General features: G+C 36.9%; 2 protein-coding genes and 2 long non-coding RNA genes across 28 annotated transcripts in view; 3 read left to right on the top strand and 1 right to left on the bottom strand.

Annotated features, from left to right (window-relative positions):
* Positions 1-1,007: 1,007 nt before the first annotated feature.
* On the top strand, positions 1,008-33,071 carry LOC310899267. The gene is made up of 4 exons (XR_014584135.1): positions 1,008-1,143; positions 14,264-14,358; positions 28,074-28,285; positions 32,983-33,071. It is a non-coding gene; the product is annotated as an uncharacterized lncRNA (long non-coding RNA).
* Positions 1,137-65,237, bottom strand: LOC310899263 (uncharacterized protein; the record flags this gene model as incomplete). Of its 21 annotated transcripts, XR_014584116.1 has the most annotated exons (18): positions 65,098-65,237; positions 60,550-60,656; positions 60,277-60,459; positions 54,077-55,924; positions 51,963-52,047; positions 48,855-48,944; positions 46,193-46,285; positions 45,755-45,793; positions 45,181-45,267; positions 43,816-43,936; positions 37,093-37,195; positions 36,050-36,128; positions 20,260-20,325; positions 19,497-19,607; positions 14,623-19,040; positions 14,453-14,513; positions 13,316-13,379; positions 1,137-3,405 (listed from the first exon to the last, which is right to left on the bottom strand). XR_014584116.1 is itself a non-coding variant. In XM_083835489.1 (6 exons), exons 2-6 carry the CDS (start codon positions 60,285-60,287, stop codon positions 36,112-36,114), a joined length of 339 nt encoding a protein of 112 aa, XP_083691615.1. In that variant the 5' UTR covers positions 60,288-61,315; positions 65,098-65,182. The 21 variants fall into 21 exon arrangements, 3 of the variants coding, with proteins under 3 accessions (XP_083691615.1, XP_083691613.1, XP_083691614.1); XR_014584115.1 differs by having other exon boundaries at positions 60,277-60,656; XR_014584124.1 differs by lacking the exon at positions 65,098-65,237 and adding an exon at positions 42,106-42,209 and having other exon boundaries at positions 60,277-61,310.
* LOC310899265 lies at positions 37,000-54,095 on the top strand. Its single transcript, XR_014584134.1, has 6 exons — positions 37,000-37,129; positions 44,776-44,837; positions 45,746-45,826; positions 49,625-49,705; positions 50,502-50,597; positions 52,226-54,095. It is a non-coding gene; the product is annotated as an uncharacterized lncRNA (long non-coding RNA).
* A 24,480-nt stretch (positions 65,238-89,717) lies between the features above and the next one.
* The window catches only part of LOC310899262 (teneurin-3-like), a 1,088,357-nt gene continuing 1,056,178 nt past the window's right edge, over positions 89,718-121,896 (top strand). For all 5 annotated transcript variants that reach the window (XR_014584113.1, XR_014584114.1, XM_083835486.1 and 2 more), the window contains exons 1-2: positions 89,718-89,878; positions 90,740-92,885. The gene's annotated coding sequence lies outside the window, so the exon portion shown is untranslated. The remainder of the gene's footprint in view (positions 89,879-90,739; positions 92,886-121,896) is intronic.

Here is a 121,896-nt window from a genome sequence, read left to right as displayed (position 1 = left end):
TTGCTCAGGGACCTGGATGCACTTGGTGGGTAATGCAAAAGAATGGGGAGGTCCGGTGTGTACCTCAAGGGGATTTGATACTGGGTGAGAATAGCCCATGAGTTGAATTGTAGTATGTTAATTATTATATAATAATGTATGTCATCACTACCATGATTGCTATATATCATAGATGAAAATGGTGATTAATTAGAATGTATTGGACAGAGTGTAACCTGAGCATGACATAAATGGTATGGAATAAGGGGTGGATATCTGTCCTGGTTCCAGTTAGGACAGAGTTAAGTAGCTCATAGTAGCTGGTAGGGTGCTATGTTTTGGATTAGGATGAGAAGAGCGCTGATAACATGCCGATGTTTTAATTATTGCAGAGCAGTGTTTACACCAGGCCAAGGACTTTTCGGCTTCTCGCTCTGTCCTGCCAGCGAGCAGGCTGGGGGTGCAGCAGGAGCTGGGAGGGGACAGACCCAGGACAGCTGACCCAAACTGGCCAAAGGGGTATTCCATACCATCTGACGTCATGCTAAACAATATATAGGGGTGGCTGGCCGGGGTGGGGGGCCGGCTGCTCGGGGATAGGCTGGGCATCGGTCAGCGGGTGGTGAGCAATTGCATTGTGCATCACTTGTTTTCTTACACATTATTATTGTTAATACTATTAACTATTATTAACTATTAACTATTGTTAATACTATTATCATTATCATGTGGGTTAAACCACAACAATAATAAAATCTACTATTTTATGTCACTTAAAAAAAATCTCTATGTATATGTATATGTATATGTATATGTATATGTATATGTATATGTATATGTATATGTATATGGCAAGAATGATAAACTCTAAAAAATACTCCAGACATGTATACAAACATTAATCTCTGAGGGGTTCAAAAGAAGTTTGAAAACTCAGAGACACTACAGAATGCATTAATCTCCGTTGTCAAAGTACTCATATCCATGAATTTCCTGGCAAAATCTTCCTAGGCAACACCTGCCACTGTACAAACAACTTGATGCTGAATTCAGGAGTGCTAAACCTAGAAGCAGATAGTCCGTGCTCTTTGCAAACCATCAGTTCTGAGATGTTTCCACTGATCACCTCTTCTGGTGGCTTCCATGGCAATTGGTTCAAGTAGGGTGAGTAAAAACTAGGCAACAATTTCAGAATAATTAATTTCTCTCAGTACCAAATGGTAATGATACATTATGAACAAGAGGACATGTTCCTTGTCCATGAGGTCTTCTGGGACTCATGAAATAGAAAATGTTTCCTAAATGAACAGAGAATAATGACTGCAAGCAGAGGAAGAAATAGGAAAGAAGTACTGCATTAGGATTGCAGCATGCCAGCAACAGCACCAAGTGAAGTTACAGTAATACTGCTTCTTTTTTACTACTAATACCATGTTCTATTAGAATAGAATTCCACCTCCAACCTATTTTTCATAAACAAAAAGCATTTCAAAACTTTTAGTGCTATATTTATACCAGTGAGGGCCCAAATCCTAGATATATTGAGACACTGAATTCCCAGGGGCCAAGTTATGTACCTATCCAGGAGTTTAGTACATTTAATAATTTGTGCACAAATTCGCACAAGCAAAAAAACAATAATGGCTTTCACATACGTGGCTATTTTCCCTCAGGAAATAATTTTTTTGAAAAATCATGGAACAAGTAGTAAATAAGATAGAAGATAAGCTGTTAGTCACTTACTGGAATTTTTTTTTAACTTCTCTTTTACTCCCACACCAGGAATCCAGTGTGTGCTACTACTCATACATTTGAGCTGATAGCTGTTATATTTAGTAAAACATGCTTGTGATTCATTACTTATGTTCTCAAACACCCTTAGAGATAAATTCCAATGAAGCTCAAAGATTCATCTGAATGGTTGCTGAAATGACATTTGATAGTTTAGGAATGTGTTGTAGATGTCTAGACAAATCTGATGGTATGTTATTATAATGCCCTTACAAAACTCGTAAGATACACTATTGCTAGTAAGATGAAAGACTTTAATCAAATATCTTTAATAATCAATAATCTTCAGAGGAAAAAAAGTAACCAAAGTGTGACAGGTCAAACTCATTTGCTGGAAAACCTGACTAAAAAACTGTTGTCCATGGAGGATTGGCAAGATGTGCTAAAGCCCAAAGCCATAAGAAGCTGCCTTATCAGAAGCAGCTGATTTGAAACAAAGCAAGTTCTTTATATTCAGTGTTTTCAGTGTAAAGTGGTATGAAAAAGTTAATGTAATATCTTTGCTCGCTTTGTCTTTTTCAAAGCTTTTCTGCCTTTCTATGAAATGTTTGTCTCTAGCCAGTAACTTCTATGGGTAGGCTCTGTAATAGTATCAAATATGTTCATTTGAAGGACTGTAGAGACTTTTTAACATTCATAGGCCTCAGGTTCACAATTAGTTTTATGTCTTCATTGCCCAGGATAACCTCTGCATGTGCTTTTCCAAACATGCATGTCAGACCTTGTTTATACAGATACAGACCTTACTTTCTGTCATCATAAATATGGATAAGCATATGACTCAGTTCACTCTTCGAACAAATGTTTTCATTACTTCCTGCATCTGTGGATGAATCACTGCCCTCGTTATTCCTTTACGTTGGACACTGCAGACTGGAATAGCTTTTAGCGTGGTTAATGATCTTAGAATATGGAAAGAAGAAGGAATTTTTGCAGAATCGTGGATTTAGAATTTGCTGAATTGTGATCCTGAACAAGGCAAAGAAACATGAGGGATGAATATGATGGCAGCCTCAGGGCTATATCATAAGAAATCACAGTATACATTTTATGCAGGTCTATTTCTGTATATATGTAGACTTAATATTATCACAAGGTACTTACATATCAACAAAACAATAATGATAAATTACATAATATATGCCATTTTTAATGTCGGCATGATACAGCTGTAAGACTCAAGAAGACAGATTCTTCTTTAGCTACATATTTCAGTAACTTCCTACTAAATTCCTAAATTCCTGGAATTTTAGAAATTATTTGAAAGTATTCTAATTTGAAACTTTTAGGGGCAGATTGGGCTTGGGGTACATTTAAGTGGACTCAGTCTCTTTCTGAATTTTGATCTGCTATAACAGAACTATAACAGAACTATTTTTAGCACTTTATAAACCCAACCTTTATCGAGTACTTACCCAATTGACAACTGCATGAGGAGTATTTGCATATATAACTATACACCTAGTTACAATTGCATTTCTGTTTTGAGCACAAGTCAGCAGAACAATTTAAAAAAGATACGTTTTTAAATACTTAATGGAGAACTGTGTTCTTTTCCTATTGGAAATCTATTGTGTAATTTTTTTTAGTGTTATTCATTCCCTTCTTCCTCTTAGATGTCTTCGCATCCTCTACCTGTGGCACAAGAAAGGTATTTTAGATTAGTTTAAAATGCATCTGTTGGCTAATAATCTCTATTCCCAGAAATGTGCCTTAAAGAAGCACCGTTGGTTGAATATTTATATCAAGTAAAGACCAGTTCTACAGTGCTTCAGATCCTATCTTTCAGAGCCAAATAAAAATAATGATCTATGGTTCATGTGAATTCATGAATAAACCAGTGTTGAATTATTTTGGAAATCACTCTGCTTAAAATCAATTGAAAATTTAGTGTACAGAGCAATGCTGCTAAACCCAGCTCTCCAAGATCAATATTTTACCATTTATCAGCACTAGGTGATATGCTCCAAAGGATGGAACATGCTTCAAATGGCACAAAGTCTGCCGAGGCACAATGAAATTGTAGGTGGATAATAGTAACTAGATATCTTGGGACCATCTGTCCCATTTATATATTTTTTTAAAAGGACAGTGCAATAAAGTCATTAGTCTGCACCAGCTATGGGGTCTCACAATACTTGTTTCTTAACAAGAAATGCTTTTTTTTTTTTCCCCCACTGTTCATCTCTAATGCTACTTTGTGACAATTCAATGTGTATCTGCGTACAAATTATTTATAAACATACCTGAATTGAACCAGTCATAATAAAATCAATTAATAATCACTAGTCATGATTACTTCTAAAGAAGTTCCATTTTAATTCATAATGCATTAAGCTGACATATGTGGGTACTTCATATAAAGTATTTCTGTTTAATAGTGAAAACTAATCCTTTGATTTTGAGCAAGATGGTCCCTTTTGCCAGCAATTACTTCAGAAGTTACCAGTTTTCTTGTATTGAACATGTTGTTATTCAACAAGAAAATTCAACTCAAGTCAATAGAAGTGGTAGATATTTAGAAGTTCAAGTAGACCTTTACAGGAAAAAAAATAAAATAAACTTGTGATTTTACCAGCAAAGTATGTCTTTGAGACAAAAGAAAGGAAAACAGAAAAACTCTAGGCTCTCTTTAGTCCCGCTCTAAGTTTAAACAGTATCCTTAACCTAAAAGCAATCATTAAAGGGACATAATTCAAAACAAATTTTTGATATTACCTGATGTTATGTTACTTTATGGTACATGCTTACCATGCCTGGTAAAGTAGATTTTTTATTATTTTTTGATTATTATTACTTTTTAAGACTTCAGCTAAAAGCATAATATTTAAATTAAGGAAACCATCAATATGTGTTTCTGCTGGCATAGATATATTCCTTGACAGAAGTGTCTACTCATGTAAGGTGCTGTACCAGTTAGAAATCTATTGCAAGGAGGGCTACTAGCCAAAGAAATAATTTAGCAATCAGAATATCTAAACAAGTTGAAGTGTAACTCTGGCACACTGAACATATTTAATATTTCTAGAACTAGACAGTCAAATGCATAAATTAATTCCGTTCAGAAATTAAATTGCCTGAAAAACTTCCAGATGCTCTCTCATGAGTGATAAAGAATGTTGCATTCCTTTTGTTTTAATTCAAATAAGTAAAAGTAGATTTCTGTGAGTATTTATGGAGAATATTGTTGCTCTGGAGACAGACTGAAAGTACAAGGATTGATTTTGTATTGATGTATTCAGATGATGTCTAGTAACTACCCTTTCTTTCAATGGCAATATAATAATCTGCTTCTACTGAGAACATTTGAATTTTATCATGAAATTCAGTCTAAACATGGGATTACAAATGTGGTTGCATCTGGTTATGTTGTGTAGATGAAGTGTAGATAATCATAATATCTTACATAAATGCACAGATGGAAAAAATCAAGCTTAGAACAGAATATTTCAGAGGTTGTAGAATCTGGGTAGGAAAATCTTTGAATCTCTGGATTAAAAAAAAAAATCTTGTGACTAAAATCGGGCAGAAAAGACAGTAAGAAAATTTAGAATAAATATATTTATCTGCAATCAAACATCTCCAAAAATAACAAGTTCAGCAACTCAAAATGTCATTATTCTTAGGAAATTATCTTATTTTTGAAAATATTTTAAAGGAAGAGTACTGTGTGTTTTTTTTTCATATTAATTACATTCCAGAACAAAAACAAAATCTTTATGAGTTATTTTGTTCAAAAAATTATGTTACAGAATGCCTTAATGTTTCAGTAAGAACAGTGCAATTAAAATACAGTTTTCAAAAGGGATCAAAACTGACCCTTTCCTATAAAACACACTGTTTTAATTAATTTGAATAAAAAAACCCTGGGTGGTTATCCCAAAAGAGATAATGCATTGCAAATCTTAAAACATGAACTTGCTTCTAAGTTCTTTTCTTAGAAAATAAATTGCTTTTACTTTGAACTTATAACTAGCTCACTAATGATGAAAGTAAAAGGTGATGGTAACTGGGAAATGAGAATAGACCTAAAACTGAAAATGTTCCAGTCAAATAATAGCACACACAGTGATTTATCTGCTTACTTTCTGAAAGATAAATCTCATTTTCTGAAAACACTGTTGGCTAAATGAGACCCTTGCTTCACAGATTCACAGATGGTTAAGGTTGGACAGACCATCTGGAGGTCGTTTGGTTCAACCTCCCTCCCCCCCATGCTCAAGCAGGGCCACCCAGAGCAGGCTGCCCAGGACCATGTCCAGGTGGCATTTGAAGATCTCCAAGGAGGGAGACTCCACAGCCTCTCTGGGCAACCTGTGCCAGTCCTCAGTCACCCTCACAGTGAAAAAGTGTTTCCTGGTCTCCAGAGGGAACTTCCTTGTTTCAGTTTGTGCCGACTGCCTCTTGTCCTCTTTCACTGGGCAGGGCCTGGCTCCTTCCTCTTTGTAACCTCCCTCCAGGTATTTATAGACATTGATACGTGAACATCAGTGACCATAATTTGTACTTGTATTGTAAATAGGCCTAAAATGTTTGGATAACAAATCTTGATCTGAGCTTTTAATACAGATATAATAATAGACAAATTATTCTGAAAAAAAATCTGAGGCACCAACTTTACAGATTGTAGACTATGCTACTAGTTGTTCTCTCCTTAGCAATAGAGGAATATATATTTCCTATATATGGAAATACTGTAATTGACAAGACCTAAGTAGTGGGAAACAAGTTAGATGGCAGAACGGTATCAAAGATCATGGCTGTAATAAAATCACCTTCCATAGGTTTAATAGTGCATAAATGTATCACATGATGATAAGAATGGTGAGGGCATTGGCACAGGATGGCACAAAATCTGTCAATAGCTCTAATGAGCTCAGCACAGGTGCTGTTAAGTTGCATATTGTTAAAGTAAAAAAGAGATAGTTAAAACTATTTAACTTTTTGACATTCAAGCTGTTAAAGATGATTAAATGTAGTGTAGCAGTAGCTATAGGGCATGTAAAGATCATAAAGAGATGAAAGAGACATAGCATGATAACCCAACAGTGCATCAGCAGTAATGGCAGAACAGTAATAGTCTACATATTCTTCATACAGCTCCCTTGCTGCTCAAAATCCTCTCTGTCATGGACTAGATTAATGAAACTGAGAAGAACTTTATAAAGGTAGCACTTTGCTGCTAAAAACTGTTAACTATCTAATCTTTCCATGACACTAATGCTACCTTTTCACAGTGTGGATTTTTTCCTAGAAGAATTCTTCATTTACTGTGTACCTACAGAGACCTTGATTGTTATAAATTACTTGTGCTGTATACCTGGTAATTTCATTTAATCCTTGCTCCATATTCATTCATCAGTTGACATGGAAAACAAACAAACCCTCCCCCCCCCAACAACAACAAAACCTGCACACGCACGCATGCACACACACAGAGACATGAAACTCATGCAAAGGAAGAGAAACAGGGCTGAATTCTGACATCTTTCTTCCTCTAACTAGAAAATTGCAGCCTGAATTAATTTGAATTTTCAGGAAATCTATGTCTTTCTTATAATTTATCTTTAAACGAAAACAGTATTTTCCTGATAGATTGCTTGAAAACTGTGACATTTAAAAACCAAAAACAACAACAATAATGTTAATGGTAGAAAATAATTCATTCATCTTTACTTTTCACTACTACAAACACCTACCCTTTCTTGCACTGGGCTGTTGCTGATTTCTGCTCTACAGCAGCAAGCTCCCTAGTTCAAGACTAAAGAATCATTGCAGCCAGAAAAATTATAAACACATAAAGAAATGTAACTGTTCATGTCATATGGAATGCGTAATAATGGATTTTAGCAATATGCACACTTTGCGTAGATCATCTGGATACAGGAAGAAATATCAGTAAAATTCTCTGTAGTAATAATGCCTGAAGTACCAAGATGCAACACTCTATGTGTACTTTGTCATGTTTTTCAGGATATGTGGTTGTTAAACATATAGGCAATTACTTGTAGTGGAACTGCTCACAGAGCATGTACCACCGTGTAATGTGTACAAACCCATGTATGCTCCTAGGCATTTTGTTATGTGGATGAACCCAACTGAAGTATATGCTGCCACATACTGTTTCTGATACCCAAACTATTGCAAGTAAATTTGTCTCACATTTCTACAATGTTTTCATTTAAATTTTCTAGTTGCACTTTTGAAATACCCAAGGCAATTATTTTCCAATATGAACAAAATAATAATAATAATAATAATAATAATAATAATAAAGAATCTCACAGAGGCCTGACTGATTTCATGGATTTGAGCTTCACCTGGGAGTAACACTCTTATCCACAGTTCCTGCTGACTACTCAAGGTTATAAACCACAAGAAGTAGCCACTAAAACAACCAAACAAACAGAACAAACAAACAACCAAACAAAACCAGCACAGGGACAACAAAAGTGTAGTGGATGGCACACTAGAATTTCATAGATCTATCCAGTATTAACCATATCTCCTTTAAACACTAAGAATTCTAACATGCTGTTGTTGTAAACTTGAACTATTTTATAAATCTAAAGTTCTGTAATACTTCCTCAAAATTTATATATGCTCATGGACTCTTACAAGAGCAGTCCTTTTGACAACAGTGGAATTACTAGTTTAAAGGCACTGAAGAATCCAAGATTTGCAATATGAGCCATAAATTCTCGTAATACTAAATCTCACTAAATACATAAGGCATTTAAGGGATTGACCTCAAGAATAAAAATAGAGAACCAGAACTGTCTTTCATGAAGAACTGAATGTCAGCATTTTGGTTTCACTTAATACTCTCCCAGAGTCAGCATCTTTTCTACCATTTTTTTCTATCGAGATTGTATCTATTAGATGCTTCTTCACTTCATGTGCTCTGTCCAGCCTCCTCTACTCTGGTACTTGACTCTCCTATAAAAGCCCTGTTTACGTAAGTATTTTCTTAGGGAAGTAAATTGGTTGATTCTTCACTAGGACCCAGCAATATCGTAAGTCACTGCCAGCTTTAGCAACAGAGACAGAAAGCATTGCGATTCAGTGAGGTGCACTGCTGAAGCCCTGAAGGGACTGCAGTCTTCCAATAATTTGTCCAAGTCCTTGCCACATCTCTTTTCCTCCATAATAGCACATTTCTTTAAGCATCTAGGAGTACTGCATATGAAAGTGCTTCGTTTTCTCAAGAAACCTTAAGCACCTCATTGTATCAGTGCTACTGTATCAGGAGATATTGTCTTGTAGCTTCTGCGTTATCACTTTCTCCAGTTTAGCAGGATAAACATAAATTACTGAATGTTTCATTCCATTTTTAGAAACAATGAATACTTCTGGTTCACAAATCCGTATTAAATATATTCCCAAAAGATGTTGCCAGGATTTCTTCTCAGAGTCACACAAATTCTTCATTGCCATGGATAACACACTGTGTGCCTGTAATTTTGAGTTTTGAGACTGATAGAAACAATCTACACAGAAAAAAAAAAAAGTGTCCAAGGAATATAGCAATGTAGGAACAAGGAAATCAGAATAGCTCTAAGATACTTTGCGCATAGCACTGCATAAGGATAAATAGATTTACAAAATTTAAGAGTATTCACTTAGCCAGTCATTATAGGAAAATTACTATTTCCCTCATTTTCAATTTCATAAATTTATCACTGAGAATCAATTCTCTACGTACCTAACCCCTATCTTAAACCTGTATCTAAAACAATAGGGGCTAGTTCTGAGCAATGGAAACCTGTGAAACCCTTCAAGAAACATGGTCAGCAGGTCTTAAATATAGAATTACTCATCTATAGTGAGCACGTGGTAAGATAGGCTTCTCAATAAGTTGTGTCAGCCAATAGTTATGTAAAGGGTACATTATTCAGAAATCAAAAAAAAATAGTCTAAACTCAATATGTATAAATGTATAAATATGTATAAATTCCAGACCTAGCTGTGTACATAACCATGCCACTGTAAACATAAAAATGTACTTTCAAACTTAGAGTGGTTATTGATATTTGCTTTTTATGAGAAATTAAATTTTCCACAAACATTTAAATGTGTCTTGTACATATTAGATTAGGTGGGTTGCACAGCTCCTAGATGGGATTTTGGGTGCAAATAAAGAATAGCACAACAGCATCATGTTTCAGTACTTGAAGTGCAGGAAATTGAAATTTCGGTCTTTGTTCAAAATCATGTAGACTGGGGACTTGAAGCAGACTCTCTAACATTTGAGAAAAGACTTTATCCAATAGGCTATTACAGAATTCATTGCTATTGGGGGAGAAAGGGTACAAATATTTTGGAAAGACCTTGAGTTTCACTTTGCATTAGATTAAAAGCAAAATGAAACTGAGAGGAGGTTTTTCCACACCAAAAAGAAAAAAAAAATTACTTTTTTTTTCCCCGCCAGTATTATTTCTAATTCAGGAGAAACATATTTTGAAACATAATTGAGTCCAAGGTGTGCATAAGTAATTCTAAGAATATATTAATCATTATTTGTCCAAATAAAGTTGTCATAAGAACTTTCAAATTTGATTAGTGCTAATAGACATCCATCTCTTGATATAGAAAAAGGTGGGAGGGTCAATAGCTGTTAGCCCATTCCTCATACTAAATTTTCGGAATGCTTTGGGACATAAAATCCTTTCAATGTGCCAATATTAAAATATTACAGAAGCACTATATATAAATTTAAGGATGTGTTGAGTTTTACACTCAAGAAGATATGTAATGACTTTTTAAAATTAATTTATGAACAAAGTATATCCTTCCAAAAATTACAGCTTTACAAAGTACACACCCATTTTTTTTCAGAGAAGTTACAAAATAAACCATATAATCAGTCTTTGGTAATTTAATTTAAATATATTTAGCATAGTTTTGAATCATTTTTAGTCCCTAATGATCTTCATAATAGAATAACCTGATCTTTCAAAGTGAATGCTCATGGAAAGTCTGTGCTATGGTAAGATCTCCTTCTCTCTCCATCCCCACATCTTTCCAACTCTCTGCATTTATGTTACAATTGCTGATAATCCAGGTTTTCTTCTGAATGCATGAAGTTTTTTTTGAAAGAATAGAGAGCGAACTGTCCCAAAAAAATAGCATTCGTACTAATCGATAAGAACAGAAGGTTAGGAATTCACATATATGTTTTCTTCCTTCCCAGGATAACTATTTACATATCACATAATTGCAATCAGCTGGAAATAATGTAATTTTTTTTTTTTCAGCTGAGACTGAAACCTGAAATTCTGGACTTATCAGTATTTGACATTGGTGTTTTTTTTTTTTTTTGTTATTTTTTCCCTTATATTCTATATTTCATTTTAAAAAAATCATTCTGAAGTAAGCTGCAAAATGAACTTTTAGTTTAGTTAAAAACAAGATCTGAGCTTGCCAAGGTAAAGCAGAACGTGGAATCTGGCCAGAATTAAACAATGACTATTATTTTCATAAATTTTTCATGTTTCATGGATGATAATGTAACCCACTTTGCTTACAACTCTAAAGTTAACATTTTAGTTACAGTTTAGTTTTTAGATTTACGTTCTTGCTTTAGATTTGCTTTTAGATTTTTTTTAGATTTTTTTAGATTTGCGTTCTTGCTTTTAGATTTACGTTCTTTAACATGAAAACCCATAGTTTATGGTCCTTTCTACAGAAATTTAAGCAGTAGGTTGACAAACTAAGCAGATAAACAGAAGTCTATTTGGACTGTGAAACTTTTACTATTGCTGTTGTGCTAAATTTGCTTTATTGCATTTTACATTTAGGAGGCTATCAATGCATAGCCAAGAGATACTGTCCTGCATTTCAAATGCATGTGCTGAGCGGTATGAATCTTGATTATTCTTGGAAATCCAGTCTCTAAGACTGGACCTACTTTTAGGCCTTTTGTTTGAGAACAAATGTGCATACCATATGAAAAATTCAGAGCAAATTGTTACTATTTCATCAGCTGCCACAATAGTGAGGTATTATAGATATTTCACACAGGAGGACATGCTGCTGCTGTGTGCTAACTGCTGATTACAGTGAGTTCTCCATTTGTTTTGTTTAGACAGAAATACTGTTTTTGGTGTCAAAGGAGCTGTGTATGTGTTCACCTGAGGTGTTGGCTAGGCATTGCCATGCACGAGGAAAACTACACTGTTCTTGCAGATTCTAGTGGGAAAATTAAAATGCCATGAAATGTAAAGAGCTTGAAGAATATATGTTGCAGCTTCATTTGACAAGGGAGATTTGTCAAGCCGTCAATCATACTGATTAACCTAATGACCACACTGTATCACTTTTTATCCCTCCTTTTGAAGAATTTATTTTAAGTAGCATTTTAAACAATTGTTAAAGAGTTTGCGCTGAGGTAAATGAAAAAAAAATCAAACAAATATTATTCAAGATCTAACTTTTTAAACATATTTCTTGATGTTATTTTTATGCTCTTCAGAATTGAGAACTGTATGAGTTTGCACTTAAACCACAGCAAGTGCACTCAGGCTGGCATAGTACAAAACTTAAATATGAGATATAGGAAGATATAAAAAGGCAGTATTTTTTAAAACGGAAAGCAGACACCATAGAGCTTATTTATATTAGGCAATTATGCTTCTTATTACCTCTTCCTTTTGGTGCCAGATTGGCTGTTACTCCACAGAGAATACATGTAAGCACTGTATTTTTAGAATTGCCAGTTTGTTTTCAGGAATAAGGTCAAGGTACACAGAGTTTGAGCAAGTGATGTTATAATTCAGCTGCTCTAAAAAATGAAATATTTTATCCCTGTTAGACCTCAACATATTTATGCAAAAAATAGCCCTTTATTCCACTACTATGACTCCTGTCAGTTACCTTAGTGTTTAAGACTGCAGGAAAATTACAATTGCATCGAGCCAGCAGCTACCCAGAAGCTGTCTTCCAACACCCAGCTGACACATACGTTAATGCCTTTACTAACTAGTCATCCCACAGACCCTGCCAAGGACTCCTGTTCAGAATTTTGAATACCTATTTTTAGAGACATAGCAGTGACAGACGATATAGGTCGTTTCAGAATCCAAGTCTGAAGTCATCTTGCTAGTGTTTTAAAATTTGGTGACCTCCAGGCTGGTGGATGTTCCTGAACTAAGGCCAGCATTTCTTTTTTCTTCTGGCCTTGTTTTTGTGCTGACACATACCCACATTTCTTTCGGGCTGGGGAATTTGAACTGATACGAATGTTGTAAATCTGTATAGTGGGTCATCACAGCTGCTATAGCTGTAATATGCAGCCACTTTTCGGTAACCCATGCACCCTCCAGCAATTACAGCAGTAATCATGACAATAAACAGAAAGAATTCACTTTATAAGGGTGCCCAGAAGTTTTGGCTTCTGTCATTAAATGACTTCCCAACAGGGAAAGGTCCCTAAAATATAAGGTCCAGGGTCAATAAAGTATATAAATATCTACTATTCATTTCAAATGGAGTTAGTTGCCTAAGGTATTTAACAGGCATCTATGAAAATGAATGAGTTCCTTACTGTTGAGTGAGCTACTCAATCTATGCTAGTTCATGAAGGGTCATTCCTGAGAGGCAGAGCAGGTCTGTGGATTAGAGAAAGGAAAATTAATGCAATTCTACTTAGTTCCAGTTTATCACATCTCAAACTTCTTCCAAGTTTTAAGAGTATATTTTCATCCAGCAAACCTACAGAACAATCATATAATTACTTAAAAGGTTTAAGTAGCTTTAAGGGGTCTCTCAGCCTCAAGATTCCTTTGTGTCAGAGACAACAGAATGCCTTCTAGTAAATATTTTACTTGCACATTACATACAATTTTATTTTTTTGTCATGAACAAAGCACAACCTTAATTTCTCAAAAGAAATCTTAATTCTCTTGTTTACATTTCTGTCACTCAAAGAAAAAAAAGTTTTGCCTTCCTGCTCTATTTTGTGTTAAGAACAAATTACAATAACAAATACAGCTCCCCACTGATTTTTTCCCTCACTCTTTCCTCAATTCTTTCATACTTAAAATGCTTGTCAGTACTTTTAACTGTTCCTTGTATCTCCAGCAAGACTGGCCTTAGGCTGTAGCTTGACAAAGACACCCAAGATACCTCCATCACTTCATAGATGGCAGCTGTCACCTTCCCAATGCTCCTTTTGTTAGGAAAAGCGTGCTGCTATTTGGTCTTCCTCTATCTGTCATAAAGTCATATAACCAGAATGCTTCAACATGGTAGTATTACACAATGCTTTCACAGCTTAGAAATGACACCAAGAGTTAGTCTTACAATCAGGCAAACCTTGTTACTTAGGTTTCTAGTACATTGTATAAAAATGCTAAGTTTTAACTACACAAGCACTAACACAGCACAAGATACATAAAGTGTGCAAAATATGCTGTTTAAAAGGAAATAAAAAAATGGCACTGTTATAGTAGCAGGAAGAGGGCATATCAATATTACCTCTTTTTCCTCATAGCCACCTTTATCCGGATATCTGCATTCTTCACTACATCATCAAACTAGGAAAAGGAAAAGGAAGAGGAAGAGGAAGAGGAAGAGGAAGAGGAAAAGGTAAAAGAAAAGGAAAAGAAAAGGAAAGAAAAAGGATTTCTTGAAAATAATTTAGTCTAGCCACCTAATCCAACATTAAGAATTTTAGACTTACGGCAATTTCTCTATCTGAGGCAATGATCAATAATGTTCCATTACAGTTTTAAGGAAAGAATCTGAAAAAAAAAAATCAAACATAATGGAAAATGTTATCATTCTTAGTAAAACAGTTCTCAAGACCAAAATGAGGGAGGTTGTGTGAAAAAAGAATATAGCCTAACTTACGTCTTTTCCCGTTGCTTGTGAGACATCCCAAACTGGTTATGGTTGGAGATAGGATGTTGCTCTTAAAACAGTAATGCCTTAGAAATCTCCTCTTTGTTTTCTCTCTTTCCCACCACTGTACTAAATGATGGGGATATTTAACAGTATAATTCTTCGGGATACACCTCAAACTTAAAAGCATGACTGAGGTAAACATCTTTAGACTCTGTCCACAGCTGTTTCATGGAAGAAAGAAGGATTGTTATTTATACTTTCAATATTAGAAGTAAATTTATGACTGTTTATGTTTTAATGCCAGAGACATCTTTTTTTATTGCAGAAGTTCATATTTGTCAGCACAAAACCTGAAGGCAATTTTGTTATTGACAAACAGATGCATTAAGCTCCTTAAGCTTCCTTTCATCTCCTGAGTGATCATATCAACCAAAGATGACTGTTTCGCCCATGCTGTCCTAAAGTATCAAAAGCCTTTACTGTTTCAGTTTAACTTAAGAGTTCAACATTCTAATTGCTTCCGACCCAAATCTTATTATAATTGAAGACCAAAGCTGAAGAACAGTCCTCTGAGATTCTGAGAGGCCTGACTACAAATGATTCTGCCTCCCCTCTTGGTTCTCTGTATTCAGGCTCAAGATACAGTCACTGTTACCACTGCTTCTTCATTTAGTAATATCGAGATATTATTTGAGCCTTAGTGCAAGGAGGGTTTTATTAAACTCTTCCCATAATAACTGGTGGAAGAAGAATGTATTTAAGAAATAGAGTTTAGGGAAGGAAGAGAGTAAGTTTCCACGCATCAGAACAAATTGAAAATGAAAACCTGTTCGAAGCCTCTAAAATTAAAAGAAAAAAAAAAGTATATATGATAAATCACATGATTTTTTTTGGTAGCAGTCTGATATTTCCTAATACCTGCTCTTCAACTGGAGTCACAGTCACTTGGTGTAAATGTGGCCCAGCATCAAAGGGGCTATCAAAGGGCACAACTCTGGACAGGGAGGTACAGAGCAGCAGCCCCGTGGCAGGGCAGCTGCTGTAGGACCTGTTTCCCATTGAGGGAAGACAAAGCCTAATCGTGGCAGCAACCTGGGCAGATAAGCATCAGTTGTGCTGCAGGGAGCTGAAGTCAGCAGTGAAGTGGAGGAAGAGGAGTTGGTAAATCCAAATCCGGTTAGTCCTGTATATACAGACTTGTGTATACAAAGCTGAGCTAAGTGGAGAGGCATCACTGCAGGCAGCAGTTAGCTCACCCTTCAACATGGCTAGGGTGTAAAGCAAGCTTCAGAATTATGCAACATTCAGAATCCCCCTCCACATTTCCCCTTGTTTATTCCTAGGATCAAATGCATTGTGGATTTGCCATTAAATGCCATGTAAAGCATCGTATAAGCACATTGCACTATGCTTTAGTCTGTTACTGCTCTGTTCCTACTTGTCTTCAATTCAGTGCTTCAGCTCTATTTGTTTGTCACATGAATTCTGTAAATTACATAAAAGCAATTAACCTCTACATTGTGGTATGCATCTAGCAATCATCAATGAATACTGAGTAAGAATTATGTATGCATTCAGATAATATATACTCATATACCAGGTACTGGTATAACACAAGGTCAAAGCCTCTAATCCATCAGTGATCTCAAAAAATGCCCCATGTTTGCAAGAGTGGGCTATACTTAATTTTACTGAGTTCATCATCTCAGATTCAACTTAAGGAAGCAGCATGAAAATGTCCTAGCTGCAGAGCCCTGCTATTACTGAGTACTTGATTACAGCTATCTTCCTTTGCAGGAAAGTTCTTTATAATGCTTCTCCAAAATCTCCAAAAATGATTTTAAATTTTGGTTCGTTGGCTTAGAAAAGCTTGTGTTTAGCTAGACAGGTCTCTATCACATTTTGGAAAATAGTCAAAGGACAGTGCAACAGACTTAGAGGATTGTCTAGAAAAAAAAGGAAAAAAAAAAAAAAGAGTAAACAGAATCCACAATGAGAAATCCATATTTGTACATCTGTGCATTTGGTAAGCATAATGGCAGACTTGTTGATTTGGTACTATGGGGTATGAGTAAAATCAAAGCCTTGCCAGTACAGTCGTTGCACATAACAGATTGTACTAATTATCTTGTAGGTCCAATTTTAAATTCTAAGTATTAACTCTTGTTCATCCCAGGTGGGAAAGATAAAACCTTTTATAAAGAAAGAAGTAAGAATAAGTAGGTTCCACAGAGGAGAAGCACTGGATTTGTAACTCTTATTATATGCCTACAGCTCTGCATCCTCAAGTGGCTCTATATCCCTGTGTAACTGAAAAAATTGCTAAATGACATCATTCTATCAGTAATGGTTTTCAATAGACACACTTGTACTTCTGTGGATGTCAGTATGATATGATGCCATCAACACTGTGTACTGCTGCAAAACCAACCCCTCAGTTGTCTTAAAAAAAAAGAAAAAAAATGGAAAACCATCCCATTGTACAGTTTCAGATTCTTTTATTTTTTTTTCCCCTTCCAAACTATGATGAATCATATGCTACAAACAGACTAAAAAAAAATAATTAAATTCTCCTTACTCCAAAAAGCATAGGGCAATATTACCTGAACTACCACATACTTTCCTCAATTCCATCAAGCTACTGGCACTTAAAACACACAAATGAAGAGATAGTAGGCACAATCTCTGGACGAGATCCTTGGCCTTCAGCTATATGGGGGAGGTATTAAACTCTTGCCAATTTAGTGCAGCTCAAGCTTCAGCTCATTGCCAGTTTCAGAGTCAGGAGACAAAACGCATGCCTTGTGGCTTCTGTTTTCTGTCTCCAGGTCATGTGTTTGCCAAAGACTTGGATCACCTTCATTTACTATCTTGTTCCTGTTAGCTTCCTCTTTTAAACCTTTAATTGGCTTTGGTCTTGAAGCCTCACAAAGCTATTTAATGTCTGTGGTATGAGCCCTCTTTTGAAGTGATCAGAAACAAGAAAAAGCTTAGTTTGGTAGGGTAGTGAAGTGACTTGAGTGACCCAGTGTGGTTTTCTTTGCTGCGATACTGGTAGAATGGAAAGAAGAAAGAGGAGAACAAGGAGGGTAGGAAAAGGGAATATTCAGAAGTGGAGAACAAAGATGAAGTTACAGCTGTAAGAGTGAGGAATTTTATATGGTGTAGAAAAAGGGGACATATCTTTACAGACCTGTAATATTATGCATCTAAATATTCCTCACTTAGAAAACTAGTCCTTTCAATTGGCCTTGCTGACCTGCCCCATGGCTTTCATTTCTCATGCTATCTGTATCTTTAATTAGATACACTGAGGCTGAGGGCTTAAGCTTTTAAAGGATTAGACACTTAAATAGATAATGATGGCAGCCACAGTTGCATTAGATAAGATTGAACACTTTTGCTGAAGAGACGCAAGCTTCATATTTTATGGAACAAGTTCAACTGACAGAAAGAAGAAAAATTCCCAAAAGGCAAATTATTTCGTAATTGTTCACTAAGGGGATTCTTTTGCCTTCTTTAAAGCGTGATGCTAGACTGCATCACAGATAAAATATCAGACTCCATGGATCCATCTAAGTCTTTGATCCTGTATTCCAAACACGAACCAGGAGTATTTTAACTAACACTAACTTATTGCAGTACTTGATCTCTCAAAACTTTATGACTCTTTTTTTTTCTTTTTTTTTTCTTTTTTTTTTTCTGCACTACAGCTAATTAAGGCTGTAAGATCCACTGCCTGAAGCCTATTACTATTTCATTGCACAACAGTGTTACACTGGTAGTAATAATTAAAAAGTATAGTGGTGATATTAAAGCACATAGATGGTAATTCTACCCATAAACACAAGTATATAATTTGAGTTTTTAAATATATTTACCATAATAAAAGGAATTAGTAGTAATTGTAGTGCATTTAAAGTGGAATTAATGTACATGTTAATTACATTAGTCATGTTAATTTTTGAAAGAACTGTAAAGGTCACCTCATTTTTCTCTTTCTTCCTCCTCCTGACAACTTTCTTTTCCTGGCATGTCATCAGCTGTTAGGTAGTTACTTACCACACTGTTCGGACTTTATTGTTACATAGTGCTTACCCTTCTGTTTTCTTCATCTACTGTGTTTGGACTGAATTGATAATAAAGATAGGAGAAAAGAGCATTTCCTGGATCTGTATACTGGACTAAGCAGGGTCCCAAGTGGAACAGTTTTTGCTTCCAAATCTCCAGTATGTAATCATGAAGACCATAACAAGGCAATGTGTCACTTGGTATACCTTTGACTGAGAAGCCAGGTTGCTTACAAGAGGTAAAATAATTGTTTTCTTGTCTTCAGCAAAGGGAAATATATCTATCTCAGCAAGTAAGCAAGCATTAGTTACCTGAACCATCTGATTTCTCTCTATTTTGAAGATGTCTGAACTCTGGAAAGAAAAATAGCGCAATGGAAATGCTGTATTCCAATAAGAAAGATGTAGAAGGCTACATCATCCTTAAAAGACCACTTTTCAAAATTTATATGGAAATATATTCACTGATAATCCCTTAAAATAGCTTCATCAGGCTTTCTCTTGTAGCATATTAAATTCAGGAGCAGAACTAGTGCCCAGATGGTCCAGTGGTCCAGGGATGGAGCAACTCTCTATACTAAGTTTTGTTCGAGGACTGCAGGTGAGTTTAACTACTAAAGATAGGAGGCTAGCCTTCCCTGGAGCTATTGGAGGTGCACTGCATGCAAGCCATGCACCCCGTTGATCCCAAACCTGACCCAACCCTTAGGCTTGACTCAACTTCAGACCTGCCTCATCCCTATGAACTTCCCCAGCAACCTGGTCTTTTGGCTGATCCTAATTACTGTCCCCTGGACCTGCTCTCCTCACCTTGCTCAGGTACCATCATTTTTGCTGGTAAGACCACTCCTCTGTCTGCCTTGTTATCAGGCTCAGCTCATGGCACCACTTCCCTTTGGAGCAGCGTGCCCTTGATGGTTCCTGACAGATAAATGGAAGAAAAAAAATAGTAATGAGACTGCATATCCTGAAGTGTTTGGGGCACTTGCTTAATGGAGAAGTTGAATATTCCTCTCCTAGCCCAACCTAACGCTTAACTTAAACTCTGCAAATCTTAACTGAAAAGGGAATAAAACTTAGGTTCCCTTGACATGTAATTGCACTTATCACAGACTAGCAAGCAAGTTCGCCCTTTTTTCCCTTGTTTTCTGTGTACCAGGAAATCTTCAATTATTTTCTGTAAAGTAGAACAGTTTCAGTGAGCAAGGTTAAGAGAGTCCTATAACCTTGTTATCATAGGAGTTAGAATTGGCATACAAGATAGGATTGGCAAATTCAAATCACTTCAGGCAGATATAAGAAACTACAAGTGAATTATCTAACTACCTTTAGCTAAAATGGGAAGGCATTTCTCCTGTATCTTGGGATTAGTCTAGTAGATGTTCTTTAAAAATACCTAGTGGATTTGAGTCGGCAGACAGAAAGCCCAAAGCTCTACTTATATTCGTAGTAAAATGTATTTTAATGAAGCCTGACAATGTTTCAGGCTTATGTAGTCATAGGCATGCACAGAACCAGTATTTCACTGGTTAGGCAATTTTGTCAGTAAAAAGATACATGATAATGGACTTACAGCATCTCCAGGGTAAGGTAGCAATTGAAGAGGACTTCTGGATTTTTCACGTGAATTTACACATTTCTATGGAAAGACAGAAAATAATTAATACACTTCTATTTCTGATACACTTCACAGAATTGCACAAGATGCCTGCTGAAGTGTAACAGTTCTGCAGAAAGAAACTTTTTTTTTTGATTCATTTGTGTTATTCTGTAGAAACATCTGAACAAAAAAACTTACCTTTGAAAATGAAAACTGAGCTTTTCACAGAACCAGTTGGTAACATTAACAATGCAAGACTTCTGATTAAAAAAATCCCATGAACTGGAGATACAAAATAGCATTCATCAAAACTAACCACATTTCTAAAATTATTTTTGGTGACCATGATGAAGGATAGTACTGCTGAGAGAAATGGCAAGGTGATATTTTAGGTAGGTAGACTTTTATTATGCAAGTTGAGGTTTTGTCAATTAAGCATACTTAATATTACCATGACTGTTACATTAAGTAGCAAAGCTTCTTATCCAATTCTGTTGCAGTGTGCAACCCTATTTGCTTCTGCCAGGGTGTGTGCTTCAAACAGCACAAAGTAGATATTTCTGTTCACAGTGGGAAAAAGAGGTTTTAAGAAATTAAGGTTTTCTTTAAAAACAAACAAACAACAAAAACAACAACAAAAATGAAGGAGCTCTTTCTGTACGTTCTCTTTCATGCCCATGGGAACTCTACAGTCTTTGGATAAGTTCAGATGAGATTTGTCTTTGCATATTATTCCTGCTCCTTTTTATTTCCTTGTAGCCCATGATCCTGCATTCCCAGGCCAGCCATGTGTATGAGGTTTTCCGCAACTACTAATGCTGAGTTTCTAACACAAAGAAGAATGGCATAGAGGAGGAAGGTGCTTAAGTGCATTGAGTTTTGCTGAACATTGGTTTGCTTTGGAGCAAAAGGCTAGGCTTGAGGTTCGAAGAGATTACATACAATCAATCTCAAATTAAGGCCATGAGGGTACTAGGCAGCGAGCTGGAAGAAAGATTGGCAGGCTGAATGAAAGAGGGAATTAAAACAGCATCTCAGTAAAAGTGAATTGCTACTTTGTGTTGAATAGTTAAGTAATAGAGAAAAGTGAAAGAAAACTAGAAAAAGGTGAGCCCAGAGTTCAAATATCATCCAGTGCTAGGGTCCTTCTTTCTCTCAGCTGATAGAAATACGTTGTCTCTGATAAGTAGTGACTTCAGGCTTCTACCAGTCATGAATACAGTCAAAATTGGGAAAAAAAAGTTGACTTTTCTCACAGCTCTGTCACACACAGTTTTCCCAGTTTCAAAGGAATCGACTTCAACAGATGATTAGAGAAAGCAAGACTAGAAATTGTAAAGAACAGCATCAGATTCACAGCAAATAATTTTCATCCTTCCCTGCTTCATACCATGCAATATCCTATGGTTTCCGTGAGGGGAAAAAAAAAAAAAAAAGAGCTGTTTCTCTTTTACACTTTTCCCACCAAAATCTTTATATTCTCAGTAGAATGTTTTTCTGATTATACTTCTGCCTTTCATAGTGATCAAAACATATGTAAATAGAGAAGAACAGGTTTCTATTAGCAACTTCTCTCTCTCTCTCTTCTTTTGAGGGGGGATCCAGCTTCTTATTCAAACATATCACTAAAGCCAAACCAATACTAAATACATTTGCAGGGGAGTCTGACAACTGCAAGTGTAAGGAATTCTGTTTTGGATTTCTTATGAATCCAATACTAATAGCAAGTCTTTGCATGTTGGTCTGTGAAGGGACTTGGTATGCAGTACTCCGAAAAATCATGTGCATCTATCAAGTCAGTACTATTTTCTTCAGCTACAGAACTGCCTTAGAGATCCCCTATCTAACTAAGAGTCAGATCTGCCTATTCACTGTGTCTGAAATAGTAAAATAATCTGTATCAGCCAACAGTTCTACTCTCTTAACTAACAGCTAACCAATTTTAGCTAACCAACCGTTCAAAGTCCTATCTTTGTGAAGCTAGATACTACCATGATCAGCAATGATCTATTTATTGAGTACAAGCAATGCTCCATTCTACTTATGGGAGCTCACCAAAGAAAACTGCATTGCAAAGAAGTAAATAGAAAGTATTTACAGAAAGACATGGATGCTAGAATGACTTTAAAAATGAAATAGTGACAGACAAAACAGAAGACAACAGCATCAAACCACAGCTCATGTCCTTTCAAGCAAATTTTGATAGAGAGTCTTCAATAAATACTATATATGCAGATTAAAAATACAAGGCCATTGTATGGTTGTTTTTAAATCTAGAATTGTCTACTGTGAAACAGTTAAATGCACTGGGCTACACCAGTGCTAAATTCAGAGTGGTATAATAGGCTTTTTTAAAATTGCCACAGTGCACGTGTTTGATTGTGATATGTTTCTTTGTAAATATGTGTATACACACATACAAAAATAATAATTATAAATAAAAATGAAATTGAGTTATTTTTTATCATATGCTGGAGAAAAGTAGACTATTTTAATGACTAAGAAAAAAAGCACGGCTAACTCTACTTTAGTATTTATGAAAACAATTGTGCCTCTTTTCCTCTTCTATTTTACAAGACCATCATCCTTCTGTCTAGAAAAGTAAATAAATAAATAAATAAACCTGCAGTTTTGTGCTTGTAACCTGAGCTAGCCAAAATATATAAAAAACAGAGATCACTGCGTTTCAAAGGAGATTATGATAATGAATTTCAAACTTAAAATCAGGAGTTTTGCTGATAAAATTCTGGATCTTTTTCTTTGAACCTTCTGTATGTCTCTGAATTAGTGTGTATTGGCAAGTTGTTAGGGCTGTTCTGTGAGTCAACCTACTCTTTAAGGAAATCTCTCTGGGATAAACATATAGGATCCGATTATCTTTCACTGAACATATATGTCATTACATCCAGAAAAGAATAATTGTGATAAAACATAGAGGCTCTGCAGAGACAAGTCACGATAGTTACGCAATGCCAAGAATACAGCTTTTTGTTGGACCCTCTTTTTTCCCATTTAGTGCATGCCGTGTGACATGGTTCTATGTTCATACGTTGGCTATTCTGAGCTGTCCAAATATCACGGGACCTGGACTCTATGCCAGGCACCTAGACTACTGTGCTAGGAACACAGCACCACCACATAGCCTATGTGTAACTATAAATAATTTTTTCTCCACAGGGTATGTCTTCCCACAGTCTGCCAGTTGGTAGAACTTTTTTCTACCCTGCCCTTTCCATTTCTGGTAATTTCCTATCTCTTTTAATGCCTAGATCACTTGTAGTCTGTTCCAAGTGTTGCCTTCATCCCCTCTTCCAGTTCTGCATGCTTTTTTTTTTTTTTTTTCCTACGGATATCTTTGTTTTATCTGTCTATATTCTCAATTTTAACTCCTCATTTTTCTCCTCTCACCTAGAAGGAAAAGCCTTTAAAACACAACTAAAATCTACCTCATTTTGGTCCCAACATTGTTGCCAGAATGGTCTCCAAGCAGAGGGAGTGTTATTTATCTGTTTCTTTTTTTTTGCTGTTTTCTCATTGGGTTTGGAGACAGTCATTCAGCACCTGCATGGTTGACATAATGGGCAGATATGTTTTGTACAGGGAAAATCCTAACTGAATTTAGCTGTGAGAGTCCAATGACTCCCCCTTGATGCACTGAGGTTCAGGCAAGTGCATGTTTTCACAACAGTGGGGAAAGGTGCTTTTCAGGCCATATGCGAGTCAAAACTATTTTATGCCTAGACAAACCAATATTTCTTTTCCCTATAGTCCCTGGAAGCAAAAGATGAGTCATTTCAGCACATGAGAATGATTTTCCACCTAGTTTCACCTTCAGAGACCTTTGTCTTCACCTTCTGAATGTTTCTGACCAAATATGTCAAGTATAGTAGAAATACAACCAATTGAAAAAAAAATAGTCTTATGAGGGTATGTTAAGAAGCAACCTTGAAAGTAATCAATAAATGCTTCCTCAGTCACCTTTGGTATCCCATATGTGCAGATAATTTCCATGCAGAAGACAGCTGTGACAATCTGCCCTGAACTCCTTCTCTAATTCGTCATCACTTTGCTACTTATGTATAGTTTAAAACATTCACTTCATACCAATAAAAGTCAGAGACCACATCATAAAGGTTTATATATTGATATAGAGATTGATAATGATTGGCAGGCTTAAGCGTTTTCATTATAGTAATCTTTATTTCAGTCACAAACCTTTAACAATTTTTTGTCCACTTGTCCCAGTGTAAACTATTGAGCCTGAACAATTCTCTTTATATTATACTTTTCATGAGCGTGAAGGAATCTGAAATTGTGGGTGCCTTCACCTCCAGTGAAAATGAATTGTTATCAACATGCAGAAGCCCAACAAACAAGACTCCCTCTTGAAAGAAAAATACTGTTCTGCTCAGTTAGAAACAACTACTTGTGTTAACAGAATAGCTGAAATAGAACTAATGCTTAATTTTCAATAGACAACTATTGACCTTCCACAGTATTTGATCTTCAGAATAAAAAATCCCTTCATCTCTGATTACATATGCCTTCAACGGTAGAAACATTATCTAATCAAACAGAACATTTTGCAAAAAACTACTTGCCTGAAGAATAATACCCTCAAAATCCTGCTGTTGGAATAAACAGTTAACTTAATTACTGTATTACTTTCTGTTGTAGTCATTTTCACTTTCACAGATACTAGAAAAATGCAAGAACAAAGAAAAACAAAATGAAATTATCACATTTTGCACTGATTATAAGTCTTTTTCTATCCTTTTAATCTTCTCAGTGTTTCTCCAATAATTAATGAATGAAATATTATGAAGTAGGCATTGTGATATTTATCGGTACATTGCACATAAATCATTGAAGTGAGGTTTCACCAGTTGTATTTCAGAGTTCTCTGAAGTCAAGAGCAAAAGTTGTTAATTTTGATGGGAGCAGAACTGATCCCATGCTCAGTGACTTGCATCAGAAAACTATCAAGATTGTACCACAACACTGCTACCTTGTGGCACGACACAGAGTAAAATCATTATTGCTTTTGTGACATGCCTCTGATTTCAGTAACGGGGATGCCATATGTCACAAAATGCTAACGCCTCAACTTATATTTGAATGTACTATTTCCTTTCCATTGTAAGTCTTTACATGACAATTAGTGGAAAGCTATACCCATTTTACTCAGGTTAAGACTACAAAGTTTTAAAAGATGATGCCAAATCACTTTTCCATTAAAGTTTCTATTCATAAAGTATTCATTCTTAGAGATGCTAATTATCTTGCAGATTTTTTTAATGCTGATGTTAGGGAAATGGATATAGTTTTCCATTAATAACCTGAACGGGTTTGGAACTAGTTTGTATATGACAGATAAAAATACCCTTCCCTACTCCACTATATTTATGTCTCATTAGTTTATGGACCTAAAGCCCTCCAGGGATTGTCACTCACAAATCCACCTAATGTTTATGAGCTCTAGATTTTGCATTTGGATCTCTAATTTAGCCAACAGATATGGAAAATCATATAGATAGAAAACTCCCTAGTGACTACAAAGCTGTAGGTTTTAATAGAGAGAGCAGAAATAGTATAAGTATAATGTGTAATATAAGCATAATGCTTAGCACATTAATGGTAAGCTAAGTGTATCACCTAGGAGGAAAGACATTAACTCTATTTCAGATAAATATAATACTATCCCTTCCAGAACTGTTGGCTTCTAATGATAGACAGTTTAATAGGGTTGTGTGTTAATGCCATCCAGTTTCTGTTGAAGAAGGTTTTTAATGGAGCATTTTCAACACTAGCATAGGCAAGTGAGGATCAGCTATTTTCTGAACCAGTAGTTCTAAACTTTGCAGACCAATGGGTCATTTCTCCAGAGTTCTCACAGGCCACCACATCTTCTTCATCAATATCTTTTTTTTTTTTTTCAAACACTATACAAACAGTCTTGTCATAAATATGCAGCAATTGCAGGGTTCAACAACACAACTCCCGTAATTCAAAACTGCATAGGACAGTGAAAACACTGTATAGTTATTGTTACTATTCTCTGAAGTTTCTGTTAAATGTACATAAAATTAATTATTCTTTCTTTTTCCACAGCATTACACACGCCTCAGTTGAAAGATACTAACACACATAGAGAATTAGCCTCCTTCTTACTGGTTACATTGGGCGTATAGCCTCAGAACAACTACTGAGGTACCTGTTAAGTAAAATATAAAAATGTTTTCCTCATCCAAAGAGAGCTGTGGCCTAGAAGATTATATATGATTAAAATGAAAGGCTTGTAAAACTGAATTGGAAATGTGAGACTTTCCTGAGAGAAAAGATTTAGGAAAGAATATCAAGATATGGGCTAGATATTTAACAAGGCTTACTAAATAGGTGGATTGTCAGCAGCACTGTCTTATCAGTGAGTGCTAAATGAAAATTCTTGATGGACTCTACAATTCAGAAATTTGACTAAACAAACTACACAAATTTATACTTACATGAATCTATTCTGGCAAGAGGAATTTAGTGAGATAGTTCTGTCTCTACCTCCTTACTTTGGTATTAACAGTATACCAATTTTTAATTTTCATATCAAATAAAATCAAACTAAACGGAATGACCTCAGAGATTATTTTTTTTGACAGAATGTTTTTTACTCAATATTTTCTCATCAAGATCTTCTTTCCTTTCATATATGTTTAATACCATAATGTTTTATTACTCTTTCCTTTACCCCCCAAAATACATCCTGGATGACTGAATACCTGAATAGATATATCTTGGATGACTAAAGTTCTCTTTTTCTTACAGGGATTCAAATTTTATTGGGATTATTTTATTCACCTAGAAATTTTGAGGTGAAAATGATATGCCTGGTAAATAGCAATGTATCACTTGTGCTCACAGTTCAGCCCTGTGAACCCGAAGATAGATACTTACATTATTGTTCTGCCTGCTCTGTGTTAAGATGAATTCAAATATAATATTCCTGCCCTGATAAACATATTCTGAGTTACGTAACATGCATAATATACACATCTATACCATAATTCTTTGAAACTAATACTGCAGCTAGTGGATTAGGTATTTTATAAAAGTAATATTTGTAATAAAACTTGTCAGCACTAGCAACCTAGGAGCAGATGGGGTGTTGTAGAGATCATATAATGATGATTCATTGCAGTAAGTACACATGGATCCTTCAGATCTTCTTTCAGTTTAGTTCTTTCTTTGGTTTAAACAGTGATTACCTGGCTACATAATTATTTAAAAACCAAGCAAAAGTGATGTCAGCTTATATCTGCTAAGCAGATATAAGAAAGCTTTATCTTCTGAAAGCAGGTTCTTTCCTGCAATGCCACTTACTGATGTGAAATTAAATACCCACAGTTAAAATGTTTCACCTGATATGCTCTCTATTGTTAAGTCGGCAAGTGATCCTTGACTGATAAAATACATTTCGGAAATGTATCAGCGGGAAGAGAGGAAGACAATATAATGATTAAAGTACTGAACTGAGTCTGAAAATCTAGGACTGCTATTCCTGAACTCCCTACTTGTCCGTAAGCACGCGTCTCTCTCTCCATCTCGGTTGCTCTGACATGGAAGTAAGGCCCATACTGCTTGATGTCACAGATGCGCAGTGAAGAAAACAAAAACATGAATAATTGATAGATGCTTTAACCTTCAATAAATTATACTTTGCTGTGTTGATCCCACTGTATCTCCTGATACAAATAAATAAATCAGTTCCCTTTAATTAACTGCAATTACTTTTCTAGATGGAAACAGCAGGAACCATATTTCAAACTACTGCAGCGAGTAAGAGTTCACTTGCACTCTACATCCAGGCCACCACCCTTCTTGGGGCTTGATTTTAGCTTCTGAAACAGTGGAAAGTTTCCTGTTGAGCCTCAGCTCCATCAAGAAGCTGCTATGGATGCTCTTCTGGACTGCTCCTCATCTGCTGCCAGCCTGTAGGAGGTGCAGCCAGGTATTTAAAAGTAAAAGCAAACAGAAACAAGGGGAACCCATGGACTGTTAACAATGCAGCCCTTGGTTTTGATTACCTTAGTCTTGATCAGTTTTCAACTCAACCACACTGGCAGTTTCCCAATGCAATTTATACAGCCCCAAATATCTAAAGAAGTCACTTAAACAAGACAAACTATAACTGGAAGGAAAATTTGAATGATATATTGTTTTTTTTTTTTGAAGGAAGGGAAAGACTGTAAATGTCAGGGTTTTGCAGATGCTTGTTTCACTTCAAGATATTTGTGCGCTACCTCTTTTGGGGTAGTGTTCATGGCAGCTGTTTGCAGTGTGAAATCTTTCATAATAATTTTTTTTTCAGATGAAACACCATTAAATTATTTCCCCACTTCATTTTTACAAACCAGTTTAACAACAGGTTTGAATTTATTATATAGATTTTCAAGACTGAGCTTGTTTTATGCGTGGAAATAAACAACAAGAAGTATGAATGCCACTTACTATTTTTCACATTTTATACACAAGGCATTAATCAAACTAAATGAAAAAGATTAAAATCATTACTAGTTTGATAACACTGATTTTGCTGGAGTTAGACGAAAAAGGAGTTTGATCCCAAATTACTACAGTGTTAAATTTTCCTGTTTCTGATTGATTCCCTATGTCACAGTCTGTTTATCTCAATGTATGAGCATACCACTGAATTAAATGGTAAGTCAATCACAGATGAGAGATTTTTATCTGAAGACACAAGGAATATTTGTGACCTTACTGTGGTAGCAATATACAAGAAGGAATACATATACCTGGAGTCAAATGCAAGAGGTTTAAGTAAATTGGCTCAAATTATAAAAGACGGTGTCCAAATAAGATAATTCAAGTTACAGATTTATACCTGTCTAGGGAAATATTTTTAAGAAATATATTTGATTATTTGACTAAGAAGAATTATGTGTTTAAGAAATATTATTATGAACCAGCATCCTGCTCAGGTCAGTAAGACCATCCATCTTAGTCATACAAATGAATAGGTAGGAGAACAGGGGCCAAAGTTAGATCAGGTTTGAGTTTAACATGCTTATTTATCATATAATTATTTAAAATCTGCAGAAACTCAGACATGAAGATAATCTCAGACATGCATTAAATCTCTTCCACTGTTATCATATGTAAAAAAGCTTTTGAAATTCACTTCAAACCCCCTGAAAGGAAGGTTTTCACCAAAAAGTAAGTTTGAAAAAATAAGGAAATTAAAATTCTATCTTTACCAACAGTTACTTTCCAAATACTCTCCCTACATCTGCTAGCATTTTTTTGTTTTGAAGCATGATTTTTCCTCCTGGCTAATGAACAAGCATACTGTGATCATATGTTTCTGTTATCAAGGCTTTTGCCACAAAAAATCATCCCACTATCCCTACTTCATTTGATCCCTGACCTCACAATATATTCCCTTTTATTATAGGATAATGAGCCTACTTAAGTATGAAGAGTTGGCAGCTTTCCAAGGTGAAATAATCAAAGATATTGCACTTAATATCTACACCCTTAAGTTACTTGCAATTTCATATACAGGATGCCCATAAAGTAATGCAGTACAAATAGACACTAAGAGATTTTTCCTGCTGCATAGGAAAACTTCACAATCAAAATGACATATACAGAACTAAGATAAAAACTGAACTCCCAAAGTTACTGTGGCATAGCAGTTAAATCATCATGTTAATACCATATTAAAATGTTTATGTGTTTATTTTTGCATTAGTCCACTTCAGGAGGAACAGGAAAAGGAGAAGTTAAGCTGAGAAGGGAGGAGAATAAAAGATGAAGGTGGAGGATGAAACTGAAGTCAATTATCTGTGTGGAGGGGAACTGAAGGCGATGAATCTGAGAAAGTAGCATCAGCTGGCACAGGGCACAGAAAATCTAGTTAAAGCTGTTGAGAATTCAGAGTGAATCCTTCACAGTGTGCTCAAGGCTACTGCCTCTGGCTGACAGGCCAGTTTCTGCTCAGAAGACTAGCTATCGACTGGCTCTAAAGCTCTTAAAACCTCCCCTATATATCTCTGGATCCATAAACAGTGTGGTCAAGTGGGGAAAACACAGCCCCAGAATACAAAGATCAGCACTAAGTTGTTAGACAGTGACTGAAGAACATGGACACAGTTCCTCATAATCACGTCTCACCTATCTGTAAAGAGAGAACCTGGTACTGTATCACCTGACTCATATGGAAAAAAAGAAATCTAGCAAAATGATATTACTATATATAAAAGCCAAAAGAAAAGACAAGAGCACCAAAATTAAGAGAATAATACAAAAGAGCTTTTTAATGTTCCAAATTAGAAAAAAAGAAAAAAAAATCTGATTAATTTGCACAGTAATCATCCAGAATCAGCTTCAGAACTCTGCCTCAAGGACTGAATGTAAGGCCATGTGAGACTGATACATATACAGCACAGCTGCCAAAACACCAGGCATTGATATTACCAAAATTATGAGACAGTCTTTAAAAAATACTGGAATAATAACAATAACAATAAGCTAAAATAGATATTTATGTAGAATGGGGTGCATCCTACTACTAATTTCTTAAGCAAATATCCCATCTCCCTACAGAAAGACACATTTAACTTCATTTGTTGATTGACTTCATTAATACCTGGCGGCTACAAGGTCACAGAGAACTCAATGTAAGGGTGGGATTTCTATTTTTCTGGGAATTCAAACCAACTCCAACATAAGGTCATGAGTAGTTGTCTATAAAAACAGTGCTCCCCTGCTGTCATTAAAATGTGCATACATTAATTTTTCTTCCATGGTAAAAATTTTTTTGGATTAGCAGTTCTACAGAGAAAATCTGCATTCTGGGACCTTTTTGCATCCATTCCCTATACATATAAGATCCTGTATATGTGTTTGCAGAACTGCTTGAAAAATAAGCATTAACAGAATGTTGTTGTTACTAATTTCTATTCTCTGAAGAGAAACTAATGACAGTATCACCAGAAGAGAAGGGGCAGACCACCACACATAATAATAACGCGATGACGTCAGCCAGCTCTTTAAGCACCCTGGGATGAATTCCGTCTGGACCCATGGACTTGTATGGATCCAGGTGGAGCAGCAAATCCAGCACACGTTCAGGGTCGGTTGGGAGTTTGTCCTTCCCACCGTCATGGTCCTCCAGCTCAGGGTACCCTGGGTCCCGAAGCCCATCATCAGTGTTGAAGACAGAGGCGAAGAAGGCGTTAAATGTCTCTGCTTTGCCTATGTCATTGTCTGTGAGGAGACAAGCTAGTAGCGGACCCCTATCTAGTAGCGGACCTGTGTTTAATTGGGTTCTCCTTTTTCTGTTCACATATCTAAAAAAGACTTTTTTATTGTCTCCCATTATAGTTTTATATTGCTTATAGTTTCCCTCTATTACACTGTTAATCTCCACTGTGTTTGAATTTTAAGTTTTGCCTAAAAGCTCTCATTCCAATAAGCCTCACTTATTTACAAAACATGAAACTATGCAGTTAAAAAACGTGTATGTAGGCAACCAGGGAAAAGTGTGATTTTCCCATAATGGCATAGCATTGTGTTTGAAACTAGTGTACTACTGCAAAAATGTTTCAGCATCTCCACGAATTCCAGCAAAACAATGGTTAATTATTCAAACTGACCATTGCAAAAAGTGATTTTATGTTTAGATATCTACCTTGTAAAGTTCTGCTTTGTTTTTTGGGTGTGGACTTCATTGTGTATCTTCCTATAAGGAATTTCTAGGGGTTAAACCTATAATAGTCCAGCTGTTCACCCTTACTTGTAGGAATACTCCATTATAACTTACTGTTACATTATAACTTATTCCATTACAACTTACTGTAGCAAAACATAATCATAACAGTATATCAAACTTCGTAATCAAATAGTAAAAAATATAAATTTCTTAAATGTAAAAAAAAATGCATAATTACTTTTTATCAATAGCCATTTCTTCCAGACTGTAAATGCAAAATATAGTATAAACAGAATTTACTTTTTAATCATACAATAAAATCTTCAGAAACAACTTAGAGACTGCTTGCAGAGAGATGTCTCTTTTGTAGAAATAAAACTAAAAAGACCTCTTTGTTCAAGCTGCTTTGAGTATTTTTACTAGTAGGCCTTTGTATTTACTAATAGGAAAATTTCCATACAAAAGCACCAGTAGAGCTGATCACAGCTAAACAGATTAAAAGCTTTATATTTAAGTATTTCAGGGTGTAATATCAATTTCTTTAAAACTGCCTTTATATTTGGATTTGATAATAATGTTCACATTTCCTGTGCTCTTCTGCTTCATGATAAGAATCTGATGAGGCATTTTGCTTGGTGCCTTGGACAATTCATGTATACTGAGCACAATCCATCCTTACAGGGGAGTACTGGAGTTTCTACATCCCTTTCAAATACTAAGTTTTGTGTTTGTCCAAGTAGCAATTTCAAAACTCTTACTCTATTCAGCTAATGGAGATGTGTTCTTTGCTGTACATAACGGTTGAGTTTAGAAGCTGAGAAATGAAATTTCAGTGTAAGAGGAGATATGTTACAATTTCAGACAGAAAAGTCAGCAGTAGCAAAAAGATACCATCCTATTTCAAAAAATTATGTGTGTGATACATAAAAGTCCATTAGAATGTTTGATTCTTCCTTTTCTCCCTTTGACAGATGCAGTTTTCATCGAGAAAATGATCCCCTGAAGAAAAGAGATGGAGATGAATCCAGTGATTCAAGAAGGCTTAGGAAATGTCTTGTGCAATGGGAGTAATTCATATATATTGGTCCTTAAGGAGAAATCTTTAAAAACATCCATATGTTTAGAAAGACATTATAAACACCTGTTATAAGGAAAGTTGGAGACTTAGGAGTTTTTTAAAGTTACAGCTTATATTATTGTCAAGAGAAGTCCAGATCATTTCAGGTCACTCCTGATCTCTACTGCTACATTTAGCATCCACTCTGAGCCAGGCTACATGAGTAGGGAAATTTCTTTCTGTAGTTAAAAGACAAAGCCTGATCTTCACAGGAGAAAAAATAGTTCACTTGTGTTTGGTGTTTTCCTCCCTCTGTCTTCATTTGTAATCTCACTCGCAGTTCAGTTAAGCTTTAAGGCACTCTAGATCATAGAGTCATAGAATGGCTTGGGTTGGAAGGAACCTTAAAGACCATCCAGTTCCAAACCCCCTGCCAAAGGCAGGGATGCCACCCACTAGATCAGGTTGTCAAGGGCCTCATCCAACCTGGTCTTGAACACCTCCAGGAATGGGGTATCCACAGCTTCTCTGGGCAACCTGTTCCAGTGCCTCACCACCCTCTGAGTGAACAATTTCCTCCTAACCTCTAATCTAAATCTCCCCTCTTTTAGTTCAAAACCATTCCCCCTTGTCCTATCATTACCTAATTTAGCAGGGTCACTATCCATCTTTTTTATAAGCCCCCTTTAAGTACTGAAAAGCCACAAAGAGGTCCCCCTGGAGCCTTCTCTTCTGTAGGCTGAACAGCCCCAGCTCTCTCAGCCTTTCTTCATAGGAGAGGTGTTCAACTTCATGGCCCTCCTCTGTTAGAACAGGTTCACATCATTCTTATGCTGGGAGCCCCAGACCTGGATGCAGCACTCCAAGTGCCCTCACAAGGGCAGAGTAGAGGGGGACAATCATCTCCCTCCACCTGCTGGCCACTCCTCTGTTGATGCAGCCCAAGATGCAGTTGGTCTCAGGTTGCAAGCGCACATTGCTGGCTCATGTCGAGTTTTTCATCCACCAGAACCCCCAAGTCCTTATCTGCAGGGCTGCTCTCAATTAATTCTTCTCTCAGTCTGTACACATGTCCGGGATTGCCCTAGCCCAGGTGCAGCACCCTGCACTACTTGGACTTGTTGAACCTCATTAGGTTCACCTGGGCCCACTTCTCAAGCTTGTCCAGGTCCCTTTAGATGGCATCCCTTCCTTCTGTTGTATCAACCACACCACTGAGCTTGGTGTCATCTGCAAACTTGCGGAGGGTGCACTTGATCCTATGGTCTATGTCATTGATAAAGATAATAAGCAGCATCAGTCAAAGGACAGACCCCTGAGGTACACAACTCATCAGTGGCTTCTACTTGGACATAGAGCTACTGACCACTACTCTCTGGGTGTGACCTTCAAGCCAATTCCTATCCACTGAATGGTCCACCCATCAAATCCATCTCTCTCCAATTTGGAGACCAGGATGTCATGTGGAACCATGTCAAAGGCCTTGCAGAAGTCCAGGTAGATGACATCAGTCGGTCTTCCTTTGTCAACTGATGCAGTCACTCCATCATAGAAAGCCACCAGACTGGTCAGGCATGATTTGCCCTTGGTGAAGCTATTCCGGCTGTCTTGGATCACCTCTTTGTCTTGCATGTACCTTGACAATGCTTCCAGGAAGATCTTTTCCGTGATCTTCCCAGGCACAGAGGTGAGGCTCACCAGTCTGTAGTTCCCTGGGTCCTCCTTTCTACCCTTGGGATGCGGAGCGATGTTTCCCTTTTTCCAGTCACTCAGGGCTTAACCTGACTGCCAGGACTTTTCAAATATGATTGAGAGAGGATTGGCAACTACATTTGCCAATTCCTTGAGGACCCTGGGATGCATGTCATCAGGCCCCATGGACTTGTACATGTTTAGTTTCGTCAAGTGGTCCTGACCCTGCTCTTCACTTACAGTGGGTGGGACTTTGCTCTCCCAGCCTCCATCTACGGGTTCAGGGAAACGAAAGACTTGGGAGGCCTGACTGGCAGTAAAGATGGAGGCAAAGTTGTTGAGTACCTCAGCCTTCTCCATGTCTGTTGTTAACAGTTCTCCCTTCTCACCTATCAGAGGAGGTACACTCTCCTTGGCCTTTCTTTTCTGACCAATGCACCTGTAGCATCTTTTCCTGTTATTCTGTGCATCCATTGCCGAACAAGTTCCATCCATGTCTTGGCTTTCCTGATCCCATCCCTGCACACCCAGACAGCATCCCAGTACTCTTCCCAGGCCACGTGTCCCTGCTTCCACTGCCTGTGCATTTCCTTCTTGTACCTCAGTTTGACCAGCAGGGCTTTGCTCAGCCATCCTGGCTGTCTGCCCTCCCTGCCCGCTTACTTACGCAGGGGGATGGAGAGTTCTTGTTTGATCTTGATTGATCAAGAGATCAATCCCCTTGTGAATATATATCTACTACTGTCTTACATACGTTAGTGCACTCAATAGCTGAGATACAGTATATACTTGCATAGAACCTATAATTCAGTTTAACTCCCACAAAGATCAATAACAGTGAAAATTTGAAGTATACTTTACTTCAAGTCATATGAGTTACTTTCTGACTTCAGTGAAATCTTATGAAATTTCACCAAAATTGACTCAATCTAAGATAACCACTACATTATCTGCTAACTGCAGCCTTTTCTTCCTGAAATCATGTTACATCAGGATTTTTAATGTCAGTTTCTATGCAGAACATGAAAAGAAAAATTACACAGTGAAAGAAAAAAAAATATACAATTATAAATTTACACAAAAACAAGTGGATATTTTAGATAAACAGGGTTGGTAATGCAGGCATTTCTTCAGCACACCATGATTTTATCTTTTATCCTTATTTTATTCTTACTCTTTCAAGGAAATCTTTCACATTGTCTGTAAAGTAGACAGAATTTCTAACATTTTAATTTTTCAAAAAACAGCTAAGACAAACATCTGGCAGGAACAAATAAGGGAAGACTGACCTTGATTTGGCAGAAGATGAGAGATGCATTGGCTGAATAGCCACTTGATGTCCCTACTCATTCTATTTTTCTGTGATTTCTATGAAAAAAAAAAAGTGAAGCAAACGTTAAACAACTGCTTGCAGTCATAATACTACTTCTCTACATCTTCTGAAAAGCAGCTGTTCTAGTATTTGAATTACCATCATAAGGCACATGTTTTCAAGAAAATGTAATAAAAAAGTCATCAAAAGTCACCCATAACACAAAGGTTTTCTCTGGGAAAACCTGTTCCCATTACTTAAGAAATATTACTCTTCAGTGTGTGTATATTAAGGTGTTTATATTCATTGAATGCAAAATCTGTTTCTAATTCTGTGCCCAAAATACATTAAGAGAATGCTAAATTTGCAAATACAACATTAACTGCTTTCTTGACTATTTGCACATAATTATAGGTTGAACTTCAAATTGTTTTTAAAGGGACACTCTTTTAATTTCCACAGAGATAGAGTAATCCACTCAAGCTGGGACTCCAGGCAATAGTTGTTGCACCCCTTGTCATGTTTCATGTGGAGTAGAATAAAGTGATAAATAACTTATATCTTGAAACATCTTAATGGTTATTCATATTTAACAGTTTTCTTGCCAGAATGTTCTATTCTATTTAAATAAAATGTTGATAATATGATTATAAAATGTTAATAATATGATTAATCGTGAGATAGAATTAGTTTTCTTAACCAAAACCATAATTTAACAGCCAGTGGTGATCTTGTTGAACTGAAGGAAATTCTTTGAAAAGTACTGCTAATGCTTGAGTGTCAGATTCAGAGATCCATATCTCACAGAGAAAGATTTTCAGGTGTTGAAGTTAATATTAACTTCTTTTTCAGGTACTCCACTGCTGAAGCTAGCCAATCTAGAAGTTGACATAAAATTCCAGTAAATGGCGAGAAGCTTTAAATCTGTGACCTCATGGAATTTAGGATCTTAGGAGGAAAGCTCACAGCACCAATTTCTGTCTCTGGGTGATTCATAGGAAATAAAGAGAAAGAACTCACCAGCTCTGCTCCAAGTGCCCACAACTTTCAGCGTAAGGTAAACTTTAAGCAAATTGGTTCTCTTTTTGCAAGCTTTCTTTTTTCTTCCAGAACTAGCAACAACCTGACGGGATGTCACAAACAGAAAATTAGAAGGCAGTGTCTTATCAAACATAGAGTACAGGAAGGGGGAAGAGAGAAAGAGGGAAGGAGAAAAGGAGATGCTAGTATTCATTTTATTGTGCAAAAAAAAACTTTCTACTGTACAAAATAGTAGGAAATACTTAAAACATCATCACTGATAAATAGGTCTAAATAAAATATTTCACTTTGCCAGTAGAGAATATAAGAAGATCTGCTACTTCAGCTGTAGTAAGCAGTTTATGTCAGAGAGATCATAAAACCAACAAGAAGCTGCTTTGGTCTGAATTTACTCCACAAAGATTTAATCTTTGATAATGCACTAAAGCTAATGGCTGTCCTAGTAATAAGTATTAAGTATTAAGTAATAAGTAATAAGTAATAATAAAAGAAAACAATGAATATAGAATTCATTTGTTGAATGAACTGAAAAGTGATCTATGAACAATGAGAATTGCCCAAGATTTTTCCTTCAGGATTTTGCAACATTATCTAGCATACTTGGTAAGATATAAAAGAAATACTGCACTTCATGTTCTTCTTCCACAGCACTTGAAACTTCAAATCTGTTCATTGTAATGAATCTGAGGTTCTCAACAGGCCTATGAGCAGGCAGAAATGCAAACTTTGCAGATCACTAGACAAGAGTTTGTTACCAGTATTATTTAAGATCATATAAAAATAGCAAAGCAGAGTTCTCTTGGCAGACATTTGCGTTACTTCATGAACATTAGTAATTTTCTTTATAGCTTAAGTGAAATGCATATTTACAAAGCAACTGCTTCATTTTTGTACACAGAACATAACTTCTGGTACCTTACAAAAACATAAAAAGCATAGGACTGCTCAGTGTGGGTTACTACTTCACATATACCAGCTTTCTACTTCAAGTTCTATCTGTGGTGGACTATAACACTAAATCTGCAAAAACTGTGTTTCACTATGAAAAGTATTTTCCTTCACTTAATTTAAACCAGTAATCACCTGAACTGTTACGTGAAATGTCACTAGGGATAACATAGACCTTAATTTCTGAGTAAACAAGAGCCATGCCAAAAGTATTCCAAAGATGAAATAATATGTGAGTAAAAATAAGAAATTGAAAATAAGTTCTTGGACAATGATGTGTTTCTGGGTCCAACTTACAGTATATCTTTTGATTATATTAAAACTCTTATTGAAGGAAATTAGGTACTGTGGAGTACGGCATGACAGTGAAAAGTGATGGGCTTTATTTCAGATATGTTAAATGAAATGAGCTCTGTTTTTGTAAGGACGAATGATCTATGTTCAGTTATGCAGCGTTTCAGGCTAATCTTCAGTGGCACTGATTAAGTAATTGCACTGTAAAAGAGCCCATGTTCTGCTTCTGACTCTAAATGAAATTTTCTTCATAGACCGAGAGAAAGTTTTTCCAAGAGCCTGAAACCTCTCCTAATGATTTTTTCCATAGAGGTCACTTGAAAAGTTTTTGTCCTTGAAAAGGTAACAAAGCCAATATTTTTCTTATTTAAAAAAATTGATTGTGCTCTCCAGCACTTTAGCTATCAGTGCTTTTTTGTGTCATGTTAAAAGGCTCTCATGGAAATTCTAATTCATCCAGTATAATACAAATAGCGTATAATCTATTATTTCTGCCAAAGGGTATTTTGATTCTACTGAATGATGCCGGTAGTCTTTTAAACATTTAGCATCTTTCTGGATATATTCTGCCACAAAGTGTTAATGATGATTATAGATAAGCTTAAAAATAGCGCATAAAGGAAATGGCAAAAATACATTAAAATCTGATAATGGGAAAAACTAAAAGCCATAACTATGCTTATGTTTTTCATACAGCAACAGAAAATGGCAGAGAGTCACACAGTCTCACTGGAGATTCAGAATAAATGTGTCAAAATGGGGAGAAAGGCACAGACAAAATAATTTTGAAAGGCAAAACACCATGATAACAATCATGGTAAAGTCAGACAACTGTGAACCCCAGTTTCAGGTGTTAGAATAGCTGAAAGCAACTATTGTTGTGCCTGTAATAAAGGCACTTCCACATATAGACTCTTGATGCTTAATGGCAATTATTAGGATGGTAGATAAGAGGAAGAGAAAGAGCAGAAAGTTACCAGTCCTTCAGCTACCTGGCCTTTAACAAGCCACTGGTTCTTCAGTGTGTTGATAATCAGAACAGCATTGCAGGTACATATTCCAACACAACAGGGTAGCCTCCACAGAAAAAAGAAGTAATCGGAAGCTGATTTGACTCAATAGACCAAATCCTTTCCTGTTACTTCAAACCAGTGGTCTTTTGCAAGCAACGCAATACACTAGAAATGCACGTTCCCTCTGCCAAGTGAATGTGGCCTACCTGCAGAACAACTTTTCCAACTGTTACCTCAGAAATAAAGAAGTACAAACCTCCTACCAAAAAGAGTACAGCTTTGTTTTTCCAGAAGAGAATTTTAGCTGACTTCCTTCTTCCAGGGTGAAAAGAAATAAAGCAATTTCAGTCTTGTTTAAGATAATGATAGATGGGGAGGGAAGCGATGCAGTTTGTTTTACCAATGGTATAATTAAGATAATACAACTTCACTAAACTCAGACCAGAATGCTATTTAAGCATCCTAGGAAGACTGATATTCTGCTGTGTTCAGTGGAACTGCCTACTTGTGAGCTTGAACTTGTATTTTTACCTGTTAAACTGAATGCAGAAGTTTAACTCTTGCATAACTCAAATAATAGAAAATTTGCAAATACCTAAGCAAGAGTAACTTTTCAGATACTAGATATAAGTTACAGAGTTTTGATTTGGGATGGATATACCACAAGCTTGCATGTGAGCATATACCTTCAGTGTCAGCTGAAATAGAGACATTGTGAAGTGTTGTATGTTTACTGACAGTTATCCTGAGAACTATAATTCAGTGTGAGGAACAATTAATCTAAGTATTGCTAGATACTGCTAATGTTGTATGATACATCAAAACTCTTCAGCTTTTATTTACAAAACCTAACAATGAGGACAAAAGCCAGTGCAATCAAAAAGCAGCCCATATGTTACAGCATACATGGAGCAAACCATAAAGCCAGCTCTCCGTATTTCCCATGATAAGAAAGGGTTCTCTTGGATAGGCTCAGATAAAATACTTCACATTATTCAGAATTATCCCATATTTTTAAAATACTGAATATATCCTTGTCCTTTATTCATTTGGTTGTATATTTAAAGTCAATTTTATATACATGTACAATCATGTGTGTACGTATATGATAATATATATCAATAAAATATATGTATATCGACTTCATTATCTTTTCACATACATCTTAGTTTCAAATCTCTGTTTTTTAAACCGCTTTTTGCTTACTATTTCTTCTTATCCTTAAGTTATTGATATTCTGCCCTAATTTTAAAACTAGTTTAATATAATCACTTATGAGTAGCAGTGGTTGGAGAATTTGAGAACTGAATCATTTTTTCCTTAATAAGTGATCTGCTCACAATGAATACAAAAAGCAGTCAAAAGCATTAAATTAGATAAAATATATATGCAAACTATGTAAAATTTTAAATGATGGATCAAAGCTTATTTCAAATCATTGATCTATATCCAAATATTGTTCTGAATATAAATGATTTAATACAACATTCAGCCTGAGACTGAAAAATATTAGTGCATTCATAATCACCATCGTATAGGAAATCACCCATAAAACAAAATGTGACCATAAATAATATGAAAGTATAAAAAATCTCTCTGTATAAAATATATATTATATTAATAATATATATAGTATATAGAAATATGTATTTGTACACTGAAATATACTAGTAGATTGTATACATTGAAATATTCTAATAGATTTATTCTAAAAATTATTCTGCATTCAGTGTACACATCATGTGGAGAAGTATATTCAAGCTATTTACAGAAATCAGAGATTGATTTAGGCCATTGTGGTTTTCCAAGGAAAATGTCTTCATTTAAATATATATATATGAATAGTAGATTGCAAAACTGAATAATTCAGTCAGGTATTAATATCCAGAGACAAATTCAGAGCTCTCTAAATGTTCTATATTATCAACTGACTGCTGACTATTAATGCAGTCCATCCATAAGACAGCTTTGTTTTTGAAGTTAAATCATTTGTTAAACTTATGGGTATTAATTTTTTTTTTTATTTATAAAATGGCTCTTTATTATACAATCTATCAGGAAAGGACCCTTTATAACACAATGCACTTAAAATATATATTTTTTCAACAACTTTCCAGATGGTTGTAAGGAGATTTACAAATAGGACAAATATAATTATGAAATATTTTGCTTCCGCCTTGAACTTACTCCTGTAAAGTTCCAAACCCAAAAGATTTGATTGACATAAAATAAATTCTCATGTATAACATGCTCAAAAAAGCTGAAAATAATATACAGAAATAAAACTTCTTTAAAACGTTTTTCTCTATTTAATTTCAAGATCTCTCTATGGGTCCAGACAATGCTTAAAGCCTCTTTTGTTTTCTCAAGGACTGGTAGACCAGGCTAGGAACAACTGCTCCTGTTAAATGTTAAGCTTGCCACCACGTCTGTTAGCTGTAAAGTTAGGAAGAGATATTAAAATAAATGTTTCATCTTGATGTATTTATTTAAAAGTAATACTGATCTCAATTTTAGTTCAACTTTCAGTAGTTAGTGTACTAGTAAGAGCAAATTTATTTTTATTAAAGGTGTAAGTTATATTTAACAGACTGGTTACTGGTTTTTGATAGCCATTGTTGATCAATTCTCTTACTTATGAACTATTTTCCACCTCTTGCTACAGTTTATGTGTGTTTTCACCACTCAGAATGATATGCAATTCAAAACTTATAATGATACACAATTCAAGACTTACCTATGCTCTGCTCAGCTGAACCATCATTTGTGGTTTGTGACTGGTCACTTAAGCTGCAGCGGTTTGACACCTTTCAGGATGTGTGAAAATTTTTAAAAAGGAGACTAATGGAAAGGGAAAAATTAAAACCAAATATTTGTGTTTGCACGGGAATATTTTTATTTGAGATCATTTGGGTATATCATTTGGGCAAGAGATAGATCACTGTAGCAGAAGGGCACAGAAATCCAGGTTAGTATGCTGGAAGAGTATCAAAACATTTTTTTCTACACTCATATTTTCCTCTAGACCCAGTCAGAAACAAGAGACTAGACTAAGTAGGTTTGTGCTTTCACATTACAGTTTTTTTTGTGCTTGCTCAAAAATCCATTCCAAAGTCTTTGGGTGAAAAAAATGCCTGAGATAAAAGTCTATAACCAGAAGTATTCCTGGATAGCAAGTAATGAATGAACATAATAAAAATGAGCAATAGTTAAAAAATTAGTAATGAACAGTATTTAACAAAATTTCTCTATAATTTTAGGCAGTTTTATCTCCTCCTTTGAATTCAAATAATTGTGGCACAAATGAAATAATGCTGTTATGTTCACATACTGATGGGAGAGGAGCACTAACCACAGAAGGAGTGGAAATTATACTGATTTCAAATTGTAAAAGATGCTCACTTAATAAGCCAGAAAACAGAATTTTCACATTGCATAGAGGTTTATCTTTTAGTTAGACAAAATGTTTGTTATTATCCTCTGGGTGGTTTTTCTGTAGCTTTTGTTTTGTTATTAAAGTTATTAAACTTGCCTTTTCTATTCTCATTACCAGAATATTTTATGGCTAAATCCACTTACAGAACCTATTGTGCTTTCTGATCAAAGTGGAAAATGAAGCCAGGTTATAATAAGCAATTTAATTTTTAATGAGCGGATTGAGGCCCAAGGTCATAACAAAGGGCACAAAAACAAAGAAATACAAACAACAACAAAATTTCTAGCATGGAACACTAATGATAGCACCCTACACATGACCAGGGCAAAATAATATTTGGCAGAGTGCATCTAAAAGCTAGCCCAGTTGTATTTTTTATTTTCTTTCAGAACTCTACCTAAGTCTAAGTAAGGTGTAGCATATTAAATAATACAGAAGCACATAAAAATGCATGAGACTTGTTTTCTAAAAGAACTTAGCTAGGATGTTTATTGAATTTAAATTTCCCAAGCTCAAGCTTAAATGCTACAGCTACAAGCTGAATGTTTAACCCTCTAATATCTCTTGTAAGTGCTTAAAAGGTAGTTAACTGTTACTCTGGAGTGTAATTCTGCCAGAATCCTGCGTGTAACCTCCACTGAAGTCCTTGGGATTTGGCCTTTCAGTCTTCAGAAATAATAAATCAAATGTAAGTGGAACATTTACATAAACATGGTGTCCTTGCTTTCTTTTCAGTTTGTAAATTAAGTCATCAAACTTTATTATTTTTGAATGCAGGCTTGTTTAAGATCTTATTTAGCATATTCTTCGATTTTTACTAGTGGACTTTCTTACAGCTTTCTCTAGCAGTAGAAATATTTATGTCACTAAGCCCACTAGGAAGCACTTTATGTCAAAGGCACATATCATTTTACCCTGACAAAACTGCTATATCTATTACAAGTAACGTCCTTATGAAAAACACTCTGCCTCATTAAAGGAATATAAATTTTAAAATTAAATTACGTATACCTTTACATCAAGTAGAATATAAGCAGTAGAGGGGATGCTGATGAGTTCTGCGGGTTCTACAGGTAGTCCACAGATCAAGTCCAGTCCACACGATGCTTTCATCTGTTTTACCAGCTTTTCCCTAGGGAACAGAATCAACTGTTTGAACAGCTAATTGCTGCTGGCAGGGCCAAACAATTCATCATGGTACTGTCACTGCCTCTGCTCTCCCAACGAGAGGGGAGAGGAAAGCAGCAAAGAGGACAGACATATCTTTTGTGTTCTGCCAACCTAAAGTGGTTGGCAGAACACAAAACTACCCCCTTTCAAAGAGGAGGAGAAATGGTATCCCTGCAGAGCTCCGAAATAACTGTTCTTTGTAAGTGACAGCAGCATGAAACACAGAAGGAGGCACGTGCCTCAGGCTATGTCACCCCACAGAGCCATGAGCTGCAACTTTTACAAGTCAGAAGGCACCAACTGAGGTTTGAAGGCAAAAACTGAGGGCCAGCCCCTGTGCTTGCTGTGAAGACACTGACACTTCACCCTTTCTCAAAATGCTTTTTTCTTATTAAAATGTATTCTAATCCCTCCCTTTCAGCCGTCTTCAAGTCAGGACTGGGGGGAATGGGAGGAGGACAGTACTAAGTGGCAAATAGGTTTTCTATGGACCACAGACTCAATTTGAGAACTGATTGTATGTGATTTGAGAACTGATGTGATTTTATGATCACATATCAGTCATTTAAACACATGCCAACACAGAAAGCATTAGAACACATCATAGTATGTCCCATTTGTGGCTGTGTAATGTCATGTGCCTGTGTCTAACCCCACTTATTAGCTACACAGGTGCTAGACATGGCCCTTGGCTCTCCTGATTGATAGAACAACTCGTCATAACATGAAGAAACTCTGACTTTTATCAATGGATGTTGAGTTTAATTTTTTTTTTTTCCTGTTTCCTTTAAAACCTCACAGGTCAGTGCCCTTGGGATTTTGTCTAAATGTCTTATTTCTACAGGAGGCAGAAGCGAAGCAAGGTGAGGCAAAAGTGGGGAGGGTAAGGAAAGATGTTTGGTTTTTGGAAAGAATCTTAAAGAATGAGCATGGGGGAGTGGAAATTATAAAAAATATAAAGAGTAGGTAAGAGAGTAATACAACTGAGGACCCAGTGTTTGGAGATACTACTGAGATAACCAACGCTTTTTTTTTTTTTTGAAAGGATACTTTACAAAGAGGTATTAGAATATGATTTAGATATGATGTGTATATGTAGATTATCCATTACTTGCACAGTGCAATTTTCTTTACTGTATTTTATCTATTTATTATCATTACTGTGTTTTACTCTACTACATTTGGAAGGGATATGGCCATCAGTACCTCACCAGCAGTCCAGCAACTAGATTGGAAAACTGCTTCAATTTTCTTCTTCTGCACATGTTCAGAGATGGACACATTGCTTCAAACCTTTTGGGGGAAAATAATGCATATCAGACAACTATGATATAATGCATAAATGCATTTTTTCCCACTGAACAGCTATTAGAAATGCTTTACAAAAGCTTTACAACTGCTGTTTTAAAAGCTTTAAGAAAACAAAAAAAAAAATCAAAGTGGATCTCTTAATTGATTCATTTTTGAATCTATTAATATTTCATTCAACATATACGGATATGTATATTTATTTAGAAGTGGTATATATACTTATTCTTTTGTTATTTTTTTTCTTGTTTCAGCCTGAATTAAAATCAGCTTTTTCTTTATTTCAGGGGACTTCAACAGAAGAACCCTCTTTCCCATTTTTTTTTCCAGACAGTTGTGTAATTGTGGCAAAAAAACAGACCGTTCTTTTCGTCTAAAAATCTAAAAAGGAGTACATTGCTTGCTGTTATTTTTTCTTCTAATTCAATTCCTCTAACTTATCCTGAGCTCTGTCAATTTTCAGGAACTATACCTCTGTCTTCAAGCGTTGTCATGAATTTTGGATTGTCAGCTGAAAACACAAACAGAAAAACAGCAGCTGCAGGTAATAAGATTTGATAGTAGTACACATTACATGTAGGAGAGTTGCCCAATACAGTCTTGGACATAGTAGAAGTAGTTGTCCCTTAACCTAAAATGTAATTACACAAATGATATAGACACATTTTAAATTAACTTCATCTTAACATAAAAACAACATCGTTCATGAAAGAACTCTGGAATGGCATTGAATCCAGAGAAATCACTAACATTTACTAGAGAAAAGAAGCTCAAAACTCAACCTGTATTTGTTATTATCAAACTACACAGTGCACTCCCTGTACCAATATTATACATTGCATGGTCAAGAGTTACACCTCTAATGCCTGTTAAAACATATACACTCAATAAATAAAACATATACACTCACTTAATAGTTTGGCAAAGGAAGTGTAGAGAAAAAGTCCTTAGTCACAGTCCTGGGAGTGATAGAAATTTGTCATAGCCCGAAATTTGTAGTCTCCTGTGTTCCAAATGCAAAGATGACTTGTTTAATTTTTCAGTCCAGAATTCATTCTTTTACGATGTCTTGACATTGAACCAACACACTCAGTGATGTACTGCCTTTGTACAATATAGGTGTGGAAAAGACCTGATGGCAAATTACATTTATAAAAGAGCAACATGAAAGCTACCTGGTCTTTCCACATTATCTGAAAGCAAGAGTCAATTTCACAGCAATTCAAAGAAACCAACAGTATCTATTACAAATAATCATGATGCAAACTGTGACAATTATTTTGGCTTTTCTGGTCTCTGATGCTAGGAAAATCCTAGCGTGCCTAAACTGAGCAACTCAATTTCTGTTTTGTTTAATCTGTCTTCCCAAAACTTCAGTGTGGAGTTAGTAAGAAAGTAACACTACACACCTGACCTTTAGAGCCTTACTAATAGCACCAAGTCAAATTGCAGCTTTGCTGTCTGACTGTTGACCTAACTAAAGGTTTTGACAATGTAAATTGCAAGGGACTCTTGAAGCTTTTGCAGACCAGTGGAAGCCCTGCAAATTCTATTTCTCACATAGTTAAGTCTTCTGTAATAAGATGATGGTTAGAGGTGGAAAATGTTAAGAGCTCTTTAATATCATAAATGGTTTCCATACTCCTTTCCATCTTGTCTCTGTTGTGCAGATGGAATCAATTTGTGCCATTGGCAGAGCTATATTTATTCAGTTTTTTACTGATGCAAGTTGTTCGGTCTGCAGACACATGTGGCTGATTTCTTCATTAGTGAGCTTCTTTTTGCTGATGACTGTGAGTTGGTAGCTCACTCAGTCAATACCATTCAATTTACTATTGATGACTTCCCTTATGCAACCCATCCCTTTACTTTTCCTGTGAACTTACAAGACAATGGAAGCACCAAACCAACCAAAACAGTGGCACAAGCACATGCACTCACGTTTTTGCACTTAGCAAAATTTTCTCGAGCTTGTTGAATGTTTTTCTAGTTAGACAGATACAGATGCACTGTGAAACTGCTTCCATATTGGCAATTTTAACGCTTAATTTGAAATATTATCAAAGTGACCATATAGCCATGTGAAGCGAAGTGCCAGAACATGCACTGGGCATGTTTTGTTCTCAGAAAACCCTGGCATTTTAGTGAAATGTGACCATTTATTCTCTCTACGTGGGACACTCAGTTTTGTATACAGTGCCCTTAGTATATCTGGAAAGTTAAATGACTACATGCAGAATCCTCAAATTAGAACAAATATTTGAACCTGATGTCCTGATCCCAAAAACTAGGCTATGATGATGATAAGGCAATATGGCCAAAATCTCAGATTTTTATGATCACCTATTGATGCCTTCTTCCAAGAAAGTAAGTGCAAACTTCAATATCCTTTGAAATGGTAATGAGAGTATACTGTGGAAGTCTGACTATAAGATGGCAGTTTATGGGGCAGCAGATTTGGTATAGTCCAGCTAATTCTTAGTAGCCAATGATACCTTTCTAAAGTTTCATGATGATATTTTGTATTGCAATGCCATAGGCTTCCATTTTTCTCAAATGGGATGGAGTAAATCTCTGCACTCATTGGGGTGATGAGAGAGAAGATACTGCTTGTCAGCCTAGAGTGAAGGCTAGTACTTCTTCCAAAGGAAGAGAGCTGTACAGAAGCCTGTCCTGTGTCCTGCTTTTGCAAGTGTTCTCTTCTGCTACGGTATTGTTCCTGTGACAGCAAGCGACATACAGACAGGGTGGCAGTGTTGGTTTTTTTTTTTTTTTTCAACTGCTGGGGTAGCCTGAGGGCTCCTAGTGACCATCAGCCAGATGCCCAATCATATGTGAAAGAAGCTCCAAGCCATACAGAAATGCAACACAATGTTCAGTAATTTTCTTGCAGCATTTCTCTCTCCACAGATGAACCCCTAAGTACTAAACTTTTCTGCTAAGGATAGCAGAGCTAATGAGCTTTGCTACACCATATGTCCATCAGCTAGACCATAACTACCTCCCCTGTCTCCTGAAATTAGTGGCTACAAAGCAAGAAGGACATTAAAATCTTCTAAAAGATTAAAGATTTTATTTCCTCTGGATTAACTAAGCTGAAGTCCATAAACATTCTTCCAAGGCCCATGAGAAAACTTTGTACTCTAAATGAATAAAGTAATTGTTTCATATAGATTATACCACTGACACCTCATGAGAAATAATTTTTATCCATGTTTATCTCTTACCTTGTTTCTGAGTGCTGCAATAATATCTGTCGAATGGATGTCTTCTTTTTAAGAATTTTTAAATAAGTTCTCTTTTGCTATATGAGTCGTCACATGAACTTAGTCACTGATTGAAAACCTGCGTGACTCTTGTAGAGTCAAAGTGGGTGGGGCAGTGCTTCTGACTATAATTTGACCCGTTGTTTTAAGTGGAGGTAGGCCACTTAGGAAAACAGTATTGCCTTATATAAGAAATTTCATGTGCCTGAAAATTCCTCAATATAAGACACTGATATGTTGAAATTCTGAACATTAATATTTCTACATTTAATACTGTATATCTTACCAATGTCTATTTATTCATACCTTCAATTCCAGTACGTGCTGGATACTTCTCAAGAGCCATTCACAATGCTTTTGAGTACTGTTCTATAGCACTTCACTATTTGCAAAACACTACATAAAGTGAAATACAATAGGTGACAGAATTTATATCTTTTATACCTTTCAAAAATTAGACAGACTACAGCTTTCATTTCACAAACAGTCAATACAACCAGGTGAGGAGCGTGCAAGAAGCAGTGCTGCACTCGCTGTAGAACATTCATGCAAAGGCATGAAGGAAATCAATAGAAAATCCAGAAACAGAATTATCAGTTCAGAGTTACATGTCAGTTTTAAACACTTTTTACATTACTTTGAAAAAAGGATTGTTGTGTTCTTTAGCTTTTATTGACTATTGTTGACCAGCTTAGCAGATAGATTACAAAAACATGTCAACAGACGAAAAAATAACAAAAAACCTTTCCTCCTATAAAAAAAATACTTCTTAAATTGCACAATGAAGAGAAATACATTCTTTAATTTGTAATTTATTATAATATATTTATTTTTTGTTAGGAAATGAATTCTGTATTTTATTTCTATCATTTTAAACACTGATTAACATTTCTTGTCAGATCAGACTTATGACAGACCTTACTGAAAAGTACAAATTTGAGTCTGTGTATTGATTGCAATGTTATTTATAAAAATAAGGGGGTTTTTTTGTTTGTTTATTTTTACAAAAAGATGGAGAGGAGGGATGTTTTCTTTTGCTAAAATGTTCTATTTCTTTTTTCCTATTATTCTTGCAGGCAAGAGGTAATGCTTCACTGAAAGAAGAAACAGATGAAAAGAAAATAAGAAATCAGGGAAGAATCCATTTCATCCCAAAGGTAAGTTTTCTTGTCCCCTTTATTGAAGGCAGTTTCATTACATTGGCACTTGTAATACCTGTTTCTTTCTTGAGGACTCCTGAACACAGCCACATTCTCTGAAGATTTTTGAAATTGCATTTAAATTAATCGAATTTCTGTGTTTATGAATTTCTGTGAAGCTCAATGGATATGGAAAGGAGGGATATGTGGGTAAGGAAAAATCATGTACAACAGGTAGGGTGTTTCAGAATGTTTTGATGTTGCTTAGGAAGTTCAAAGAAAAAAAAATCTTTCTAATTCTTTGATGTTTTCTAGTAAGGAAGGAAGGGAATTAAATTGCAAGTGGAGCATGGTTTTAAAACAGAGCCTTGATATTTAGGGACAAAAGAAATCATCCCCCAAAATCGAGTGCATAAATAAAAGAATCCTATTAAAACAGAAAAATATAACCTACTAAAATCTTTCTTATAATGTGCAAAGTGGTGCCATCAGAAAGCAGACAAACAATTAAACAAACATGATCTTGCATCTTGATTATCCTTCAAATCTAAGCACACTTGCGTATTTTTTTTCAAAAGTTATTCCATAACCTCTTTAATTCTCTTCCTCACTTTCTGAACAAGCTCCAAAATTCAAACCATGAAAGTGTCTTCTTTTCTTTTCATTTATTCTCTGTTTTATATTGAACTGTTCAAAATAATCTGTTAGTCATTAAGAGAAAACAATGGCTCACTGAAAACCCTTGAGAAAGTAGGAAATAAATAAAATGTTAGTAAAGGAATGATAAACATCTTCCTAATAAACTCACTTGCAGATCTGTAGCTCCACCTAGAGGAGGAGCTAGGAGAAGGAAGAAAAGGAGGAGGAGTGAAAGGAGGAGGAGGAAGAAGAGGAAGGTGTCTTCACACCTGTAAGTGCTGGTTTTAACTGTGTTTTCTTCTTCTTAAGATGTGATGCATGACATAGTGTTCCCTGCTCTGTTAAAGAAGGAAGAAATACTCTGACAAACATCAATTCCAGTGGGAAAAAAAATCTTTCTCAGAAATCTTAAGTATGTTTTTCTAAGATTTCTAACATTTCGTTTATGCTGTTCTTAATGGTGAGATTCTTTGAAATGTTTTGAAAAATAAGTACTGCAAAATTGGGTCTAAATTCTTATTTAAAAGTAAATTAAGAAGTCAATAGCACTTTATCTATTGATTTTGATTTTTACATGACAGTGCCCTTTAGCCACTTTTAAAATGGAAATCTAATATGTAAAATATATACACTGGTTTTGACATAAAGATAAATTATCTAATTTCTGTAATCTATCTCAGCCTTGGACTTGCACAGGAAAATTCCTGGGAGGCAGACACCAGGTCTTTGAGGCAACATGCAACATTTTGCAAGTCAGAACACAAATAACCTTCGTATGAGAAACAATAATGGTCTCTGCCAATTCTTTAAATTGCATCTCCTTTCTACTCGCCTAAGTTCATTGGCCTGAGTTAAGCTTGAAGTGGCTCTTCCCTCAAGTTCTTACTTCTTAAGCACATTTCATCAGCTAGTGACTACTTTGTCTCTTTCTTACAAGAAACACAGAACCTAGTATCAATACATAATATGAACCCCTTATTTTTGGCATCTTGTAGAGGCCTAAAATGTATTTTGAATTGGAAAATAGATAGGCTCATTCAATATGTGAAGATTTTGAAAGAGATCACAATTCCTTATTATAACATTAAGACAAACAAACAAAACCAACAACAACAACAAAAACAAAACCACAAAATGTAGAGTAAAGAAAGAGTAAAAAAGCAAATGAAATGTGCTGAAAAGCAGTTAAAGGATCAGTATGTAGGACAACAACTGATAACTAGTGAATGTGGTAGCTTTAAAATGCATATACAGGTGATGATATGAAAAAAGTGCATAAGCAAGATTCATTATACTCTGCACAACCATCTGCAACAGCACTTGTTTGTTTGTTTGTTTTGTAGTACGTTTAAGATTTGGCTTAACAATATGCCATACAGTACTCAGCACTCCAATACTCCGTATTGCCTTGGAGTACATATAAGCTTTTCAATTTTAATTTTTTGTTCCTTTTGCTCATGACAGATTTTGTCAGAGACTTCAACACAGTAGAAAGGTGGCAAGGACAGAGGGGGTTAAAAGCAATTAACTCAGTGAAATAAAATAATCAACGTAACGTCAAACAGCTAGGGGGTTCTTAAGTAGCTACAACATTACCAGTATCTGAGGGAGGAACTTCTATCTGTTGCTACCCTACCTAAGTAATGATTGTATTAAAGATGTCTCCCAGATGCTTCGTGCTCCACTGACACAAAGCAGTCATACGGAACAGTGTACAGCAACTGGAAGAGACACATGAAATGAGATCTCTCAGAATTTTTATATGAATTCCTGATCTGATCACAGTGCTAGGTGTAAAACAATCACAGTCATTGTAATTACTTCTAAATCTGTACCATGCCATTTATTTCTGTTACTAACACGATTGTTTAATAATCCTTCTCATTGCACTGTATATAGGTATTATCATTGAGCCTGCTTCTGTAGAACAATGCAAATCAACAGGAGTACCAGTAGACCAAAACTTTTCACGACCTGATCTCCATGGTTTCTAAGACCATTAATATGGGAGCAGCTTAACAATGCTGTGGATGAGATACAGACAACACTCCTGCAATTTAAATGTGACGTGTTTGTCTGGTGGACTTTGTAGTGACACTGGGAATGCTAAACTGGATTTGAAAACCTGACCTATGTATTTGCATGTTAACATACTTTATTCTATTTAACTGCTCTCAATAGCAAAACGATTGCATTGGGTATATTTTAGATGAACTTTCTGCTTTGATTTCAATTAAACTTCTTTGCAAAACAAAACAAAATAACAGAAATCTAAATACAGAAAAATAAATACACATTTTAGAAGACCTTAAATAATCCTCAGTCAAAGAAAGATCTTATTATATGAGTACAACATTCCTGCAGAAAAAATGCTGGCACGTGTGTAGAAAATGTCCTTGCTATAAACGACTTTTGAATTGAAAAATTCAGTGCAATTAATTAATGCACAAATAATAGGCATAAATATCGGCATCTTCTTGTACATTTCTGTGACTACAGAATGCTTGCATTGGTCTGAAAATGTATACATTTTTAGCAATTTATTAATTCAACTTGATCTGATACTGCATAGGCTGTGTCCCTTGATTCTAAGGAATATATCGTCCTGTATATTTCTTAAGGACAGCAAGGCATAGCCCTTACGTACGGATGATACTAAGTTGTCATTTTCTAGAACTAACAGGATGATTAGCAGAATTCCCAGTTTCCTCTGAAGTTTACTAAAATGCTCCTTAATTGCTATTCTCCTGTACATCAAACACTGTCCTATGGAAGGAGAACAGCTCAATGGAAAAGGCATATGTGCACAGGATAAACAGACTGATGGAGGGGAAGTGAAACAGAAATTATATCTACTCCATCAATGAGGAAAAATCATAATATTACTGATTTACATGTTTTTTTTTTCTCACAAAGAAGAAACTTGCTTTAAATTCCATTTGCTATTGAAATAGCAAGTATCTCACAAGATATTTTATATAATAGGAAGATATTTTTCATTTTTGTATTTTGAAGTCTTCCACAAAATATTTAAAACGTCAGTTCAAATATCTGTGGACTTTGAAGGATTATATTTGCATATGAGATCTTAAGGTACTTTATGAATTTTCCTATAATAATATGATATAGATAACATTACCTTCTTAATGCAAGTAAATATGAATTTACCACACTTTTACCCTTTTTCCCATTGAAAAATCCCAAACATGAGCTTTGGGAATAATCCTGAAGTGGTTAGAATTTGAAAGTGGCAACAAAAATTCATAAAGTCATAGACTCATAGAATAGCTTGGGTTGGAGGGGACGTTAAAGACCATCCAGTTCCACCTTCCCTGCCATGAGCAAGGATGCCACCCACTAGACCAAATTGTCCAGGGCCCCATCCAGACTGGTCTTGAACACCTCCAGGGATCATAGAATGAATCATAGGATGGCTCAGGTTGGAAGGGACCTTAAAGATCATTTAACTCCGATCCCTCTGCCATAGACAGGGTTGGGGTATCCACAGATTCTCTGGGCAACCTGTTCCAGTGCCTCACCACCCTCTGAGTGAAGAATTTCTTCTAAATATCTAATCTAAATCTTCCCTCTTTCAGTCTAAAGCCATTATTCCTTGTCCTATCAATACATTCCCTGATGTCTCTTGGAAAAGCAATACTGAGGATTTTCTAGCCAGATCCACCCACCATTACCCCATCCCACTTAATCTAAAGTATGTTTAGAAAATTATTAACTTTTTGATAAGAATACCTTAGTACTATAAATCAACGAATAAATATACTGATCCATATACTGTAAGGCATAAATATACTATTTTCCTCTGTCAGTGACAGATATAATCTTTCTTCTGTATTATTCAATCCTTCTTTCCTAGAAAAGCACAAAATTTCTGGAAGGTAAAAATATAAGATGTAAGTTAGGAGGACTCCAAAGCAGTCTATGAAAAGTAAATACCCAAAGACATAAACAATTCTTGAAAGTCTAAATAAAGAGAAAGTTAAGAAAGAAATGGTGGTATGGCTGGATTTTTAAAGATGACAATGTTAAAAAACAGGTAAATACTTTATTTTGTCGCTTTTCTCCAGGAGATGGAAGTCAAGTACAAAGTTTCTGAACATAAGTAGTAAGAAAATACCGGAACAAACTGATAAATTGAAAAGCCGTACTTCATTAGGCCTAGATATAGTTATCCATGAGTTCTGCAGGAGCCCTGGAGTCATCTAGCTGAACTGTGAGTTTTATGCAGTAGTTAACTGAAAATGAAAAAGGCTGCAGGGTTGCAAATCTGCTTATCCTATCCTAACTATGACTCCAAAATCATGGGTAACAGTTGTCAAAAACAATTACTTTGAAAGGGCATGATATAGGAAAATATTAAAAACCATTTATGAATTTGTGCCTAATTTGTACAGTGCTAGTGCAAAAAGAGAGGATCTTCTACTAAGGAGAGCTAAATTACATACTTCATTTTATATAACAAAAACATATAAAATTATATAAAAATATAATTATAGGGGTTTTTATTTTTAAAAGCTCTTGACAGTAAAATCAGGTACTCATGGGACAAGAGGAAAAGTTTTATCACGGATTAGGTCCAAGTTAATTGAAAAGAGACACAAAAGAGAAATTAAATCACCAGTTTCATTATCTCCAGTGTTTAGCACATTAGTTAATGTGTTGTTTATGATATATTTATTCATGTAAAGGGTCAAGCAGTCAGAGACTGAAATTTGCAGAGGACATAGAATTATATGAGCTGTAATGTCAAGAGAACCCAAGATGGTAGGTGAGTGGAGAAAACAAATGAAATTCAATGTTAAAGTATGAACTAATATATATTAGGAGCAATATTTTAAGCAACCTGCAAACAATGGATGATTGTAATGGCTGTAATTATCTATAGTGATTCAGCTGAAGAAAAAAAAAAAAAGATGTTACGATTTATGGCTGGTGGCACATAAAGCTTTGCAAAACCCTGTAGCATTAAACAGAAAAAAAAACCAAAACACACACACACACATAAATAAACAACACCCAAAGAAACAGCCCCCCCATCTCTAAAGAAATAATGCAATATATATACATATATATATATATGTATATGAAACTTATAATGCTCTTAGGTGTCATTCATCCCCCTGAATGTGAAATTCAGTTCTGATTATCTGTTCCTAAAAAAGATAGAGAATAAACAGAAGGCGATTAGAACTGAAGGTTGCATACTGAAATATTTTTCTTTAAGGAGACATGACACAGATTCTGAGTAAGAGGGCATACAATGAAGCCATAGAGAATGACAGATATCACACAGGCAGAGCAGCATTTCCAAACATCCTTATGTGATTTAAGCCTTTAAGTTCTGTTTTCAAAAGTCTTTAAGGAACATTTAAGCAAAATTCAAGACCGCCAATTCTCTTTGGTGCTCTGGCAAAATATATGCAAAAAATCGGGTGTTCTTTCCTAGAAAGAACATTGAGAGGCTCAGTGACATTGAAAGGCGACAAAACAAAAACACAGAGACATTTTAATAAATATACCTGCATTTACATACGTGTGTGCATCTGAAGAAAATGTGTAATCAAGCTATGTAATTCGATGCTGTAAAATGTCATGGTAGAAGAGCAGGAATTTATATAAAAAAACAGGATAAAAATAGTAAGATGCAGCTACGGAAAATGATATTTGCCACAGTTACCTTAACAAAGGAAAAACATTGTGTGTCAACCTTGTAATCTATTTAGTGGTGAGCTTGCACAAGCAAGCTGAATCCTCTGGCAAGTAACACTGGCAGAAACTCAGCAGACAACAAAATCATGTACGTTCAGGGAAGGGGCAGAGGGAACTTCTTTTCTCTTGAGCAAAACAGCTTGTTTTCCCTCAGAGGTCACTACCAGCAATTCTTTCTGCCAGCTGACACACTATTTTACATGGAATAAATTAGTCTGGAAAGGCGTTATCACGAGTCCATCACTACATAACATTAACCTTAAATATGGCGAGGATTTTTTTTTTGGTAGCAAGAACTCAGACTACTAAGACTCATGGAAAATATAACTGGAAAAATTATGTTTAAGGCTCAGAAATTGACTGATTATGTTGGATTAGAAAACAACATATAAAAATTCAAAGCATTACAGGTTGGCCATGGTGGTTTGATGTCAGAGCTTATTTGGCTCAGTCAAGAAGAGTGTCTGGGTAGAACCCCCTTTTCCACTGGTTATCTCTAACTGATTAGGACAGGTTCAGCTGGGTTGTGTGAAGAACAGAAATGCAGAAAATACAGAGCAAAGATATACTGCTGGGAAGAAGAAAGAAATGCAAGTGAGGCTACACAAACCATGACTGTACATGTGGCTATTGGGTATCCTTAGCTGTATCCACAGTATAAGTAACCTACTTTATGGGGAACCTACCACGCAACTATCCAGTTGTGACATTTCTTGCTATTGGAAAATGAGAGTGAAAAAAATTCTTACGATCTGATCTAATACTGTAATTTTTACTTTCACATTATTAAAAGGGAAATTATAATCCAATAATATGACTCCTTACTCTAAAATTCTAAAATGTAATAAAGTACTTCTCAATTTAAAACTTTAACATATCTATAAAATAATTTAGTATCTATTCTAATTTAATATTAGAATATTTAGTATCTATTCTAATTTAATATTAAAATATATGGACATAACTTTGACCAGTTTTATATGTATGAAAGTTTAGAATCTTCTAAAATCCTTAACAATTAGCTAAGGGAATATCAGAAGGTGAAAGGGGAGCATGAGGTGAAAGTACTAGTACTGTATGTATCAGTACATGGAAAGTGTGTAACGTGCAAATTTGGAGCTAAATAATGGGAAATAACATTTTATCCCAGAAATCTGACTTGCAATGAGTTATTTTAAAGCAATTACAATTGTATACTTAAAACTCACATTGATCAGCATATTCAAGGACAGAAAGAACATGGTAGATGACAAGCCCTTGTATTTGCCTCAGATGTCAATTTAAATGTTTTATTTGGTTAAAACATAATATGCACCTGGTTAAAAGATAGATACATTTTATTTTAGTACCTGAGAGATCCAGAATAAATCATCCTTTTTGGTAGTTTGCTCTAGCAGTTGATCTCACCTTGAAAAAATATGTATTGTGTTTACACTTTAAAGAGTTCTGGTGGCACTGTTCAGAAAGACTATGAAGTCTTTCTCCGTTAGATTGAAAAAATCACTAGTATCTGATATTTTGCTCTCTTATCAGCTAACTGATCTCTTTACTTACTCTGTATTAGACTCAATTAGCACTTAGGACTCTTTTCTGTAAGTTTTCTGGTTTTTCATCTCCATTTTCTTGTATAAGAAGTTGATATAGCATTCTTCTATCAGCTTTATGTGTACTATACATGTGAACAAATTAATACATCTTTTCTACTAACCACTACTTATTTCCATGTATACAAAATAATAAGAAAAATCTTTTAAATTCAATATGGTAGTGTGTGTGCAGGGGTAGTATTACTGACCTAACTAATTATTTTATGACATTTAATTATTGTAAGAATAATTATTCTCAAGGCTACAATCCCAATTTTGAAAGTGTGGTTTATGTACCTAATTACTAAGCATACAACTATCCAGCCAGAAGTACAAAAGCACTTACTTTTATCAGCCAAACTTCTAACATTCTCAAAGAAAGAATTCACATTTGTTTGACAAGACTTTATCTCCCAAAATACTTCTGCCTTGAATTCTAGCAGTAATTCAAAGCTTTTGAACCATTATGTACTGAATCCCACCTCAACATTCTATTAACTTCTCTTTTACAACATGGGTCATGTTTCATGGATTTTTCTTTTTTTTTTTTTTTTTTTTTAGCTTTAATATTACACTCACTACTTCCAGGAGTTTCTAAAGTATTCCAAAAGGCCTTTAAAATTGAGACAGTATATATCTAGTTTTTAATTCAGTTCATCTGAATCAGCTATTTTACAAAATATTCAGCATAAAAACACTATTTAATGCTTTCCTTGGAAACTAATTGCTTGGAAAATACTTCACCATCACTACGGAATACAACTACACTCTCCTACTCCTTTCTAGAAACAGAACATAAAAAGTTATGGAACACTTTTTCTTTGTCATTATTAGCAATTTGATTTTCTTGAACTTTGTATAGTTCCATTTTTATATATGAGACACTCTTTTTTTCCTAATATAACGTAATATATGATTTGTTGTCCATAGCTGAGCCTTGACCTCAATTCCATTACACTTCCCAGCTTCTAGTTCATATCAAATCATATTTGCTTCCTACTTTTTACATTTTGATTTTATGCAGATTTTTTTTTTCTAACTGGCGTCTTCATACTAGCAGCAAACCAACCTGGGCTTTTAGAAGTTGTTTCTCCCAGCTGTTTCTCTCACTACAGTGACTATCTGGCTAGTTACTAAGCTGCTACTTCTTGACCTTTTAGTCACAACCTTGTGTCTTCTTATTCTTTTATTTCCAACAAATGCAATTTGCAACGTGCTTAACTTCAAGAAATTAGCCTCTTTGAGTTATGGGTTCTCCACAACATTGCTAAGGACTTTCCTCTGTTTACCAACAGTGAGTACAATCAACTTACAGCCACTGGTCCCTAGGCAACTGTAAACTTCCATTGAAATGATTAATTTATCTTTATCTATCCCAATAAAGTCCAAAGTGGAATAAGTGCATGTATATCTAGCTATACATCTCTTAAACTAGATTCCGAAATAGCAATTTGATTTTTCTTAGGATGGAAAGAAGGGAATTGTCAAGAAAAGAAAAGAAAAGAAATTTTATTTTAGATTTAGAAGAGTAAAAATTCCAATTGCCTTTTTCGCCCATAGCTATATATGTATTATCCGAATATCAAATTTCGGGTAAAAAAAATTAAGCATGTGCATAAATGTTTGCAAACTAGGAACTCCATGAACAGAGAATGTAATAGGAACTGAAAAATAAAGTGTTTTTAAATATCAACATTATGAAAAAAACAGAATGTAGTAGCAAACTAATTTTTTAAAAGTTCTTTTTATACATGAGTATATACAGAATTCTGCAAGCAGTTCATTTTAACAGCAATTTGACTTCAGGACCACATACACTGGCACAATAGAGACCACAAGTCTGCAAAACATATTAGTTTCAGACCAAGAGTGCTGTACGTAAACAAGTGCAACAAGTGACTTAATTCCTCAATACAGAGCCAGTAGGTACAATCATTTCAGAAGACAAAACACAATTAATATGAAAATTATAACATCTATTTGAAAAGCAGTAGAAAGCCAAACATTTTCTCTTCTACCAATAAGTGTCAAATATCTATTATATCAAAATTCCAGTTATGAAATGTATTACTTCAGACAAGTAATTTTAACAGTTAAGCTCTCTTTCAGTTAACTTGTTCAGATATCTATTCCAGACATCTCTATTATATATATGAGCTTTGATCTTTAAATGCTGCTTGTTAATATCAGTTCTTACTATTATAGCTTTCCTTGCAACTCCTTGATTTCCTAAGTTAATAATCCTGTGAAACCTTGAAGCTAACGTTTTCTAAATTTTTTTTCACACCCCCCTCCCCCCCCGAGTGTGTATTGAGTATTATAAAATACTCAATAGGACCATTACAATTAAATAGTATCATTTATTCCAGTATGAGCTGCAGAAAAGGTTCCAAAACCATGTAAAGCAGCCAAACTGGACAAAGAGCTGTTTGCTACAAAAGAAGTCTAATTGTAGACAAGCATATAGTGCTGAAAACTTCTCCCAACATCTGGTGCTAAATGGCTCAAAGAGACTTCTAGTCAAAGGTGTTGCCTATGTTTTTAATTCCCTTCACTGTATTCTTCCTGAGAATACTAAACTGCAGGTAAACTGCCAACATTCACCATGTCCTGTTGCATTGAATTGTCTGGACTAACCTGGAAATCATAGCAAATGTCTTCCACTTTCCCTATTCCAGGAAATTAGAAAGGTTATCTTCATCTTCTCTTAGAGCTTTCTATCAAGTAATCTTTCCAGGTACAAGACAGTTTTTGTGTTTTGCCTAACAGGCTATACACCTTTATGTCATATTTAAGTGGTCAGCAGGAAGTACCTGAGGACTGAATAAAAAGTAGGAGAAGATAATGTTACTCTGAACATTTACGGTTACAAATACTTTTAAAAGACCCCGTGTGGTGGAAATGGCTTACCTGACCAGTCACAGTATAAATATCTGCCTTTCATGCGTGACAGCCCAATCAGAGGCAAGTCATGATAGAAATTGCTTAATACACTTGATTCCCTGTAAAATGTATCTCTGAGAAGAAAAAAGAAAAAAAAAAAAAGAAGAAGAAAAAACAAGATATACCATTACAGACAGGATTATAAACATTGATTCACTCCACACGAGAAAAAGCACACTGCTCAGAGTCAGCAAAACATTTCTAATCCAGCTCACATCAGTTTCAGCTGCCGCAGTTCAGACATGCTTTGCAGCAGCAGACCACCCGTCAACAAGCTGATACACACATCACCTTGGATGCTTTTTGGTTCAGCTCTACAACTCAGGTAGGGCTATTCTCTGGACAAATGCCACGGAACGATGGCAATTACAACATAGCACCGAAGTGAATGAGCGTTCAAGCACCCTCAAACATAGAAGAATGCGTGCTATTCAGCTCCCTTTTTCACAAATACAAAACCATACCAATGCACGTAACACAGTCGAAGAAGCTCATCCTGACTGCTAAAGGACTCCGATGACATGGGGCCATATGTGAATGTTTTAGTAATGATAGCAGCCTATGTGACATCCCTGTCTATATTCCACAAGATGCAGATCTTCGTAATTACCAGAATAGAGATGGACTACGAACAACACCCACCACCAAAGGCAGCTGCTCCTTCTCTTTCATCTGGATGCCATCAACCCACCTATGTCTGTATGTCTCCTTAATTGAAAAAAATCATCTTCTCCTAACAAAATGGGGAAAATAAGCTGGGGTCAGGTCCAGGACTTATTATTCAAGTGTATTTGAATAAATACATAAACTTAAAAGGCTTAATGTACAGGGAAGCAAATCATCTTCCTCCCATACAGCAGTGTGAGAGTATCCACATTCTATTAAAGCACCACAGCGTTTCCATTTCCAGTCTTTACGATGCCCTTCCTCTCTACCAGATCTGCTTGTTGACATGCTGTTCTTTCAAAATACAAATCATTAACACACTTTTCCTAATCAGCTATAGACATTCATCTTTGCTTACAGAAACTGGAGAACAGGCCAAAGACTGAATTCTCTAGTAACCGTTGGATGGGCTAAGGTCAACACAATGCTTTGCTTACTGGGTCTGAACAAGGGATATTTTCTACCTTTTCTTTCCTTTGAAATGCTCACAGTAGTACAATTTTCCAAATCCTGGCTAGCTGAAAAAACTATTCACCAAATCTTTGCAAAACTGCAATAATTACACAAGATTACCTAATACGTGTTATTCACTTTAACAGACAGGTGTATAGAACTCTTGATTCTTTACAACGTACGCCAACATACAATTCTGGACACAATTTTAAAACTCAAAATGTCCAATGTATATTTTTGCTAGCTTACCAGAGCTTTGCCTGACATATTTATAAATTGTGATCAAAAGCATTTCAGCTACCTGAAAAGAAATTGAAAAACGGAGTGCAAACCTGCGTGTTCAGCTGTGGAAGAAAAATCCATCTTTTTTTTTTTTTTTTTTGGTAAAAAGCCTCCTCCTGCACAGATAAAATGTCTGGGGATAGCAAACATCATTTGTTTTGGAGAAACTTCTTACTGATGAGCTATGTCTCTTGCTATTTAAACAGAACTCGCTCAGATTTGACTGATTTGAATCAGCATTTGAAAATATTAATGCATACGTTCCATTTTCTGCTGAGATTAGTAGATGCATTTGTGAAGTATAACATATTGCACAGGATGTGCATCAGCAGTTACATGTAATATTACCAGCTCTTTAAAACCCTTAGAAGTAGGCTTTTAAGAGTCCAGACAGAAAACAGGGAGTTAAAAGACCATAGAAGAAAGCCAGTATTAAAGTTGGAGGGTGGCAGTGGGGGCTGCATTTTTGTATTTATTTATTTAGCAATCTCAATTTAAAACACTTTAAGAAACCAAAATGCCAACCGTAAGATCACAGGGATTTAAGTGATGAAAGAGGCCAAATGAAAGCCCGTAAACAACACAAGATGAAGTTTAAAAAACATTATGGCTTTGCCTTTTCTTTCTTTTTCCTTTTACTCTGTGTTTTTATGCCATTTTTCCCCTGATTTTCTTTATTGTTGCTATTTATTCTTAGCCTTCTTGTATATTTCTCAGCTCAGAACACTGACTGATATTCTGCTTGCATAATTCAGGTGAACAGACAATACATTAAGTAGCCACCAAATTCATTATTAGCTTGACTTAGTCAAATCAAAGTCCTGTTGAGGTGGATCCTCTTGCCTAAGGAATTCATTTGGATGGAAGCAGATATGTTATGTCAGTATGTGATATTGGTCTTCTTGGGGGCTTTTTTGCTTTTAGATAGTGCTTAGTATCCACATAATAATAAGAGTCTCAGATCAATCGTAAATAAATAGCTTAAGATATTTGAACCAGCTGAAATTTCAAATAGTAAAGTACAGCATAAGTGTCAAACTAAATTTAACTTAAATCTCTTGGGGTCTTTTTACCGATTTTGACAGGTGTTGCAATAGGCCATCATTAGTAAAGTACTATCTGAAGTAAAGTACTGAAGTACTACCTTCAGTAATCTCCCATACTTTGAAAATACAGTAGTGTATTCCAATGAGGGACACGTTGTGCTCTTCTGAACAAATGCTTGCTGAACCCCAAAAGTTTACAGATTAAAATAACAGTCAGGCAGCCAACTTTTTACATACTGTCTACTAAACGGCACATGAAGTTGGTGGCTTTCTTTCAGGCATGGACCATGTCTGGCATTTGCAGCTAGCTGACCTTGAAGCTTTCTGATTAGAGATGAAACCTCACCTATTCAAAGAAAGCTGTTTAAAACATTCAGATAGAGATTTTTTTAAAGTGCATTTCACTTTTTAATTTCCTACTGTTCTTCTTCCATTGAGAAAGCACTATCTGAACCCAAAGGGATTTCCACGTCTAGCTTTCATGCTTTTTGTTGCTACATGGCAGTGACCGCTAGATTGGCAAATAGAATAATTGCCTTTGAGAGATTTCTTTAAGGATGTTAAAAGCATGAACCTCGTTCTTTTTAAGTAGCTTCTTAAATAAATGCTTCAAAACAAAGTCAACTATTGATCCAATTCCTTGAATAAAAAGTTCTCCCCATTTGACAATAGGATTTACTACTGAAGAAAAAATGTACATTAATCTTTCTAGTTTATTGTCTTCGGTTGACAAAGGTAGAATTACAGAGTTGCTGCACAAAGAAAGATTTGTACCCTCTGTTTGAAATGGCAAATCTACATAAATTCATTGACTGACTTAGGATAAAAGCAATCTTTACATCCCTACATCTTGTCACCTGAAGAGAAATAGAAATATAATTTATGCTTTATTGCATAGCAATATTGTTGAATAACTGTTTATTCTCTGAGCACACTAGTGATTTCCTTGCTTCTCGCTGGAAGTGAAAAAGAATAACCACAATGTTTATTTACTGCCAGGGGAGAAGGACGGGAATTCTGTCCAGGAAAACTAAACAAACAGAAAAACCCACCTATATCAGAATATCTGCAAGAGTTTGTACCAACTTCCAGGCCTTCACATTTCTGCCCCTGGGACATCTAATTCAAACCTTAATTTCCAAAAGGGGACGGATGGGAGAGAAGATGAGGGTGTCAATATTCCGTCTGTCACGTGTGTGTACAGCGGGATAAAAACAGCCACTGTGGGACAGAAACATATTTTTTTTTTCTTTTTTTTTTTTTTTCCTCCACTGACAGCTGCAATGAGAAGCTGAGCAAGGACGGATGCTGCAGGAGCAGCGAAGGGGATCCTTCATGCGGTCCTCCCTCCGCAGCTCCTAACTTACGGTCCCCTTCCCTTAGGGTACCGGCGGTGGGGCGCCTGGCCCTGAGGGGCGGGCAGGTGAGGCGAGACCTGCTGGGCTGCTCGGGGACCGGGAGGGAAGAGGGGAGGAAGGGGGGCAGCGAAATTAAATTAAAAAAAAAAAAAAGAGAGAATCAATACAAAGGCTCAGCAGCCCGTACGAGCCGAAATCAAGCCTGCTCCGCCGCTGGTCACACACAAGCCCTGGCAAAAGGCGAAAGCGCTGCACACGCACAAAGTGCACTGCGGCTGCCGGGGTCTCCTTGCACACCACCCCGGCGGCGCACGTCCGCACACCCTCCCTTGCACGCACCCGCGGAGGAGCATAACCCCCCCCCCCCAAAATAACCCCCACCGCCCCCGGGGCCACCCCGCGGGCAGGGCGAGGCCCGGGGGGGCTCCTCCCGGCCTCCCCGAGCCCCGCTGCCTCCCGCCTCCCTCCTCCCCGGCGCCCGCCTCCCCGCGGCGTGCCCGCCTCCCTCCCTCCGTCCCCCGGCCGGCAGCCGGGCAGCGGGCGGGCGCTGCCGCCGGCCCCACAGCACCGCGGCCGGGCTGCGCGGAGCGGAGCGGAGCGGGGCTGGCTGGGCGGGGAGGGAGGGAGGGAGGGGAGTGGATGTGTGTGTGTGTGGAAAGAGCGGGGGGGGGCGAAGGGGGGGAAATCAAATAAATAAATAAGCTCCCCACCAATAAGAGAGGCAGCGGCTGGCGAGCAGGCTGGGCTCGGCTGGGAGAGGTCCTCGCTCGGCTGCGTGTTTGTTTGTGTTGTGACCAGAGCCGCGAAGTTCAGAGCCCAAACGTGTTGCTCCGCTCCGCTCCACCTGCTCGGCCGGCGGGGGGGTGCCGCTTCGGCCTCCGGGGCCGAAGGACGGGAGAGGAGCGCGGGGCCGCGCCCGCCGCCCGCCCGCTTTCCCCTCAGCCACCGCCGGGGAGGCGACGGACAGGTGAGTGAAGGAGGGAGGGAGGGAGGGAGCGAGGGGGTGACCGGCCGGCTGCCTCCCCGCCGCCCCCGTGCCCTCGCTGCCTGCGGGAGCCAAACTTTGTGTGCCCCCCCCGATCCCCGAGCCCCCTCCCCAGGCGGGAGGGCGAGCGCCGGGGCTGCGCCGCTTTTGCGCGGGGACGGAGGGGGCGCAGGGGGCGTCCCGCGCAACAGGCGCCGTCCTGCGGGGGCACGGGGGCGGCTCGCCCCCCGCAACCCCCGGGCTGAGCCCGCTGTCGGCGCTCCGCACCCGCGGAAGGTGCGCGGGCGGCGCTGCGGGGGCGCTGCGCGGGATGCGGGCGCCCGGCAGGTGGAGCCGTGCGGGGTCCGGCTCCGCGCCTGGGCGCGCGGCGGGGGTCGCAATTAGCCGCGGCCACACGTGCGCGGGGTCGCGTGTGGGGTTTTCTGGGGGGTTTTCTTCCCTTCTGCCTCGCGTTTCTGGCTTTGCGGCGTGCACCGCGTACAGGCGAGAGCCGGGATGCTGGGGGTAGTCCGTCTTAAGTAGCGCGGAATGTATAAAAGCGTAATTGCGAATATTATTCAATAGCGGCTAACAATTAAAAGATTATCCCGGTGCTCTGCAGCTAGCAAGGAGCAGACTGTACTAATTGGATAGTTAATGACATTTAAATAGGCAGGCTTTCTTAAAATAGTAAGCCCCACTCTTGCAGGGAAGTGAATAGGGTGTTAGAATATTTAATAACTGTATTGCGGTGACGGTAACATTTGTGAAAGGAGCGCGGTAATTAAGTTGTTAGCTTGGCCGCTGGCACCGGGGCGTACCTTGCATCGGCTGAGAGCAGGCTGAATGTACCTTGCTTCTCCTCCGACAGGGAAACGCAGCTGCACACCTCGGGATTTGTGAGGCCAGGTCGAAAGGCAGGCAAATTTTGGCGTTTTGTCCGGTGAAATCCTTTGCCGTCTGTTAGTGGTATCCTTAGACCGGGCTGATAATTGTGCTCGAGGTGCATGGCACTTGCTGCTTACTGCCTGAGTTTTATGTCACTTTCCGGCACTTACGCTGATTAGAAATAGTCACTGCTCACTGTTGTGAAGACTGGACCGGAGATAGTGTAGCAACACTCCTCTTGTCATCCTTTACAAACTAAACAGTGAATGTAGTCTCTTTTATAGTAACAGCACACCAGCTTATGCACTGCTCAGTAACAGTGATGAATTAATCCATTTCTGCATGGTTAAACTTTATTTTCTGAACTCCTTGTTCTCCAAATCTCTCATATCTCTTGCCTAGCTTGAAATTGTTCCGTGAGAAGCTCAGATGATAGCTGCATAAACCTGTTGCATTTGGTTTGAAAAGTTTTCTCAGTGTAATGTGTAATAAAGTTGGCAAAACAAGCAGCAGCACAGTGCAATGTTAGGGCTGCCGTATTTTTTTCCAGAGAGGAATGGTTCCCACTGTCTGCGTCAAAGACGTATCAAAGGAAAATGCCAGAAATTAAATTAGAGATTGAATTTAACAAATTAAATAGGATATTCTATTTTTGGAACTTGTGTAGAGATTAACACATTAGTAAAATTGTTATGTCTATATGGGCTCTTATATTTCTGTGCTTTATTCCCTCAGTCTTTGGTTTTGTCTTCAGTGTAATTTTGTTTTCTTTTGAGGTAAAAAAAGCAGAAATAAATAAACTGCCATAACACCAGTCTAAATACTGAAAGTGCTTGGAGAGTGTGTCTCCCAAGTCGGTGAAAATGCTGAGCTTCACAAAAGTTATATCCACAATTGTAAAACTAGTCTGTTTTCATCTTGTGTCAGGTACTGCAGTTCTCACTTGGGAGTCTTTCTGTGTTGTATCCCAACCTTGCTCTTTTCACTACCGCAGGTACATTTCTCAAATACTTGATTCTTGCATGCCAAACTATCCAAATATTTCTTCTGAACCTGAATTCCATTCTACGTGTTCCCAAATGAGGGTTTCTAAAAAATCAGAATAATGGAGCTTTTGGTTTCTTTCCCCTCAATTCCTATAACAATGTTAGCTTGAATGAGATGGAGTTTAATGTTAAGGTTGGATTTCCTCCAAAACAAAAGTATGACTTTCCACACAGCTGATAAATATATAGCTGAACGTGTTATCAAAGATTTACAAAACACTGATGTCTCGACATCTGGATTTGTGGAGTGTCTCTGATACAACATGGATTGTGAGAAAATGCCAGGTTTTTTCTTTTTTTTTTTTTTTGGAGGGAAAAAACCAGCAGCAGACAGAATATCGAAAAATGCTTTCCATAACATACTGTATTGTATAAAGCTACTTCGGAAAGTTGTGTGCAAATTTTCCATATATTTTATGATAACGCTTCCAGCACAAGTTTTACAAGAAAATGAACTTATTGAAAAAATCCTCCTAATGAAACACAGATACCTATCTTCTACAACACCTGCATATTTTTCCCAACTCGTATTTGTAAACCTATGCAGGAAGATTCCCCAACATTATTAAGCATGTTCTTCCGTATTGCTTCCAAATTGGACTACCTGAAGTCTTTCTTGCATCTCAACATCTGCAGTAGTAATGTTAACTCAGTGTCCTTACTAGGTTGACAGTACCCTTCTGCTCTTCTGAATCTTCTGTTAACACAGATCTTCATACGTACTAGAGCTTAACATGTAGTACATCTAGAAATGTTGTGTTTATTAAATTCACAGCTCAATGTGAATAAAACAAAAAAACCTTTAACATTGGAAAATGCAGTTTTTAATACTGAGGGAGGGAAATGGAAGACATTCGTAAATCCTGTATAATTACCATACTCGTATTGCTTGTTAGATGAAGGAATGTCAACTTCCAGGTGCTTGCCTCTGTCATAATGGTAAAATACTCTTTGAAGCTACAGGATGCATTACAAATCATTGCGGGTAAAACAAATATTTAGGAAGCAGAGATGCAGAATATTTTTTAATGCATTGAAGTGAACAGGCTATGAAATTTGGTATCTGAAAACCTTTCTAGTGCAGCTAATAAAGTAATAATTGCTACCGATAGATATTGGAATTGGACTTGAGGAGACTAATACAGCTTTTTAAAAAAACACAACATGTTAGTTTCATAGATGCTGAGATTTCTTTTTATACATTATAATAGCACGTTACTGTATTAATGATAGCAATTGAAGTTATAGATTAGTAAATTCCACGGACTTAGCAGAGTCATGGTTTGCAAATTATCAGAATGACTAAAACATTAAATTACACTTGTATTTGCGCAGTAAAGTTAATTTCATACAAGATGACTTGCAGCTCTGTTATGTTACAAATACATTTGCGCTTCTGAAATTGCATTCTTTCATTCAGGTCTGTAAAGAAACTAAGTTTCACAGGTGGACCTGTTACTTCGGGAGTTAGTGATTTAGCAGTTTAATGATGGATTCTCTAGGACTAGCTGTTTTGATGACTAACAGTTTGTCACACAGAGAAGAATGACCTTAGTTTAGCACACCCACATGCACTGATATATATATATATATATATAAATGTGTGCCTGTATAGACTGCATGAACATCAGTATTTTTGTTAAGTAAGTCTTAACAAGTGAAATAATCTATCTGCTTTCTAAATTGCTTTAGAGATTTAATTCATCTAGTACATGGTATCCCCAAAATACACTAAACTATAAGAAAGAATCTGCAAAAATTTCTTTTTAAGCATACGAAGTATTTTAACTGTAGCAAGCAAAAAGATCAGCATGGAGTACTGAGTACAGTACAGTACAGGAGTACTGTACTGGAGTACAGCAAATACTTTTCCTCTAGAAACATGAATGAGTCAAATATGATGTCAGTTTTAGTAATTCAAATTGTATCTCTAATCTTAAACTATTGCAGTATAGTATCTAAAGGCAGGCTGCCTGTGAGCACTGTTGAAATCTAGAACTCTTGAGCATGTAGCATGTCTCTTCTAATAGCTGCTAAATGTTCCAGTGTTTATTAAGAGGTAATGTAAGTGGAATCGAATGTTGTGACAGCGTAATGGTCTCCTGTTGAATATAAGTTCCATGGCTTAGTGCAGACACTTTCAGGAAACAAGCATATTTCAGCGTTGTCAGTTCAATAGGAACTATTTCTGCAAAAAAACTTAAATAAGCCCCCACAGAGAAATCTTTTCATCATGCTTTTGTTGTAGTACTCTGATGAGAGCAGCATTGCTTTGCCTTCATTTGTTGAATGAGGGGCTAGTTTCCAGAAATCGGTAGGGTCACACACATGGTGGCGCCTGCTCCAGACCTTGTCTGTACAGATACACAACACTTCTGCTAGCTCAAGTTTTTACTCCCTCCAGGGGGAAGAGAAAGCATGCGAGGCAGCTGTATGCCACAACGTGCTGTTGTGACCACCTGGCAGTGCAGAACCAGAGGGCAGATCTGCTGCCGTCCTGCTGCGTGTGATCTTGACCCATGTGGAATATTTGGAACAGGAGTGTTTTGAACATAAAAAGGGAAGTGTTCGAGTTGGTCTTCCCTTCTGATACACAAATATGCATTGACAGTTCTTCTGTTTATTCAGGAACCATTTTGCCTTTTAAATAAAGTTAAAAATCCCATTGATTTAATCTCTTTAGAAGTATGTGACAAATCATTCTGGCTGAAGTACTGTTCCCACATTGATCTCTACCTTTTTATTTTAAACCTCTTCTCCCTTGGGACAGGGTAACATTGAGATGTAGCCATAATGATGTTCAAAAGAGCATCAGCCATTTTCAAGGGCAGGGAGCAGGGCAAAGGCAAGGGAAGGCAAGCAGCCAGCAAGGACTGAGCTTAGATTTATCTACTTCCTAAGCAAGTGAGGTGAGGAAGAAAGAAGGATGAAGCATGTGCTAATTGACAGTGGGCAGTGGCCCCAGGGTCACAGCAAGAGTGAAGATTGTTGAAGTTTGGTCTGAACCACCTCCATCTCAGCCCTGGGAGACGTTATTTTGGCAGCTAATTCCACTTTATGGCAGACTGAACATTATATGTATGATTTCAGATGAAAACATTTGAACTGTTAACAACATTATCTGAAATTGCACAGATTTATGCAGTGGCAACCATCTAACATTATGACTGGTAAAACCCATTTTAGGCCCTGCTCTTGCAGACACTACATACATGTTTAAACTGATGATGAGTTCTGCTCGTATTTTTAGGACTACAACTTGATATAACAAGAGATAGGGAGTGTAGTCTGGTTAATACTTTTCTTTTTGGAAACTAACAACTTTAACTTTCATTTTGGAGGATCTGTTACTGGCAATGAGTACCTTTGCAACCGTATATAATATGGTTTCAGTGGTGTTCTAACCCCTGCAAATCACTGGGGTAGAACTTGTTCTTGGACAGGAGAGATTACGAAACCTAATTGTATGTTATACTGAAATAAAGGACCACATTCAAGGAACATACAGGTTTTGTGAAGGTAATTTTAAAATATCTGGAACTATTTGTTGCAGCAAAGGGGGTGAAATACAGGGATGAGAATCAAAATGGACGAGCTGGTAGTCTAAGGGGAAATCAAGCTTTTGAGAAAAGATATGCTAGTTGGTACAGATTCATCCTTTATTTTCTATTTCAGCAGATCTGCTGCTAATTTAGGGTGTGGGCTGAGGATAGCCAGTGAATTAGGTACAGTGGGTAAGAAAGTACTGTCCATTCACTTAAAAACTGCTGTTAATTTAATTGGATTTTTAGCTGCCTTTTAGATTAAACTGCGTTTGTATTCCTAGTCTATTGCAGTAGGAAATAAAATGTGCTCATTTGCAACTCCAAGACTAAACTAATTAATTTTAGTTCACATTGCAAGAGATTTATTGTGGCTTATGTGTCCCTGGGAAAAGGAATAGTAGATTGTTATAAAATGCTCTAGAATAAGGATTATTATTTTTTTTTTAAATAAAGATTGGATAGTTAGGGCTTACTTCAGCAACAGCTAGGATTAGCAGCAGTGAGGCACAAGTGGGATAAGGGTTAGGTTTTACCACCCTTCCTTAGACTCACTAGAAAATACTTCCGTAGCTTCGTGAGTATTCACTCCGATACACTCTTTGATTTCTCATGCAAAAATTGGGGAAGAAACCACAGGAAAAGAATGAGAGGAGATTGCATGGGACTGATTGGCAAACTAGCAACAGCTGTTAGAACAATCAAGGGGGATGATGAGCAGTTATTCTTCAGTAGGAACAGAAGGAGTGAGGACTAGATTTAACATAAAGAAAAAGGAGGAGTGATGAGAAGAGGGAGCGTGGTTAAAGAAGGATTTAAAGTGCTACCTTGGCAGAAGTTCTTGGGACAAAGATTAGTCAACAAGGGGAAGAAAATGATTTTTATAAAAGTTATTTTGAGTAAGAGGTATCTTTGTACGTATGGAGTTAGACATGAGGTTTGTCTCTTGAAGAGCTTGTGATGTACTGTTAGAGGACGTGGCGTGATCGCCTGAATCTCAAATAGTATGTGGATTCTTTGAGTTTAAGCTAGGTGGGGGAGAACACTTCTTTATATGCGCAGGATTTATGTCGTGCTGTGTGGACTTGTGTTCTTGGAGGACAGGAAGAGCGTTTAGCAATTTCTAAAATCTCTCTGCCCTTGTTTCCTTTTAATAGACTTTCATCCTACTGTCTTTTTCTCTATCTTTGTTTTCTTTACTTCTGTGATTCAAGAGCAGGAGGATCTGAAGATAAAATTGACCTAAACTGAAAACTCCCTGAACCAGTAGGATTGACTGGGGCTGTGATCACACTCAATTTCACACTGCTGCTAGTGTCATGTAGAGTAATATTGTGAAGGATTCTGTCAATTTTGGGTTCGGCTGCTAGTTGTCATAATGGTAAAGAATCACAGGGAGGTTCACTATCTTCAGTCAGTGAATGAGAAACTTTATTAGAGAAAGAAAGCTTCAGAGAAAATACCAGTTTTCCTTTCTTTTCCTCATTATAAAGCTTTCACATAAAATCTTTTCATTTCCTGACTGAATATCTGCAGCTGATTTTCAAAAACTGTACATGACATTTGAAGTCTTGGTTCCATACATGTTTTTCTTGATGGAAAAGTTAACTTAAATTGTTCCAACTCTTTGGCTATTCATTTCTACTGTCTAACAACCTTTTCAGTTGAACTATTTAGAGGACTATATAGATAACCAATTTAAACTGAATAATTCTCAGGGGTGGGTGGGGGGGATGGATAAGGAAGACCTTTAATCATATTGAATTATCTCAAATAGTTTTGCTGGTGATACTGACGGTATAAAGTAAGGACAGCATTAAACCTCTTAGAAGGGAAGAGCAGGTGGGATCTGGTTTAGCCAGCCTTGCTACCAGAAGAACGATATGGAGAACTTCTGCTTCATGCTTTGTACCATCTGTACTCTGTAATCAGGCGGTTTTGTATGTTTTTGTTATTATCATTACTCTTTTGTGCTCTGCCATAACAGCTACAGACCCACTTGGAGAGTGGGACAGGACTCTCTTGTGCTAGATGGCACGTGCATTTAATGAGTACAGATTCTGTTCTATCCTTGTAAAAAGACAGCAGATTCCACTGTCTCATCAAGATGTATGCACTTGCATATGCAGCGCATCTACTATAATAAATATATAAGAATATATGTTCCTGGTTACAACTTTGGAAAAACTAGTTAAATTTGAAGTGTATTCATCTTTCTGCACCTTGTCTTTCACTCACCTGTCCACCATGGTTGTATCTGCCCCTTTTGGGGAATTTCATGGCCTTCGGATCACACCTGAAAGATTGCATGTTGCTCGTTAGCTACCGATAACTCACGGATATAGCATAAATAGTGTGCAGCTATCTCCTGGAAATAATTCTTTGCTAAGAAAGCTTTCAGTTGCTGCTCTTGTTTACTCGGAACAACAATCACTTCCCCCAGGTCTCCCTCTTGCTCTTCTATTTTGGTTTCATCTGTTTCTCAGGTGCAACTGTATTTCTGCTATTATTGTATTTAGCTGCATTTACAGCTTGTGATTGATTTCACTGTGGTCAGCCCTGACTGCTGCCTCCTGAGCTTTGTGAGTAACTACCCTTTTCTCTGACTGTTTGTCTGACTCTGCCTCCTTGCTCTGCACCTCCCCACATAAATGCTCCTAAGTTGGTATTTTGAGAGCCAAATCTGAGTCTCAAACAATCCATTTTGTGAATAACCTGTAGCCTGGAAAAAGATTTATTGTCAAATCTGTATAGCAGCCCATCCTATGTTTTGCATAGAAAGAGGAAAGCATGAGGAAGAGATGCAGTAACCATATAGTATTTTTTTTTTTCAATCTTAAAAATATAATCTATTGCCTAAAATTAAATTTCTTCATTAGCGTACAAACTGTAATCTGCTTAAGAGTTTTGCTCAGCAGTCATATTTGCGCAGAGTTACAGAAAAAGCATATTGCTTGTTTTTTTTTTTTTTTGAAAGCTGGTTTGAAGCCAGTGAAAGAGAAGTGTTAGCTGCATGAAAAGCTTGTCAATTTACCCAGGGAAAAGATGCAAACTGGGTACACAGGTATAAGGCTCTGTTTCATCATTGTCATGGTAATCCATCTCAATCTTACTTCTGGGAGGCTACTTCTAAGTTTATGTCAATTTACATTTCAGTGAATACCTTGTTTCTATTTCTTTACTGCAGTGAAGGTATCCTTACTTATTAGATGACTGCATTTTGGAAATGCCTATCATTTTTGTAAAATAGCTACAGTGACAAAACATATACAGGAAAATGTAACCTGTGGAAAATAATGCATATTAAACTAACAGTTATTTCAGACCTAGTAAAACAAAAAACACGCCTGAAATTTTCCCACATTTCCTAGACATTCCTCCAGTATTCCAGGGTGACGAATGAGCACCTCTACGTGTTCAAAGCTTGCCAAGTCTGGGCTCTGAGGCAACCCACAACAGAAGTTGAACAGTCGTTAGGAAATTTTTTGTTTAAATGCCCTCAATAACCACAGCAGAAATACTGGTTCATGGGGAGTCATAAGCAAGGTATTTCAGGACTTAGCATTTCAACTGCTATTGTGAGCTTGATTTAAAAATTAAAAAATAATTAAAAAAAAAAAAAAGCCTTTCTTCAGTCAGTGAAGTCAGTACTTTGTGCCTTCTATAGAGAACAATACCAAACCTGGATGGCTAAATTCTGGATTAACTCTGTCTTCTAAATGTTTAAAGGTTTCATTTTACGTGATGTGTAGAAGTAAAATACAGTATACCTGCACTTTTTCAAAACCATGAATCTGTTTTCCAACATAATCATTTTTACAGACAACTACAAGAACAATATGTGGCACTGCAAAGTAAAAATTGAGTCTACTTTGCTTTCTGTGATTTTACTTCTTCAGCTTGCTCTCTGTTACTCAAAACTTTTTCTTCTGACAAATGCCACCGGTTATACTGCATATTATAGATGACAGGTATTTAGTGTTTTGTTCTTGCTGCTGCTGTAAAAATGGCTAAACACAAGTAGCTTGTTATGAGATTCATTTAATTCTAACTCACTGATAACTAAAGAGTTTACATGATTTAAGGGTTGTTAACATCCTTTTCACATTTGACATACATGTCATATGTCTTGCACTTTCCATTTTCCTTATCTTAGGACTTTTCGTCATAAAATTACCTCTAGCTAAAGGAAACATCATGTTTACTCCAGAGTGATAATCCTTCTCTTCTAATCATATCTCATAATAAAAAAAAAAGGAAAAATAAACAACAAAAGCCCACCAAACTAAGAGCTCTTTAATTATTATTATGTATATGTAGATATTTTATTAGCATATTGGAATCCACTAGGAAAATGATGAATGCTAAACTGTGTGGGACTTGAAGCTACAATTTTAGTTTTCTGCTGGACCAGTGATTTGTTGTGGTTATTTTAACCATGTTATCTTATATATATATATATTTTTTTTTTCTGAAGGTACTGAAACATAAATAAAGGATCTAAATGGGGTTACAAATTTTCCAGTGTAATACGCTCTGCTTTACCATTCTTATATAAATTCTCTAAATTGGTTGGTATGAAACTGAAGAAAGCATTAAATGTTGACTCTAGAATTAGTAAGCATAGTTTCATTGTTCTGAAAGTGCCATTCAGCTTACTTCTAACAGTGATTTTGATTTGAGTCACCTCATGTTCTATTTTTATTTATGTCCATTTTGGCAATAAGAGTAGGCCAGACAGTTTTATATACATTAATTATCAATGAGTTCTTGTCCAGGATTAGGCAGATTACAGGGGGAAAAAAAATGTGTGGCTTGTTGAAAATAGTCTACATTTGGGAAATCTTTATCCCTCTATTTTTTTTCTGAGTGGAGGGTAAGGTAAATACTTTGTGTTAAACTTTTGTGTAAATTTGTGTAAACTTTAAAGCTAAACTCCTAGTTGAAACAACTGTATTAGTTACAAAATCAACAGCTGTGCAAAACACCAGTTTCTTTTGCACAAAAGGCAGGCTCTTTGCTTTTGAAACAGATATCTGCTATTTTTAGTTGTATATGGTGGACACAAAATGGACATTCTTCAATTCTACTTGTTTATTTCGTATTATCCGTCAGTAAAAATAAATAAATAAATAAAAAACCCCAGGTCCCAATCTTGCTAATAATCATGCATGTACAAGCCAGAGTTAAAAACATGTAAATGAGAGCCCATAAAGAAAAACTTTCAACACTGTAGTGATGATATAAATCTAAAAGTACATCACTTTGAGAAGTCTGAGAAATCAGGTATTTGTAACAAATATTACAATGATAACAACTTGTTTTCTTTTACATCCATTCATTCTTTTGGTAGTACATATTGTTTTGCTGTTAAAGCTAAGATTATCACACAGTTCTTTCCCAGAGCAAAATATTTCCTATGACATATTGAATAAATTTAATTTTAGAACCTTGATTTATTTGCTCTGTGCAAACAAATGTTTTGACTTCTGAAAATACTAACCAGCAAAAAAGACAAAGTGAAAATCACTCTACCTTTAGACCTTTTCTATAAAGATCTTTTTTTAGACTTTTTCTATAAAGTGCAACTTGGAAAATAGGAGCACTGTAGCTCTCCACTGAACAGGGACTCTGGTGTGTGCGCTATTTAGTACATAATGTAACCCACTGTATACTGAAGGGTTATATCACCATTCTTGCAACTACGAAAAATCACAAAAATGATGTGAAAACTTACAGTGCAAGAATAGCTGGTAAAACATGAACGTTGATGAACTTAACTAATTTGCTTCTTTGTTAGCATGTGTGTTCTCAAATACTCAAAAGTTGACTATTCTCTTAGAAAAGGACTATGATACCTTAGTCTCTTTTTTTTTGTGTATGTGAAGTATTTCTATAATGTGCTACTGTAATTTGGATTTAAATTCCAAACCTTTGAATAGTTTCAAGGTGACAAGTGCCTTGAAACCTGTTCTTAGATTCAATTAGCTGATTGTCTTATTGTCCCATTTATCCTCCATATTTAATTTTCCGTAATAATAAGTTGATAAAAATTTTAAGTAAATAATTCATAATGACCTTTAAATTGGTGAAGAAGAGGATTTTTTTTGTAGTTCTATCTGAAAGGATTTTATTTCTGATTTATTTTTACAGTTAGCAGCAGAAATTAGAGGATTAATTTCTTATTACTTCAGTGAATTTTAGGTCTTTGCTAATGTTAAATTTTCACACTTTATATATGTAGCTGGTGAGAACAGTAATACTGTCAATGAATTTCAGATTCAACTAATTTTCTTTCCAGTACACTTCTTGGGGAAATTACCTTTTGGACAGAATCTGAAAAGCTATGGAAAGAGTTTTATTGTTACTTAATTTGCTTTCCATTGTTTGATGATTTGATATACAGGAGGCCAGTGGAAGCCTCATTCTCTTTTACTATGTGTTAAAAGAGCTAAATGTAACCTTTGTCACAGGCTCTGGAGAGCTCTTATACAAAGTAATTTTCTACTAAATTGAAAGCTTCTCATAGTCAATAATCACTTTATGTAATAGACATATATGTTATCTTGTAGCTCAATTATCATACAAAGGTGCTTTATTGTGAGGAATTTTCTTAGGTAGGCCAGTTGTTTGGTTGAAATCCAGCAATGTAGGGAGTCAATTTTGTGATACCCATGTTTAAAAAAAACAAACAAACAAAAAAAAACCTTTTAGACTGTAGTCAGGTGGTGACTGGCTCTATTGCCCTTTCAGTCTGTCACTGAGGCTTGCTTCTATGGGTTAACAGTACGAGTGTTACTGTGTTGGTTTGGGAAGCTAATTTAATCTGCTTTACAATCTGAATGGCTGTGTCTCTCGTTTACTAGGTGCCCTTTGTAGTGTCACTCTTAATACTGTTTTACAAGACATTTTTCTTCCTGTCTTTTGCTTTCCTTATCTGATATTACACTCAAGCTGATGTGTGAACTTGAGCTGAAGATGCCCATTCCTAATGATTGCATTTTGTCACTAGCTGCCTGTGCTGTGCATGGTCTCGAATCTTTCTGGATTTACCAAGTGTGGTCAGGCACACATTTTAATTCAGTGCAGTTATGCCGAACAGTTCTAGTTAGAGCACTCCAGCTCTCTGTGCTTCATGGTGAAACTGTCTTTTTGGGTATGGTTAGAGAACTACATGTTCATTGTGAGGCTGCACCGAGCTGGTCAGTAGAAAACAATGCAAACAGTATGGTATTTTGTCTGACATCTCACATCTCTTCAGGGCTTGAAATACTGAAACGTCAGGGCTGTACATTAGAAGGCTCTCCTCATTCAGGTGCCAGAAATCTGGTGTTCTTTGTCTAGGGTTAAACACTTAAGTGTGAGAGGAGCTTATTCACTTCAAGAGGGCAGTAACAGTGACTGCAGACATAGCTTGGCGCTTAGGGCACCTGCACAGCGGGAACACCAGGCTTTCAATCTGCCATCTTTTGAAAGGACTTCAGTTAATAACTTGTGTCCTACAGAAGCAGCAGGTTATGTTGTTTTATTACCTTGCAACAAATAATTTTGAGAGAAGTGGAAATAAAGATGCAATATAGTGAATATGACAGGAGTTCACTCTTGTATTCTGTTTTTTTCCCCTCATTGGAATGTTATTGGGTAAACAGATTCAATCTGTGAGTAGGAACTAGAATAAGGGTCTCAAGTCAGGAAACTAAATCTGTTGATTGTTAAGGTCATAGACACGCAGGTATTCAGTGTCAGAACCCGATATAAAAGATCTGGCATTTAGTCATTGCTAGCAAATGTCAGCTATTGTACATAAAGAATGTATAGCTTTAGAAAAAAAGTTTGCTGAAGTATTTGAGCCACATTTCTATTATCACAACATTTTACACACTTTATATTAAATGAAAAAGACTCCATTCTATAAGTTAGCGTCACAATTACAATTTTGACTAGCAGAGAGCTTGAATTTGATCACGGAGTTAGTGTGGAATTTCAGGGTTCAAACAACCATGTAGATTGAACTATCATCTGAATAGGGAAAATATGTATTGTTTTATCATTGATTGATAATGTTTAGCAATCTGCGAGTAAAAAGTAAAAATAAAAAATAAAAATTAGGGAGCCTGTATGGTGGTAGTCCCCTCAAAGGCCTCCAGACAATTACCTTCCTTTAAGCCAAAAATGAAGAACAAACCAAAATCCACCCAAAACTTAAATGAAAATATAAATCTAAACTCCATGGCACTAATGTGTTTCTCCCTCACTAAAATACAGTAAGTAATGAGTCTCTTATATTTTAAAATGGTTCATGGGTGGGGGAAATACATCTGCTGTCAATTTATTCAGTCATCACACGTACAGCAGAGTGGAAGCAAGAATATCTTGCATATTTAATATGACCAATTGCTCAGTTACCACTAATATATTTTTATTAAACTGTAAACTCCCCGGTTTTCTGCATCTGACTTTACTGTTTTTTCTCATGGTGCCAACATAGTTGTTGTCAGTATTATCCCAGTGAGGAACAGAGTAAATTAAATGGCCAGCTGTCTTTTTCTGTACATTTTTCCTTATTAAATATTCTTATGAATATTCATAAAACTCTTAGTTTCATTCTTTATCCAACTGTTTAACCTGAAACTACAGAATTTTTTTAGTTCACTCTAAACTTATTTATATTTCTTATTTGAAAAGAGGTGGCATGGCCAAAGATTGGAATGCTAATTGTGCTGCATTCCTTTGTGATATAAAAATCTAGACATTTCTATGTGCTTAAGCTTCAAATATAAAGCAAGATGATTTTGTCTAATTACCAAAACAAGAAAGAAGTTCAGCTCATAAGCCATAACAAAAATGCTAAGTACTGTTTATTACTCTTTGTAACAAAAATGGGCTAAACTGTTCTTTTAAGATGAATGAGTGCAGTCTTCAGAAAATTCATCTGTCTCACTACAGCTGTATTTGTGTAAAGTGAAATGATGACTTGCGTTTGTGTAGGGAACAGGTATTAAAGCAGGCTTTTCAGGCATTGCTACGCTATCACCAGAATTATAAGTATTCATAAGGACAGTGGAAAAGAACTTTAAAGAATCAAATTTGGAAGTCTGGAAAAGGGTTTCTTAGTGTTTCAGATTATGCACTTTTCTTACATGAACATTATTCTTTGCAGGGGGGTTTAGTTCAGTGGAAAAAAAAAATCCTGAAATGTAGAGAGCTTTAAAATATTAACACCAAAAGCGTGCCAGCCAGTTTACTAGCAACTAATGTACATTTTGCAAATCATGAGTGAGAACTGAAGACATGGTGATCATTACTTATAATTAAGAAAATGATCAACTACGAAGTATTGTGAATATTAATTAGACTTGGTTATTACTCAGAGGTGGCTTTTTCAGCAGCATTTCAAAGGTGATCCCAAGGTACTTTTCCCTCCGTCACAGGTTCGTTCTGAGATTTAATAAATCATAGAATCATTAAGGTTGGAAAAGATCTCCAAGATGATCTGGCAAACCATCCCCCAGCCACCAATATCAGCCACTAAAGTGGGTCCTTAAGTACCAGGTCCAACCTTTCCTTAAATACCCTCAAGGAAGGTGATTCTGCCACCTCCCTCACGTTGGAACCTCACGTTCCAATGCCTGACTACTCTTTCTGAGAAGAAATTTCTCCTAATTTCCAACCTGAGATGGAATGGAGACAAATGGAGGATGTAAGTGAAGTTTTGTTGACAAAACATTTGAGTCTGTTGTAGGGTAAAATCCAAATAATAGATCAAGGATTTTAGGAAGTTCTGATATATTTTTATGTATCTACTTTAGAATTGACAAAGTATGTATGGGTGCAGGGCAAGCACCATTATATTATTAGGTTCATCTTTGCCATAGATTTTGCCATAATATGGCAGTATTTGTAGTAGTTACACTGAGGACATGAGGATCCAGAACAATAATGTTCCTTGTTTCAATTGCATATAAGAATTATTTCGCAATATTGCTTCTAATCCTGTTGTTAGGGCCTAAATAATGTATAATATTAATAATAATATATAATCAATAACACATAATATATAATCAATAATGTAAAATATTATTGTGTATTATGTAATTGGCATTTGGCACCCAGATCCGTAATACTAAGTTTTTGGAAGTCATGCTTTCCTAAATGCGGGCAAAATACATTAGGTGAGGATTACCACATAACATTTATTACCACATAACATCTCAACATGTTTTGTATCACATAAATGCTAAGGAGTTAGTGACTGAAAAATATAGTCACTTTTCAGAAGTACCTAATGGCATTTATTGTGCATTTCTAAGTTTAGTAGAATCCACAACAATTTTGGTATGTGCCTATACATTTACTTGGACAGGCCACTCGAACTACCTCTGTAAACTTGTACTTGCAATACTCGTCTCATCCAGCATCATATGTAATCATTTTGGAAAGGTATTCAGTACAGAGCTTTATAGTAGAACAATTTCAAGGAAATTGCAGACTGGGTGCAAAAGAAGAAAGGACTAGAGTTTCACTTGTTGTCTCTTAAGGTTCTAGAACAGCATATCTACATTCCACTTTGTGGACCAGTGGTGAGCTTGAGTGCATTAAGACAAATATGTACTAACTTGCTAGTACAGGTGTACTCAAGGAGTACCCTGTCTGCACAGAGCTGGTGATGTTGAAAGGTCAGGAAAACTAAAGAAGAGAAGGGAAAACACTGCTGGATACCACTGACTTTGCTTATTCTCAGTCTTTTTTTTTTTTGTGGGGGGTGGTTCTTTCGGTTAGTTGTTTTTTTTGGTAGGATGGGGGAAGATGGGAATTGACTGAAAATTACTGGTTCTGACTCCAGCATCTATAAGAAGAAGCAAGGCTGGAGCATGACATTGGTTCAACAGAGCTGCAGAACTTAACATCTGAAGAATGTGTTGCTGGAATTTTTTTTATTCTCCAGCCTAGAGAAGAGGGTCAGATCCCAACAAAGGGAAGCTAGACAGTCTTCCAAGACATACAAGGTATTTACAGAGAAAATGGAGGGTGTTCTTCTCATGATGATCCTCAATGACTGAACAAGGAAACAGGCACATTATGCTTCAGAGAGAAATTCTGTTTAGATGTGAGACCATGAGAACAAACTGTAGGTTGCCCGGAGAACTGGTGGGATTCCCCTTACTGGAAGTGAAAATCAAGACACAACTCTTAGGTTATCCAGAATCCTGTCAGACTAGTATAAAGTCCTGCTTTCAATGGAAGGTTGGATCAGTAGTCCCTTCCAACACCAGCTTTTTGTGATTCAATGCTGCAGTAAGAGCCTAGTGTGCTCCTTCATGGTGCTGTCTCAAGAGACTGGGGGAAGTTGCCTGCTTTATATAAAATGGAGAAAATGCTGAACAGTAGCTGAGTTTCTTTTATTTGCTTCTCAGTAATTCATCTTCATCATCAGCAAGTCTATATGTGGTACAATGATCATGATGAACTCAAAAATAGATGCTGGATCTAGTCGATAATTATGCAGTATATGTCAGTAACTGATCATACACATTTTTATCATTATTTGGATACTCTTTATATGAGCATATTGTAGAGGGCTGGAAAGAGACAACTTTGATCATGTCAAGAACCAGATGCAGAAGAGGAAGCGGAGGAAGCAGATGGGTTTTATAATCAGGTGTTTTCTTATCCACAGAGGAAAAAAAACTATATATGTTCATTTTATCCTATAGCTGGAGGAATTAAGCAACTGCATGTAGTGTCTAAGAGTCAGTATATTTAGCCTTTGGATCAAGACTGCTTGGTAATTCTTCAGTTTCTGGCAACACAGAACACACACCTTGTATTACTACTACAGTTTACACTGTGGAGTACTGTAAGGAGAAGATAAGATCCCAAAGCAAATTGGTGTGGACTGATATTCCTGTGACAGCAAAAAGTGTCTTTTTTCATGTTTTGTGTAGTTCTGAGGTGTGGCTTTGAGTGTTTTTTTTTCTTAATGTTTCTTTTTGTGACAAAGTGTGAGGGTGTTTGGAGGTGAAAGGACTGTGGAGACTACCAGGGTTGCTCTGGCTGTCTAGGGTGGTGCGTGCTGGGCTTGGTGTGGTGTGTAGCTACGCTGCCGGTCTACAGTGGACCTTGGAGGGACCTTGTAGAGAACTCTTGGTAATGGGGCCTGGATTTCTTCTTAGAAGGTAATAAATAGCTCACAGTCAAAGGGAAGCCACAAGTGAATGAACCTACCGAGCAGGCACAGGAACAGAGTAGGGAGTGAACCAAGCTGACAGTGCAGACAGAACTATTTGGGGGTGTTACCACCCTTCCTTTTGTTTAGTCATTTTCAGCCTTGTGCACAGAGACTGCAGGTAATGTGCCGAATTGAAAGTAAACCAATTGTGCTGGCATTCATTAAGGTAGCTAGGATTTAGCAAGTTACTAGGCTAAGTGTTATTAAGCTCACCAGGCCTGGTAAGTACCCTGAAATTCCCTCCTAGCAGGCAGACCACAGGCAAGAGTCACTCTTAACAGCTGCCTAGAATGGATCCCCAGTGTTGACAAACTGCCGTTTTCCTTGGATTCCTTTGAAACCATTCACATGACAATCCTACTGTCAACACTGCCGATGAGTCAGGGGCTCCCAGCTAGATTAGCTGGTGTTTTCATTTAACATTTCACATCTTTGCATCTTGGTGTCTTTTATCTTGAATCCTTGAACTGATAACAGTTCCATCTCAGCAATTTTACCATTGCAATTTTAGTGCCTATTTCCACAGACTTTCTCACAGCTCTTTGTTGCAATTTTGCTATTTCCACAAAAGTCAAGGTTGTGCAGCTTGGCCATATGCAAGCAAGGTCTTGGATCCTTGGAATACAGACTGCTGAACCCAGGGTCATGGAAATGTATGGGATGGGGAGGGTATGCAGGGGGATACAGAGAGAGAGAGGGTTATAGGAAGTACCTGGAATCTGCAGAGTGATTAAAAATTACCACAGGAGTATCTCACTGTTTGAATTCAAATTAGAACTAAAATAAATAATGAATCTATATGAATATGAAGTCATTCTACCACAATGTAACAGCAGAACCGACCTTTTCTTTGACATCCTAGATTTCATATGTGCTAAAAAGTTATAGGTGCATGTTGCATACTTTGGGAAGTAAACGTGGACTAACCATTGAGGTGCAAGTGCTGTGCAGCTACATGTGAATATCTGAAGAATCACACTAGGCCCGATGAGCTTTTTTTTCCCCTTAAAACGGTGTGCCTCTTCACAAGCAATTCCACACGTTTACTTTTACACTACTATTACGCTATTACACATTTATTTACCGTAACTTGAAGGGGTTTACTTATGATGTAATTATGCATATAGTATTTGGAAGTAATATGTGAGAAGGTATGGTCCTTTCATTTCTTTGCTCTGAAGTTATTACTGTGTGGTTGACTGAAATTCATGCTTTGGCTGATTATTTCTTATATAAACACTTCTGTCTCATAGAACTGTAGAATGGCCTGGGTTGGAAGGGTCCTTAAAGCCCACCCAGTTCCAAACCCCTGCCATGGGCAGGCACATCTCCCACCAGACCAGGTTGTTCAAAGCCCCATCTAGCCTGGCCTTGAACACCTCCAGGGATGGGGCATGCACAACTTCTTTGGGCAACCTGTTCCAGTGGCTCACCACGCTCTGAGTGAAGAATTTCTTTCTTATTTCTAATCTAAACCTACCCTCTTTTAGCTTAAAACCATTACTCCTTGTCCTATCACTCTACTCCCTGACAAAGAGTCGTTTTCCTGCTTTCTTGTAGACCCCCTTTAGGTACCGGAAGGCTGCTATAGGTACTGAAAAGCTGTTATAAATAGATTATTAATATTCTAGGTAATCGTATATTAAGGATGGTATAAATATGTACTAGCCATGTTGATTTCGTTGCATACTACAGCAGTTTCAGGTGGCCTAGTGAAAAAAAGTTATGACTACAATATATATAATGGCATACAGACTATGCAAAATTACTGTGATGCATTAATTTGTTATGGTTATATGTTGTTATACATGTATGCTGGTGTGTATATGTATATATCTGTATGTGCTTAAACTAAAACCACTAAACATACAGTTTTATGTAATCTGTGATTATTTGTAAGAGACGTCAACAGCTTCTGCAAGCAGTCAAAACTAGTAAAATCATGCCACGTGCTTTCCCAGCCTGTTCATAAATTCTGACACTGAGACCCTTCAGTCAGTAACAAGTTAAATACTTCATGAGCATATAATCAATGGCCACTGAGTGGTTCTTGCATAAAGTCCACTCGAGTGATTCCTGTGATAAACTATCACAGTATACGCCTCCATCAGAACTCAGTTTGTTGTGGTTTAACCCGGCCGGCAGCTAAACACCACACAGTCGTTCGCTCACCCTCCCCCCTCCCTCTCTGGGATGGGGGGGAGAAACGGGAAAGTGAAGCCGGTGAGTTGAGATAAAGACAGTTTATTAAGACAGGAATATAATAATAACAATAGTAATAATAATAGTGATAATGATAATAGTATTAATAATAATAACGTGTAAGAAAACAAGTGATGCACAATGCAATTGCTCACCACCCGCTGACCGATGCCCAGCCTATCCCCGAGCAGCCGGCCTCCCACCCCAGCTAGCCACCCCTATATATTGTTTAGCATGACGTCAGATGGTATGGAATACCCCTTTGGCCAGTTTGGGTCAGCTGTCCTGGGTCTGTCCCCTCCCAGCTCCTGCTGCACCCCCAGCCTGCTCGCTGGCAGGACAGAGCGAGAAGCCGAAAAGTCCTTGGCCTGGTGTAAGCACTGCTCTGCAACAATTAAAACATCACAGTATCACACAGTATCACAGATTTCTAGGTTGGAAGAGACCTCAAGATCATCGAGTCCAACCTCCGACCTAACACTAAGTACTCCACTAAACCATATCGCTAAGCTCAACATCTAAACGTCTTTTAAAGACCTCCAGGGATGGTGACTCCACCACCTCCCTGGGCAGCCCATTCCAATGCTTAATAACCCTTTCGGTAAAGAAGTACTTCGTAACATCCAACCTAAAACTCCCCTGTCGCAACTTTCGCCCATTCCCCCTCGTCCTGTCACCAGGCACACAGGAGAACAGACCAACCCCCACCTCTTTACAGCCTCCTTTAAGGTAACTGTAGAGAGCGATAAGGTCGCCCCTGAGCCTCCTCTTCTCCAGGCTGAACAAGCCCAGCTCCCTCAGATAATCGGCATGTTATCAGCGCTCTTCTCATCCTAATCCAAAACAGAGAACCCTACCAGCTACTATGAGGAAAAATTAACTCTGTCCTAACTGGAACCAGGACAGATATCCACCCCTTATTCCATACCATTTATGTCATGCTCAGGTTACACTCTGTCCAATACATTCTAATTAATCACCATTTTCATCTATGATATATAGCAATCATGGTAGTGATGACATACATTATTATATAATAATTAACATACTACAATTCAACTCATGGGCTATTCTCACCCAGTATCAAATCCCCTTGAGGTACACACCGGACCTCCCCATTCTTTTGCATTACCCACCAAGTGCATCCAGGTCCCTGAGCAAAAGCAATTCCACGAATGGGTTTGCCTTTTCCTGAGGCAGGAGTAGCCCAGACTGTTTTACCCAGCATGTTTCTTATGTGCACTACAGGAACTTTATCCCCTTCTACAGTGCGTAACAGGTTTGATTGGGCAGGTCCAGCTCGGTTGGCAGATCCCCTGGTATTGACTAACCAGGTGGCCTTTGCCAAATGTGTATCCCAATTTTTGAATGTCCCAGCACCCATTGCTTTCAGTGTAGTCTTCAACAGTCCATTGTATCGTTCAACTTTTCCAGAGGCTGGTGCACGATAGGGGATGTGATACACCCACTCAATACCATGTTCTTTGGCCCAAGTGTCTATAAGGTTGTTTCGGAAATGAGTCCCGTTGTCTGACTCAATTCTCTCTGGGGTGCCATGTCGCCATAGGACTTGCTTTTCAAGGCCCAGGATAGTGTTCCGGGCGGTGGCATGGGGCACAGGATATGTTTCCAGCCATCTGGTGGTTGCTCCCACCATTGTAAGTACAATTATAAGTACATTGTAAGTACACATTGTAAGTACAACCCGCTTGCCGTTGCGGGTTTGAGGGAGTGTGATGTAATCGATTTGCCAGGCCTCTCCATATTTATATTTCAGCCAGCGTCCTCCATACCAAAGAGGTTTTGACCGTTTGGCTTGCTTGATTGCAGCACATGTTTCACAGTCATGAATAACCTGTGCTATAGTGTCCATGGTCAGGTCCACCCCTCGATCGCGAGCCCATCTGTAGGTTGCATCTCTACCTTGATGGCCTGAGGTGTCATGGGCCCATCGGGCTATAAATAATTCACCTTTATGTTGCCAGTCCAGGTCCACCTGAGCCACTTCAATCTTAGCAGCCTGATCCACCTGCTGGTTGTTTTGATGTTCTTCAGTAGCTCGATTCTTGGGCACATGAGCATCTACATGGCGTACCTTTACAACCAGGTTCTCTACCCGGGCAGCAATATCTTGCCACAATGCCACAGCCCAGATGGGCTTGCCCCTGCGCTGCCAGTTGTTCTGCTTCCATTGCTGTAACCACCCCCACAGGGCATTTGCTACCATCCACGAATCAGTATAGAGATAGAGAACTGGCCACTTTTCTCGTTCAGCAATATCTAAAGCCAGCTGAATGGCTTTCACTTCTGCAAACTGACTCGATTCACCTTCTCCCTCAGCAGCTTCTGCAACTCGTCGTGTAGGACTCCATACAGCAGCTTTCCATCTCCGATGCTTTCCCACAATACGACAGGACCCGTCAGTGAACAAGGCATATTGCTTCTCATTTTCCGGTAGCTTGTTGTACAGTGGGGCTTCTTCAGCACGGACCACCTCCTCCTCTGATGATATCCCAAAGTATTTGCCTTCTGGCCAGTCCATAATCACCTCCAAGATTCCTGGGCGACTGGGGTTTCCTATTCGAGCCCGCTGAGTAATCAGTGCAACCCACTTGCTCCATGTAGCATCAGTTGCATGATGTGTAGAGGGGACCCTTCCTTTGAACATCCAGCCTAGTACCGGCAGTCGGGGTGCCAGGAGGAGCTGCGCTTCAGTACCGACCACTTCCGAAGCAGATCGAACTCCTTCATATGCTGCCAATATCTCCTTTTCAGTTGGAGTATAGCGGGCCTCAGATCCTCTGTATCCCCGACTCCAAAACCCCAGGGGTCGACCTCGAGTTTCCCCAGGTTCTTTCTGCCAGAGGCTCCAGGTGGGACCATTCTCCCCGGCTGCGGTGTAGAGCACATTCTTTACATCTGGTCCTGTTCGGACTGGCCCGAGGGCTACTGCATGAACTATTTCCTGCTTAATTTGTTCAAAGGCTTGTCGTTGCTCAGGGCCCCATTCAAAAGCATTCTTCTTACGGGTTACTTGGTAGAGCGGGTTTACAATCAGACTGTAATTTGGAATATGCATTCTCCAAAACCCCACGACACCTAGGAAAGTTTGTGTTTCTTTTTTGCTAGTTGGTGGAGACATAGCTGTTATTTTGTTGATCACATCCATTGGGATTTGACGACGTCCATCTTGCCATTTTATTCCTAAAAACTGGATCTCTCGTGCAGGTCCTTTAACTTTATTCTGTTTTATGGCAAAACCGGCCTTCAGAAGGATTTCGACTATTTTCTTCCCTTTCTCGAAAACTTCTTCTGCAGTGTCACCCCACACAATGATGTCATCGATGTACTGCAGGTGTTCAGGAGCTTCCCCCTGCTCCAGCGCAGACTGGATCAGTCCATGGCAAATGGTAGGGCTGTGTTTCCACCCCTGGGGCAGCCGATTCCAAGTATATTGGACTCCCCTCCAAGTGAAAGCAAACTCTGGCCTGCACTGTGCTGCTAGAGGGATGGAGAAAAATGCATTAGCGATATCAATTGTGGCATACCACTTGGCTGCCTTTGATTCCAGTTCATACTGGCGTTCTAGCATGTCCGGCACTGCAGCACTCAGTGGTGGCGTGACTTCGTTCAGGCCATGATAGTCCACTGTTAGTCTCCACTCACCATTAGACTTTCGCACTGGCCATATGGGACTATTAAAAGGTGAATGAGTCTTGCTGATCACTCCTTGGCTCTCCAGTTGACGAATTAGCTTATGGATGGGACTCAGGGAGTCTCGGTTGGTGCGATATTGCCGCCGGTGCAGAGTTGTGGTAGCAATCGGCACTTGCTGTTCTTCAACCCTCAGCAACCCCACAACAGAAGGGTCCTCTGAGAGACCAGGCAAGGTAGACAACTGTTTAATGTCCTCTGCCTCCAAGGCAGCTATGCCAAAAGCCCAGCGGAACCCTTTTGGGTCCTTGAAATATCCTCTCTCCCAGCTCCTGCTGCACCCCCAGCCTGCTCGCTGGCAGGACAGAGCGAGAAGCCGAAAAGTCCTTGGCCTGGTGTAAACACTGCTCTGCAACAATTAAAGCATCAGCATGTTATCAGCGCTCTTCTCATCCTAATCCAAAACATAGCACCCTACCAGCTACTATGAGGAAAAATTAACTCTGTCCTAACTGGAACCAGGACACTGCTGCCTCCTACAATTTAGTATCGTAAATCTGTAAAGCAGAGTGGAGTGATCCAATGTCTTTTGTCTGATATCATGCTTCTTTGCTGGCCAAGTTCAGGAAGGAGATACTATAATTTCTTTTTGACAGAAACATCCTGAGGATGCACACTTAATCCATTGCAGTGAGAAAGTGGTGTAACTGTTTCTCGAGAGGTTGTAATCAGTATGGACTGCATTAATGTCCCTCAATTCCTGACTCTCTGTATCTTCAGGAACCCAGATGTCAGATTTTTAACAGAGCTGTGTATTATGGTCATTGGAGAAAAGCCTGAAGAAGACAGGCTGTGCATCCAGTCTTGATAGACTCGGCAATTAGAAAAAAAAAGTCTCGAGCAAGTGAGCTAAAAGCTTAGCTGTGGTGGGATCCAAGTTAATAGTACTATCTCAGTTATTAAAAGGTAGGCGGTTTTAAAACTTTTTTGTTTATTGCTTAATAATGTTGCAAGTTGTAGAGGAAGTAGGTTTATATGAAAGAGTGACTATTTTGGATATAATAGGAAAATAAAAATGTAATTATTAATGTTTTTTAAGCAGAGAGGAGAAATGCTATAAATAAAGCAGGAGCAAGATAGACTGGCAGGCAGATCTGAAGGGCTGCTTAAAAGTTGAATGAAACACTACTTCTCTAAAGGGTAACAGATAGATAATAACTATCTACAGCATCTGAGGGCTTGAAATGAAGAACTAGTGACATTTTTGGGTAATTCAATATTTAAATACAGGGAAGCCATATAAAGAACTTCATTCCTGTTGCAAACCTATGTTTTTGAAGTAAATAGTCAATATGTCAGTGAGCACAATTGTTTTTAAGAATTGCTAACTTGGTGTATGCAGAGAGCTGTCTGGAATTACTGAACTAACCTCAGAGAGCATTAGATAGGGCTTAGCTCCTGCAGTTTGTCCCATTGAGTTTAGTGGTGGCTTCTAGCATCATAGGTACAAGTGGGACATGAATAATTAGAGAATAGTCAGACACTTGTACAAAACCTGTTTGATTATTAGCTTTCTTTTACACAGGGGGGTTCTGCAAAAACTTCACGTGCTTTCCAGTTAACCTGCTGAGATGTCTGGTAGCCTGCACTCCAGAAACAAACAGTTTAAACTGTGGCGTATGCTAACAGTGCTTATGCTTCACTAACTCTGAAATTGCCAGGGATGTGGCTGTACTGACCTGCTGTATCAATCCAGGCTTTTGTAGCAGCTAATGCCTTTTTACTATTCCTGCTCCTAATGTCATGGTTTTTTTTTTTTTTTTTCAGGAAACAATCAAGTGTGTGGGCGTAATGAAGCCCACAGAAAGATTCATAATAACTTCCTCGAAAGTTAGTACATGAGTCAAACTTCATTTTCCTCATATCTAGTGTGCTCTCAGAAAAACTATCAAAATACGAAGATAGAAAATGCTGTACAATTGCATAAGGGACTCAATGTGGAGCACAGCTGGACTATTTTGATCTATTCATATAAAACTTATAACAGACGCTGCTAAATTGTAGGATGTTTGATTGTGGTAAGCTAAGTGGCAGTTACAGTGAGTAATATGCCTCTATCCTCCGATTTATTTATTTCCCTTCATCCTCTCCAGTTCCTTCTTCCCTTCCTTCCTCTTTCTTTACCAGAGTGTTGCCTTGCTCAGACAAATGACAATAAAGTTAGGACAAATCAAAGGAAATAGTATTGTCTGTTCATTCGATAATGTCAATCCAGACATCTGGGATTATTTTTCATCCATTCAGGCAGAGAGATCAATCATCAGTTGCCAGTTTTTGCTGCCACAGTGCTTCATTTTCACCCCAGATTCTATTCTGCTAATAACACACATGCATATTGTTATTTTCTTTCTATTGTTTTCTATAGGAAAAAAATAAAGTGCCTGGAATATCATTATAAGTTTTCTGGGAGCTTGGAAATTAATTATTATTTTTTCCTTACAGAAGAGTTCTTTTGCCTAATTTTTTTTCACACGTTAACTGAGTAGGAAGGAGTCTTATCGCTTTATCCATTAAAGGAGAAGAGATGACACTTACGACAAATGATGGATACTTTTGTCTAATAAAAGAGTTTAGGAAGCACACTGAAGATTTTTTTATGTGCCTTATAGGAGTAAAACTTTTCTCATTGAAGGAGAAAGACAGGTGACAAATCAGTCTTTTGTAGCTTTATATTCTGTAGAAAAGAATGGGAGGTGCCTAATATTTTCAAACTTTTTGATCTGAGGAGAGGTGTTTGAGTTGTGAATTGACATCACTCATGCAAGTATTCTTCCTAGAGCTGTCTGATACAAAATCAAGATTTAAATCCTATGAAAGGCCATTGCTATCCAAAGAAAAAAGACTAAAGAATGCAAAAATGTGTGGAAGACATCATCAGAAAACCTAAATGTTTTGCAAAACGAAGGCAAGATGTGTAAGCCTCAGTTGACTGTGAGGAAGGTCTGTTTCACAGTCTGTATCATGGCTTGTAGGCAAAGCCACGCTTTCTGAGGTGATGGAATCGTGCCAGTAAAACTCTGACACTTTTCATGTGTACTCCTGGTTTTCCACCTTTCCTGCACCTCTCCTCCCCACCCACAGCCAACCTATTAAAAAAGGTGGGAAATGGGAAGGAAAGGTAGAACTTTGTAGTGAATGAATTTACAGGTTCTGATCAGAACAATCGTTCATCTAAAAGGACATATCAAATAACCTTTTTTTCTCCACTCGAAAAAGCCAGCAAATGACACACGTACACATTTTCCATTTTTATCTGGTTTAACCTCCTGCAAATCTTTCTATGATAAAGGCTTTAAACAAAACAGAAAGGCAGAGAAGAAAAGTTTCTCATATTTGTCTTTTTAACAGCAAAGGTGGGATTACTTTCAGACTCGAACAAAGAATTTTAAACTCATAGGTATATCTAATTATAGGTATATCTAATTAGTTGATGTCTAATGCTGTTCAGCATTAGAGCTGAAACATGGCTGATAACGTACTTTGTCCTGCTGGGAGGACATATTTTTCTTAACTCTGAAGTCTGAATTACTTCTAGACAGCTTTGGTTTTTTACCTGCTTTGTTTTAAATGTATTGCCCATAATTTTGATGCATTTCTTAGTGGATTGGGCTTCTTTTGCCTATTAATTGTATGCAAAGGAACTTTGCTTGGTATTCACTATAATCTATAATACAAGATAACACTGCTAATAAATGCAATCTTGTCTCTATAGGATTTTTAGAAAATATGTGCTATGTAGCTTTGGAAGCTTTGTTCTTCTGCCTCTGGGAGTAAATTGGGAAGTTCAACCAGCAGAGTTTACTTTCTCAGAAGACATAACGGGCATTGATAATGTACTGCAAACTGTAATTCTGTAGTGCCATCAGGCTGCAGACTGACGGGAATCTCTTGGGATCCACTGAGGACCTCTGAGGTTGTAATATTTTCTCAATGAAGTGACTGATGTCTTTAGTAGGTGCCTTTGATTTCAAAGGGCATTTTATTTTTCTTTAAAGATGAAAGCATTTTAGACTTTTGTAACACGAAGTTAAGGCCAGATAATAACAGTAGATAAAATTACTATTTGTGACAGATTTATTGTTTGAATGTAGTGAAGTCCATCTTCAGGTGGCCTCCATGTAACTGCTAAACAACTACACTGGATTTTCTTAAATAGAACAGGTTGCCTGTTTTCTAAGTATATGAATTGAGAGAAAAGTTAGGATATTTTAACCCAAATTTTTATTTCTTTACTGGGATTTTTATATGCTTAAGCAAACTATCCTATAAACAGCCTTTATTAGCATTTGAAAGAAAGGTGAAAATTTCAGTTAATGTTTTTTTTATTTATTCCCTGAATGTAAGGGGTTTTCTACTTTGTGGTAAACAAAAACAAGGTGACATTTTTTTAAAAGTCACAAATACTGTTCTTGTTTGTTATAATGCATATCTGTTTGTTAAAATGATTACATGGTTACTAAATGAATACCTTCCCAAATAACTTTATCTACAAGTTAAAAAAATAAAAATAAAAATCCCGGAACTGATGCATCCTGGGACCTATGGAAGCTATGTGATCAAATCTTAGTATTTGAGAAAACAAGTCAATTTTTTTTCTTACTGTAACTGAGACAAAGCAAAAAATAAATCAATTTTACGTAAACTTCATAAGCATTTCTTTGACCTTTAGTGCCATAGTTCACATTAGCTCATTACAATAGCATTCCCTTAGGGACTGTTTACAAGAATGTTTGTTTTCAGGGGGGAATTTAAGAAAACCTCCTCAATTTCACTATCATTTTTTTCTTAAATATATTCTATTTATACTTGCTGAGTAATTGGACAGCATTACTAGTGGTTTTCTTTCTCTTAGTGGCATCCAGCTTTTGCCAGGTCTTGAGCACCTTCTGTTAGGCTTTGCTTGATTTTAAAGCAAGTGTTATGTTTAAGATGTTTCAGAAAACCTTTTTTTCTTTCATAAGAAAATAGATACGCGATTTTTGTTTCAAAATCTTTCTTTCCTTTTCCATGCCCATTCTTCTCTATGAAGCTAAAAAGCTTTTAAATGGAGAACTGCTGAAATACATTAATCTCAATTTTCTAAAATCGTAACTGTTTTTTGACATTCAGCATCAAGCTGAAGACAAAGCTTCAAAATATCTTGGTGGTATTTTGTCCTCTCCTGAGAAAAATCACCAAAGTCTATGGATTCTCCTGGCTTTTTGCTATTTCCTTTTTTAAGTTCAACTAAAATGGAGAACAGCAATGTGTTCTGGCTTGATTTGTCCAAAGCTTGCTTATAAACTAATATTTAAAATATTTACTGTTAAATTTCTGTATGGCAACTGCTCAAAAAAAGAACAGCAAAGAATAACAGAAAAGCAGTTGACATGAATAAACAAAACATTTTTTGAATAAATATTCATTAAAAAAAACAGTGAATGAAGACTAGTAACTACTGGTTGTAATGCAAACAGCTGGAATTTAATAAATTCAAATCTGAGGATAAGAAATCTGTTTTCTGATATATTTCAATTATTTATTCTCATCTACTAGAACCAGATAGTCAGTTAGTGTTTTTGTTTGTTTATCTACAGTGGGAATGAAAAATTCCGTATGACAAGTATATTGAGCTTCTTTGCTGCATTGTATGAAATCTTAAATAGAGCTTATAGGGGCACCGATGCTGTCCCCATGTAAAATGTTTCATCTCATTTCAAGCTAGAGATTTCCAGAATCATAGAAGAAATCAGAAGATATTTTATTTATTAAATATTTTTACTCTCAAGGTTTAATGGTCCTTTTAAAGGTCCATCTTTTCTTGAAAGACTGACTTTCTGTAATATTCAGCCAAAAGGGAACGTATATGATCTTCACGGAAAGAAGAAAGCAATGGAGTCTTCATTTAAATACGAAAACAGGGAAAAAATAGTATTTTCAGGACACTTAAGTTGACTAGTTACATGTTACAGCTTATTCTGATATGCTAGGAAAAGTCTGAATCTTACCAATTAATGATACAATTGTTTATTACTTTTTCTTAAATTAAGGTGGGGGATTTTTTTCCCTGTCACTTGTCACTAAATTTACTTCTCTCTATGGGAATAGAATTTTCTGCTTAGGGCTCTTCAAGTTGATTGATTGTAGCTTCTTTGATACGCAATCAATCCCTTAAAATCATCTGTTATCAACTAAAAGGCCACCCTTTCTCTAGAAATTATGGATGAACTAAAAACAGTTTGGAGTTTTGACTGGGCTGCTTTTCAGGTGTGAGTGGTTACACTACTGGAGTTAGTAGTAGTGCACTACTAGAGAGGTAAGGGCCAAACAGTCCTGGAAAGCGTAACATCATGTACAGCTGCAATGATGGAAAATACACTCCAGCAAGATAATCTGTGTCTTTTACAGTCAGGTATGCTTCGGGTTTGTTTTGTATCTCCAAGAAATGACAAAAGAGAATGTTTCAGTAGTATAGAAACCATGGCAGGTAAAAGGAAGGGGGCTTACTGATATTTCTTTGAAACAGTACTTGTAGTAACTTTTTTCTGTAGTCTGTATGTGTGTACTAGCAAGCAATTTCCCATCTGCGTGTCATAATTCTTCATGCACTCTCCTGTTCCACAATTATAAAGAAATTGGAATAGTTTCTTCTTCCATTCCCAGAGATTTTTCCCTAGTCATCCATGGTGATATTATAGCCAACATCTACTAATAAACACCCCCTGAACAACATTCCATATGCTTAGATTTTCAGAGATGCAGAGGTCCTTCCTCTGCTTCAGTTCATTTATTTTACTGACCTGCAATCATTTATCTCTGAGTGTTTATATAGACCATGTCAGCACTAGTCATTTCCAGGAGATTTGTACTGCAGCATAATAAATATCTGAAAGTACAATCATCTTCATATAACTTGTTGAACACTTTTTTCTTCAGTTACTATTTTCAGAACTGTACTTTCACTCAGTATATCTAACATATTTTTCAGGGAGAGGGGAGAAATTTTAAAGTGCCTGACTGTGAAAATGAGATTGCTGAATTGCAGTCATGCACTTCAGAATTTTGAAGGAAGAAGGCATGAAATCTACACGTGATATCTAAACAGAATCAAAACCTTAACATTTTTAATGGTAGAAAGCAAGGAAACACAAGCCTATACTGGAAAGGATATAGGAAATCCTACTAGAAAGTAGGAAGTTATCTGTATGGTTTATGGGTGTGTACTGGGTAGGTGGGATGAAGTTAACTTTCCTTGAAAAGGGGGGAGTGAGATAGCAGTTGTGGTGGAGTTTGGCTGCCGGACAGGGTAAAACCACCACAGGGCATCATGTTATCTTTGTAAAACTTGTACATTTCAACTTGCTAAGGTGTATGGAATATTGAGGTAGCTTTCAGGATATTAAGTAGTCACCCTATATTAATGAATGGGCTGTCATATCTGGATTTTTTTTTACAGGTAAATGAGAATTCAGTTGAAATTTTTTATATTGCTCCATGAAAGAGTACTCTATCAAGTCAATATGCACTGCTTGTTGCATAGCTTGACAGTAATTAGGATGATGAAGTAAAAATATCTTTGTGTTCTGCCAGAGATTATTAAATCATCCTATTTATTTTTTTACTTTAAAAGATTTAGGTTTGTTTACAGCTGTATAATAAACATAATATAAAGCCCAAGCAATTATTATATAGATGGCAATTGGACAGTTTGAAGCTGACTGTAATTTTAAATGAGAAATGTGCTGAAAACCTCATTTGAACAAAAAGAATGTACAGGATTTTGCAGAACTCATATGGAAAGGCCACAAGGATGTATTTCCTAGTAGTATTTTATGTTTTTCCTGGAGACTGGAAACATCATAATGTTTGTTAATTTATTTTCTATTTTCAAGCCTTTACGTGAGGCTAGAAGTGAGATTTTGAAGAGGGTCTGTAATGTTTCCCGAGTCATATAAATAGTTTACAACTTTCAGGCTGCAGTGAAGGAAGTTTTCAGAAACCTATTTGCTGTCACCTTGCAATTATTAAAGCCTCTATTGCTCCTGGAGGCAGGTGCGGACAGATAGATGCAAGCTCATTTATGTAGGCTCTGAGGTGGTTGGCTGTGAACTTGGTGCTGGCCCAGAGGTATAGCTACAGCGGCTGGGATGTGTGCCCATGTTAACATGGTGTTACCTGTCAAGGAGCTTCTAAGGAAGACTGAGAAAATGAGAAAGCAGGGCAGTTTCTGGCAGCCTCTGGAGACTCCTCAAACGAATAGGGCAGCCTGGAAGGCTGGTGTAACTAACCAGTGTGACTTGGCTTCTCATGTGGAAATGCAGGTTGATTATGAAAATGAAGTTTCTGCAGGATGCACTAGAAAACCTGGCCAGAATGTTGAAGGGGATAAGCATAATCATATGGAGAACAATGCGGAGGAGATTAGAGAGTTTTAGGAGATCTAAAAGAGGACTGAATTTCTAAGAAAAGTTTGTCAGTATATTAGAAGGAACTTAATAGTAAAAATAAATAAATAAAAAATACAGAACTTGAGTAGTAGACTTCTCTTTTCTCCAGAGTTCATAATAACTACATCACTGAAGATGGTGAGTAGAATATTTTCAACAAAGTGCATGGGACAGAAGACAAATCAGAACCAGCTAAGGGTCAGAATAAAGAAGTTTGCTATAGTAACTGTAAAACTAATTTTAGCTGAAAGTGGATTATTACTACACAAGGTAACTGGCATTAGGATTGCTTTTACTTTTTGAAAAAAGGGGATTTAAACTTTATGTGAACAATGAGAAGAATAAAAGTGAGAGCTTGTTAAGGAAGACACAGATTAGGTTTGTCATGCAAATGGTTGATGGTTGGACTTGAGGATCTTAGAGGTCTTTTCCAACCTAAAAGAATCTGTGATTCTCTGACTGGAATGGTGTTTCTAAGTTTTACTTGGACCTCTGAATAAGGTTATGTCTTGACTGGGAAAAAATCAGGATGACCAGTCACCACCTAAAGGGAAGAATCCCCTCTGCAAGCATCCTCATGGAGACCTCTTAGGCCAAGTCAAATGAAACTCCCCAGACACCTCTGCTGGGACCCATTATCTGCACCAGTGGTGCTTTGTGTGTGACTGGCGATCTTACCGGTCAAGTTTTGATACATCGCCTTGTGCATAGTCACAGTTAATATACATTGTGCCATAGTGGTTGATTAAACACAGCAATAAATGAAAGTAGGATCTTCCCCCAGAAAAAAAACTTAGAAGATTGTATGAATTCATATAACAAGATTGTATAAGGTTACACCAATACTTGCACATGTGTCATAGATCTGTTGTCATAAAGGAGATTGGGAGGTGAAATGGCTCTCTTTCAGGTACGTAAAAGTAGTGGAGAGTAGGCTGAGCAGTACTAAAGTATTACAGAATGCCTGTTGAAGCTAAATAGAGATGTCTTTAATGTGATACAGAGGTAGTTTTGAATGAGACAGAACTTACAGAAAACTTAAATAATGTAATTAATTACTGAACTTTTGCCAGTAGTTAGCATTAATGGACGAAATCTGATACCCACAACTTAATTTCACTGTCTAAGTTAGTAACACTGTAGTGCTTCATCATTGAAATGGACAACGACTCTCTGCTAGTGTTAGTGTATGTGAATATTGTCTCTTTAGTTCTGGAAAATGAGTACAGTAATGAACTTCAGTCACAGTTGCTGAAATGCCTTTGAAGTTCAAGAAACAAAGTTTTGCTCTCAGGGAAACCAGTGTTAGATCTTTTTTTTCTGTTTTGGGATCCTGGACTTGCAAGGCTGTGGTACGTTCCAGAAGCCTGGAACAGTAAGCCTCAATGAGTCTTAAATTATCTTATGTCTGAAAGGCTGATTTTGAGTAGATGAGGGTTTCATAAGACTTGAAGTGAGTCCTTCCTTGCTGAAGTCCAGGAACCAGTTTTATAACTAGCTGCTTCTGTTATGTGTTTTGAAATTTAAGATGTTTTCATAAGATAGTTGATATGCGTAACATATAGGAATATCATTTAGGTAGTATGTTTGCAACAATAATTTTCCTCACAAATATTCTGAATAATGTATGATATTCCAGGTTTTGAATTTACGCAAAGTAAGAGAAAAGGTGTACTATAAACAGCCTGAAATGGACAAATTCAGCTGAAAGATATTCTTGATTAAATGCTTGAGCGAATATTCATTTTCTCTGCATGCTTCTGTAAAATTCTATTTTTCTCTGGCAGATGCATATAAACAGAATAGCACTTCTAGCAACTATCTGTACCTCCTCTCCCTGGCTCTTTTGGCTTTGGCAAGTAAAAAGGTCCATCTGAGCCAAGGATTTTGTAACACTGGGGCAACTGGAACCTGAAGAATCAGAGATAATGAATCAATAAATATAGCAAGTAACAAAACTGTTGTCATGCCAGTATTTTCATTGCTGTGTATTTTCTCCTTGGCAAGGGGCTACTGTCATACTGGGCCCATTTCTATTTCATGATGGGGAATAATAGAAGCATCTCTAGAGGCATTAGTGTGACAAATCCCAGTACTGGATAAATAATGAGACACCTGTATTAATCCTTTATGACCTTTTGTAATAAAGCTTCACTGTATATCAATTTACATATTAGGATCTTTCCACAGAGGATAAAGAACTTGTCTCACTGTGGCATTTTACATTCAGCATAGAATCCAACGTGCAATTGTATTTACATTATCATAGATTGCTATTACCAAATTTAATAGTATGTACTGGATTGAAAAACTTGCGTATGAGTTCCTAGAACAGGAATAGGCTTGTATTGGTCCAACCTATGTAACACAACACTCAGGAAAATCAGTATGTATGTATCTAACCTGTTTTATGTATGTATCTATACCTGTTTTAGGTCACAGAAATTAAAATATAACAACCACTTGTTGCTCATATGCTGACTCTGTAGTTAAATATCAGTCCTTATATGAGTTTGCGGGAGATAAGGGTCTTCCACGTTTCATTTAGAGGAGAACTAGGAGAGTTTAAATACTAACTGGCACTGAGGAAAGATGAGCTAAGGCTCCGTCCTGCCACGACTTTCTGTTCTGAAATACAGTACTATTTAAAAAGTTTGGTTGTGCTACATTGCTGTTGAGTAGATGAGTTGTTTGCTGACTTTGAGTTGCTTCTGTATGATGAGTCATATTTGATCTGTATCTCTCCAAATCCTCCACCCTTACTATGCTTAAAAAGTGATGGAAAAAATGAAAGCCAAAATTATTTTTGAGCATATAAATATCATGCTTTTTAGGGAAAGGGAAAAAAAAAAAAAGCAGAACCCATGTCATTCTGATATATTCTGACACAGTAGGATGTAGAATGATTTTAAATCAGAACCTCTGAACAGAGTAAAACTATGTATTCAAGATTGATATTTCTTGAAGGCATAATAAATTGATTTTTTTTTTTTCTCAGGTAAGTTATGACTTAGTCACATAAGTGATATATAAGTGATATTTTATAGTGTACAAGTTACAGTTCCTTTCCATATCACTTAAGGGTATTTCTGTGGTTTTTTTTTTTCCTTGTTTTGTTTCTGTTTCTGGGTGGGAGAGAGGAAGATTTTTAAGACTAATGATTTTTTTTTGTCACATGGTGATGTGCCTCAGGACTGCAAATGTTACTGATTCTGTAGATTGTATTAATTGTCTTTTTAATCATTTGTAATGTGCCTTAGTTCAGAGAAGAAAACACCAGTTTTAAAAGCTGCTATATCAGTCACAGAAGAATGTAGTGACAATTATTGACTGTGTGGTAAGTGATCAAAATTTGTCAAGGTAATTTGTTTCCTTCCCAACTGAAATTTTGAAGTGTATTCTAGGCCTGAGATTTATTGTTCTTAGCGCAAATCCTTGGTATACTTTATATAGGGAATAATGCTTTCACTCAAAGAATGGCCAAACCAATATTTAAGACCATCATGGAATGACCCAACCACTACAAAATGAATTTTGGGAGTTTCTGGAAGCAATTGGTTTCCTTGTTTACCTACATTTCAAAAATAATCTGTAAAATTACTACTACATAGTAACATTAAGGAAATAAAATAGTTCAGTGAAGCATTTGCTCTGCTGTATTTAAGAGACTATTTCTGTTGAATGGGTAATTCCAAATGTTTCTAAAAATCTTCGTGTTTTTCTGATTTCCTGAAATGGAGTGTTTGTTGTGTTTGTGCACAGTACGAGAATGTAATATTTTGTAGAAGTAAAATTGAAGGGGAAGAGGGTGGAGATGAGGGAGGAAGCTGTCTAGATAGGTTTGTACTTTTTCAGAGGAAAATATTCATGAGAAAGTAAGACTTGGCTGAAAATATGCCTACAAAGAATTTTAGACTTTCTAATCTTTTATATTATTTTACTAACTGGAATGATCCCAAGGGCTGTGTAGTTGTACTGAAACCCAAATTTTCACATGTTAAGTTTTTATAATGGCTAAAGATATGAACAAGACAGGATAAAAGACTGATCTGGAAGTGAGGCAACGGATACTTTTGTAATATTGCTAACTGTGTCAAACTGCAAAAAAACATTTCATTTTCAACTATTATCTCCATTCCTCTGTTACAAAAACTGTAGGAGAGAGGAACACTTACGAGGCAGACTCTTACCTTAGCCTTAATAAAAAACATTAGTGTGGCAATAGATAATGGCTGCTACACAAGTTAACCATATTTCATACAGCTCAGAAATCTAGTTGAGATTTCATGCAGCTCAAATATAGTATTCAGCAGCAAACGTATGCTTCTTGCTGCTGTTCAATACAAACAAAAAAACCAGCATAATTATAGTTTACTAGTAAGATCTTGAACTCTTCTAAGACATCAATCTTCAGCAAAACTGACACTTCAGGTAATACAAAATTCAGAGAATGACCCACAACATTCATTCTACTGTCTGTGAAAAAGACTTACTGCAAATAAAACACATCTCTAATTGTCTTTAGCCTGTACAAAATAAAAGCAACATACAAGTGTCAAATTATAGGCTGCTAAATTTCATAACTAGTATGTTGCATACTGTGTACAATCTTTCACTTCTGTACATTTAGTATCATTCAAAGTTATTGTTTTAGTATTTGACTAGTGATAATCCTCGGGGTAAGCTGTGTCTCACTTTGACATACACAATACAGTGTTGAAAGGAGGTGACAGTTTTGGTATTCTTGAAACACAGTTGCATCTGTCCTGTGATCGGACTCGTAGGAATCTGGTGACAGACTTAAACAGTCTTGTCTGTGCAGGCTTTCTAACAGAAGCTTCATGAAGTTGCTTTTGCAAGTCTTCTGCTGTGCACTTCATAGGACATTGTTTTCTGTTTTTAAAAAATTTCCATTGTAGCTTGTGGGCCTGAATTTCAGGAATTCGAGCTTGAAATACCCTTTTTCCTCATATTTCTCATTTACATACATCTCAATCCAAACTGACATTTTATTGAATTTTATTGAATGTTTTATTGAATTCAACATTGCTGGGGCCATAACACATTACTGAATAAATGTAAGTTTGTAAGTTTTTTTTTTATTTAGAATTTGTGCTGGTTAATGGAGGGTTATTTTACTTTGAGTACTACTATGTAGATTTTTGCCTGCTGTCATGTACCAATGCTGAATGTTTGGTGCTTACAAATACTGTTGTAAGCCAAGTGGAAACCACAAAAGTACATATCAACTACTAAAATAACAGTATCTAGGAACCTTTAGTCATCCAAGACCTCCAATAAAAATAACAAACATAAATGGGAAAATTACCATTGTTCCCAGTTTTTTATTGTTTGGATTAAACTGTTTTCAAAATTGTGCTATTTGATAAATAGTTGCTATGTCATCGTAGAATTTCTGAGGTATTGTGCTAATGCTCTACAAAAAGTATTTATCTCCCTGGCATTTTTAGCATTTCTGAGAATTTATATTTGTAATAATATCTTTTACTTCCCAGTATTCTTAGAGGTTGCTTGCTCATTTTTAGTGGAATACTGTTCTATATGTTCAACGTAAATCTTTGCTCAAATGGATGTAAATAATTATAAGCAGCAAACAGCTGCATTTTGTAATTTTCTGACCCTTTTGGTTCCTTCGAATATAAGCTTCCTGTTGCGTTTGATTTGGTGAGTGTTGATTTTAGTGAAAAAACTTCAACATCTTTCTATACTGTAGAGTAGCCATACTTTTAGTACAATTAAATGGTGTTCCCTGATTTTTAAGAGCTATCTGTTCTTGTTATTGCTTCTTGCCTAAAAAAAAAAAGTGTATCCACTCTGTATGATGCATAGATACTTATACACTGCAATATATGGATTGAAATACAAAATGGTAATATACTTTCTGCTATGGACCACTTTAAAAACAAAACAAAAAAACCCTAAGCCTATCATCTACTGATAAAATTAGTAGTTTATCTATTTCAGTTGAGTTTTAGAAACATACTAAAGAATAAGGTAGGGAAATAATTAGTCGGAAAAGAAATATTTTGGACAGAATATGTAAAACCCCATAACGATTTTTGGGCCTAGGGGAGTGATCAGGAGTCCAGGAAAGTACATCAGTGTAAAAAGAAAAACTGTTAGGGCATGGAAAGCAATTAGGAACTTGGATACAAATGTTGCAGCCTGGGGAAGAACATTTGTCTTTCATGGTGGATTAAAACAGCTTCAGCCATTCATACAGCTCCATGTGCTGCCTTTGAATGTGGAAACTGCTTGCATATCACCAAGTCCATTGCATATGCTGTGTACTGAAACTAAATGTACAGGGTACTTAGAAACCAAAGTAATAATACATGGTATAATGTAAAGTGTGAGGTTTCTTCTATTTTTTTGAGTATTTTTTTCTCCTATTTCTGCATTGCAAGAGTACATGCCCCTTTCCTGCATCTATTCCACACGTAAAATATGTCTTCCATATCTGTTTAGAATATATCACAAATTATGAATGCAAAATTTGAATGCCTATTGTCAGCTTCCTTGATTTTTGTGACCAATTGTAAAATGCTTCATAAATATTGGCGAGTGAATTGTGAGCATCTCTTTCTGCCAATTGGCATGCTTTGCAGAGTTTATTCAACTTCTTAAAAAAAAAATATTTTCTTAATTAATAAAATCTGCGCAAAGCTGTTTTCTACAACTGAAAAAGCATGGATTTTCCTTAAAGAAGTAGCAGTAAGTTGTTTTAAACAGTGTACTTTAAACTACATTCCCAAATATCCCATCTTGCTTCAAATGATTATCCAGTCAAACAAAACAGATTTCAAAAGATATTTCCTGATTATTGGACAATAAATATAGAAGTGAAATAACTCAAATAAGAGGTTTGCTGTATTTTCTAACTATTATGACCAAGAATCTAAAAAAAAAAAAATTGCTATTAATAAAAAATTATAGTATTCTAAACTGATTTGCAGTGCAGAACTCTTACAGTCTGTTTCCTGAAAATTTGGTCTGTGTTATTTCAGCTTGAAACACCAAAATCAATAATCAGCCATGCTTAAAATAAGAAAAACAGATTTTAGGCTTCATAGTTCATAGTACAGTTGAGGTTTAGAAACTTTCAGTGACTGATATTTTGCTCAATTTAGAAATGCTTCTAAAATTTGAAATTAAATGTATATTCTAAATCAAAATGAGAACATTGTCCTAGAGTGTAAATATTTCTTTAACTTATTACAGCACTTTGATTAAGCAGATATGCAGTTGAGTCTAAACATAGCTGAAGGTATTTACTAACAATACTATTATTTTGAGGTTATTGTGAAAAGATGAATTATTTAATTATTATAAGAACCTAAAGAAACTACAGACTGATAAAGGGAATGTGAGATGATAGGTCACTTCTCTTTGTATTCTGTTGCATCATTGTTTTAACTTCTGCCAGTAGAGCATGGTAACATACAATCAATTGAGAAGTGCGTTTGCTATTTAGTGACCATTTCATCAGATTTGTGAGTAATGGGAGACTCAGTCCCTTAGATAAATCACTGTCTTTTCCTGCAGTGCTTTTGTGATCTATAGTAGAGAAAACATTCAGAAATAAGAAACAGGAGAAATATTGTAGTACTTGGATAGTAAAACCACTTTACATTTTCTGAGACGTAAAGTTAAAAATGTACTACTTACTGATGGATCAGTGCTTGGTGTGGTGCCACCTAGGTGGCTATCTTTCTCATCTTAAGAAACCCATGAAGAAATTGTAAAGGTACTTGTTGTTTGATGTTGGAGCAGTTGTCAGGGCCCTGAGCGCTCCCTTAGGGACTGCACCTCCTGCCCGTGTGCCCTGAGGTCCACGGGTCAGTGCTCTGGGCAGCTCTGACATGGGCACAGCTGGTTTGGGCTAGACAGTGTGAAAGCAGCTGTTTTGTGTGAGAGGGCTGCGAGAGGATTTGTTGGGGATTGCCCGCCTTGGTTTATAAGCACGATTTAAGCTCAGCCCTTTGCCCCTGGTCCTTGCCTGAGCTACATCGTAGGTAGGGCTGTGCTCAGCCTTTACTTTGCTGATCCTGACTTGACCTTTCTGACTTGACCTGAGGTGTGCCTCATCACTACGGACTTGTTTAGTGATCACAGGGCTGGCATTTCTATCCTGAGTCCTTGCAATTTAGGATTGTGATACACAAATGTCTGTTTGATACCCGATCAATGGACATGAAAATAGTTGGTTTCTATTCAAATTTAATTGGGCCTCCTGTCCTTATTACAAAGCTCTATGGTTAGTTACTCTAACCTTTTCAGTAAAGAAACCCTAGCATTAGTGTCAAAATACCGAATGCTTTTTTGGGATTTGCAACATAGAGATCTTTAGTTTGAGTTCACCATTAAGTTTCAGGTTCTTAATGGAATGAATCATTTGTAATGTGCTTCCTGAAACTTAAATGCTGCCATACAATTTCTTTATGTAGCCGAAAAAAGCTCCTTAATATCTTTTTTTTCCTTTGGTGCGATTGTTCTCATAATTATACTGCAGGATAAAGGATGGATGACTAGCATGGTCATCTTCCTGTACGAGGGTGCTGTGTAGCAGGGTGCTTACCTTTCTATGGTACAGCTATCTAAGGGAGGAGGAGGCCTGTTCCTGTCAATTAGCAAGAACAGATAATACTTTCTCCATACTGTAATCTAACAACAGAAAAGGCAGGGTCCATTTTATGCGAATGCGTTTTTTCAAAGTGTTTCATCTATGTCAGGGCCTCTGCCAAAGTAGCTATAGAGGAGCAAGGCTTTGAAATGCTCTGTGAATTCTGATACTGGTTTTAATAAATGAAAATAGCTATCAGTAATGCATTAGTGCATCATAGGACTCTCAAATCGCTGCACCCAGAGTATGATGAATCACAGTATGAAGTGAGGATAAATGTGGTAAAAAACACAGTGAGAGTCTGTTTGCCCCTGCCATGTTAACTTCAACTGAAAATAGTGTTTTAGAAACAGAGACAAGTTCTTGCCTTAATTTTCAGAATATAGTACTGAAACTGGGGCTGTAAGTCACTTCATCTAAAGCTTCATTGTACCGAGTATCTGTGTCTTCTGGTGCCACTCATAAATTGAATAATCCTGCAGCCTTTGTATTACGTATGCACGTTTAAAGTAGCTTTCTAGCTGTAGATTAACTTTTATGTACTGCATATTGTGGTCGTAATACGGCAACGAGGCTGCTAGGAATTATTTCTCTTTGCAATAGCAATCAGCTAAGGGGGAAACTACGGAAGGGGATCCTTCCCTATTCATGCTGGCATCCCATTACCTACCAACCTCATGGAAAACCCCACAGAAACAGTACCATGACGTATTATATATTCTAACTCACTCATCAAAGGAGATTTGAGTGATGCTGATTTGCACATATTGAAACTAATTTGCATATGGGCAGCACACTTTATTTTGGACGCCTGTGAAAAGAACTTCTCAGTAGGACACACTGAACCTTTACAAGAAGCTGATTTTACTGGGATCAGAAGACTGGCTTACTACTGAAAAATATAGTAGTAATTAAGGGTAATGATTGATAAATGACCCAGCAGCATTGCATCATCTATTGATATTGCGTGCTACAGTACAGAAACACTCATATCGATTTCACTGTGTCATGTTAGTGACTAGACCCTAAAAAATAACTGTTCTGCCTACAAGAACTAATAAAAATCACAAATTCAGAGCAGAATGTTTTTCCTTGAGTATAACCAATTGTCTTCCTATATCACCGTTTATTTAATGGAGGAAATCCACTCACTGAATTCACAGAAATAATTTGTTAACAGCAGATAAATTGCATTTCTTTTAGGAAAAGCTGTCTGAAGTCATACTGTGGAGAAATTGGAAGTAGATCTAAGAATACGTTCACGAAACAAAATGTTTCTTACTGAGTTTTTAAATCAGACTTGATTTTGTAGCTTAACATGGACAAACGTCATATTTGGCAAACAATTCTTTCTGAATACAGAAAGTTTACTTAATGAATTGTTTTCTAAGTGACATTAAAAGCAGTTCTGTCATTCTTGTCCTAAAAAATTATTGGTTATACAAAAAGCAATGACAGTAAAGAGGGGGAAAAAAAAAGCACTATAGAAATTACTGGACCTTAGATTATCAGAACTAATATCAACATGTACACTCCTTCTTAAACTAAAAGCCAAAGAAAAGAAAACAAAGCAGGGGGAAATTAAGGATATGAGACCACTGTAAGGAATATGAATAGTTCAAGATTTCTCTGGGTTATACAACTCTTTAAAACTAATTTTCATCTCCGTATTTCTAAGGACTTCAGAGGAAAAAAGTCCTAAAAGAATCCTGACTCTGAAAAGATATAAAAATACATAAAAAGAATATAAAAATCCCTCAGAATGGGGTAGTACCTTTTTTTCCAAAACCATATATTACACTTCCATCAGAAAAGTTGGACATCTGGTGTGCAAAATGTTCTTTCCTACTTAACCTGCCAAATGTGGCACATACTATAGAAACTAGTGGATTATGATGTCAAAGCAGAAGCACTTTGATGTAAAGAGCATCCAATTTATGATCTCCTTTTCCATACTGCAAGATCTGCCAAATCTTAAAAAAAAAAAAAAAAATCGCCTCTTTCAGAAAGATTTGCTAATAGTAGAAATATTAAATCTTGCAGTAACTCAGTAACTCTTTCTCTCTGCTAATGTAAATCACATCTCCTCCTAAGATATTTATGATGCTATTCATAGCTCAACAATGGTCTGACCAAAAGTACACAAGCTATTGTAGGGTTGAAAGAGGTACTGAGGGCAGAGAGATTTATTACAGGTTCAAAGGTAGAAGCCCAGGAAACAACTTCAGAATAGATGAAATACATCTTCAGTACAGCCAGTTCTCTTGTTTCAAACATCAATTAGAGATTTTCCTTCAGATTGAAGTACTTTTATTTGCGGTACATTGATCTACTGCAACTGTATGCAATTAACTACTATATGATGACTAAACAGTTAAATGTGTAGGTGTTTTTTATAATTTGTTTTATATTCAGCGAGTGAGTAGGAAAAATGGGCAAACATGACCTGTTAATGTTTAGATTAATAGACATAACATAAAAACTAACAGAAACAAATATTTAGATTTGAATGTCAAATATTTAGATTTCTAGTTTTTCCAGTTTAGGCAAGGAGAAGTAAATATACTGGAACAAAAACAAATACACCAAAATGTGGAATAAAAAGTCATTACAATGTTTTTGACAAGTTACATAAAATTTTTGTTATAGCTTTAAAGGTTATGATTGCCATAGAAAGTGAGGCTTTGTTACACAAAATTCATACCATGTATGGAGCTTTTGTTTTTGAGCATGGAAATAAAATTCTCAAAGTTATCATTCAGCATGTTGGAATCAAAGGAAAAATATATCTGGCAACTGTTTTTCTTTAGCCACTTATGCTTGTAACTAAGAATTTCCTATGGCTTTAGAAATTGAGATGATAGATTTGTGGTAGAAGTCATATTTTTTCCTTAAAAAAATACTTTGTCAATGTGCTAATAAATTTTAGTGTTTTATATTTAAGTGAATTTCTCTAATACAATACATGTGTGAATGTGTGTACTCTCTCTGGTTTCTTCAAAATATGATGAAAATTACTGGTTTATCAGTCTGGCATTAGTTGTACATTGCTAAGAGGGAAGTCATTAGCATATATCTAAGTTTCTTATCCGTACTTTCTTGCATGTTATGTGTAGCTGATGACCAAAGTGGTTCTAAATAAGGAATTAAAATATATAAATGAAAAATAAGATACATGAAACATGCCTCACCTTCTTATCAAATGTCTTCAAATGTTAAATAAGAATTTACTACTATGTGTGACTGATTTTGGAAGTACAATGAAGTAAGAAAATAATTGCAAATAAAGCTTTAATTGGTTTTAAAAGAAGGATATAGTTTGTCTGAAATTTTCACTGTGCTTTGACTATAGCATTTTCTTTACATGGATTGATTTATCGTACAGCTTTTATGTTCATGCTGTACATTGACAAGTGGACTTAAATTTATCTTTTCATATGAAGAGGTCTCTGAGGCTTTTTTCCACAGCTCCTCCCAACAGTCTTTTCTTTTCTTACTTAGAAGTAGAAATAGTATGTTGAAGTAGTAGTAATCTTGAAACAATGTTTTGAAGATTCCTCTCCTGCAAAAACTAATTTGAACACTGTCTTGCTATCATGTGGAAGAGGAGAATTCAGGGCATTGCACTGTTCAAGAAAATAGTTTATTGTAATGCTATTTGCGTTAGTACAAAAAGTGTTAAAGGACCCTAAAGTAATCTAAAAATATATTTTATATATATATTATATTTAGTGCTCATCTTTGGGGTAATAAGGACTGAAAAAGTAGATTATCTCACTTTACGGGGATTTCATAGAACTTCATAGAACTTGGTTCTTTGTTCAGGTTTTTGGAATCTATTTTAGTCTCATGGCTTTCTTTTTCATTGAAGCAGATACAGACAAAAATATTTAAAAGATAGCCAGTGTTTACAGTACAGTTCAATTGTAATCACATGCCCACTGTTAAAGGCATTCTCACAAAGGACCGTGATTGTTTTTCAAGGACAGAAATTTATGTGGTATGCTCTGCTGTATGGATACACTTAAGGGATTAAAAACTTGGGAATAAGTGACAAGGTGTTATATTTTTCATGTGAAAATACTCTATGTGAACTCACTATTAATAATGTTTGTTCATTTCAAAATCTTTTGTTTCATGTAAAGTATTTATCTCCTGATCAAAATACAAGATTCCTCAGTGGAAAGAAATGACTGTTAAAATTGTAGAGCGATTAGACCAAAACCTATATGCAAAAAATAGAAATAATAATAATAAAAAATCCTACCAGTATTTTAATGGGGTACTGCATAAAAATTATCAACAAACACAATGAACCTTGGCTCTTGAAGAAATGATGTTCTGTGAGACAAGAGATTGGAAGTAATGTGCAGGATACTCGTTTGTTTTGTTCGTTTCAGAAAACAAAAGTTTCTAATCTGATTTGGCAGAGGAACCTGCGTAGTGAGAAGAATTTTTTGGAAACATTAAATTTTTGACTTTAGAAGACGAGTCAGCAGAGAGAAGGTGTAATTTGACATCACTGAATTATCAATGAGCTTGAATGCTTTGTGAGAAGTATTAGAAGTCGTATTCTAAACAAGTATTCCAACCAAAATACCTGAAATCCAATGTTTTCTGAGGCATTCATGCCATGATTTTCATTAGAAGATTGAGGTAGGAAGTGAACATTTATGAGGGGATTTTTTTGAATGACTTCATCATTTTCAAATATGAATATGAATTTTCAATTTGTGTGTGGCTGACGTATAAAATGTGTATATATATTGAAAATGAGGCCAAATCACGGGAAAGATATCAGAGATCCTTGAGAGAATGAATGCAGAGAGCAGGTAATGCCAGTATCAGAGGCTATTCCCTTCTCTCCCCAATTCCACTCTGAATGATTAAGTGCCAGAATGTTAAGTACTCTTACATGGCTGAATAGTGACAGAGAAAAAAACAACCTTTCTTGCATTTAGAAAATGTCATTGTTTAAAGAGTAAACTCTAGTATATTTACTCAAGAAAACTCATGAGCAGAGACAAAGCTATTTCAGGCCCACAAGCAGAAGTCTCCATTTAATAAATGTCATACACGTCATGGCAAAACATAGATTCATCCCTGCCTACCTTTTTTATTAAATGTGGATTAATTGGACAGTTAGACATAAACTTTTTTTTAAAGCAATCATTTACTCAGTCTGCAGTTTACAGATTTATGACTTTTTCACATCAATTATTTTATACTACCAAAGATTAAGGGAAGGAAGAAACGATTGTGGTTTTGTGTTGCTTAATCACTTTACTGGAGTGATGAGTGGTAATGTTTCATGTTAAGTGAGACTTGTAGCAATTACACATTATTTGGGTATCTTCTGAGTATAAAGATAAACCTATAAAGTCTAAGGTTGCCTATACCATAGCTTTAATGTCAGTTATGAGAACACCATGGTTGTTTACCTGAAAATTTTAAGACTGGGTTGTATTTGTGATCCATAAGTGCAATATTATGACATTTTTCTATATAATTTTTCATGTCCTTCTTAATGCATTCTAATATGCTGGTTGCTTTCTTAATCACATTCACACGTAAGACAATTAAAAAAAAAAAAGCAACTAAATTAGCAGCTAATTTAGACGCCTTTGAAATTTGTGAGCAATTTAAACCTTTCCAGGTTTAGGGGGGACCTTAACCGACTTGAGAGGTGGGTCCATGCAAACCTCATGCAGGCCAAGTGCAAGGTCCTGTACCTGGGTCACAGCAATCCAGAACATCAATACAGACTGGGTGAGGAATGGATTGATAGCAGCCCTGGGGAGAAGGACTTGGATGTACTGGCAGGTGAAAAAATGAGCGTGAGCTGGCAATGTGCACTTGCAGCCTGGAAAACCAATTGTATGAAAAGTGTGGCAAGCAGATTGAGGAAGGTGATTTTCTTGCTCTGCTCTACCTGAAGGATGAGACTCCAGCTGGGGTATTGCAGCCAGCTCTGGGGACCCCAGCACAAGAGAGACATGGACCTGTTAAGAGTGGCTTCAAAGGAGGGACATGAAGATGATCAGAAGGCTGGAGCACCTCTCCTATGAAGAAAGGCTGAGAGAGTGGGGGTTGTTTATCCTAGAGAAGAAGCAGCTCTGGGAAGACCTTATTGTGGGCTTCCAATACTTAAAAGGACCATACACGAAGGATGAGAAGAGATTCTTTGCCAGGGGTTGTAGTGTTAGGACAAGGGGGAGCGGCTTTAAACTAAAAGAGGGTAGGTTTAGATTAGATTTTAGGAACAATTTTTTCACTCAGAGGGTGGGGAGGCACTGGCACAGGTTGCTCAGAGAAGCTGTGGATGCCCCATCCCTGGAGGTGCTCAAGGCCGGGCTGGATGGGGCTTTGGGAAACCTGGTCTGGAGGGAGGTGTCCCTGCCCATGGCAGGGGGGTGGAACTGGGTGGGCTTTAAGGTCCCTTCCAACCCAAACCATTTTATGGTTCTATGATTCTATGTTAATATCTAGGGTGCTTAAGATCCATGTTAATAAATATAGTTTGCCTATTTAGCCCTATTGGACTATATCTTTTACTTCTGGGAATGAAGGTTGAATTTTCTTGTACTAAGACTGAATCTTTTATTTTTTATGAAAGCATTTAGTTTTAGCTGGCCTTCAAAAAGTGAATACTTTGAACATAGTTTCTGCTGAAGTGATTCGTGTTCTTACAGACTTCCTGTATACAAGCCAATTCGCTAATGTAGAATTAATTTAACATGAATACACCTATTTCTCAGTCAGTAAAAAACAAAAACAAAAAAACCAGAAATATGCTTTCTAAAGTATTTTAGAAAGTGTTATCTGCAGATAAATTTGATTTTAATGTGATTTGTATTTTCTTTACAGTATTTATATGCATGTGTTCTTCCTAAGATTAATGTAAAGTCAGGGAACTAACACAAAAAATGTGCGTGGTCTTATGAGTTAACAAACGAGAACATTTTAGTGAAGAATGTAATGCCTGGTGAAGATACAGGTTTTCTCATAGTCTAAGCACTAATTGCCAAAATATGTTTATTTTTAATTTTAGAGTGATTGTGCTGACTCATACTTTCCTTGCAGCTAAACATAGCCCAATGTACATATGTTCCCTGCATAATCCTGATCAGGCAAGTACACTTGAAAGGACAAAATTCCCAGTTCTTAAAGAAGAACCTACCTTCTGTCACTGAGACAACTAATTTTGTAGCTAGTTTAAAAACTTCATAGGGATAGATTATAAAAAGAACAAAGAGTCGTGATGACAAAGCACTGCACTAATATATCACACCTGCAACTAATGATCAACTCTATACTTTATTGGATAACTTTAATGAATTTCAGTATAGCTTCAAGACATAGCGCATACAGTCATTTTCAGATTTCTCATTTTTATAGCTACCAGCAGACTATATCTTAATGGCATTTTGAAAAAGAATGATAAAGGAGTTTTAAGAGTGCTAAAATGGATTTCCTCACCCACATAGTGTCGTATATGTGATTCTGGAGTCTATGGGATATATTAAAGCACATGACAGAAGAAGAGTCAAATGGCCATGAGTTAGTAATGCCCTATGTGATTACAAGAAGCTGTGATAAGGTAGAGTGCTGCACTGATATATCAGTTTGGCCGTATAATGCAATTTAGCCTCAAAAGGTTTTATTAGCGTAAGCAGAGCACCTGACACAAGTGTTTTTTCTAGTTCTGGAGATAGCGTGGATGTTCAAAGCACAGGCTCCAATGCATGTGCAGACACATCCACATTCCATTAATCAGCTTGACTTCTCCTTTCCTCTTCTCACCATAATATTTCCTAATCAGGATTGTTTAGATTTTCATCATCTGATCTCCTTTTCCTCTCATCACAGCACAGCTCTGAGCACAATGAATCTGTTACTTTCACCAATAGAATTCCAGATTTTGGGGGAAAATAATAGCTGTCTCCTTCCCATTCTCACTATTATCCTTTTTACTTGTCACAATGACAGATTTTAGTTTAGTGCATTTCAATCATGTTTTGCCAAAGCCTTTACAAATGTACATTGAGCATTAACATTAAGATAAATACCTAGAATGAGCAGTCATCTAAAACCCACCAAAACACTGGTCTGGTTCCCCAAAATCATCCATGTTGATATGTCCATATGGAATAATGTTATTTATCTCTCAGGAACAGAACATCACATACAATCTCTTTGCTTTTTTCTCTGGATTCAGTTTAAGCAAGGGAGTTTCAGGAGGTTATTTAAATACAAACACAGCAGAGTATCTGTTCTGGCACTTGACCAAAACAATGTCTTTTGTGTTTTAATAAATTTATTTCAGATATTAATAAAAAAAAAAAGGTGTTATCAATGGAGAAATGTACCAATAATTGGAAGAATATGTTAGATTATTATTGACTGATTCTTTGAAGCAGAATAGACGTGTCAGTAGGAAACAGTTCACATAAAGTTCATGTTGTGAATGATAAAATGTGATTGAATGAATCAATGCTGAATTTTAAATAAAGTTGGGACAAAGGATTTTATATTCAGATGGCTATAGACCCACCTATTGATATATTATTCAAATAATGGAAGACTGCTAACTCAACTATGTCCTATCTTTCCCTCTTCCAAGGTTACCTCTTGGAAGAGGGAAAGATAGGATGTAGTTGCTACCCCTTCCAAGGTTAAACAAGATGTACCTGGATTTTGCCCTCCAATAGTTCTTCTACCATTCTCTACCATTCCACTTTGTTTTAATGAACTGGACCATAAAATCTCACATTTTTTAATAAAAGATCAGTATAGTGTCAGCTAGCACTGAGAGCAATCTTGAACATTCAGGAAAATAGTCAGTCCAAAAATTTCCAATGCTAAATACTGCTAAGTAGCTTTGTAAGCACCTGCTCATGTCTCTGTCACTATTCTCCTTTCTTCTTCGTCATTTTTGGATGCCGTCTTCCACATCTTAAGTGTTCCGGTTCATGTTTTCCTTATTTGGATTCATGTGCTTCTTTTGGTAGTTCCTATTTTAGAATACTTATTTATTCTCCAATCTAAATTGCCATAGTCTCTTCAACACATTTCAAAACTGTCTTTTAAATTAATCTGTGTTTGCTTTATAAAGATGCCACATACATTTGTTTTCCTTACAAATAAATAGCATATAATCAAAAGAATTGAGCATTTTTTTTTCCCCGGAAGCCCAGGCTGTGTCTAGCTGGGAGAAACAAACAAAACAATAAGCAAACAACCCCACCCCCTGACATTCCTGTTGGTTCTGTTGTCTAAAGGAAGACTTTTCCTGTAGATCTCATTTTGTAACTTCAAAATGGGTACATTCAATTGATGGAAAAATATAATTACTGTCCTTAAAATAATTTATCACCAAACTACATTTGTGACATCAGTCATTATGAGGTCTAATGCATGTAATTGGCAAATGTGTTTGCATCTCATACTTTATTCTAATTGACATCCACCATATTGCTGCTGACAGCTTCTCAGCCCGGATGAATGCTGTTTGCCAAGAGCTATTACTACTTTGCTGAGGTAGTCATACATGGCTACATTATAGTAAAGGTACAGAGTAAAAATTTGCTATGTTTTTTTTACTGCTCAGGTGTCTGGGTTCACTAGTTCTGAAAAGCAAGGCTTTGACATGTATCAAGTAGATTCTTGACAGTTTGACGATATGTCACTTCTGAGGGTTTATACAGTACATGAAAAGAGGACCATTGAAATACTGAAAGGTTACTATGCTTTGAAGCACTGAATATAATTCATGCAAGATGAAACTTTATAAATTAAATCACTGAAGAAAAATGTTTTACTAAACAAGCTACTATTAGGCATTTTCTCTGTAATAATAAGATTACATTTTGTCATCAGTATTTTTGCAAGAAGACAATTAAATTTAATTTTTTGAGTTAGTGAAGGCCATAAGAGACTGTCTAGAGGCATTAAAAAGTCAGCATACCTACTACAGTGACATCCCGTCAAAGTAGAAATAGTGGTCTGCCACTCACAGCAGACTAAATCATGATGTACTGTTGCTGCTATGTAAAGGTCTTGGGTAGTAAAGGTGAAATAACTGTAGTTCTAGTGAGATCAGGATGTTTACACTTAGTATTTTGGATATTATTAATTCACCCAAAAATCTTTAGAGGAAAGGAAAAGTTAGTGAAATGCAGTATTACTGTGTTAAAGTGGTTGCATAGTTCAGTTATGTTATAGTAAGTATATTGTAAGTATAAATGGCATTCAGTCGAAACAATGTAATGAACATTAAAACATGAAAGCTACACATTTAACCAGTTCCTATACACATGTGTACCTCAACTGTAGTTCCTGTGCTATCGTCATTTGCAGCGCTTACTTTTTCCTATATTTTAAGGGATAGTTTCTCCTTCTGCCAGAGTACCTTGAACTTCCTTGAACATTAAAGGCTAGCCATGGTAAAAATCAGAACAATTTTTAAAGTAAAATTAAAGCAAAGCCTTATTTCATAATTTAAAGGTGCTATTAGATTCAAGCATGTTTAAAACTGCTGTTTTCTATTTTTGTTCTTCTTTGCAACTTCCAGTAACCAAGAACTTAACTTTTTAAAAATAAAAATTAATTTAATTTTAATACATCTTGTAGGTTTAATAGCTAAAAGACAGCTCAGAATACCATATGTGAAATACACTCTCCAGAGTACTATTTTGGGTCTATCCAGTAACACCTATATTTTGTAAGAAAGCTACAAGCTACAAGGGAAAGCAGTGGCTAGAAACTTTCTTCCTTTTTTTTTTTATTTTTTTTCATTAAAAAAAAATATAGGGAAACATTTTTAGCTTTGTTAAGCTTTAAGTGTTTACAGTGTTTACAAATAAGCATTGTTCAAATTTCTCTGGGTGCTGGGTGGCAAGTCTTTTTACTATGTTCTTTTCTCATATTATGCTTACAACAAGATATTGATTAAATTGTGATTGCTGTACCTCTCTATTCATAGAGAGCACGAATTGCATCATGAACTCTTTATGGCTTCTTACACAGTTTTTACAGAATTATGTATATAATATTTTTATGGTATCTAAGTGTGATATACATGGGCTTCCAAAGACAACATATAACAATAATTTAAATATCAAATCTCACAAATATCACTTACTCTCTTCCTCCTACCAATTTCAAAGTCAGTATTTAAAACCTTCCTACTATCAAAGACATTTTCAGAAAACGTGACTTTCAGTTATGCAGCAATAAAGACGGTTATATTCTTCACAAATAAAGTAGTTTGATATTTTCAAACAGCAATGATAGACGCTACTTTTCATGTTAAGAGTACCTTTTTTTTTCAGTTTCATGCTTCTTCACATTTATTTTCTCAGATTTTATTGGGAATGAGTTTCATATTTTTAAGATAGTAATTGGACATCATTTTTCTACAGAGGCCACGTTTTCTACAGTATACGCTATACAAGAGAGCTGTATTTATACTTGTAAAAAATGATGTAATGTTTTCCATATATTAAAAGGCAAAAAATGCTAGCAACAATAAATATGACCATCTCATTATATAAAAATGTGAAAATGTATTACTTACGCTGTAGATGATATATCCAAACCAAATACATCTGAGGCTTATCTTAATTATCTGCATGGAAAATAATTGAAACAAACGTGAGAAGCCATCAACACAGGTATTTCTAAGAAATCTAAGCATTTTTTTTAGCATTGTGCTAGGCAATATATAGCAACTTAAAAATGACACAAATTTTTTTATACTTTGCATCCACTTTTTCCAAAACACCAGTCATCCATTCCCTGACTGTGCCTACTACAGATAACAGTATCTATTTGAAAAGGAATTTAGCTTTACATGTATTTTAAATAAGTGATAAATATTCATATGCAAAAGGCATAGTGCTATGTCATTTCCTTTTCATTTCAATTTTTCAAAAATACTCTAAAAAGACACTTAGTAGAATTTTAGGTTTCACCATAGAATTATAATTCAGGTTGAAAAGGACTTCCAGAGGCTATCTAGTCCAATGTCCTGCCCAAAATAGGTATAATGTGAGGGTGTGAAGGGTTTCGTTCTGTTGAGTTTTCAACATCCCCACAATGGAGACTGCACAGCTCTCAGGGCAACCTGTTCCAGTATTTAACCACAGTCATGGTAATTCCACTCCCTTCCCCAGCCCCAATATCTAACTGGAATGTCTCATGTTTTCATTTGTGACTGTTACCTCTTGTCTTATCACTGTGCACCGTGATAGGTATCCCTGTGCACCATCTTCTCTGTGTCTTCCAACCAAGTAGTTGTACATAAGCAATAAGGTCTTCCCTCAGCTTTCTGCTGAACAGACCCTGTTCTCTCAGTCTCTCCTTATACACTGTGCTTTCCAGGCCCCCAGTCATCCTCTTGGTCTTCTTCTGGAGTCACTCGGTAGTACACCAATATTCTTCATGTACTAGGGAGTCCAGAACAGGACCTAGTACTCTAGGTGCTGTTTTATAAGTGACAAGTCAAGGGGAAGAATCATTTTTCTGGCTGCCCATACTCTTAGTAATATAGACCAGGATGGAGTTGGCCTACACTTCACCAGCATGACTGCTGTCTCACGTTCAACTCATTCACTGGGAGCCCCAGTGCCTTCTCTGCAGAGCTGCTTGCCCCCATCAAGCAGCTGGGGGACAGTTGTCCCCCAGCCTGTTCCCTATTGTTGCATGTGGGGTTTCCATCCCCGATGTAAGACCTTGCGCTTGCTCTTGTTGCGCTCCATGAGGTCAGCCTCTGGCCTGCTCAGGTTCCTCTAAATAGCAGCCCTGCCATCCAGTGTGCTGACTGCTCCTCCAGTTTGGTGTCACCTGCAAACTGGATAAGAGCTCTCTCTGTCATCCAGGCTGATAATGATGGCATTAAAGGACTGGCTGCCAGCCAGGCTGTGCACCACTGGTAATAACTCTGTGAGCCTGGCAGTCCAGCTAATTTTCCATCCAGCTTTTCGTCCACTTGTCCAGCCCATTTCTCACCAGTTTGGTGATAAGGAGAGTATCTCTAAGGTAGATAAGACTATCGCAAAGGTAGATAAGAGCACCTACTGTCTTCCCCGTGTCCTCAGTGCCTGTCACCTCATCACAGAGAGCAATGCAGTTGGTCAGGCACAATCTGCCCATGCTTGCTGCTTGGATAAGAAATGGCTTCTCAAGAAGAAAATCCCAAGATCTGGATCTTTGCAAGGACTGAGTTGAAGCTGACTGGCCTGTAGTTCTCTGGGTTCTGCTTCTTGCTTGTCTTGAGGATGGGTGTGATGGCTGCCTCCGCAAGTCATCAGGACCCTGCCCTGATGGCCACGGCTTTTCAAAGACCATAGCAGCCCTGCAGTAACAGCTGCCAGCTTCCTCTCCTGTGGGTACTGCTTCAGGCCTGCAGACTCCCATAGGCAGCTCAGGGACTCAGGTCAAGCCTTACCAGTGAAAAGAGAGGGGAAAAAAAAGCCTGGAGTACCTCAGCTTTTTTGCTTACCACTTGCCACTAGGCCCCCTGCCCCACACAGCCTCCCCGCCTTCTCCTCAGAGTGCTCTGCAGGTGGGATGGCAGTGGTGCAGTGCTGGGCCGCCACGCCTACAGCCCGGCTGCACTCCCTCAGCAGCGGTGACAGGCAGCCCCAGTGACAGCCAGGCCTGGCCACGTCTCCTCTCTTGGGGCCAGGAGCCCACCAAAAGCATGGGGGGCAGCGGGAGCAGCGCTGGGTGACCCTGTCGGCACATGGCGGCTGCCAGCTAATGGCGGAGCAGGAGAAGCATGTGGTGACCGTGTGAGCCCTGTGAGGGGGTTTCGGCCCAGCTGCTTTGCCCACGGGATTATTTGTCACCCTGTGAGTGCTGGCAGAGCTGTTTGTGCACCTTGTTTTTTCTTGCCGGGGTTTAGCACTCTCTTAAGAAGCAGGGACGTTTTCAGAAATACTTTGTAGGCCCTGGACCTCTTTCCCTTCATCTCTTAAAGAAGTTTCCAGTCATAAACTGCCTAGGTTAGAGGTGCAGCCTGTGCTAAGGCATAAATTGTGCATAGAGGGGAGAGGTTTACGAGAGGCCATGTGGGGCCTGCTGCCACTGCCTGCATGAAGAGGAGCTTGGCTGAGGGAGAAAAATGCAGCATGTGTGGAAAGAAGGGAGAGAGGTGAGTCCTCACTGGAAAGGTTTTAGGAAATAGTAAAGGGTTTCAGGCAGGTTAACATTTTGCTTTGGAAAGAGAAATAAAGGAGAGGTTAACAAAGCCCACATTTGGAAAGGGAAGAGGTTCTTTCTTTCTTCCTTTCTTTCTTTCTTTCTTTTTTTTTTTTTTTTTTTTTTTTACGTTCTTCTTTATTTATTAGTTTAACTGTGAGCTTTGTGAGGGATGTTGGGTAGAAGCCCAGTGATGTGCTGCTGGAAGATAAGAAGAATAAAGCAAAAAGGGAGACCAGAATGAGCAGATAATTTTCTGACGCTGTTTTGATAGATCTACCTTATCTGGGATGCTATTATCATGGCATTACAGGGCTGAACTATTTTTCTTAGGGTCATTTTATATGTTAAGGGTGGGGTGTAACAGAGTAGAGATGGCAGAGAAAGTCTTAAGAAAAAAAATAATCTAGTGCTTACGATGAGATACAGATGTTAATGTAGTCTTCTTGCTAGGGATAGCTGGTATTTCTCACTGTTTTTATATGCCAAGAAGACTAATATTCCAAGGCCTCCTTTAACCAGAAGACTGGGGTGGGGAATGGAATTCAGAGCATTCTTCTTGTGTTAAACTTCCCTTACGCAGTGAACTATATTTTTGCTCTTAATCCTGCACTCACTAGAAGTATACAGTAAACACTAAAGTTTATGGAAAGTTGTAGCCCCTTATTTCCATCCTAATATTAAAGAAAGCACATACAGCTGGTAGGAGAGGAACAAGGAAACAGAAGGTCAAGACTGAGCTGGAATGGCAAAGTAGCAGAAGAAATGCAGAAGACAAAGACATAAAAAATCATTTATTCGTTGTAATTCATTAACTTGCAAGAGTTAGCCAGATCAGTCGCACGTCCTCCACTGATTCCTGTGACAGGGTAAAGGAACACCAAACAATGTGATCCTAGGAATTTCAGTTTAAGTGGATCAAGTGAGGGATAGGCTGTCAGGGAGGTCTTTGCACACACATGCACACATACATGTGTTTAACTGAGACCTGCCTGAGTTATCTCCCCAGTGAGGTGGCACAGCTGAACCTGGGCAAATGTGACACTTGATCTGAGTGGCCTTAGATTCATCTGTTTTTGCCTTCTGTGTTCTTACGTTTAAGTAGGAGATTACCAGAAATCTGATGAATACACTGTACCTCTCTACTTAAAGAACTTGGCCCAGTAGCTGTTGCAGATTTCCCAAAGTAGGAGCATCCATTTTACCAATCATGTGTATTAAAAAACAAAAACAAACAACAACAAAAAAAGCCAACAACACCATAGCATTTTCTTTTTTAGGCATCCTGAAAAAATAGGAAAACCCATTCTGTGCATGAAAATTACTGCAAGTTAAAGAACTAAACGTATTTTTACTCAGAAGAAGTCTTAACTAAAAGGTCAGAGGAAATGATGGAAGAAATCCATGTGCAGTTGCATCAAATCTTAAAAATAAAACATAAGCAATTAATAACTTATTCCATGTTCCATTAGTCTCTGTGTGGGGTAAATACTGTATAGAAAGTAGTAGAAAATTCAGAGCCTGCTATTGGAATTTAGGATGAGCAGTACTTTAGAATAATCAGGGCAAATCATCTAACTGCAAGGTTATATCAATGAGAAACAAAGAATTGTCTTTGTTCAGGTCTTGATTTTTTGTAGAGACAATTG

Source organism: Anser anser, assembly GCF_964211835.1.
Source record: "Anser anser genome assembly, chromosome: 4".
Classification (NCBI taxonomy): Eukaryota; Metazoa; Chordata; class Aves; order Anseriformes; family Anatidae; genus Anser; species Anser anser.
This window is presented reverse-complemented; position numbering and strand designations above follow the sequence as displayed.